Here is a 144,179-nt window from a genome sequence, read left to right on the forward strand (position 1 = left end):
GATGCAGATGTCACTAAGTTAAATCAAGGTGTTGGCATGGCTGCATTCCTTTCTGGATACTCTACAGGATAATATGTTTCCTTGCCTTTCCCAGCTTCTAGAGGCTGCCCAAATTCCTTAGCCCATGCTCCCTTCCATTTTCAAAGTTAGAAGTAGCCAATTGAATGTTTCTCTCATCAACTCTTCCACTTGAAGGACACTCATGATTACATTATGCCACCAAGATAATCCAGGATAATCTTCCCAGAAGTCAGCTGATTAGGAAACTTAATTCCATCTGCATCATCTACTTCCCATATTCATATTGCCAACATACTCACAGGCTATGGGTGTTAGGATCTGGTCATCACTAGGGGAACTTTGTTTTCCCTACCACAGTCCTGTTACTTCTAATCCTTCTATAGGTTTTGATATTGTCAAAATAAAAACATAAAGAAAAATCTCCATTAACATGATTATGAACATAGAAACCCCCGAGGAATCTACAAACTAAGCTACTAGTATTAAAAAGTGAGTTCATCGAGGTTACAGAACATGAGGTGAACAAGTAAGAATCAATTGTATTTTTATATAGTGGAAACAAACAATGAGATATTGACATTTTAAAAACACCATTGAGAATAGCATAAAAAATATGAAATGTTTAGAATAAATCTAACAAAATGTGTGCAGAATTTGTACACCAAAACTCCAAAGCTTTGGGAGAAGAAATTAAAGAAAGCCTAAATAAATGGAGAGATGGACTGTATTAATGGATTTGAAGATTCAACATTGTTAAGATGTCCTTTCTCCTCAAATTCATCCATAGAGTCAACACAATCCCAAAGAAAATCCTAGAACATGTTTTGTAGAAATTAGCAAATTGGTTCTAAAATTTATATGGAAATGCAAAGAAGCCAGAAAATTCAAAACAACTTCAAAAAAGAAATAAAAAGTTGGAGGACTTATTCACACTACTTTTTTTCAAGTCTTAATATAAAGATATCTACTATGAATATATAAATTAAGAGATAGTAATTTCCATAAGAAAAGACATATAGATAAATGGAAGAGTATAGCTATCCCAGAAACATAAGCAAACATATGTAGTCAAATGGCTTTTGACCAAGGTATCCTTAAAGGGTAGAAAATAGAAATGCTTCTCATGAGTTAAAACTGACCACAAAGGCCTGGGCTTCCACATGGATAAGGTATGCCATATGTCTGGAGGCATGAAGAACAGGGTGGATGAGCCTTTGTTCTGAAGAGGTTCTTCCTAAATAAAGGGGTTCCCCAAGATCCATGTTCTCTAGCATCTGAGATCCTCAGGTCCACGGATGGTGCAGGAACCTGGCCAGGGTCTCTATCCCTGGTGCTGAACTTTGGTTGATCCCTGGGTGCTGTCCATGGTTCTGAATGCACATAGCTTGGCAGTTACATGCTGGCCTCCTAAATGGGTCTCTGGGACCCCAAATCAGGGTGCCTGGTTTTGTTTTCTCTTATTTTCTATCTTGATGACTACTTTTAATTTGAACTATCAAATTTTTAATGTAACATATTTGTTTATTATGGAAAATAACAAATATATTCAAAGTTACGATGATACAATGAACTTTTATGTACCCATCACTCATTGTGAATTAATCAACTCCTGTTTGATCAACTCCCAACCACCCCTTCTCAACGGGATTATTTTAAGCAAATCCAAGATATTCTATCACTACATTCATAAATATTTCCATATAAACCTCTAAAAGATAAGGATTCTCTGAAAACATAATCACAGTACATTAATATACCTAAAATGTAATGATTATTTCTCTACATCACCACATATCCAATTCGTATACATGATCAGGTTTGTCGGTGGAATGCAAAGATCAGAGGGGTTGAGGAAGCTGCTTAGGATGCCTAGTGTGGCCAGGACTTCATGAGGGGGCAGAGGTCACCCCTATAGTATCAGGTCACCACTGCACCAGATTGACACATACAGTCCTCCTCGCCACAGAGGACATTGAGAAAGCCTGAGGCACAGGGTGTAAACTCAGGAAGGTGGTCACACGCATGAGGTGACACTTGGGGACCACGGAGCACAGGAATTACAGGCTCCAAGCATACTCATGTACAGAAAAGTCTGGGCCAAGTCTAGTTAAATGAGAATCTCTATAGGATAGTCCCAAGTATCAGTATTTCTACCCAGAATTCCAGTGAACAGTCAGGGTTGAACCACAGTCTGACCTGCCTTTGAATAACCACTTCACTGCTGAATGGCTGTGTGACCTAAGACAAGTCACTTCACCTCTCTGAGCCTCAGGTTCCTTGGTTTAAATTACCACGGTCCACCCTTAACCTACCTTTGTACCTTCAGTGTCCCCTCCTGGAATGACCTTCTAGTCAACCTAAATTATAAGTCTCCATAAAGACCCAGTTCAGAAAGCAGTTCCTTTTCAGCTGAAATCATATTTTCTCCCTTGAACTCTGTAGCATTAATTGTCTGTGTTGAGGGGTCAGAGCGGAACTGGAGGACACATAGCAACCAACTGGTCAAACCACGAGATTTTAAGACAAAGAAATGAAGGAACTGATTGAGGAAAGGCTTTGCCCAGTGTCACTGAGTAGGGGCACAAAAGAGCAGTGATAGTCTAGGGCTCTTCTTGCTGTTTATAGCACACACGTGGTTGCTGGAGAGGAGTATAGGGGTGCAGAGATTCCTGCACACCCTCACTCTCTGCCCTCTCTTCTCCCTTTTGTGATCCCCCAGCCCACAGGCTCTCCCTGATCCATGCACTCACTCATGCTTCACTCACCCCTTCACTCCCCTGCTCTCAACACTCCCATGACTGCCCCAAACCCAACTCCTCATCATGGCTCACAGTGCCCTCCACACTCAGCTGCTGCCCACCCTTGCCCCTTCTCTCCAGGGTACTCTCTAGTTCATGTGGCTCCAGGCACCGGGCTGCTACCTATTCCTTGAATACATCAACTCCATTCTTGTATCAGGGCCTTTGCACTTGGTATTCCAACTGTTGGTAAAAACCTTCCCCCAGGTCCCTGCCTCTCATCCCCAGGGTAAATTCAAGTATGACCTCCACAGGGAGGCCCTGTTGAGCACCCTCTGCAATTTTATCCCTACACCCCTAACATCATACTCACCCTAGTCTCACAGCACTATCACTCCTTGAAATAATCTTATTTAGCATTTGCCGCACCACCCCCCCTCCACCAAAATGAAAGTTTTGTTGACAGCTGTATCCCAGAGCCTCTAATTCCTGAAGTGTAAGCTGAGTGAATGAATGAATGAATGTTGACTCATTATCTCTTTGTATTGGGAATCTCCAAAGCAACTGGTCAGGGTCACACTGTTCATTGTGCTCTGATGTCAGGAAGACCAGTGACCCCCAGGAGGTTCCAGTGCCCAGTATCCTCTCTACCCAAGAAGCAGAGGAAAAAAGGGAAGGGGTAGAGGCATTGCTGGACCATAAACATTCCTGAGGAATTGGGGGATGGTGTGTAGAAGGGGCAGTGGGAACACCCCACAACAGCACATGAAGCTGGATTTGGAAGACTGCGACCCCTCTTGCTCCTCCCACCCCACTCCTTAAATCCTGAGGCTGTCTCCTACTGGATGGACCAGTAGGAAGTCAGAGATCAAGGCTGTCAAAGAGAACAGCTGTGTAGTAAGCCCTTGGGGACCACTGCAGGACAGAGAAAGATGGAGAAAGATCCAAGTGTGGGAAGGTTCTACCCCATTATACCCATTGGCTCCCTGACCTCTAATCTGGGCATCTGACCTTTCCTCATCTTCTGTAAGGGGCTCTGCAAACATAAATCTGTGACATACCCCAGCCCCTCTTCCCAGCAGATGGTGTCACCAGACCTCCCCAGTATGAAAATTATGGAGCCAATACGTGTGCAAAGTGACCAAGGCATAGTGTCCCAGGGACACAACAGCAGGCCAGGCCTCTACCCAAAGACAAATACCTGAGTCCCAAGGAATGAGGGCTCCAGAGTGCCTGGTGTGACCCCTTCCTGCACTCAGGATTAGATTCTGAGAGGAAAGAGGAGCCTTCCCCTGGGCTCTGAGCTCCAGGAGACAGAGGCGGGCCTCACTCAGGCCTGAATCACTCACAGCCCAGGGGGCAGATGTGAGCACACAGGATAAAGTCTGAAGAGGTGCAGGAGAGACCAGCACCCAGGATGGCCCAGCCCAGTGCTCTCAGGCCCGATGGGCATCCAGAGGCTCTAGGGTCGATGCTGCAGGAGGAGCTCCTCCAGGCTGGAGGGGCCCCACTTCCAGGGACCTGGGCACAGGAAGGCTGCAGGGTGGTCAATACCCATTACAGCAAGTTTTGAGAGCTTCAGGGTTCCCTGAAGGGGAAGTGAAGCCAGAGTGGGGAAATCCCTTCCCCAGCCCTGAGTCACTCTTCTCCCAAATTCTGACTGAGCTGAGTGAATAAAGCTTCCAGGTGTAGGCACTCCCTGGGAGGCAGCACTGATTTTCTTGCTTTAAAAAATCACTGGGGGAGGGAGGCACAGAGAGCCCTCCAACCACTGAGAGAGGCAAATGAGGGGAAGTTGTAGGGAGAGGAGTCAGCCTGGCCTGGGCTGCTGTGGGGAAGCCTGGAAGGAGGAACCCTGAAAAGCAGGGTCCCAGCCCCCTGCGGACCTCACCATAGTGATGCCACCAGGCAGCTCGTGCAGCCTGAACTACGTGGGTGATCAGAACCCACGTCCAGCCCCCAGCAGTGCACAAAAAACATGTGCAGATGGCTATGCAGATAGATGGACAGAGGGACATGGGTGGGCAGGTAGAGGATGCAGATTGCCTCACCCAGGGTCCAGGGAAGCCATGGTGCCTCCCCCAACCTAGCACAGCCCCTCCTGCTCCATGCTGTAGGAGCCGAGACCCAGGCCTGCAGGCCCCCTGCCCACCTCACCTGACTGGCCTGAGCCAGGCCTTCATCCTGGGATAGAAGTCGAGGGCCCAGATTCTCAGCAGGCCCCACAGCCAGCCTAGGTCCACAGGCATTTTGGGCAGCCAGGCCACAACCCTGGAAGACAGACCAGCCTCAGCAATGCCTGGGAATTCCCCGGGATGCAGCCAGACAAGCCCACCCTACCCAGGGCCCAGAGAAGAGCCACAGGGTCCCTGAGCCAGGACACCAGGCCCACAGGTAATGGGGGTGGGGTCAAAAGGGCCCAAGCAGTGCTGCCCAACACGACAGAGCAGCTGGGATAGAAACAGGCACCTGTGGTGGCGTGATGGTCAGGGAGGATCCATGAAGTACTTGAACTTGATGGAAGCAGCTGGGTACTTGGGGTCACCAAGTCCACAGGGCCCAGTTAGTGGGAAGCCAGGGGTCAGAGGGGCAGGCCTGGAGTACACCGCAGTTCCCCTGCTCCTTAACCTCATGGCCTGGGCAGGTCACAGAATCCCCCTGAGCATCGGTTTCCTCATGTGTCATATGGGGACATAACTCCATGGACTCCTGCCTCCTACCCCTCCCCACCCACCCACAGCCCCCTTCACGGAAGCTCCTAACCTCCTCTGGGTCACCACCCATCCTTCCCCTCCTCTCCCTCCTGACACAGCTCAGCCCAGTACTTCTTCCCCAGGTCACCTCTCACCCCCACCTGCACCCTTTCAGCCACTTCCTCCAAGCAGCCAAGGGCCTTCCTCAAACACATCTCTGACTGTAACCCTCTCCTCCTCAAATCTCTCCCAAGGCATCTGTCCAGGCCTCACTAGGCTCCCCAGCACCATCTCACCAAGCACTCCAGCTCTTGTTCTTAGCTGGAAAAGCCTCCCTATCTGCTCCTTGAATGGGCCTTACTCCTTCCTGCCCCAGGGCCTTTGCACATACTGTTCCATTTCTTGGAAGGCTTCTCCCTTCCCTCCATGCCTAGTGAACTCCTACTCATCCTTCAAATTATAGCTCCAAATTCATCTTCTCTGGGCAAATTCATCTTCCTGACTGAGAGCTCCCTTGAGAACTGTCCCAGCTCACAGGCAGTGTAGACCTCCCCTAGAGAGCTCTAGTCAGAGGTGTGGCTGCAAGGGTGAATGTGTGAGGATTTGTGGGCATGAGGGGGCCACAAGGCCAGTGATGGGGTCTGGATCTATGCTGCTCCCTCACCCCCAGCCAGGGCTTGATCCCTGATGGGCTCAGTAACTCTCAGTGGAATGAGTAGACAAATGATGAAGAGTGATCCATTCGCTGAAGAGTTAGAGCAGTGTGGGCTTAACCACAGCTAGTCTCACCTGAAAGGGCCTTGTTTAATGGGAAGGGAACCCAGGAATCAGGAATGGGAAGGGGCCCGGCCACACAGCAAATCTGAGCCAGACCTGAGCCTACGAAGAGCACATTGTCCCAGAGGCCCCAACAGATGCAGGGATGGGCCAAATGTCACACAGACAATAAGGGGGAAAGCCAGGCTGCCCCACATTTCCATACCTGCTACCCCACTACCTCTGCATTGGACCAATGTTTCAGAGGAGACACCAGGTCACACAGCCAACCCCAGGTAGGGCAAGGAGAAGAGCCAGGTTCAGCCCCTCCCCTCCCAGCTCTGCACACCAGTGTGTCAGCCACCCTTCCTGCCATGGGGGCTGGTCTCTACCACAAACCTGTCCATAAACCAGCCCCTTCCATAGACCCCCAGCCTGGACTTACCTTCTGCTGTGGAAGTAGACATACTCAAAGGGCAGTGTGCAGGGTAGCAACAGGTACTTCAGCACCCACACTGGTCGTGACTGGGAGAAGCAGGTCCAGATGCTGAGGTCCCCCTCACATGCTCTCCTCATTGCTACAAGAGAAGCCCAGCATGGCTCAATACACTTGGTGGCCATGGATGGGAGCCCCACCCACCCCTGCAGCCAGCTCCTTCAAATGTGACCCTGAGGGAAGGAAGCCAGAGCCACTCCCAAGCTCTCCCAGATCCCTGAGGGTGCCCCCTTCTGTAGAGGAAGAAACAACCATTGGTCAAGCCCTACTACATGCCAGCAGGAAGCCAGGCCCTCAGCATGGGACATGTCACCACTGTTCATGAGATGGCATGGTGGGCCCTTCATACAGATGAAGAGACTGAGGGTCAGAGTGGAGAACTCACCTGAGCAAGGACCACTGCCAGCAAGGAGCAGAGTCAGTATGAATCCCATGCCTGTCGGATTCTGAGCTCTTCCACCCCTCCTGCCCCTCTGGGAAGTCTGTCTATGGACCCCAGGATGGAACACAAGCCCCCATCATGACTCCCTGTATAAGAGTAACACATCATTGTCATTAACAACAGCAGCTGCAGCTCTGACCACAGTGACCATTTTGGATCCCTGTTCACTGACCTGACCAGAGTAGAAGAGACCAGCCTGAAAGTCAGTGGGCCATGAGAGGGGCACACGGGGCAAAAATGGGCCTCTGACCACCTCTAAGTCCCCAGCCCATTAAATGCAGACAGAGCCTGTGGATCAGATCCACCCCTATCTGCTGTGTGTGTAGACAAGTCCCCTCTAAGCACCCAAGCTCCCTTCCTTGTAAAATGGGTGTACCTGCAGGACCCACCCACCTGGGAAGGTGTGAGGATTAAAGGAGGCCTGTAAAGGGCAGCCCCAGCCAGGTACCAGGTCCCTTCCCAGAGAGGGGCTAGCTGGAGGCGGCTCTCTGGTGGCTCCCCAGTGGCTGCAGGGACACATCCAGGGCTCCGGAGTCCAGAGCTGGGACCTCACAGGCTCAGTGCAGATCCAGGCCATCAGGCCACTCCTGCCACCATTGTGGGGGCTGCAGCCCTGGACAGGTGCCCTCCTTATCCCCCCACCTCTCACCCACTCCCTATGTACCTGCCCTGCCTTCAGCTGTCATCTCCACTCCTCTCAGCCTCCTGCCTCTTTGGCTTCTCCCTCCCATCTCAGTTCAGGAAACTCCATGACTAGGACTCAGAGAAGCAGGGAGCTCTGCAAAGCAAGGGCCATCCCACCCACAAACACTAACACAGGGGCCCCCCACCTCCCTTCTGCAGCTTTTGAGTCCACCTGCTTGGCCCTCCAAGGCCTCCACCCCTGAGCTCATTACTGCTATGGACCACCCAGCTCTCCTCTCTCTTCCCCAAGGCCCCTGCACATCTGTCCCCTTTGCACAAAGGCTGCTTGTCACCTTCTCTTTGCCTGGACAACTCCTTTCAAGCCTCACTTACATGCTGCTTAAACCCACCCCCACTACTAATACCTGTGCCTGTGGAAACCTGTTCTTTCCTGTGGTTGCACTTGTGACATTTGTGTCACCAAGAAGGACAGCAGGCTGAGGGTTCAGAGCAAAACTCCTGCTTCTGCCACTTGCTAGCTGTGTGACCCTGGGCAAGTCACTTAGCCTCTCTGTGTTGCTTTTTCCTCATGTGTCCAATCAGGATAATTCACAACCAGCCGCAGGGTATAATTGGGAGAATGAAATGAGTCCAACTCTTTCTGGCAAGTCCAGAACCCTCTGTGTGGATCATTCCTTTATCCTCCAGCCCCTCCTGCCCTTTTCAGGGTGGAGGACAAAGACCTGGCTTTCTTGGGCTCAGATATGGTTTTGAATCCCAATTGCAAGCTTGAGACCTTAGTGAATCCCTTGTTCTCTTTCTCTGAGCTTCAGTTTCCCCATCACTGAAACTGGGTAAGGATTACACCTTGATTGCAGTGAGGGCTGGAGGGCACAACATGCAAAATGTCCCTGGTGCCTCATTTGGCACTCAGAAGGTGCTCAGAAATCAAGAGGCCTGCCCTCCTCTGGGCCATGAGCACCTTAAGGAGGGGCCCTGGCTCCAGGCCTCCAAGTGGAGGGTGCCTGGTGGGAGACAAGCACAGGGAGGGAGGGGCAGTACCGGACTCCAGCTCCGGTGAAAGCTGCTCAAAGTTGGGCGTGTCCTTGACCACCACATTGGGCACTGCCCAGTTCAGAGCCAGGCCTGTCTTCTCGTCTTGGTCATGGCCGGCATCCTGGGTCCCAACAGCTGGGGACATGGGCTCCTCAGGCACCAAAGTTCACAGCACTGGCTCCTTGGTGAGTCCTGGGGCAGCAGGGACAGGGGAAGTATGACAGGTCAGCTTTCTGGAAGGTCACAGAGAAAATGACTCCCTCTGACTGTCCACACGGTCCATGCCAACCTCAACCCCCAACACCGAACCCCAGCTCTGGTGACCTGCTGTTGGACAGACTCTGGGCTCCTCCCTAATCACCCCTTCCTGCCCCTCCCCAGCCCGGCTCTGCTCCCTTTTCCTGCCCCTTTCAAGAGACCAATCAGATCTGAGACCCTGAAGATGCAATCCAGAGTTCAAATCCTGGTTCCAACACCTGCAGCCCTGGTGACTTAATCACCCTGTGCTGTTTCCCTCTTGTGCAAAGGGAACATTGTGACCTGTTTCATAGGGTTCCTCTGAGAATCCAGTGAGACCCATATGTAAGCCGGGCCCAGGGCTGGGCGCGTGTCAGGTGCTCGGCCGATGCTTCCTACTGCACTGCTTGCTTGGGCTCTAGCCCAGGGCACCGAGGACGAGGTCTGAAGCCTCAGGAAACACCTTGAAAACATGAACCTGTGGGATCACATCCAAGCTCTGCAGGCCAGAAGACCTCTCTGGCCCACCCACCAACCATGAGCACACACGGACACACACACACACACACACACACACACACACACACACGTCCTGCCACACTGCATTACTGTTCCCTCAAGGCACCTGACTCTGTGCTCTTCTTCTCTGCCTATAATGGCCTCTGCTTTTCTGTCTGCAACCTTGCCACACTCTCCATAACCAAAGCCCACCTTATCCATCACCACCTCCAAGAAGCCTTCCTTGCACCCCAGGCAGGGTCTTGTGCCCCCTATGGGCTCCCACAGCCCTGGCAGCCCTCCCTCAGGGACCCCATCTCCCTGAGGACAGAGCAGAGCCTTGTGTCATCCCTCTCTGGGTCCCTTGATCAGGCCAAGTCCAGGGCAAAAGCTGCGGAAGAGAATGAGTGGGCCCAGGTCCGTAATACACCAATGTCCTGGGGGCAGCATCAATGTGGGGCTCATGTGGAGCAGAATCCCCCTCTCATTGTCAGCTCTGTGGGGGCAGGTCACCTACTGCACCGCTCCAGGAACCTCAGGGCATCCGGGTAGCCTTGTCTGCAGTGGTCGGCCACTACCTGCCAACACACAGGGCAGCTGGGGTGGGAAGGATGTACCCGCCCCCCGACTGGTGGTCACAGGCCAGGGACCTGCCATCTACCAGCGGTGACCAGCCCAGTCTACACTCCCCAAGTGACCCAGACGTCAGGGCTCAGGGACCCAGGCACCCCAGGTCTCACTAGGAAGGGCCACAGGAGCGCATGCAGGACACACTGCTCAGGCTGCTTCCCCCCATTTCACTGCCCTCCTCTGAGATGCCCTCGCTGGCTGCTCTTGCAGTTTCCTCTGTTCCTTCCCCCAGCCTGGGGTGGCTGGGACACCACCTGGCACTGGCAGGACACAGGTGCACTTTGTCCCTTCAGTGTTCCTTTCCAGGATGAGCCTGAGATGGAAAGAGGAACCCGGGAGCCATGGCTGCCCATCTGGGTCAGAGCCCCTCTAATGGGGCCGTGGAAGTGGCTCAGTCTCCCCTCACTGTGTGACTTCAGAGCAGCTGTGCCACCTCCCTGGGGACCACTCTTTTCTTGTCTGGAAAATGGGGCTGATGCTTTCTGCCCCTCAGGCTGTGTGGAGGCTCAGAGCAAGTGACCATGACCTTGTTTTGTCCACTGTAAAGCCCTCTGCAAACAGGAGAGGTTGAAGAGATGAGGAAGCCGGGGCACAGGTGGGGCAGAGGAGTGTGGTATGACAATAACCTGTTTGTGTTAAATTTCCCCTTTTCCAGAAACAGCAAGGGGTGAAACACAGGAAATATCTGTCTGTGGCTCATCTTCTTGCCAGCTTGAGCCTTGCCTCTACAATGTGGGTCAGTTGGATGACACTCGAGGGCAGCAGGGGAGAGCACGGGTCTCAGCAGTCTGGGGTGGAGTCCTGGGTTTCCCACTTGCAGGCTGTATGGCTTTGAACAACTCACTGAACCTCTGTCCCCAGTGAACCCCTGAGATATGGGGATGACAGCAGGGGGCACAGGGCAGCCCTGGCTGGAAGTCAAGCTCGGCAGAGGTAGTATTAGTTTGCACTCTTGCTGGAGGTGCCGTTTCCAACTCAACCTCATCCAGGGAGGGAAACAACATGCAGGACATGGCTGAGCCCACACTCTGGAGGCCGGTCCTGCTCGGCCTCCCCTTGGCTGTGTGAATTGGGACACAAGGACTCACTGCCCTGAGGCTCAGGAAGGTCCCAGGGACATGGAGCCTGACATGTGGGGCTCTCGGTCATGATCAAGCCCCCGTATCCTGCAAGGGGGTACCAGACCTACCTCAGGCTTGGGGGGGGAAGAGGGAGATGACCCCCAGGTAGAAGTCCTTGGTGGAGATCTGGAAGTTGGCACTGAAGGCGTTCAGCTCATGCAGGCTGGCCGACGTGCTCCGGGGACAGACGTCCATGGTCCCGTGGAAGGGAGACACAGTGATGGTGGAGTCAGGGTCCTCGAGGGGCAAGTTGTTGCTCAGAGCCCCGTCGATGTAGCACTGCAGTGGGGGCTGGATGATGCTGACCCCCAGGATGCCTGCCTCCCCCCACATTGCCACGGAGCCACCAGCTAAGAACAAGCTGCAGCTGCTGACCACTGGTCCCCCAGAGTCACGGGGTCCACTCTGGCCCAGGGTGCCTCTGAGCCCCCACAGGGGAGTGGGGAGGGCCTAGCACACAGTAGGTGCTCAAGGAGCACAGGTTTCCCCACTCCCAGCCCCAAAGGTATGTTCTGTGGCTGCACAGAGCGCAGGGCAGGGGCGCGGCAGTCGAGCCTCCAAGGGACACTTACCTCCCCTCTGAACTTGGGGGGATCACCCCACAGTAGAAAGGAAAATGTGAGATACAGAGCAAGGCGTGGGAAGAGAAAGAGTCGGGAGGAAAAGCTCTCGTCACCTTCCCCATTGCAGCCTCCCAAGCAGGGACGGTCACCCTGTGTGCCTGGGGACCGAGGCCCGGGAAGAGGCATCAGCGAGGGCTGCCCTCACCCCGTCCTCCTCCGGACGGCACTCTGGCTGCCTCGGGCCTGCTGCAGGTTTTCTTTTGCTTTTGGGTTTTGACTAAGGACCAACAGAGGTACCAAGTGCCATTTCTGCCTCACCCTTCCTGCAGGAATTCTCCACAAACAATCAAGGTTGTTTCCCAAAGTGTGTTCCCTGGACAATGATCCAACCACATGAACCTCAGACAAGAGACCCCGTCTTCTCCACCCCTTTGAGAAACCCTGTCCACTCTTCCCAGTAAAGGTCCTGATGAGTCCTACAGTGAAGAAGACTTAACATCGAGCAGCATCTCTCCACTTGGCCCTGCTGACATCGGGGCTGGGTGCTGGGGGCTGTCCTGTGCACTGGTGGATGTTAGGCAGCACCCCTGGCCTCCACCCATTAGAGCCAGGAGCCCCCACTGCACATTCATGATGGCCAACATTGGCAAAGTCCCCTGGGGGAACAAATCTCCCCCGGTGGAGAACCACCAGCCTAGAGTTTAACAAGCTCCTTGAACATAAAACCTTTCTTCACAGACACCTGGAGACATCCCTGACAGCCTCTCGGGAGATGCAGAACCCTGTCCCTCCCCCATGCACCGCAGTGTGGGTCTTGCCCTGAAGTCTTCACCGTCCTGCTCATGCAGCTGTAAACCAGACTCCCCCCGGGGCCTCTGGGTCCCCCCACTCCCCTCCTCCCCCAACCCTTGCTGGTCATTCCTACTCTTGCTCTCTATCTTAGAGAGAGGAGTGGACTAGAGTCCAGGGCAGGCATGCCTGAGCTGGGTCCTAAATCACCCCTCCCAGGCTGCATAGACTTAGACAAGCCACTGCTCCTCCAAGCCTGTTTCCACAGATGGGGGTTGGCAATGCCTGTTCACCTCACCACTAGCAACACTGATGACAGCAGGCCTCCTAATATCAGAAGAGATACACACACACACACACACACACACACACACACACACACACACAGACAAAGCAAAGAAAAAGTCAGGTCATCCAGAAAATCATTTAAAAAGGAAACTCTACAAATGAAAAGTTGCAAGAACAAAGACCAAAATCATCAGACAGATCAACCAACCTGAAAGGGACCAACTTGGTGCAAACATACCATGGAAGCCTCCTCCGCTGTTGAAAAGGAGGCAGATCCACATGCACTGGCAAAGACAACTTACTGTGATAGACAGGACAACAAAGTGCTGAAAGGTTCACAATATTCCACCACTTTCACGTGCTTTTTTAAAGGAAGATTATGCGGCATATAAATTCACAAAAGACAAGGACAGCATATCTCTGGAAAGATCCACAAGGAATTACAACACTGGTGCCCTTGGGAAGCAGAAACCAAGGGACTTATTGGGAGAGAGGTGTAGATTTCACTCTGTACCCTTTTTATTTTATCCCATGCATGTATTAATCATCTTTATAGAATTAAAACACACGGAAGAATAGCACCCTTTGCTCAGGACTGTGGGATTACATGAGATACAGATTTGCTGAGAGGATGGAGAGAATGAAAAGATGCAAAAATGATTTATAAACTGTAAGGCTTTGTGCACATGGGTTTGTAGGGATTAAGAGCTAGACTCAGGAGCCAATCTGCCTGGGTTCAAATTCTGGCTCCACTGCATACTGGCTGGTGACCTTGGGTAACTTAACCAATCTGTGCCTCAGTTTCCTCACCCAACAAATGGGGAAAAAACCCTTCCTGCTCTGTAGTCCTGTTGTGAGAACTGAATGAGATAATTAATAAATGTCAAGTGTTTGGAACAACACCTGGCAGATGGTAAGCATGCCATCAATGGTTAAGTAACATTGTTACAGTCACTATTGTTATTTTAATTCTATGGCCCACATCTCTTGGCCTTTCATGGACTGTGAACTGTCAGCCCAGCCTTCCCCTCCCACAGCAGAGGCTGTTCCAGATCTCTCCAAGCTGACAGTCCTGCCTCCCCTCCCACACACACACACAGGCAGGTGGTGCCCTGTTTTCCTATCCCATCCTGGGGCATCTGGAGCAGAACCCCTCTTACCTTAAGCTCAACCTCAGCAGATCAGGGAGCCATGGAATCTCAAGCACCTGGCACCTCCAGGGAGCAGTTCCAAGCATGGCAGCACTCACTGGCACTGCCTAGCACAGGGAAAGCCCATGAGCTGAGGCTGCCCTGGCCACCCCAGAGGAGCGCGCAGTGAGAGTGGGGGAGGTACAGACACGGGCATCTGCTGAGCGGGTTTCACCTTTGCAGGTGTCCGTGTGGAAGCCCTGGCACAGGGATTCCCACCCCTGTCACTGATTGGCTGAGGTTCCAGGAAGGTCCTGGGGTTCAGACAGGTGGGGGTCACCAAAAGAGACTACATGGTAGGCAAGAAAGGGGGGATCCTGAGAAAGAACACCCCAACTAGTCAAGCTGAGGAGACCTGGCATCCAGGTGTGAGTATGGGGGTGGGCTGTCCTTGAGGCCCCTGGTGAGGATGAAGGTGAGAATGGAAGGAACATGTCACACAGGGTCCAGGCAGCTTGGCGGCTAGACCCCCGGGTCAAGGGCAACAAGGAACAAGAGAACGAAAGAGTGTGCTCGCGCTCTATGGCTGCTCAGCAGGGACGGGCCAGCATCACAGCTCCGTGAAGATACGGGTTAAGGCAGCAGAGACCACCCAAGTGCCCCACCGTCCAGGCAGTGTGGACCCTTCACTTCACCCCCCAGTGACCCCCACACTTAACCTAGCAAGATCAACAGGTGCAGGGTTTGTGATCAAATTTGTCCCTCTACAGGGCTGTCAGGAGCCAACAGTGGCAGGAACTGGCTTTGAGGGGTGTGTCTGCCATATAAACGCCCACAGAGAACAAATATCTGGGGCAATGGAGCCCACAGCTGAAGTTCCTGTGAGTCGAGCAGATGGAGGTTTGGGCAACAAGATCCAGTTTTTAATGAGTGACACCCCCACTGGGTGCGGCTTCCTTGTGGTGCAGAGCTAGAGGCTGGGGCTGGGGCAGTAGGTAGCAGGGGTGGCAGTGGGGGGGAGATGAAGATGGTGGCAGTGGAAATGAGAAAACAGGACAGGCTGGAAAGATATTCTAGAAGGGAGTTGCAGGGTGTGAAGGGGAAGAAGGGGTCCAGACGACACCAGGCTTCTGGGCTGGGGGGCTGGGTGTCAGGCAGTGTCTTTGCCCGAGATGGGGGCCTGGTAGACAGAGCAGGTTTGAGGGGAGGTGACAAATTCAGCTCCAGGCATGTCAGTGAGGGGATGGCCGTCCCAGGGCTCTCTTCTCCCCTCCCCCTCACTGTTGTTTGAAAGGGCTAATGAGCAGGACAAAGCAGCATGGCTCCGGTTCCACAAGTGGTTCCCCACCCTGGCTTCCCTAACTGGCTCCCCAGAGGCCGCCACTCTCCCAAGCTGGCCACGTGTGTGGCTTCCAGTTGAGGCTGGGTGCATGGGGTTTCAGGGCGCCCATCTCTGCTCAGGGCCACCCTTCAAAATTTTCCATAATAGAAAGTTCTGTCCGGACATTTCCTGCACGTGAACAAATATCCTTTTCTCTTGCCCAGTGGGATCTCCCTGTGGTCTCTGCTCCATGGTTGGACTCTGTGTTTCTGGGGCTCTGTGCTCTGCTTGGGAAGCCTGGTCAGCAGCATCCTGGCCTCAGAGGCCGCAGGCCTGGCGACCATGCCGTCCTGCATCAGCTCACCCAGACCTGGGGGCAGGGTAACCCCGGGGTGTCTCCAGTGTGGGCAGGACCCAGCACAAGCTGGTGGGAGTCTGGGGCCTCGGGAGAAGGCAATCCTGAGGCCACCACTGACTCAGGGCCCAGGCAGGCAAAGGCGAAGACCACCACACCCCACAGGGGTGTTGGGGCTGAGCCTTGAACTGAAAGACCCTGAGGACTTCCAAGAACCCAGCTCACTCTCAAGTCCCCTTTACCTCCACCACTGGTCACCCAGCCCTGCCTGAATACCTCTGTGGAGGGGGAGCTTCCTGCTGGGGGGGGAGCCCCCTGCCCAAGGGTCAGGTCTGCTTGTTGGAATCTACTCCCGTGTCCTCTGCAGCTGGTTCCAGCTCAGCCCTCTGAACCCAGAACAGACTGGGCCCCTCTGCAGGGACAGCCCCACCAAGACACACAGACAGGACCTAGACAGGTTCTCATACCTCAGCAGGCCCTCTGAACCTGGTCCAGGTGGTCACTGAGGGCCAGCACAGAAGTCCCCTCCTCCTGGGATGGACACAGAGCCTGGCTTTCACCTCCTTCATTATGGACATTCAGCTTCTGTGAACGTGGCCAAGGAGCTCCTGAGCCTGTGCGTGAGCCCTATCGCGCTGTGACCCTACAGGGAGTTTCCAGCCGCCTGAACCTTCCATGAACCAGATCCTTTATGGGAGGCTGCTCTTAAACCAAGCTTCCTCCGTCTTCTGCGTGGGCAGCTTTTTCTTTATTTTAGCTTACGTCTAGAACACAGCCCAGGAGAAGTATAACGCAGGCCATGTGTATTATTTTAAATCTCCTAACTACACTGAAGAAGCAGAAAGAAAGTGGTGAGATTATCTTCAGTAAATACATTTATTTGACCCAATATCTCCCAAATATTATCCTGGCAACTTGCAATCAATATAAGAAAAGTACCAATGTGACGTTTTATGTTCTTTTGTTCCACAGTCCTGTGAACCCTTTGCTCTTACAACACATCTCAATCGAGACATTAACTTTTCAACACTTAAGGTAAAATGGAATCCTACTAAAGCAAGAAAGTTGTGTTTAACAGAAAAATACTTCCCACTGTTTCAGTATGTGCATTTTAATTTGAATTAATATGAAATGAACCAAGGCAAGTGCTTGGGAGCAGCAGCCACATCCAAGTGCTCAGTGGCCGCGGGTGACCACTGGCCTCCCTGCTGGACAACACAGGCCCAGAACTCAAGAAAGAAAGAGAAATGACATCCCTTGGGCACCCACTCCTTCCCAGACCTGGGTGCCTCTGAGGCTGGACAGCAGGTTGCTGCCCCCAGGATGCCCACTGTCTGCTGCTGGGGACCCCCAGCCACAAAGGACTGACCCAAACTGGGCTGAGGCAGGCTGGGCTGATGGACCACCAGTGCGAGTGCAAGCTCATAGGGAGGGTGGGGTGCAGGGGGTGGCTGTTCATGGGAAAAGCACATTCCAGTCAGCCTTGGAGGATGGGTGTGGGTTCACACGGCTGAGAAGAGCAGGACACTGAGGGTACTGGGAAGGGTGTGAGCAAGGGTCAGGGGAAGGAGGAGCAGGAAGGGGAATCCTGTGGGTGGGAGAGAAGGGGTGGGGGTGGGGAGTGCAAGGAGTGGGGGCCAGGCTGAGTTCTATGCATTTTGTGCTTGGGATTTGGGTTTGCAAGTTTTGGGATGGGCTCCTTGAGACCTCCAGGCAATTGTGGGCTTGCAAGTGGGTGACCCCCATGGGAAATCAATCCTGGCTGGTGACACTACCAGTGACCACAACGGGGCTGGTGACAAGTCTTGCAGGAAGTGCCTGGAGGCATTGTCCATCCCAGCAGCAATTATCTCAGGGCCACCACCCTGGAAGCAGGGAGGGAAAATGGGGAGCTGTGGGGCTCATGGCCCATGAAGAAGCTAATCTCAAGGTGCTTGTGGGGCACCCCTGTGGGTACTGGGAAGGGCAGAGACCTGCAAGCAAGGAGACTGGGCACTCCTATGTGCCGGCCATGGGACCTGCAGCACCTGTCCCACCCTCTCTGTGCCAAGCTGGCCTGGCCATCCTCAGGACCCTGGCAGGGGAGCTGGTACAGAAGTCAGCTTGTGCCTGGGGTCTTCAATCAAAACTCTCACATTCCTGGGCTTCTTGTTCTTGAAAAATGCTCTTTGATTGCCTTTGTTTATGCCAAGAAAGCCCCTTCAATCCAAAACAAACATAACTCAAGTGTCCTAGGCCACCCCAAGGCCAATCTTTCAAGAAGCACATCACAAAGGTCTTCGTAGCTGGCTCTGGCGGAGCACCAGTGGGCCCTGGTCTGTGCTGCGGGTGCCCTGCTGGGTGGCCGGGAGCATGCAGCCCCTAAACCTGCCCTGGTGCTAGTCCAGCCACCTGGCCCTCAGGCCTCAGGGCTTTCAGGCCAAACTTGAGTGATGGGTGCCCAGGAGATGGGGTCTTTCCATGTCTGGGAGCTGCAGCATGACCTTGACTGAGCTGCACCCTCTCTGTGCCTCAGTTTCTCCATATGTTAACTGGGCACTGACCTGCTGGAGCTGACCCGGCCCTGGGGGAGAGACACTTACCCAGCAGGACCCTGGCTAAAACTGCACGGTGCGGTGCTCCAATCAAGGAAGAAAAGGACTTGCTCAGTTCTTCATTGTCTCCAAAGCCTTCACAGCACATCTTCTCCCAACAAGCTCTGCACTGCTGATGCAGAACAGTTCTCATTTTATAGATGGGGAAACTGATTCAGAACAATGAGGGGGCCTGCACAGCCACCCCCTGCTTCAGGACCGCCTGCCCTGGCCTCAGTCCCACTGCCCACTGGCCCAGGGGGCTGGGGTGACAGGACTTCCTGGCATTGTGCACCGAGCCCCTCCAGCTGCCCAGAACCTGTCTCGGCCCCTGTTGCAGGTAGCACTGGCCAAACACGTTACTTGCACCTGTCTCTGGGATTTGAGGAAAGCTCCTCCAGGGTGGGGACTGCATCCCATTTCCCCAAATTCCTCACACGCCGGCCAGTGTGGGGGCTCAGAACCTCCACAAGCTGAAAGCTGCCCCCCAACCATTACCCCTACATCCTCTCCCTAAAATATATTTTATAAACGTGTATATTTGTGCAGGGTTAGAAGGATGTGGGAATGCAAAGGAGGCCCATTAATTGTGATTGAACCTCACGGAACCATTTGGGACACGGGGGTCTTCAGGCACACAGGGGACGGGGTGCTCCAGGCTCGGGGAAGCCGGGGATTAGCGCTGGGGCCAGGCTCTCGGGACCTGCCCCGTCGAGGTCACGTCTTTCAGGACATTTCACACCCTGTCTGAAAGTCACCTTCTGCCCCGAGAAACAGAAGGGCAGTTTCCATCCTCGGGGTGACGCCGTCTTGGTTTTCTGGGGCTGCCATGACAAAGCACACAAACTGGGAAGCTTGGAACAACCGAAGTGTATCGTCTCACGGCTCTGGGGGCCAGAAGCTCCAAATCAAGGTGCCCGCGGGGCCGTGTTGCCTCGGAAGCCTGGAGGGGTTTCCCTCCTCGCCTGTCTCCCGCTTCTGGTGGCCCCGGGGGCTCCTTGGCTCGCGGCAGCTCCAGCCTCTGCCTCCGTCTCCACACGGCCTCTCTGGGTCTGGGCCTCTTCTCCCCGATTTATAAGGACACGGGTCATATTGGATGAAGGCCCCCCAAGCCACATGACCTGATTTTTTTTGACTTTTTTTTAATTCAGTTTTATTGAGAAATATTCACATACCATACAACCATCCATGGTGTACAATCAACTGTTCACATACCATCTTATAGTTGTGCATTCATCACCCCAATCTATTTTTGAACATTTTCCTTACACCAGAAAGAATCAGAATAAGGATAAAAAATAAAAATAAAAAAATTAAAACAATTAAAAAAAAACCACTCAGATCACCCCCCCATCCCACCCTATTTTTTATTTAGGTTTTGTCCCCATTATTCTACTCATCCATCCATACACTGGATAAAGGGAGTGTGAGCCACAAGGTTATCACAATCACACTGTCACCCATTGTAAAGTTCATTGTTTTATAATCATTTTTAAGAGTCAAGGGTACTGGGTTGGAGTTTGGCAGTTTCAGATATTTACTTCTAAATATTCCAATATATTAAAACCTAAAAAGTGCTATCTATATTGTGCATAAGAATATCCACCAGAGTGACCTCTAGTCTCCATTTGAAATCTCTCAGCCACTGAAGCTCCATTTCATTCCATTTCACATCCCCCTTTTGGTCAAGAAGATGTTCTAATCCCATGATGCTGGGTCCAGATTCATCCCTGGGAGTCATATCCTGTGGTGCCAGGGAGATTTACACCCCTGGGAGTCAGGTCCCATGTAGCAGGGATGGCAGTGAGATCACCCACCAAGGTGGCTTAGTTAGAGAGAGAGGCCACATCTGGGCAACCAAGAGGCACTCAGGGGGAGACTCTTAGGCACAATTATAAGCAGGTTTAGCCTCTCCTTGCAGGAACAATCTCACAGGACCTGATTTTAACTTAACTAATCCATTTGCAACAACCCGATTTCCAAAAAGGACCACATGCAGAAACACCAGGGATCAGGACTCCAGCGTGTCTTTTTGGGGGGACATGATTCAACCTGTTAACACATCTGTTTGAAGTTATCTAGGTCAATCTGAAGCTTTCATTCTTTGGGTATGTCTTAAAATTCAAGTTAAAAAATATTTTTTAATCAATTGAAATGGAATGGAAATTCATTCACAAAATTATCCAGAGTCCCCTCCATGCCTTGGGTGTGGGGTGATTTTAAATGCTGTGAAGGGCATGTTCACGTCTCCTTCGTGGGGTGATGGAGAAGCAGCAGCACCCTCAGGACCACAGGGACCCTGCCTGCTGGGTCAGGGCCGACTTGCTGAGCTCTCGGGCTTCGTCTCAGTCCTGAAATAATATCGACTCTGTATTTCCCACCTCAGAGCTGGAACTCTGTGGAATCTGTCCACTGCTCCACACTCCTTCAGAGCCTCAGGGACTCTTTGCAGCAGAATCCCCGGCCCAGGGCTTCTGGCTGGCTCCGTTCTCCCCACTTCCAACCATGCGTGGCGGGCAACAGGGCAGCAAAGCCCCAAAGAGGAAAAGCCACAAAAATCTCATGGGGCCTCCTCCCTGTGTTAAAGGCTCCTGAAGGCCTGTGCCTCTAGCCACACAGATCTGTGGCCAGGCTAGGCCTCAAAACCAGTCTTTCAACACACATATTCGGAAAAAGTCGAGCAGCAAAGATGTGGGGTCTTTGGTGATTTCCCCTTTGTTTTTTGGAAGTTTCCCTCCTGATACTATGGCTCTCATAATTAACTTTTAAAAAAATAGAAAGTATGAGAAAAGAAAAGCGAGGCATGTGGGAAAGCCTGGGCAGCATTTCATGCCCTTCCCACCCCCCTACTCCTCAGCTCTCTTCTCCGGGTCCCCATGGACATGGTGAGGTTTGCTCAGAGGCCAGGCATCAGGGTGTCCCACCCTCCCTTCCCAGCAGCCTGCTCATCAGGGGTGGACAGACAGCTCCTGGCCATGTGCACAGCCACACGCCGGTCCCAGGGGGCTGCCGTCCCCCTCGGCGGGGAGCTCCAAAGGGAACATCCCCTAGATGTACTCCAGACAGTGCTGATTGACACGAGTGTTCAGTGGTGTCATGGGCTGCAGCTGGGGGCTTGGAAAGGCCCTGTAAGCAGGTAAGTATGCGGCTGGTCCCTCACACCCCCACATTCACGCTGGGGGGTCCCTGGTGGAGGTTGGGCCCAGGCAGCGGAAAGGAGGTCTCCAGCCTGCCCAGGCCTCCTTCCCGGCCTTCTGGAGCTGGCAGGAGCAGGTTAAAAAGTGGAGCCCACCACTAGAGGAATCAAAAAAGGCCCTACCACCGCCATACCCATGAGAGGGACCCTGAGAGCAGAAACAGAACTTAATTAAACAAAAGGGGTGGGGGGTGGGGTGGGGGTGGGGTAGGGGAGACAAAGCAGCAAAGAAAAAGCATGGTGAACAGAAAACCCAAACTAACATGGAGGAAATTAATCCCAGTAGATCAGCAATCTTGAGAAATTCAAACAGATAAAATGTCCTTCCTTTATCTACTCAGTAAATATGTAATCAGCACCTGGCACATCCCAGGCCTCCCGGTTCCAGACCCTGAGGAAACAGCAGTGACCTAAACAGGGTCCCTGCTCTTGGAGGGTCTCTATTCTAGGTCCTAGGCAAATAAACAAGCTGATCAGATGATGAGAAGTGCTCTAGAAGGCTGGGGGATGGGGGGGCAGGGCGGACCAGCCAGGGAAGGCCTCTCTGGGAAGCCAAGACCTAAGGAAAGGATGGAGGGAAGCAAGGGATGAGCCCCAAGGATATCTGGAGGAAGAAGTTTCCAGGCAGAGACAACAGCACCTTCAAAGGAGTAGAGAGGAGAGCTTGGGGGTGCGAGGCTGATTGGAGGGTGGTCCAGAGGAAGAGGGAGGGGAAAGTGGAGTCAGCAAGTAGAGAGGATGGAAATGGGGTGTTATGGGAGGGTACTTGGTTTTTTACGATGGGAGCTGTGACTGAATTTGTAGGACCAGGAGAATGAAGCACTAACAAGGAGAAAATGGATTTTCCGAAGGGGAAACGAATACCAGAGTGATGTAAGCAGGTGGGGAGACGGCATCTGGTGCCCAGGTGGATGGGAGCTTAGAGAAGAGCAGTGATGCCCTGCCATAGTAGGGACAGGTGGGGACAGGTGGGGACAGGTGGGAGGGGTGTGGACATGGTGGAAGCTTGGGGAAGTTTTGCTGTTGGTTTCTGAGTAGTTCATTGTTGCTTCCTTGTCAGCCAAGGGTAGGAATGTTGGGGGTTGAGGAGTGGGGGTGGTGATGGGCCATGGGAGTGGGGCAGGGCTGCCAGGCAGCACTGATACCAGGGCTCATGAATTGAGAGCAAGTTGGGTCTGCACCAGCGGCTGTTTTTCTCCAGCATGTTCGGTTCTGCAGGGGCAGGTGGCGAGCAGGTGGAGTTGGGTTGACCCAGGGTGGGGTTTTGCCAGGGAGGACCCTGGAGGAAGAGAGGGGCAAGGCTGTCAAGGCACATGCACAGAGGTAATTACAGTGATGGATCCTGGAATCTGTCCAGGAGTGGGGAGGAAATGAGGATGTGAGGAAGTGAGGGAGAGAGAAAAGATACGAGTCAATAGATTATTTTTTTTCTTTTTATTTTGAAATAATTTCAAATGGACAGGAAAATTGCAAAAATAAAAAAAAAACCACATCCTAGAACAAGAGCCCAGAGATTTTAAGGGCCACTGGGGCCAAAAGGATGCTGGAGCCGAGATACTAGAGGGAGGGTACTGGAAAGCCGGGAGATGGAGGGCAGATAATGGGATACATGAAACGAGTTTATGGAAAGGGTGAGGTTGGTGGTCAGGGTGAGGACAAGGGTGAGAGCAGCTGTGGCAGGGATGAGAAGGAAGGTCACGGAAGTGAGGAGTCAAGGGGTCATTGGTCAGTGTGCTGCCGGGCCATCTTCATGCATGTTGGAATCACCAAGGTTTATGCACAACAGAGAGCCAGAGGAGATGATGAGCCAGGAGCTAAGTTGTCACAGAACTGAGGGGGCTGGAGGGGAGGGGATGGTGTGGTCGGTGGCCAGAGTGCCCCAGTTCGAGGGCTCGAAGGTGGATGGAAACACTGCAAAGTCCCTGCCCAGCACGACCCTTCAGCCGGAGGAGGGAGGAGGAAGCGATAGCAGCAGCGGAAGCAGGGCCCCGAGAACGCCCTGGAAGCCAGCCTTGCAGGGGACGTCGGGGGTCTGAGGGTTTCCCCCATGAGGGATCCGACAGGATTGTAGTCATGGGGGAAGGGTAGGAGACTTCTAACTCTTCCTTTAAGAGCCAGACACAAATAGGTCAAATGTTTAAAGACCCAGCTTTCCACTGTTTGTGGAGATGTTACTAACACATGATGAAATGAAAGCTGCAGAGGATTAGATCATCATTCAATAAAGCTTTGTTTTGTTTTAAAGTATGAGACTGGTGGATTGTGCTAATGTTAAACATCCCCATTGTAATGCTGTAACTATGGTTTTGTAACTTGTTACCACTGGGAGACACTGAGTAAACGGTGTCTGGGGTCTCTCTGTTTTATTGATTACAGCTGCATGTGAATCTACAATTTACTCAAAATAAAAATAAAAACTTTAATGAAAAAAAATATGAAAGGATGGAAAAAAGAACTACCAGTCAAATGCCAACCACTCTCCCCCAAAAAAGGCTGGGTATTAATATCTGATGAAATAAATGTGGGGGCACAAAAGCATTATTGGGGATACTGTTAAAAGGTCAGGACTTGGTGAAGACAGGAATGGTCCCGCTGGAAGCTGTGACCATCGTGAATTCGCAGGCCCCAGCAGCAGAGCCTCGGAGCATAGAAGCTGACTTGGGCAGAAGGGACTCCGAGGAGAAATGGAGAAACCCACATCCAGTGGGAGACGGTAACACAGTGGCCCGGAGCCTGCCAGGTCTGGGCGTCAGGTGGGGGCTGCCATCCTGGAGCTCGCCAGGTGGACGCAGGGGGCGGCTTAAGGAGCCGGACACCAGAGTGGGCCCTGGCAGGGGGGCGCAGAGTCCCTGCATGGAGAAGGGGGAGTTTCCAGCAGAGACATGGAGGAGTGGGGGGGGGGGGCTGGAGGGGCCAGGGGAGCATAGACCCCGTGGACGTTGGAATGCCAGGCTGGGGGTCTCAGAGTCCCTCAGGGAGCCTTTGGGCAGGAGTGTCATGGCCTGATAGTGGTTTGGAGAACATTCAACTTGGTCAGGGAAGGCGTGGGGCCTGCCTGGGACTGGCACTGCAGTATGAGGGACAGGGAGGTGTCAGGCAGGGGTCCTGCAGGGTAGCCTTGTGCACTGCCACTCCCCAGCCACGAACTCTTCCACATCGTCTTGCAAAACCATTCCTACTGAATCTTTTTTTGGAACATCTTCCTTGGGATACAAATCTTCCCCTGTGATACACAGGTAAGCATGGCTCTGCCTGGTCAGGCCTGGACACAGGGCACAGGGTGAGGGCAAATCCTGGTTCTGGTATGGAATCGGCCAGCCCTCAGCTAGAGGTCACTCTCAAAATGTCCCAAGCCAGCCCTCTGTGAGTGTTGGACAAACTGCACTTCTGGGCAAGCCCCTCTCATAGAAATCATGCCTGGGGGCTTGCCTGCTTGATTGGGTTGGGGGTCTCCCCAGGCCCTGCACTGAGTCCCCCTTGTCCTCACTCCTTTCATCCAGGCCACGAATTCTTTCAGTTTCAAGGGAGAGGTAAGACCAGGAGCTTTGCAATCAGGAAAACATAGGCTCCAATCCCAGATCCATAACTAACCATCCTGTGTGACTTAGGGTAAGTCACTTAACTTCTCTGAGCCCTGGATTCTTCATCTTAAGAAAATGGATAGAATACTAATGATAGGAAAAGGGCTCCTTGGTGAAATGACTCTGGGGCGGGGTGAGGACAAGGTGAGATTGGGACATCTTGTGATGCCAGGAAGCCGGGAAGTGGCCAAAGCCTGCTGTCATAGCTAAAGGACAGAGAGACCAGCTGGAAGGTGTGGGCATGGCTGAATTTGGCATAATTTGAGCATCAGAAATAGCAGTGATGGGGTCTAGAAGGAGAGCCTTTGACAGGGATTCTTGTGCAGTCACTTAGTGAGGCAGTGCTCTCTGGGGAAGGCGAGTAAGAAAAAGAATAGAGCAGGGAAGTTACTAAGCAGGGATGTGGTGTCAGCAGGAGACTGACTCTGGCCTGATCCCTCAGGGAGTTCTCAAGCATGAATGGCTGCACCCAGGAGGAGCAAGCGGGCCAGGTCTGGACCCTGGCAGATGTGGGCTGGTGGCTTCCAGAGGGGATGGGGCCATAAGTTCCTGGGCCTGTGGCTCCCGTTCAGCCAACAGCGATTCTGAGAGAAGAGATGGGTGAGGCACTGGCGTCCAACACAGCCACACATGATTGCACCAGCCTTGACGGGTCCTAGAGCCTCTGAATCCACCGCAGTCCACCCTGTGCAGCATTCAGAGCCACTCACTTCCCACATTAAGTTCTCTCAATCCAGGCAACGCTTCTCAGGACTCAGGTTGGTCACAATTTCCAAACTTATTGCAAAGAATTTGACAGATGCCTCACAGCCTCCCTCCCACCACTGAAGGTGGGCCTGAGTCAGCCCTGGTAACCCCCATCCTCCTCCTCCACTGCCCATTTAAGGTTCCTTCTGGCACCTCCGCTGCTCACAATGGCTAAGACATCCTAGGATGGTGAGAGGATGTCAAGCGTAAGGGGCCCTTGGCAGTCACTGCAACCCTTCCTTGTACAGCGGTGAGACTGAGGCCCAGAGAGGGTAAGCAACTGCATCAAGTCCTCACAGCAAAGAAGAGGCAGAGCCAGGAGGGGACTCAGGGATGGGAGGCAGCAGAGACAGGCACAGCAGATATCGCTGGGGTGGAGGGTGGACCCCTTGGTGCCCATCCTGCCCCACTACAGGCCCCCTTTTGCCTTCAGACCAGTTTCTTCCCGAGTCAGTGCCCATGATCCCACGTGGGTTCCTCTCCACCAGGCAGCCATACAGGGGTCAGTGAACCCGCAGACTCCAAGCCTGGAAAAGTGGGCATGTTCCATCCCTTAAATAGATAACAGTGAGACTGGGGGAAGAGGGGCTCACATCACACCTGGCTCCTAACAGGCACCGAAGGAACGTTAGCACCCAGCCCTTGGGAAGAAATGAGCTTGTGTCATGGTTTACCCAAAGAGCACGGCACGGTCCAAAGTCTAACCCATCTTTTATCACCCTGTGGAGTGAGCCTGGTGGTCCAGCCCCAGCTCTGGCCACAGACCACAGGCAGAGCATCCGGAAGGTGTGCTGGTCAGGCCGTGGTGTGGCCTGGGGGCCCCATGAGCAGGCAGAGAGGGACAGAGAGGGACAGTTGAGGACCTTGTGCAGGAAGCAGGGCTGGTTCACCTGCAGGCTCACCCCAGCCAAACTAGACCCCTGAGAGAGACCCACCGAACCCCCAAACCCTGAACCCCATCCAGCTGGTCTCCATGGCCCCTGAATTCTCCCTCCTAAATCTTTCTTGATTTGGTCCCTTTCTCTCCCCAGTCCAGCCCGTGCCCTCTCCCAGGCACCCTTGCCATAGCCTCCTGGCTGGTGTGCCCCCACCCCTTCTCCCCATTTCCCCAGAGGACAACCTTCACCTTCTATGTATCCCCATGTTTTCGGCGGAGGTAGGAGCCCTTTGTGAGCTCCCTGCTGTCTCTGGCATTCTCTCGTGCTCTTGAGAAATAAATCCTTTGCTGAATTCTCCTGGGTCCAGCACTGAGCTGTGGGCTCACACAGACCCAGGGGCCCATCCCCGCCTGGCTTCTGCCTTCCCCTGGTGACCTGCAGCAAGCCCATCCCCACCCAGCTACCGGGCATTTGCGGGAAGCTCTCTGAGCTCTGAGCACAGCACAGGGGAGGCACCCACCCCTGCAGCCTCCATGCTCCTGCCTCCTGGGGTGACGGCACAGCCCACCCCATCTCAGAGCTATTTCCAGAGGCAGAGTCCAGCCAGAGATTCTGTCCCGGCCAGCTGGAGTTATTCATCACAGTTTATTTTGGGGGCAGCTAGTTATGTACTGGTGGATCAGATGATCCGATACCTCCTATCTGTGCCCCCCCATATCAGCTTAACAGCTTTCCCGGCTACCTGCCTTTCCTTCCAGAAGGTGGGTCAGTGTTTCCATCTCAGCTTTGCCCCTTCTGAGATCCAGCCTGTGGCTGCTCAAGGCCTTCCTCCTTCCTGCCATGCTGGGACCCCTCTCACTGGCTGCAGATCTTGAGCTAAGCCCCAGCTCCCTCCTTTGTGAAACGGGGGCAATAATACTCCTTAGCTCACAGAGTTCAGCATGCTCACCATAGCATTCACTATTAGTAATTATTGTTATTATTATTAGAGTCATTGGTGCTCTGTATTTCTCTCTATTATATAATTTTCTTTTTCTGGATTAGAAATATACATATCTTGGCCTCTTGCTATAAGCTTCCAGAAGGCAGGGACCACAAGACATTCATCTCTGTATCCCCAGCAAACTTCCAGGCAGACCACAGTGTCAATATTAATTAATAATAAAATAATAGTAATACTAGCGGCTAGTTTCTTGAGCATCTATTCCATGCCAGAGGCTGTTCCAGACACCCCACAAGCTCCCTGTCCTGGGTGCTGTGGAGCCTGCTGCCCCAGCAGGCATGGGGTGGAATTGGTGTCTGTCCTGCCAAACCCCCTTTTTCCTATAAATTCATTATCTGGGCCCCCCATCTGCTGCACAGCATCTGAGCCCTGTGGTGGTGGGCAGTGAGCTCCTTCTGCACCCAGATCAAGAAGCAGCTGCTGTCTGTTCCCAAGCTGCATGCAGCTGGGTCCCTAAAGCCTGAGAGCCCCCGTGAGCCTGCAAGCCCCGCACCATCCCACCCTCTGGCTGGGCTCACAGACGGCCCATGGGGTGGAGCCAAGGTCCCTGAGGGCAGGGCCCTGACCAGCTGCCCAGCAAATCCCAGTGGCCTCTGAATGTGCCAGCAGGGGGTTGGAGGCACTTCCGAGGGTGTTGGAGAAGGTGCTGGAATGGGGAGCCTGCAGACCCAACCTGGGCCAGCCCCACCCTGAGCCCACAGGGTGCAGAACGCCTGAACCATGTGAGCCATAAGGTTGCACCTCAGCGGTGGGGTCGCGAATTCCCATGAGAGGTGGAAGAAAGCCCCAGAGCCATGAACATATATGTACAGATGCCCCACATTTTGGCCAGAGCATCAGGGACACCCCCAAGGCCTATCCCCACCTCAGGCTGAGAATACCAAGTCTCCCCTCAGTAAACATGTTCCCATGTGGGGGAATCCTCTGAAGATGCTAAAGAACACTGGGGGAAATCATCTCCTGGTTTTCCAGACAATCCTCTTTACAAACCAGGGTTTATGGTGTCTAACGCCCTTTTGAAATTGTCCAGAATTGTTGAATTGAGCATTTTCACCTCTCCCCAGTGATGGTCCCTGCACAAGCTCCTGAGAACAACATGGATATGATGGATGCCAGGAGGGGATTCCCTGGTCAAGGAGATTGGGGCCTGCAGTGGGATGCTATTGTGCTTTTAAAACAAATCTGTGTCACCAACATTTTCCCCTGAAGTCCACACTGGGGGAGGCTCAGGCCTCCACACTTTGTGCTGAGATGGATATGCCACCCAGCTACTCAGTGCCAACCGGGTGCCAGGAACACAGATAATCATTTTACACATGTGGAAACAGGCTCTGTGAGGTTGCAGGGCTGGCCCAGCTTGCAGTTGGTTGTGGAGTCAGCATTCCACCTGAGGCCGGTCTGGTTCCCAGCTTGGGGAGGGGGCTGAGAACACCTGGGAAAGGGCCCAGGAGAAGAGGGGGAAGGGGGTCTCAAGGCTCAGCTGGAGAGCACAGGCAGGGGGTCAGGATTCTGGCTGCTGCCTGACCCACCCTGGACAGTGTCTGAAGCCCCCCTGCATCCTCCCTACCAGGTTTGGGAAGAATGTAAAAGGCCCTTTCTGCATCCCAAGGGCAGGCCTACCTGGGCCAAATCTTTGGGCTCCATCATCTTGTAACTGTAGAGGTTTCCCTCCAGGCTCATCTCAGAGAGAATCCAGCAGCTTCTGTACTAGGACAAGCCTTTGGAGGATGTTTGGAGGGATAGAGAGCTGCATCCCACCCATGGGATGCCCTGGCTTCCAGCCGGCAGCCGGGCACACATATGCACGAAAGGCGTCTGTGCCCAGGAACAAAAGGCCCAGCCACTGATGACTGCACCTGCTCTGGCCTCATGGCTCAGGCATCCAGACACCACAGGGCATGGTGAACAGGGGGTGGGCAGGAGGCTGACTCCATACCACCTTCTCCCCATGGCCACGAGGACCCCTGGTCACAGGCCCCAAAAGCCCCAACCCATGTCATGAACATACTGACTTTTCCTTCTCATTGGGAAAAAATGGAGAAGCTGCCCCTTGACTCTTTTTGTCAGGAGAGTCCCTTGATCTGCTTGCACCTGTCTGAAGGATAAGGCACACACTGCAAGGTGAACATGGGATCCTCACACGTTTTCTGCATGAAGCCCTTGTCTGAAAACGGTGCCCTCTTGAGCTTGGCTGTTGCTTCTTAAGAGTGCCTCGAAAGAAAGGGACAGGTGGACTTACTGGGGTGGTCAGTGGTGAGTGGCCATTCCATTCTGCCAGCCCCGCTCTGCCAGGAGAGGTGGGGGAAGGCAGCATCTCCTCAGATGGGTTCAACAAAGCTGGACACTTGCCCACAGCATGCCGAGATCAGGGTGGCAGGCCTGATGTTTGAAAGGATGAGGGGGCAGGAGAATTATCCTGGGTTGGGTCCGCAGGGCACTGAGCTTCCTATGCTGCAGCCTCACAGCTCCTGAAAAAGAAGCCAAGTGAGGCCCCTGGATGTCACTACTGATTCCCACAAACACTTACACACCTGCCCTGGCCCCAGGCCTTACAGGTGACCTTGGCCCTGAGTCAAAGATTCCCTCTGCTTTACCCCCTTTGACCTCCAGAAAACCTGGACAGGAGCCATTCCCACTTCCTTCCCAGCAAGCCTGGGGAGCAGCCCCCCACCCCGACCCCAGGCCCATTCTCTGCCCCTGCCAACCCCCAGCCCCACCCAACTTTCCCCTGGGGTCCTCAGCAATTCCCACCCCCACCCCCAGCCTCCACCTACTCTGTGGCCCTCTCTGGAGCCCCACTAAACCCTGGCTCTGCCCTTCTGCCCTCAGAGGCACCCTCACCTGCTGCTCACCCATCCTCCCACCTCCTTCAAACCCCTCACTGCCTTGTCTCACATGCCCCCCAGCACTGTCCCATATGAGCTCCTGCGGCCGTCAGCCTCCTTAGATGGCCCTGGTCCCTGGCCCCACTGCCCTTCTCCGCACCCATCTCTGACCCAGAGCACCTGACACAACCGTGCCCTCCACCCACCCCTCCCATGGTGCACACTCACCTTCATACCCCCATCTGCTCTCCAACTCCAGATCCCAAACCACTGACCCTGTGGCTTTCCCACTGCCAACACCCCTTTCAGGCCTTGGCCCCTCCTTCCCCAGCTTACTCCACATCATGCACCATGACACCCTCAGCCCTGCAAACACCTTCTATCCCCCTGCTCCACTGTCCTTTGGTCACGCTGTCCATAGAAACCAGAACCCTCTCCATTCTTCCCCCAGAGCAAATTGAAAGTTGGTGGAGAAAATAACACGTTCCTGGTGGGCCCATTTGCATTCATGACCACAGATCTCACATGGAAACTCAACACCCCAGACAACCCTCCACATCCTCAGGTGAACTCCCCCTCTCCTTCCCTCACCTGTCTGCACCATTCTTGAATCCCCATAGCCCCCTCCATGCTCTCCACCAGGGACCTAACCTCAGTGCTTTAATAGAGAAAATAGAGGCGACCACACACAGCCCACCCCCTTTATGCTCCTGGGAAACCCACCTGCAGCTGCACCTGTGCTGATGCTTCCCGCCGCCCCACCCCTAGGCCAGCTGTCCCCTTTGAGACCACCTTCCTTCCCCTCCCCACTCAGAGGACTTATGTCAGCAATATTCCCTTCCTCTTCTCCACCATCCATGTCACCATCCCTTCTCCTTCTCTCCCATCTGTGCTTGGACACCACCATCTTTTGGAAAGCCCTCTCTTGATTCCATTGCTCCTTCCAGCTTTGGCTCCATTCTCTGCTCCACTTCACAGCACCCGCAGTTCCCATTCTCTCCTCAACCCACTCCAACCTGGTTTTTGTCCCCACCTGAGATGGTCTTCTCCACATTGGCAAAGCCAGTTACTTGTGCTCGCTGTTCTGGAGGCTGCTGTGATCCCGTGCGCTCCTTCCCCGCCAGCATCTCCTCAGGCTCCATGGCTGGCTCCCATCCCCTTCCAACCTCCACGTGTGGGTGTGCCCCAAGCTCTGCCTTCTCTGCTTCTCTGTCTGTCCTCTCTTACGTGGTCTCTCCCATCCCATGGTATAAATATCTGATGACTCTCAAATCCCCTGCCTGACCTCTCCCCTGGGCTCCAGACCTGCACACCCACCCATCCACCTGCCACCTCCACCTGGTGTCTAACCGGAGACTCAAGCTCACCGTGGTCAACAGAATAGCCATGTCCCTCTACAAATCTTTCCCTCTCAAACTTTCCCCATTGCATCAAACGGCACCAGTATCTTTAGGTTGTTTGTTTCCTTCATCTTCACCGCCAGTCCATCGGGAAGTCCAATTTTCTCTACCTCCAATTACATCTCAAATCATCCACTTCTCACTTTTTCCAGCTCTGTCCATAGTCCAAACTGCTATCATCTCCTGGATGACTGCAGTACCTTCTAAATGGTGCCAACTCTGTTTCCACTCTCACCTCCTCAAGGGTCTGTTCTCCACAAGCAGCCAGAAGAGTTTTGTACCCCATTTTGACTAGCAGTCTAGCGGAGCTGATGGCCCCTTATCAGGATAAAGATTTTCATCAAATGAAATCCATATAATTACAAAGGAAACCACTTATTTTCAACGCAATTATCAAAACGTTTTTAATTGTAATACAATAGTAGATGTACTTCTTTGTTTATGTGTTAGATAGGATCAACAGTAGATATAATAAGACATCATAATTTCAAAGTGATAAGCATAAAACATCTCATGGTCTACAACTGTAATGTGATATAAATATGCCTGTGATTTCTATTAATAACAAGTCACAGGTGCTTTGCATACCACTGTGCTTTGTTGCCTACATTTGTATTTGAAGGAAAGACTAAATTGCAGGTAGGGGCCATGAAAATGAAGATGTCATTCTTTTCCATCCAGGTCCAGGACCTGCTGAATTCTATTCATGCTTTGGAGTCCAGATCTTTCTAATATGTGAATCAGACCATGTCACTCCCCTGCCTAAATTCCCCAGGGCTTCCCATTACAACCAGAATAAAAGCTAGACTCTGTAGGACACCCTCCCAAGCCTCTGGGGGTCTTGCCCAGCCCCTTTCCTTACACACTCCCTCCATCTTCCCCTCCTCTCTCCATCTTCCAGTCCACTGGGCCTTTCCTCTGATCCTTGAAGTTGCCAACTTTTTATTTGTTCCTGTATCCAGCTCATATCTGCTTCCTCCTGACAGGCTTAGTCTGCAATGCTCCTCCCCCTGACCCTGCAGTTCTCAACTGCAAGGTCACATACTCTGAGGAACCCTCACTCACCACCCAGGCTAGACCTGCTGCAGCCCCAACCCAGTGTCCTTCCACCAAGTTCTCTCAGTTTTCCTTTTGCATTATTTGTCCTCTGTGTCTTAGTTTCTTGGCTGCTATGCCAAATACTACAAAATGGATTAAACAACAGGAACTTATTGGTTCAAGGTGTTGGAGGCAGAAAGGCTTGCTTCCTCCTGGAGTTGCTAATGTTCCAGTGGGTTCTTTGGCTTTGCTGTGACATGGTTGTGGCCTCTCCTTTCTCTTCTGGGTTCCTGCTGACTTCCAGCTTCCAGTTCCTCCCCGTGGCTTTGTCTCTCTGTGTCTGAATTTCTCCAGTGACCCAGATGACTGCCCAAACATCATCTTCAAGGGATCCCATCTAGAGTGGGTTCATACCTACAAGAATGGGAATTAAGATTAAGAACCCAGCCACTGCACCTGCCTCAGTGAAAGAACTTACAAGGCCAAATCTAGAAAAGAGCATTACAACATTCTGAATGTGATTAATCCCACTAATGAAAGTCTAGGGAGGCATTGCAATGAGAAGATTTAGGCTGTATATATGTTTCCACAACTTAAAAAAAAAAAAAAGACAGTCTAACTAGGTGACAATTGAATGCTAAGGATGAACTTGGATGGGACTGGAGGATAGAGGACAGGTGGCTCAAAGGGACACAATTGAGACATAAGGAAAAGGAAATATAGAATGTAAGCTTTGTATCATTGTTGAATCTATTGCACTTCTTAGCTGCACTTAATGGGATTGCATAAAAGAATGTTCTTGTTCATGGGAAGTGTATACGTGAATTATAGTGTATGCTCAACGATGTGTGCAGCTAGCTCTCATATGTTCAGAAGACAGAGCAATAGATGATGGATGATAGGGAGGGAGGGAGGGAGGGAAAGAAATAGTGATGTGACAGCATGTTGAAGTTGGTAGATTGAGCTATCGGGGGAGGGGGGTCAGGGTATGATGGAATTCTGTGTATGGATCTAGTACTGTTTTTGCAACTGTTCATCTAACTTTGAATTTATTTCAAAATAAAAAAAAACCCTAAAAAATATATTAGTATAAAATTCTGTAATAGAAGTGGGTAGCAACATGTGTTAAAGGACAAAAAAGATGATGCAAAATTCTTTTTGCTGCTACAGATGAGGCTATTTGAGTCCTTTTAAACGCGTGATAGTGACTTTGAAATCATTGGGAATTAGATTCATCTCACATATTTAAAATTTCCCCATACACATACAGTATATACATATAGACTTAAAATATGGGCAAAGTATTATTTTAGGTGAGAACTGACAGGTCCTATGCAGATATATAGAGAGGCATATGTTGATAGAGACAGGAACAGAGACAGAGATAGAGATGGAGACAGAGATAGAGGGATATGGAGATAGAGATGGAGATGGAGACAGAAAAGGAGATAGAGAGGTGAAGATAAAGATAAAGATAGAGATGAGATAAAGATAGAGATAGAGATGTAAATAGGGAGGAAGTAGAGATGGAGATGGAGATAGAAATAGAGATGGAGATAGAGACAGAGATAGAGATGGAGATGAAGATGGAAATGGAGACAAAGATAGAGAAATAGAGATGGAGATAGAGATGGAGGTGAAAGTGGTGGTGGAGATGCAGATGGAGATGGAAATACAGATAGAGGCAGAAATAAAGATGGAGATAGAGATGGAGATAGAGATGGAGTTAGAGATGGAGATATATAGAGAGAGATAGATTTCTTATAGGAACTGACTCACATGACTGTGGGAATAGCCAAGTTGTCTTTTTGAAGGACAGGCTGCAAGCTGGAAACCACAAAGAAGGTGAATTTTAATTCCCCAGGAGAAGATGAGTGGATAAATTGGAACTCCTCCAAATCTAATACTTCAGTGCCTGAAAGGACTTTGTCAGAAAGGTGAAAAGGCAACTGACTCAATGGGAGAAAATATTTGGAAACCACATATCTGATAAGGGTTTGATATCCAGAATATATAAAGAAATCCTACAACTCAGCAATAAAAAGACAAATGATCCAATTAAAAAATGGGTAAAAGACATGAATAGGCATTTTTCCAAAGAAGAAATACAGATGGCTAAATAGAACATGAAAAGATGCTCAGCTTCACACCTGTTAGGGAAATACAAATCAAAACCACAGTGAGATATCATTTCTCACCTGCTAGAATGGCCACTATTGAACAAACAGGAAAGTACAAGTGTTAGACAGGATGTGGAGAAATTGGAACACTAATTCACTGCTGGTGGGAAAGTAAAATGGTACAGCCACTGTGGAGGACAATTTTATGGTTCCTCAGGAAAATAAGTATAGAATTAGCTTTTGATCTGGCAATCCTGCTACTTGGAACATACCCAGAAGATCTGAAAGCAGGTACACAAACAGACATTTGTACACCAATATTCATAGCAGCATTAGTCACATTTGCCAAAAGTTGGAAACAATCCAAGTACTCATCAACAGATGAATGGATAAACAGAATATGGTATATACATACAATGGAATATTATTCAGCAGAAAGAAGGAATGATGTCCTGAAGCATGCGACAACATGGATGAACCTTGAGGACATTATGTTGAGTGAAATAAGTCAGACACAAAAGTACAAATATTGTATGATCTCACTGATATGAACTAATTACAATATGAAAACTCCTAGACATAAAATATAGATTATAGATTACCAGAATATAGAATGGGGCTAAAGAACTGGGAACAGCTGCATAATATGTGCAGAATGTTTAACTAGGTTGAACTTAAACATTTGGAAATGGGCAGAGGTGATAGCAGGACATTATTATGAGAATAATTAACAGTCCTGAATGGTGTATGAATGTGGTGGAAGGGGGAAGTCACCAGAAGGGAAGTTGGAAGTTAAAACCTGGAAATGTATAACACAGTGAATCTTATGGTGGACAATGTCTGTGATTAACTGTACAAATATTAAAAAGTTCTTTCATGAACTAGAACAAATGTATGACACTATTACAAGGAGTTAGTAATAGAGGAGAATATGGGGGAAAATGTACCTATTGCAAACTATGGACAATTGTTAACAGTAACAGTTTAATATTCTTTTATCAGCAGTAACAAATGTGCCACACCAATACTATAGGTCAATAATGGGGGGGGGGGTGTTTGGTTTGGGAGGATTTGGGTTTTCTTTTTTCTTTTTATTTCTTTTCTGGAGTAATGAAAATGTTCTAAAATCGATCCTGGGGATGTATGCACAACTATGTGATGGTAAGGTGAACTGGTGATTGTATACTTCAGATGGTTTGTATGGTGTGTGAATATATCTCAATAAAATTGCATTTTAAAAAATTAGGGAAGCTGGCAGTGGCAGTGATCAATCCTTGACTGCTTGGGTCCAGTTGCTATAGAGGTTATGGTTTGGCTCCTTGAAAAAGGTTGCTGGAGACTGTGGGTCAGAGTATTTATTTTTATATATCATCTGATTGTTGTCCTATCTGTACATTCAGTTCCCACCTTTTATCATGTTCTCACTTGCAAGAGGTTGACCAATTCAGAGAAATCTAGAGTTACACATCTTTACTGCTTGGAGATTCCTCAGTTGTCTTCATAGTCTATGCTATTGCAAGTCTTCTTGATCTTTTGTTGTTGGTGTCATTGTTGCAAACATCTGTGCAGAAGCATTTAAAATTCCAGATAGAATGCAATGGGCTAGCATCATGACCACTGTGGCAAAAATAAGAGCAGTGAAATAGTCTCTGTACCATGCTTTAGAACCAGAAACTCCAACTGCCCAACATGGGCCAGGAAAACCAATCCCATAGGCCAGAAGGATCAGCCCTAGTGAGCCAAATAACTTTACCTTAAGGTTGTTCTGCAATCCTATTTCATTCTTCAAAACACAACAGTTATTATTAGTATGACACAAGTGCCACCATGACCAGCCAAAAAGAAATCCTTAGCAACATTATTGCCCACCACTACTGTGCCAGTGAGTTGAGACTGACCTCTATTCCACCTGGGGCAGAGGGTATCATTAATAGCTTCTGCCAGAGTTACCGATAGCATTCTCACAGTCTTTCCTATTTGTATGATTCCCACTGATGGGAACATGGCTCTGAGTGTTCACACAGACAGTCATTCAGTGATTCCCCAGGGTAGTGGGCCTGAGTAATCAAGAGTGATCTCAGTTTGGAGTTTGAGTCTGAATCAGAATACCCAGACTTGGTTATAATTAGCTCTTTTCCTGAGAGAGAAGGACACTAATAAAATGTTATGTTGCTTTGCTTAAGGTCATTTCTCCATATAGATGCAAATGCAAACAGCACTGGCTGCAATTCCTATGGTCTCATTTGATGAAATCAGAATTGCCCAGAGGATTTGTTCCTGGGGGCAGGGGAGATCTGGCAATGGATGGCATTTTGAGCAACCAGTAAAATTGAGGACAGTGATACTGTTTTGAATAATCTAGGAATGGCATAATAATGAATAGGTTCTGTTCCAACAATTATAATAAGGAATGAAGAAAAGAGAAAAAGGACCATTGCGGATGGCAAAAACAGAGATCTATTGAGGTGGCTTGGAGTTATGTCCTCCAGAAAAACATAATCTTAATCCAGTCCTGTTACAATGTGAACCCATTGTAAATAAGATCTTTTGATGAGGTTGTGAAGGTGTGGCCCAGCCAAATCAGGATGGGGTCTTAATCTAATTACTGAAAATCTCAGAAAGATGGTTCACAGACAGAAGCCATGGGAAGCGAGAAGCTGGAAATCAATGGGATCTGGAATAGAGAGCAGAAATTGCCTCCATGTGCATTGCCATGTGATGGAAAAGTCAAAAACCAAGAATTGGTGGCAGCCAACTCCAGAACACCACAGTCTTTGGGGAGAAAACATTGCCTTGCTGACACTCTGATTTGGTACATCTTCTAGCCTCAAAACCATGAGCCAATTAATTCCCATTGTTGAAACCCACACACTGTATGGTATTTATTTTAGTAGCTAGGAAACTAAAATATAGAGAATAAGAAGAATGAGGATAAGCAAGCAGATAAAAGGCAATACAAAAATTAGATAGGGGTCTTGGTCCTGAAGTCTTGGGTAGAAACTGTCCACTATCTGGGATCATCTGCGTGTTCTGAAAGTTTGGTGTCAGCTGTCTGCTTTCAATGATTGGATGTGACTACAAGATCTCTGAGAATCCTCAGTACAAGATCCCCTCTTTGAGTAGCTTTGTAAATACATGGAATCCTGAACTGCTTTTTAAGATGTGAAACACAAACTCACAGATTCACTCCCTGGAGTTTCACTGCTGTATTTACAGTTAACTGCACCTGACAAGGTCCTTTCAAATAAGGTCCAAGAGCAGTTTTTTCTGATATCTGTTCTAATTCATGAAATCTCCCAGTTGAGGATCATGGAGAGGCTGTTTAGAAAATGCGGTGGGAAGGCAGCCTTAACTGATTGGTGATAGGACTGAGAATAGTACAAGTCATTTGCCATAATGGTTCCCAGAGCAGGAAGGAATGTTTTTCAGTCAGGGGCTCAAGGGTTATGGATAAGGGAGAGGAGGATAGGAAAAATGTGTGGGTTATTTGAAAGACCCACCACCCTGTGTGGTACATTTACTCCCCAGAAGAGGCTAGTAAAGGTAGCAGTGTTGAGTGTAGAGAGAGACACACCCATATCTAGCAGGAATGGATGAGGTTGACTATCTATATCTATACTTAATTTATCTTGAGTGTAAGGCTGAGACAGGATAGTGGTTGCTCTTTCCTTCCTCAAAGTATTGTCATTGATCCCAACTGGGGGATTTTTCTTTGTCTTGATTTTTCTTTTGTAAAATGGAACAATCTTTTTTTTCCCAGTGTGCCTCCCATTTACGATATCTACAGGTACCTTTGTCAGCAGGTGGGTGATTGGGAAATGGACTACCTAGCTGTTTGATCTGCATGGCCACAAGTTTACTTTGTGTCCTGTCTTGCTTTTGTTCTAAAGCCCTTTCAAAATGTTCTGCCAGGTGTTGTAGTTCAGATAAAGGAATTCCTGTGCTAATTTGGAATTTCAGGTTTTACTCAATTGCCAAAGTTAGACAAAAGGCTACTGTTACTTCAGCAGTTTCTTAAATTAACACATGTCAGAAGGTAGTTTGCAGTGTATCCTGAAAATCTTCTACAGTTTCACCTTTTCTCTGTTTGCATGACTGAATTATGGTGGAATCTTTTTATTGGAAACGCTTGGAGTATACTTTCAGGAGATTTTACACTACTTTTCAGACTTGTTTTCACTGTCTGGGTTACTATGAAAGAGAGACCTTTAACTTCCTTTCCAGGTGAGTCCAGTCACCTTTTACCATCCAGAATTTGTAATTATGCTCTAATCAGTATGTCTATGAGTTGATATATATCAGTAACTCAAGGTCATAAGAGGTCAAAGAAATCTAGAATCATTTATGAATATATGCTGCTCTTGGGTGGGCTTAGGGGAATCTTTCAGTATAGCTCCTACTTCAGCTCAACTCCAAGGTTTCATTCCATTGTGGCCTACATACTTGGTACATGGGAGGGATGGCCCTTTAGAGACAACTAGCATTTGGGGGTTTGAGGAATGTTATTGGGAAATGATAGGAGAGCAGGATGAGGTTAAAGGAGGGGGAAGTTGATGGAGGTCCAGAAGGAAGAGATCAGAAGAAGAAGTGGGAAAGATGGTAGAGGGAGGCAGCTAGAGGACAAGGAAGGGGAGGATGTTTTAGGGAAATTAGTTTCTTTTTGCTTAAGTTTGTAAAATTTGATTAACCTTCACCAAAAAGTCTTTAGGGAAGTGATATTTGATTCATATTTTGGTTTGGACACCTCTGCAAAACAATCCAAAAAATGCTTCCCAGTGGGCATGAAGAATCTTATTCTCTAATTGTTCTAAGGATCCTCTCAAATGAATGATTTTGTTCAAGTCAAATGTATCCAAGACTGGCCACTGAAAGCCCAAATCATCCTTGGTGAAGTTATGTCATGTAGAAAGAGAGGCACAAGAATTATGGTTGTGATGAGACAAACATTATAATGTCTCACTAATATGGGCCTAACTATAATGTGCATAATTTGAGAATTGAATCTGAGAGCATAGGTTATCAAGGGAAGACTTATGGTAAAGGTTCATAGGTTGTAAGCTCTTACAGTAGTTACATCTATTCCTGAGTTGTAATGGTTACTTTTAATTTCTGAGATGCTGAGCTCTAAAGGTATAAGCTGGTCAGTCCCTGGAACTTCGGGTATCTGTATGACACCTGAGAGCCAGGCCAGAGTTCAGCAGCTATGAATGTCAGCATTATCCCATACAGCAAATGTTAAAGAGGCTGAAAAAGAGATCAGACTTCAGTTAGAGATATGAATGAAATGGACTTGGTTAGGACTAAGGTAAATCAGACTAAATGATAAAGGATGATATTGACTGTATTTTAAAACTTCAACTTCTGTGTAGGACCAAGGAAAAGATGTTTATTTGGTAGAAAGTGTATATTTTTGGTAGCATGAAATATAATTTAACTTATAGGATCAGTTTATTCAACCACCATGCCTACATGTAACCTTGAACAGGAGTGAGATCTGGTTAGTTTGTGCAGGTTAGTGTGAAGCCCCAATACATCCCATAGTAATTTTGGGAGAGAATAAAAAAGTATTTGCAAAGCCCCCTTGAGGGACTGGGGAAAAGATGTGGAAATATTAAACTTACCCACCTGGGGAATTCCTAATATTCTCACAAGCATTGGGGACTACCAATTTAGTTGGCTAAGCCTTTAATCTTGGGACTTGTTCTTATGAGCTTGTTGCTGCAAAGGAGAGGCTAAGCCTACTTGTAACTGTGCCTAAGAGTCACCCCCAGAGGGACTCTTTTGTTGCTTAGATGTGGTCTCTCTCTCTAAGCCAACTAGGCAGATGGATTTTCTTCCTTTGTCCCTACATGGAACATGACTTCCAGGGGCATAAATCTCCCTGGCAATGTGGGACATGACTTGCAGGGATGAGCTTGGCCCTGGCATCATGGGATTGAGAATGCCTTCTTGGACCAACAGGGGGAAGAGAAATGAAACAAAATATTTCAGAGGCTGAGAGACTTCAAATAGAGTCAAGAAGTCATACTGGAGGTTATTCTTATACATTATATAGATATCCCTTTTTAGTATTTAGAGTGTTAGAATAGCTAGAAGGAAATACCTGAAACTATTGAATCATAGTTCAGTAGCCTTGATTCTTGAAGATTGTATAAGTATATACCTTTTAAGGTGTGTGCTGGTTTTGATGTATTATGTCCCCCAAAATGCCATTATCTTTGATGCAATTTTGTATGGGCAGATCTATTAGTGTATGATTAGATTGTAATTCTTTGATTGAGTGTTTCCATGGAGATGCAACCCACCCAATTGTAGGTGATAACTCTGATTAGATAATTTCCATGGAGGTGTGGCACCACCCATTCAGTATGGGCCTTGATTAGTTTACTGGAGCACTTTATAAGCTCAGACAGGAGTAAGCTTGCTACAGCCAAGAAGGACACTGAAGAATGCACAGGAGCTGAGAAAGGAGCTGCAGAATACAGAGACATTTTGGAGATGGCCTTTGAAAGCAGACTTTTGCTTCAGAGAAGCTAAGAGAGGACAAATGCCCCAAGAGCAAATGAGAGTGACATTTTGGAGAGAAGCTGTAGCCTAGAGGGGAACATCTTGGGAGAGAGCCATTTTGAAACCAGAATTTTGGAGCAGATGCCAGCCACATGCCTTCCCAGCTAACAGAGGTTTTCTGGACACCAATGGCCATTCTCCAATGAAGGTACCTGTGCTGGTTTGAATGTATTGTGTCCCCCAAATGCCATTATCTTTGTAGTTTTGTGGGGCAGAAGTTTTGGTGCTGGTTAGATTTGCTTGGAATGTGCCCCACCCAGCTGTGGGTGATGATTTTGATGAGATCTGCCCATGGAGGCATGGCCCCGCCCATTCAGGGTGGGCCTTGATCAGTGGAGCTATATAAATGAGCTGACTCAAAGAGAGGGAACGGAGTGCAGCTGGGAATGATGTTTTGAAGAGGAGCAAGCTTGCTAGAGAGGAACGTCCTGGGAGAAAGCCATTTTGAGACCAGAGCTTTCGAGCAGACACCAGCTGCCTTCCTAGCTAGCAGAGGTTTTCCAGACGCCATTGGCCATCCTCCAGTGAAGGTACCTGATTGCTGATGTGTTACCTTGGATGCTTTGTGGCCTTAAGACTGTAACTGTGTAGCAAAATAAACCCCTGTTTTATAAAAGCCTATCCATCTCTGGTGTTTTGCATTCTGCAGCATTAGCAAACTAGGACAGTACCCGACTGTTGATGCATTAACTTGGAAAGTTTATGGCCTTAAGACTGTAACTGTGTAACCAAATAACCCCCCTTTTATAGAAGTCAACGCATTTCTGGTATTTTGCAAAAAGGCAGCATCAGCAAACCAGAACATGGTGTAACCATGTGATTGTGAAAACCTTGTGGCCCACACTCCCTTTATCCAGTGAATGGATAGATGAGTAGAAAAATGGGGACAAAAAGAAAATGAATAATAGGAGGGGATGGGGTCTATAGGATGTTGTGGGTGTTCTTTTTTACTTTTATTCTTATTTTTATTTTGGGGGGAATAATAAATGTGTTCAAGGGCTGATTGTGATGAATGCACAACTATATGATGATACTGTGAATAACTGATTCTACATTGTGGATGATTGTATGGTATGTGAATATATATCAATAAAACTGCTTTAAAATAAAAAATAGGGTTGTAAAGGGAATGCAGTGCACATAAGAAGCAGGAGCATTTCCTTGAGGACAAGATTTAGACTAGGTAGACCCATGACAGCTGGCAGTGGTTTGTAGAATAGTAAGGCTTGTGCACCTCCTGTCTTGGGATCCCACCCTGACATTTGGCTCCTCCAAAATAAACCTAAAAGTCTGCACCCTCCAGCAGGAAGAAAACAAGAGACAGCACTCCCTCTGGATCAAAGCCAAGCACTCAGAGCAACAATTTGAGAGCAGGGAACAACATCATCTGGTGATTTTTTTGTTTTGTTTTGTTTTGATTTTTATAAAGGGTGTTTATTGGGTTACAAAGTTACAGTCTTAAGGCCATAAACTGTCCAAGATAAGTCATCAACAATCATGTACCTCCAATGGCATCCAGGAAACCTCTGTTAGCTGGGAAGGCATGTGGCTGGCATCTGATCCAAAGTTCTGGTTTCAAAATGGCTTTCTCCTAGGACATTCCTCTCTAGGCTGCAGTTCCTCAAAAATGTCACTCTTAGTTGCTCTTGGGGGTTTGTCCTCTCTTAGCTTCTCTGGAGCAAAAGTCTGCTTCCAAAAGCTGACTCCAAAATGTCTCTGTAAGCTGAAGCTCCTCTCTCAGTTCCATTGTGTTCTTCAAATTGTCCCTTTTGGCTCTAGCTCCTCTTCAAAATGTCACTCTCAGCTGCACTGCACTGAGTTTCTTCTGTTTATATGGCTCCAGTGATTTAATTTAGGCCCACTCTGAATGGGTGGGGTCACACCTCCATGGAAGTTACCCAATCAGATTCATCACCCACAGTTGGGTGGGGCACATCTCCACAGAAACACTCAAAAATTACAATCTAATCCACACTGATACGTCTGCCCACACAAGATTACATCAAAGATAATGGCATTTTGGGGAACACAGTACATTCAAATGGGCACACCACACTGAATGCATTCATAAGGTCTCTCTCCTGTATGTGTTCTTTGATGTACAATGAGCTGCTGCATTGTGATGAAGACTTTCCCACAATCACTACATCTGTGGGGTTTCTCTCCTGTGTGAATTTTCTACTGTTTAATGAGTCCTGACTTCCGTGTAGAGGATTTTCCACATTCACTGCATACAAAGGGAGTCTTTCCTGTATGAAATCTCTGATTTGATGAGGCCTGTCTCCCAGATGAAACCTTGTCCACAATCACTGCATATATAGGGTTTCTCTCCAGTGTGAGTTTGCCAATGTACAATGAAACAGACCTTCTGGATGAAGCCTTTTCCACAATCATTGCATATATAGAGTTCCTTCCCTATATGAGTTTTCTGATGTAAAATGAGATGTGATTTAATGAGGAAGCCTTTGCCACCTTCACTGCATTGGTGGGATTTTTCTCCTCTTTCATTTCTCTCATGAATAATGAGCTCTCCCTTCCTATAAAAGGCTTTGCCACAAGAGGGAGAAAACATGGCAGCATAGAGAGAAGTGGAAAACTGTTAGTCCCCCCAAGAACAATTCATAAATGACCAAAAAACTAGTAAATAACCAGGAATAACTGTGGGGAGACAAACGTGATTGCCCACTTATCATCCACCAACCTGAATTGGGAGGAATGCCCAAGATCACAGCATAAAATCTGTAAGTAAAACTGCAGACCCATGCTGAGAGCCGAGAGCTGAGAGCCCCTTCCTCACAAGCCATGCAGTGCTAGAGAACAGCACTCTCTGAACAAGCTATCCTACCACAGCCCAGCTCCATCTGGGATTTTAATGTTAACTGCTAAATACAGACAGTGAATCCTCAACGAGCAGACAGAGGCTTTTGGGGACAACTGACCTTGGGAGAGTCGGGGGACATATCTGTCTCAGGATGAGAAACCCAGAGGCTGACGGGTGAACCTGGGAGCTTTTCTGACCCTTTTGCTTTCTGTGGAGAAAACTGCAGCTGCTTTCAGCCCACAGCACTTTGCAGTAAAGACAGACTCAGCTATTTTAAAATCAAAATACTGTGATCAGCCGAGTCAAAGAAACAAAGAACTTCCTGATAGGCAGTGACCTCTTTGGAGGGGGCATAGCTTCCCAAAGGAAAGGGAGGGGCCCAGCTTTACCATCCACCTTTCTGGAACCAGACCCCAAAGCCTGGGGGAGGAGAGCCACAGGCTACACCCCCTTACACAGGCGGTGACAGACTGCACCTGACAAACAGAAAAGCACAGGTGTTATTAATCCTCTAAGAAAAACCATCAGGGGAACCAGATACTGAATATTTCCTCCTTCTGTGACCTGAACCTGTTCTCATCTGGGAAAACCTGATTGGGGTGGCCTAGGAGGTCAGATGCCTAGACAACAGAAAACTACAACCTACACTAACAAAAATGAAGCTATGACCCAGTCAAAGGAACAAACAACTGAGATATAGAAATTTAAACAACTAATGCTAAATCAATTCAAAAACTTTAGAGAATATTTCACAAAAGAGATAGAGGCTGTAAAGAAAACACAGAGCATATATACAGCAGAAATTGAAAGTTCAAAAAAACAACTAGTAGAATCTAAGGAAATGAAAGGCACAACACAAGAGATGAAAGACACAATGGAAACATACAACAGCAGACATCAAGAGGCAGAAGAAAACACTCAAGAACTGGAGAACAAAACACCTGAAAGCCTACATGCAAAGGAGCAGATGGAGAAAAGAATGAAAAAATATGAGCAACATCTCTGGGAAGTTAAAGATGAAACAAAATACAAGAATCTATGTATCACTGATATCTGAGAAGGAGAAGAGAAGGGAAAAGGTGTAGAGGCAATAATAGAGGAACTAATCAATGAAAATTTCCCATCCCTTATGAAAGACATAAAATTACAGATCCAAGAAGTTCAGCATACTCCAAACAGAATAGATCTGAATAGGCCTATGCCAAGACACTTAATAATCAGATTATCAAATGTCAAAGACAAAAAGAAAATCCTGAAAGCAGCAAGAGAAAAGCAATCCATCACTTACAAAGGAAGCTTAATAAGACTATGTGCAGATCTCTCAGCAGAAGCCATGGAGGCAAGAAGGAAGTGGTGTGACATATTTAAGACACTGAAAGAGAAAAACCTCCAACCAAGAATCCTATACCCAGCAAAGCTGTCTTTCAAATATGAGGGAGAGCTCAAAATATTTTCTGACAAACAGACAATGAGAGACTTTGTGAACAAGACACCTGCCCTACAGGAATTGCTAAAGGGAGCAATGCAGAGTGATAGGAGAAGACAGGAGTGTGTGGTTCAGAATACAATCTTGGGAGATGGTAGCACAGCAATGTAAGTACACTGAACAAAGATAGCTATGTATATGGTTGAGAGAGGAAGGCTGGGAGCATGTGAGACACCAGAAGAAAGGAGGAAAGATAAAGAATGGGACTGTGTAACTTGGTGAAATCTAGTGTTCAACAATTGTGATAAAATGTACAAATATGTTCTTTTATGAGGGCAACAAGCAAATGTCAACCTTGCAAAGTGTTAAAAATTGGGAGGCATTGGGGGAGGGATGCAATCAATGTAAACTAGAGACTGTAACTAACAGAATCATTGTATTATGCTTCCTTTAATGTAACAAAGGTGATATACCAAGGTAAATGCAGATAAGAAGGGGGGATAGGGGAGGCATGATAGACACTTGACATTGGTGGTGTTGTCTGACTCTTTACCCTACTTTGATTTAAGATTACTTTTCCTTTTGCTACTTCCTAGCTGTCATTTTTTTCCTCTTTCTTTTCCCTCTCTGCCTCCTTTGATGCTCCCTCCTGCCTTGTGGAAGAAATGTAGATGCCCTTATGTAGATAGTGGTGAAGGAGGTGAACACATAAATATGTAACCATACAGAGAACCATCAATTGTTTACTTAGGATGGAATGTATGGGTTGTGAACAAAACCATCTTAAAAAAATGGGTTGATGTCAAAACCTCAATGGCAATAAACTGAGTGAAATAAGCCAAACATAAATGGACAAATATTGCAGGGTCTCACTGATAAGAACTAATTATAATATGTAAACTCATAGACATGAAATATAAGGTACCAAGATATAGGATGAGGCTTAAGAATGGGGAGTGGTTGCTTAGTATGAGCAGAATGTTCAACTAGGATGAACTTAAATGTTTGGAAATAAGCAGAGGTGTAGGTAGCAAGATGTGAGAATAACTAACAGTGCTGAATGGTGCATGAATGAGGTGGAAAGGGGAAGCTCAGAGTCATATATGTCACCAGAAGGAAAGTTGGAGGTCAAAAGTTGGAAATGTGTAAAACTGAATCCTATGGTGGGCAATATCCATGATTAACTGTACAAATATTAGAAAACTCTTCCATGAACCAGAACAAATGTATGACAATACAACTAGAAGTTAACAATAGAGGGAAATATAGGGAAGAAATATATACCTATTGCAAACTATATACTACAGTTTGTAGTATTTCAACATTCTTTCATAAACAGTAACAAATGTACTATACCAACACTATGAGTCAGTAATTGAGAGGGGTTGGTTAGGGATATGGGAGGATTCGAGTTTCCTTTTCTTTTCCTCCCCCCCTCTCCATCTTTCACTTTATTTCTGGCCTGGAGTAATGAAAAGTTTCTAAAAATTGAGCAAAAATTAAGTGTGGTGATGGATGCACAGCTGTAAGAGGGTACCAGGGGCAACTGATTGTATAATTCGTATCTTTGGATAATTGTATGGTATCTGAACAATCCCAATAAAAATTAAAAAAAAAGGCTTTGCCACCTTCAGCACATTCATAAGGTTTTTCTCCCATGTGAGTTCTGTGGTATCTGGTGAGCTAGGAGTTGTGGTATATGCTTTCCCACATAAGCTGCATCCATGAAGTTTCTCTCTTGGGTGAATTCTCTGATGATTGGTGAGCTGAGACTTCCTGATAGAGGTTTCCCCACATTTGCTGCATAAATGAGGTTTCTCAATTTTGTGAGTTCTCTGATGCTTAATGTGTTGAGATTTAGTGCTGATGGGTTTCCCACTTTCAGAGAATTTAATTTCTGTATGAAGTTGCTCATGCTTTGCATGGAGAAAGGATTTCCTATCTCTATTACATTCAGCAGAGGTCTTTATTTCACAGTTTGTGGTCTGGTTAACTAAACTTAAATTTGATATCAGTTTTCCATGGTTTGGCCTTTAAGAAGAATGACTTAGGTCTGAACAAATAATATTTTTAATGGCAATACTTTCATGGCATTCCTCCAATCTCCTCAGATAGCTCTGCTTTTGCAAGTGCCTCTGCAGATGACTGTCAACTTTCATAATTTCTGGAGGCTGCTTATGTATCCTCTGACATCCTCCCAGCTGAGACACCTTCTCCAAATGTCTAGAATATGGTTCCTTGGCCATCCACTGTCCTGGTTCACTCATTCACTCACCTGGACAGGTTTGACTGTAGATTTCTTTTTCTATTATCCATTCTTCTCTCTCTAACTTGGAGAGTATATCTGGCTTGCTAAGTTGATACCATGTCACGAGAAATGACAGAAGACTAAGACATATCAAATTAAGCTGGGGTATGTCAAGATGGGAGAATGTTACATTTTAAGGACTAGACTATTTTTACATCCACAAAGTACAGTCAATACTCCCAGGAGAGGGGACAGTATAGACTGTAGTCTGGAGCCAGAGAAAGATTTGAAAATCTGCCACTGCAGTGAATCTGAAGCACTGAGCTGCCAATAAAGGAAAAACCTCTAACTGGGCTCCCTCTAGGTACACAGGGGAGCTGTCCTCACCCAGTGACACCAGGTTCCTATAGTTCTCCAACATCACAGCCCAGTGCAGGTCCTTCTGAGCAGGGCCCAGCAGCTGCCATTCCTTCCAGGTGAACTTCACAGCCACAGCCTCCAATGTCAGCAATTCCTGGGCCTTGGTCATTTTCTTCTATTCTTGGGAAATGGCCAGTAACTGGGATACTTTCTTTTTAGTCTTTTCTAGATCTGCTCTAAATTTCTGTTCAGAACTCTGTCTCTGGTAAAGGGCATCCAAGAAATGATATCCAAGTCCTGGATCCTCCCACTTCTTTCACTTGATTTCTCTTGCTCTTGGGGAGCTAGGACCTTGTGGGCTGAGCTCTCCTGACCCCAGTGGGATCTCCTGGCTGTGGCACTACTGTAAAGTCTTCACTTTCTGCTTCCTCATCTGGTTTTATTGGTGAGCAACAGCAAAGTTTACCCAAGGGGACTTCAGTCGTTTGAGAACTGCAGACTCACTGGTCTGTGAGGTCAGTTCCAACAACAGTTTCAGAGGGCCTGGGTCTGTGTGCTCCCCTATGATTCTCTGATTCTCCTTCTTACCACACTCAGCACTGTTAGGCAGCAGAACACAAAACACTAACACAAAACACTACAAAGAGGGATGAAAGGAATGACCTTATTTCCCCAAGAATGCTGAAAAATTGGAGAATAACAAAACCTGGGTACCAAGTGGAGAATAAATAACTGAGGAATTCAAGGCAGAGAGAGCAGAGTTCAGGCCTGGTGCTGAGTCAGCACACTGGCCCACATTTGACAAGCCATGAGCAGCAGGGCACAGGGGGCCTCCAAGGATACCACACCTGGTACAAGTCTGCAGTCCATGCTGGCAAGAAATATGATGGGATCTCATGGAACCTCCAGATAACTGTGGAAATAAACAGAGAACACCTATATCAGTCAGGGATATCCAGGGAAACAGAGTCAACAGAATATATGTATACAGATGTATGTACACATCTATAAAAATGTGTGTATATCTGTATATGCTTATATATGTGTATATTTAATATACATATATATATATATAAAGAGATTTATTATAAGGAATTGGCTCATACAATTGTGGGCTGGAAATTCCAAAAAACATAGGGCAGACCAGGAGCTGGAAATTCCAATAACAGTCATGTAGAAGTCTTCTGTCTAAATTCCTTAGGCTGAAAACACAGGAAGGAGTGGAGGGGGGTGGTCCACAGGCAAAATTCATTGTGATCCCCGGAACCCAAGATTCTAGCTCTTAAGACTGCCAATTGATTGGGTAAGGCCCACCCACATTATTGAGAATAATTATTTTGTTGATTTTAGATGCTAACCACATCTACAAAATACCCCCACAGCAACAACTAGGCCAGTATTTGACCAAACAACTGGACAGCATAACTTCACCAAGTTGATACATGAATGTGACCATCATACCATGGAAATGTAAACAAGCAAAGGCTGTTTATTCAGTGCAAAGGACTCATTTCTTCAAACTCAAAGGCAGGCAGAAGAGTGTAAAACCTTTGTAATGGAAGAAAAGGAAGTCTTTATGTCTTCTCTGATGAGTGATTATCAGCATGGAAAAGCTGGAGGAGGCCTAAATAGAAGTGGGGCATCCTATGTGATAGATTAGGGGAGTATATTTGGCTCTCAGTGGTTGGTCCAAAGTTGTAAGTCATGGCAAAAATTAGGGAAGCAGGTAATTATTAAGACCTGACCATTTGGGGCCAATTGCTACAGAGGTTGTGGTTTGGCTTCTTGGACTGTTTGCTGCTGATTGTTGGTCAGAGTCTTTATTTTATGAATGGTGTGGCTGTTGTGTTCTTTGTATGCTCAGTCTCTCACTAGGATGGAGTCAGGGGAAGTGGAGAGAATACACACTATGAGGGGTCTTCAGGAGGATGAATCTCCAGGGCTTGATGGTGAGTTGGAGGTGAGGTGGGAGCAGATAAAGGAGATGAAAGGACACTCCATTCCTGGCTAAGGAAATGGGTGGGGGTGGGATGGACTGCTGAGAAGGGGAAGTAGGGATTGAGAGTTAGAGGAGTAAGGCATGCCTCATAACACTGCCTTCCCTGTGGCTTTCATCCATCCCTGTGCCTGGCAAACCCAAGCTTTAGGGGCTGTCAGAGACATTCCCAGACTTTCTGCTTTGTTTGCTCTTGTGGCCAGTTGCCCTTCTGGCCCTCTCAGATTCCTTGGCTCTAGGACACCACTCTTCCCAGGAGACATTCAGCAGAGTCTGTAGCCCCTAATATCTTTCTAATCCTTTCTCTTCTCTTCAACATCTTACTGCTATCCAGGGAGCATCTCCATAGCCTTCTCCACATCTCCTTTCCCCAGCCTCTCCACCCTGGAGTATCCTGAGACCCAAGATGTTTAGGTAGGACTGCTGAAGGGGGATGGGAAGGTTCTGGATCATCCAGAAAAGGCAGAGGCAAGTGTGGAGATAGGAAGAGGTTGAAAGTTATTGAGTATGGTTCTGGATGTGTTGACCTGGATGTGCCCACAGGACATCTAGAAAGAGACATACAGGGACAGTGGGATCTATCAAATAGGTTAAACCATGAAAAAATACTTAGCAGGCATGCTTAAGAAAGCACAGCTCCTGTGGCTATTGTAGTCTCCAGTCATAGGGTCTCTGGGCCCATGGATGGGGAGCTTGGAAGCCAGACCTTGGCCAGCAATGACCTAGCCACCTGGGTTGGGCAAAGGACACTGTCTACAAGGAGTTTACTGGGGGAGTGAAATAGGTATGGCACATCCAGGGAGAAGGCTCCCCAAGTAGAGGACAGCCCCAGCATCTTTGGCAGATGGGAGGATACTGGTCACTAGCTAGGTAGCCTCTCTTCTGTGGAACAGAGTATTCATCTGGCTTATCCATGGCTCAGTGGGTAACTCATCCAGATTTGATGCTAACTCCATGTTCCCCCAGCCTCCTGCTACTCTCTAAGGAACTGGGATAATCAGAAATAGATGAAGGACAGAGGACATCCTGGGTCTTGTTTTGGGGTCAGGGAAAACCTGAGAAGGACCCCAAACCTAAGGACCAGAGCCTGGTTGGCCAAGAGCAGTGTTGAAAAGGTGCAAAGGTGAATCCTAGTCAGGGTTGAGAAACTGGGCCAAGAATGGGGCTGGGGAGGTGAAGCCAGCTGAAAACTGGACTGAATGGTGTTCCTGAGCTGAGGCAATCAATGCTCATTATGAAACACTGGGCAAGGAGGATGTGGAAGGTACAGAAGAGAGGCTAGGGCACTGTGAGGGACAGTGGGCAATGGGCTATGCTCACAGGAGCTCCATCCCACTTGCCCTGAATCTCAATTTGATTCTTTTCACACATTTGACATTAGACACTTCTGTTCACAGAATGACTTTGTTATGAATAGTTCAAGATGCTGGTGGTTACAGAGAGGGGTAAGGCCCACATAGTTACCTGAGGAACTAGGATTTGGAACTGGGTGAAGGTTCCTGGCCCTCCTTTTGCCCAGTACTGGAGGGAGTGGGTGGGACAGGGCTATTGCTCTCTAGAGCAAAGGCGCCCATGCTGAGCCAGCATGGTCAGAGCTGACTACTCTGTATTTCCAGTTCTGCAGAGGAAGAAAACCCCTGATTCAGCATGTCACCTGCTCCTCTTTGTGAAAGTTAGGTGTCAAATTTTTGTTCTGTTTGGAGACTGTCTCTTATTTTCAGAGTCTCCTCTTGGGTCACTTAGCCAGTGTTTAGCCATTTCCTGTCCAATAATATCAACAGCTGAGGCCACCCTTGTTGCTCCAGTTCCCCTGGTCACAGTCCTGTTGCCTGAGCACTGTCACAACCCCACAACATCACCCAGTTTCTCCAATCACCAGGTTCTGCTTCTTCAGCACCACTGACCACCTGGTCACCCTGAGTGCTCCTCCCCTGGCCTCTGCCCACCTCCACATGATAGTTTCCCCTCAGGTCCTTGCCCCACCCAGCTTAGCCAACACAGAGTGATTCTGTGACAGGGTGGGCCAACATTCCAGGCCCCATGGATCTGGAGCAAGAGCACTCAAACCTGTGGAGCACCCCTGCAATCTGCCCTCAGCAGGCCTGGACTGACAACACCCAGAGGTGTGGCCTTTGCATTCCCTATCACTGCCCAGGCAGAAAATTCTTAAGGAGGCAGCACCTATTTTTTTCTCTCCACTTCACACATTCCATTCCCCATTTCAGAGGAAGTACAGTTTGGAAAAGTTAAAAATTGACAACTCTAACCCTCAATAACAATTAAAAAAATCACTGCAATTTTGAGGTGTGGAAGAACTAGATTTCCAGACTTAAAATATAATGCTCAGACTGTCCAGCACTCAACAACAAATTACAAAACACACAAAGAAAGAGGAGAGTACAGTCCATTCAAACAAAATAAGAAATTGACAGAAATCATCCCTGTGGAAATTCATACATTAGAAATATTAATCAAAGACTTCAAATAAACAAACAAATATTTTCAGGAAACTAAAGCAATCCATATACAAAGATTAAAGGAAATTAAGAAAATGGCTAAACAAAATAAAGAGATTTAACTGATAGAAACCAAACAGAAATTTTGGAACTGTAAAGTACAGTAATTGAAACATCTCATCAGATGGATTCAACAGAAGACTTGAACAGGCAGAAGAAAGATCAGTGAACTTGAAGATAAGACAATAGAAATTATCCTGTGTGAGGAACAAATATAAAATAATAAAGAAAAATGAACACAACCTGAAGGACCTGTGGGACACCACCAAACACACCAACATACACATCATCGGAAACCCAGAAGGACAAGAGAGAGGGGGGGTGCATAAAAAGCATTTGAGGAAATAATGGCTGAAAATTTTCCTGATCCAATGAACTACGTGAGTGTACACATCCAGAAAGCTCAACAAATTCCAAGCAGGATAGACTCTAAGAGATCTCACCAAGACACATGATAGCAAAATTGACAAAATCCAAAGAAAAAAAATAAAGTATTCTCAAAGTGACAAGAGAGCATCAACTGTCACATACAAAGAATCCCAAATAAGATTAACAACAGATTTCTCTTTAGACACCATGTAGTCCAGAAGAGGGTGAGATGGCATATTTAAGGTCCTCACACAAAAAACTGTCAACAAAGAATTCTATATCTGATGAAAGTACCTTTCAAAATGAATTTATATCAGATAAATAAAAGCTGAAGGAGTTCATTACCTTAAGTCCTGTGCCACAAAAATGTGAAAAGGAATCCTTCAGGCAGAAATGAAATGACACTAGACAGTAATTTGAGACCATAAGAAGAAATAAAGAACATTGAAAAAGGTAACAACATGGGTAAGTATAAAATCCTGTACTATTATAATTTTGGTTTATAACTGATTCTCCCCCCCCCCCCACTTTATTTAAAAGGAAAATATGTAAAATACTATTATAAATCTTTGTTAACTGCGGGATACTGATTATGTGCTTCAACCTGGCGGGCCTGGGCCGGGGGACCGGATCCACCCCTGGGGAGGGTAGTGGGTACAGGTGACAGCGCCCTCCACAGCCCCCCGGGCCTGAGAAGGTGAGGCCGGAAGCAGGCCCCAATTCCTCACCCAAAACCAACCATTGGAGGAAGCTTGCCGGGTAAGACCGCCTCCCTCGTCTAACCACTCAACCCCTCCGTTACAATGCAACGTCCCCTACTGCCAGTGCGCATGCACCAATCATTGTGCAACACCCAACAACCAAGGACAACCTCCGCACCCCCTCAGAACCAATCCAAGCCTTTAACTTCTACAGCTACCCCGCCCTCTAAACCGCCCGATATAAGCTTGTACTCTCCCCTAATAAACTCTCTTGGTTTCTTCACCAAAAAAGAAACATGTCCCACCTGTTCCTTTCTCGCCGCCCTCCATACTTTGCACGCCTCCGCCGGGGACCTGGCCAAGTCCCCCGCCTCGCCCTCGCCTCTGGGAAAGAGCCCCCGCCGCCGGTACCCTCCGAGCAATCCTGAGAGCCTAGGATTTAGCAACCGGCCGCCACCCCCCCCCCCAGACGAGTAAACTGCGACCGCAGTTAATGGGAAGACTGAGTATAAAGATATTATACTCTGAGACAATAATATAAATGGGGAGGGATGAAGATATATAGGAATAGAGAATTTGAGTACTACTAAATCTAGATTGGTACTAGTCAAACCAAATTTCTTTAGTTTAAGATATACATTGTATTTAGAAAGGTAACCCCTAAGAAAATAACTAAAAAGTATAGATAAAGGAAAGAAGAGAACCAAATAGTACACTACAAAAAAGCAATGTAATTTTTAAAAAGGCAGTAATGGAGTAATTGAGGAATAAAAGACATAGAGTAAACAAATAGCTAAATGGCAGAAATAAATTCTTTCTTCTCAGATATTACCTTAAATGTAAATGAATTAAATTCCCCTATTAAAAGGCAGATGTTAGCAGATTGGATGAAAGTCTTCACCCATCTATGTGCTGTCTACAAGAGACTCACTTTAGCTACAAAGAAAGGCAAAAAGGCATTGAAATGAAAAGTGTGGGAAAAGATATTCCACATAAACCATAATCAAAAGAGAGCCAGAGTGGCTATACAATTCTCAGACAAAATCAACTTTAAGTTAAAATCAACTTTAAGTCAAAATACAATATCCTCCTTTGCAAGAGGCAAAGGAGGATATTATATATTGATAAAAGGTTCAAGTCAGCAAGAAGATAGAATAATTATAAACATATATGCACAACAGAAGAGAGCTCCAAAATAAATGAAACATAAATTGACAGCATTGACGAAAGAGCAGGTTGGGGAAAATTGAGAGCTCTGGCCAAGACACTGTGAATGAATTGTGCTATGTCAGTGGCTGATACCCATCCCCCACCCCTGAGGCAAGCAGCCTTGGTATGGCCTGTGGAGAGCTGCTGAGGATGGAGAGGGAGACAGAAGCCTTCCTCCCCAGGAACAGGGTGGCAGGGTTGAGTACCAAGCATGGCTTCAAATTGGCAATTTCAGAATGCTGGTTCCTGGTTCTGAATCATGCCTCTTGCATCCACCAACAGGTATCCTCCATGGACACTGTTTTAAAACCACCCTTGCCAGGAGTGGAGCATGTGAAGTTTGAAAAATTGCACACCCTCTTTGGGACCATGGGAAATAGTTAGCCAAAGTAGATCATCTGCTGGGTATTCCAGGGAAGCACAGCTTTGGGAAGCTGGGGTAAAAAAGGCTTTGGGCATCTTTCCTGACACTCTCACCAGGGCCCTTTGGAATTGGCCTGTGTCTGCTTCATGGACCCAGGCCCTGTTTTGATCAGTTAAACACAGGAAATTTTAAAGATCTAGAATAAGTTGAATCAAGTGTCAAAGAAGAGACTTAAATAAAGCCAATCAACGATAAAATCCTAGGAAAGAGAGAGAAACTGACCATCTGAGTAAACTCAACAAGATAATCAGATGCCTAGAAATCAGCAAAAAATTAGAAGCAGTACTGAGAAAGAGGAAGATATGTCCCAATCTAAGGAAAAAAATTAAAAAGTTGGAGAAGACACAGAATTTGGAACCAATTCAAGAAGAAGGGAAATATGGATAAAGAGATAATGGATATTAATAAGACACTGGGTGAGCATAAAGAAGAATTTGAAAGCATGGAAAGAAAAATACCAGAACTTATGGGAATGAAAGGCACAACTGAAAGATTAAAAACACACTAGAGGCATACAATAGCAGATTTGAACAAGCAGAAGAAAGGATCAGCAAACTAGACAACAGGGCATCCAAAATCACACAGAAGAACAGATAGAGAAAAGAATGGAAAACATGAGCAGGATCTCATGGAATTAAATGACAAAGTGCATAAACATATATGTAAGGATGTCCTAGAAAGAGGAGAGAAGGAAAAAGAAGAAGAAACAATATTTGAGGAAATAATGGCTGGAAATTTCCCGACTCTTTAGAAAGACATAAATATACATATACAAGAAGAACAAGTACTCCAAACAGAATAAATCCTAATAGATCTACTCCAAGAAACATACTAATCAGAATGTCAAATATAAAGAGAGAATTCAGAAAGCAGCAAGAGAAAAGTGATTTGTCACCTACAAGAGATGCTTAATAACACAAATTGGAAATTTCTCATCAAAAACCATGGAGGTGAGAAAGCAAGGGTATGTTATATTTCAGATATTGAAAGAGGAAAAACCACCAACCAAGAATTCTTTATCTGGAAAATGCCCTTCAAAAATGAGGGTGAGTTTAAATATTCAAAGATAAATAGAAACTGAGAGAGTGCATCAACAAGAAACCTGCCCTAGAAGAAGCATTAATGAGACCTCTGCAGGCTGAAGGGGGAAAAAAAAAACAGGAAAATAGAGACTTCCAAAAGAATGTATAGATGAAGATTATCAATAAGTGTAACTAAAAGGGTAAAAAAAAATAACAATAAGACATGGCATATAAAGTCAAAGGCTAAAGTGGCCAATGTATGTAGACTTTATAGTAATAACACCCAATGTTAATGGATTAAGTTGTCCCATCAAAAAAAGTCACAGATTGGCAAATTGAATTAAAAAATATGATCCATCTATATGTTGTCTACAAGAGACTCAACTTAGATGCAAGGACACAAATAGGTTGAAAGTGAAAGGTTGAGAAAAGATATTCTGTGGAAACAGTAACCAAAAAAGAGCTGGATTAGCCATACTAATACCTCAAAAAAAAAAAAAAAAAAAGACTTTAAATGCAAAGCTGTTATAAGGAACAAAGAAGGATATTATATATTAACAAAAAGGACAATTCACTATGAAGAAATAACTATCAAAAATATTTATGCACTTAACCAGGTTGCCCCAAAATACATGATGCAAATAATTGCTAAGTAGAAGGGAGCAATAGACCTCTCTACAATAATTGGTGACTTCAAAACACCACCCTCATCAATAGATAGAAATCTAGACAGAGGATCAATAAGGAAACAAAGATCATTAATAATGTGATACCAACTAGACCTCATAGAGATATACAGAAGACTGCATTCCAAGACAGCAGGATAGACATTTTTTCAAGTGCTCATGTATCATACCCAGGAATAGAGAATGTTTTGGGGTCACAAGATGGGTCTCAATAAATTTAAAAAGATTGCAATTATAAAAAGCACTTTCTCTGACCACAAATGAATGAGGCTGGAAATCAATAACAGGTGAAGCCAAATGGACAATTTCCTAGAAAAGCATAAACAACCATCATTGACCTGAGAAAAAATACATGACCTCAACAAATCAATCACAACTAAAGAGGCTGAGTCAGTCATCAGAAAGCTCCCAAAAAAACAGAGAGCTCAGGACCAGATGGCTTCACTGGTGAATTCTACCAAACATTCAAGAAAGAATTAATACCAATCCTGCTTAAGCTCTTCAAAAAGATTGAAGAGGATGGAAAGCTACCCAGCTCATTCTATGAAGCCAACATCACCTTAATACCAAAATCAAAGATACCACAAAAAAAGAAAATTATAGATCAATCTCTTTAATGAAGATAGATGCAAAAATCCTCAACAAAATACTCACAAATCAAATCCAGCAGTACATTAAAAGAATTATACTCCATGACCAGGTAGGATTTATTTCAGGTATGCAAGTCTGGTTCAACACAAGAAAATCAATTAATGTAATATACCACATCAATAAATAAAAGCAGAAGAAACACATGATCATCTTGATTGAGGCAGAAAGACATTTGAGAAAATTCAACATCCTTTTTGTTTGATGGAAACACTTCAAAGTATAGGAATAGACGGGAATTTTTTCAATATGATAAAGGCAGTATATGAAAAACCCACAGGTAACATTGTACTTAATGGGAAGAGACTGAAAGCTTTCCCTCTAAGATCAGGAACAAGACAGGGATGCCCACTGTCACCATTGTTATTCAATATTGTGCTGGAAGTTCTAGCTAGAGCAATTAGGCAAAAAAGAAAAAAGAAATAAGAAATAAAGGCATCCAAATTGGAGAGGAAGAAGTAAAATTTGCACTCTTTTGCAGATGACATGATTCTATATGTAGAAAATCCAGAAAAATCTACAGCAAAGCTATTAGAACTAATCAATGAATACAGCAAAGTGGCAGGCTACAAGATCAATACGCAAAAATCTGTAGTGTTCTTATACACAAGTAATGTGCAACAAGAGGAAGAAATCAAGAAAAAATTCCATTTACAGCACCAACCAAAAGAATCAAGTATTTAGGAATAAACTTAATGAAGACCACAAAAGACCTAAGCAAATAAAACTACAAGAAAAATGGAAGAAAATACTGTGCTTATGGATTGGAAGACTAAATATAATTAAGATGTCAACTCTACCTAAACTGATTTATAGATTCAATGCAATACCAATTAAAATCCCAACAACTTGCTTTGCAGAAATAGAAAAACCAATAACTAAATTTATTTGGAAGCGCACAGTGCCCCAAATAGCCAAAAATAACTTGAGAAAAAGGAATGAAGTGGGAGGTCTCATAGTACCTGACTTTGAAACATATTACAAAGCCACAGTGCTCAAAACAGCATGGTGCTGGCATAAGGATAGATACACTGATGAGTGGAAATGATCTGAGTGTTCAGAAATAGACTTTAGCATCTAGGGACAATTGCTCTTTCATAAGGCAATCAAGCCAAAGCAACTGGGACAGAGCAGCCTCTTCAATAAATGGTATTTAGAGAACTAGATATCCATTTCCAAGACAATGAAAGAGTAACCTATCTCACACCTTATAAAAAAATTAACTTGAAATGGACCTAAACATTAGTGCTAAGACCATAAGACTCTTAGAATAAAATGTACGGCAATATTTTAAAGATCTTGTGGTAAGAGGTAGTTTCCTAGACCTTAAACCAGAAGCACGAGCAACCAAAGAACAAATAGGCAAATGGGATTTCCTCAAAATTAAACACTTTTGTACAACAAAGGACTTTGTCAGAAAAGTAAAAAAGCAGCCTACACATTGGGAGACAATATTTGGAAAGTGCATATCAGATAACATTTTAATATCCCAAATATATAAAGCAATCCTACAACTCAACAACAGAAAGACAAACAACCCAATCAAAAAATGGGCAAAAGACATGGACAGACACTTTTCTGAAGAGGAAATAGAAATGGCTCAAAAACATAGGAAAAAAATGCTCAACTTCTCTGACTATTAGGGAAATGCAAATCAAAAACATGAGATACCATCTCACACCTCCCAGAATGGCCATTATCCAATAAACAGAAAATTACAAGTGCTGTAGAGGCTGTGGAGAAAGAGACACACTTATTCACTATTGGTGGGAATGTAGAATGCTGCAACCACTCTGGAAGACAGCGTGGAGGTTCCTCAGGAAGCTAAGTGTAGATTTTCCATATGACCCAGCTATTCCATCACTAGGTATATACTCAGAGGATATGAAAGTTAAGACACAAATGGACATTTGTAAACTGATGTTCATTGCAGCATTATTCACAATAGCCAAGAGACAGAAACAACACAAATGTCCATCAATGGATGAGTGGATAAACAAACCATGGTACACACACATGATGGACTATTATGCAGCTGTAAGACAGAACAAAGATACAGAATATATAATAACATGGATGAACCTTGAGGACATTATGTTGAGCAAAGTTAGCCAGAAACAAAAGAAAAAATACTGCATGGTCTCACTAATATGAACTAACATTAATGAGCAAACTTGGAGAGTTAAAACCTGAGAACAGGCTACCAGGAGATAGAAAGAGGGTAGGAATTGGGCATTTGATGCTGAAGGACTACAGAATGTTCAGCAGGATTGATAGTATAGGCCCAGAAATAGCATAATCCTGTGTGATGGTAGCACAATATTGTAACTACACTGAACAAAGATGTCCATGAATAAAGCTGAAAGAGGTGGGCTAGAAGCATGTATGACACCTGAGAAAAAGATAGAAGATGAAGACTGGGACTGTTTAATTTAGCAAAAAAAATGGAGTGGTCAAGGATTGTGGCTAAATATAGAAATATAAAACTTTTCTTGCATGTGGGAGAACACATGAATGTCAACCATGCAGAGTGTTGGAAAGGGGATGGTAGTGGGGAAAATATAATCAAAGCAAACTGGAGCCTTGGTCAACAGTAACATTGTAATATGCTTCCATTAAATTTAACAAAGGCAATATACCAAAGCTAAATGAGTATGAGAGGGAGATATAAGGGAGGCACATGGGAATCTTGGTAGTGATATTTTTTCTGACCTTACTATTATATTGTATTATATCATATTTTATTTTTCATTTTATTAACTTTATTATTCATTAAAAAAACTTTTTTTCCCATAGTAATCAATATGTTCAAGTGCTCATTGTGGTGATAAATGCACAACAGTATGATGATACCATGAACAACTGATGTTATACTGTGGATAATTATATGGTATGTGAATATAGCTCCATAAAATTGCATGGAAAAATATAAACAGGGATAAAATTGCTGGAGAAAACACAGAGAGAGGGTTGTACATATTTACTGTTGGTTAGGAGGCAGAATGGTATAGCCTTTCTGGAGGACAGTAGGGTGGTTCCACATGAAGCTAAGCATTTGGGTGCCATAAGGTCCTCAACCTCATTAGGTGACATTTACTTGGAGGATCTGAGAGCAGGGACATGTATGGACACTTGTGCACTGGTGTTTATGGGGAGAGCATACATGATTTGCAATGGGTGGAGGTAGCCTAAGCATATATCGACAGAAACAGAATGGTGAACTGCTATGTGTGCATACAAGGAAATATTGAGCTACTGCAAGGAAGAGTGAAGCTGTGAGACACACAACAAGGTGAATGGAACCTTTAGACAGTATTTTGAGTGAACTATTCCAGAAACAAAGGCAAACACTATAATGGCTCACCAATATGGACTAACCACAATGTATAAGCTTAGAGCACAGCTTATCAGGAGAACGCTTATTGTAATGGTCCCTAGATTGTAAGCTCTTACAGCAGTCCCATCTATTCTTGAATTGTAATGGCCATCTTCAGATTCTGAGATGCTGATCCCTTTGTGTATAACCTGATCCATCCCTGGAACTTTGGGTATCTGTGTGACACCTGAAACTCAGAGCTAGAACTTGGCAGACATGAATGTGAGTATTAGCACATAGAAGAACTGTTGAAAAAGCTGAAAAAGAATCCAGACTTCAACTAGAGATATGAATGAAGCAGATGCAGTTAGCACTAGGGCAAATGGGGCCAAAGGGTAAAGGACAATACTGACTGCACTTTAAAACATCAAATTCCATGTGAGACCAAGGGAAGAGATATTTAGTTGGTGCAAGATTTATATTTCCCAAGCAATTTAACTCACACAGTTTGTTCAAATACCATAATTCCATGAAGCTTTTTTTAGGAAGTGAGACCTGATAGGTATGCATAGGTTAGTATGAAATAGCAACCCATCCCAAAGCAATTTGGACAGAGAATAAAAATATATATCCAGGTTCCCTCTGGGAAAAATGCAGAGGTATTGGTCTTCCTCATCTGGATTGTTGCTGATGTTCTCACAAACATTGAGGACTGGAATTTTGATGTGCTGAGTCCTCTATCATGGGACTTGCCCTTATGAAACTTGCCACTGCAAAGGAGAGGATAAATCTGCTTATAATTGTGCCTAAGTGTCTCCCCCTGAATACTTCTTTGTTGCTCAGATGCGGCCCTCTCTCTCTAGCTAAGCCAACTCAGTGGGTGAACTCAATGCCCTCCCCCCCTACATGGGATCTGACTCCCAGGGGTGTAAATTTCCCTGGAAACACAGGATATGGCTCTCAGGGATGAATCTGGACCTGGCGTCATGGATTGAGAACATCTTCTTGACCAAAAGGGAGATGCAAAATAAAGTTTCAGTGGCTGAGAAATTCCAAATGGAGTCAAGAAGTCACTCTGGTGGGCATTCTCATGCACTATATAGATAGCACTTTTTAGGCTTTAATGCATTGGAATAACTAGAAGTAAATATCAAACTGCAACCAAGTAGCCTTGACTCTTGAAGATGATTGTAATGCAATGTAGCTTACAAGAGATGACAGTGTGATTGTGAATGCCTTATGAATCACATTCCCTTTATCCAATATATGGATGGATGAGGAGAAAAATGGAGACAAAAAAACTAAATGAAAAACAGGGTTGGAGGTGGGGGTGTTTTGGGTGTTCTTTACTTTTTATTCTTATTTTCACTTTTTCTGATATAAGGAATATGTTCAAAAAATAGATTGGGGTGATGAATGCACAACTATATGATGGTACTGTGAACAACTGATTGTACACTCTGGATAATTGTATAGTGTGTGAATGTAGCTCAATAAAATTTAAACAAACAAAAGAAAAACAATAGAGAGAATAAACAAAACCCAAATTTGGTTCTTTGAGAACATCAATAAAATTGACAAATACTTACCTAAATTGACAAAGAGAAAAAGAGAGGAGATGCAAATAAATAAAATCAGAAATGAGAAGGAAGGCCAAACTACTGACCCTAGAGGAATAAAAAGGATCATAACAGGATACTATGAACAAACGAATGTGAACAAATTAGATAACTTAAGAGAAATGGACAAATTCCTAGAAATACAAGAGCAACGTAAATTTACTCTAGACAAAATAGAAGACCACAGCAGAACAATTACAAGTAAAGAGATTGAATCTGCCAGTTAAAGCTTCCAAACAAATTAAAGCCCAGGACCAGATATCCTCACAGGTGAATCTATCAATTATCCCAAGAAGAACTAGTACAAATCCTGCTCAAACTCTTCAAAAAAAAATGAAGAGTAGGGAACACTACCTATCTAATTCTATGAAGCCAACATCACCCTAATAACAAACCAGATAATGATAATTCAAAAATGAAAATTACAGATTCAAATCTCTAATGAACATAGATGCAAAAATCCTCAAAAAAATACTTGCAAGTGGAATTGAAAAACTCATCAAAAGAATTATACAGTATGATCAAAAGGGTTTTATCCCAGGCATGCAAGGGTGGTTCAACACAAGAAAATTGATTAATGTAATACACCACTTTAGCAAATCAGTGGGGGTTGTAAACCACATGATCATCTCAATTGACACAGAAAAGGCACTTGACAAAATCCAGAGTCCTTTATTGATAAAAAAATTTTGAAAGATAAGAATAGAAGGAAGCTTCTTCAACATGATTAAGGGCATATATTATACACATCATGGCTAACATTGTACACAATTGGGAAAGACTGAAAGTTTCCCACTAAGATCTGGAACAAGACAAGGATGACTGCTGTTGCCACTGTTTTTCAACATTGTGTCAGAAGTTCTAGCAAGAAGAGTTAGGCAAGAAAACAAAATAAAAGGCATCCAAAATGGAAAGGAAGAAGTAAAACTTTCACTATTGGCAGATGACGTGATCCTGTTGGTTGAAAGTCCAAAAAATCTACAACTAAGCTACTAGAGCCAATAAAAACAAGTTCAGCAAATTGGTGGGATATGAGACCATCATGCAAAAATCAGTAGTGTTAATAGTCATGATTTGCAGTGGGTGGAGGTGGCCTAAGGATACACTGACTGAGGAACAGAATGGTGGACTGTGGTGCATGCATACAATAGAATATTGAGCAACTATGAGAAGGAGTGAAGTTGTGAGACAAGCAATGAGGTGAATGGATCCTGTAGACAGCATTTTGAGTGAAGTACACCAGAAACAAAGGCAAACACTATAATGCATCACCAATATAGACTAACTACAATGTGTAAACTCGGAATTGAATCTTAGAGCACAGCCTAACAGGGAAACAATTATTGTAATGGTCCCTAGATCATAAGCTCTTTACAACAGTCAAATCTCTTCCTGAATTGTAATGGCTGTCTCCAAAATCTGAGCTGTTGAGCAGTTAATGTATAACCTGATTGTTCTCTGGAATATTGGGTATCTGTGTTACACCTGAAACTCAGAGCTAGAGCTTAGCAGATATGAATATCTGTATTAATACATACAACAATGGCTGTCTCCAAATTCTGAGATGTTGATCCCTCTGTGTATAACCTGATTGGTCTCTGGAACATTGGGTATCTGTGTGACACCTGAAACCCAGAGCAACAGCTTGGCAGATATGAATGTCAGTATCAATGCATATGTCAACTATTAAACAAACAAACAAAAAAAGCTGCAAAAGAACCCAGACTTCAATTAGAGATATGAATGAAGTGGATCTGGTTAAGACTAGGGCAAATTGGGCCAAAGGGTAAAGGTTGAAACTGACTGTATGTTAAAACTTCAACTTCCATGTGAGACCAAGGGAAGAGATGTTTTTTGCTTTAGGATCTATATTTTCTAAACAATTTAACTTCTACAGTCAGTTTCTTCAAACACCACAGTTACATGGAACTTTGAATAGGAAGTGAGATATGGTAGGTATGTGTAGTTTAGAGTGAAATAGCAACACATGCCAAAGTAATTTGGGCAGAGAATAAAAATATATATTCAGGGACCTCCTGAGGAGCTGGGGGAGGATGAAGAGGTGTTGGACTTCCTGACCTGGATTGTTGCTGATGTTCTCACAAACATTGTGGACAGATGGCTTGATATGCTGAGCCCTCTGTCTTGGCCCTTGCCCCTATGAAGCTTGTTACTGCAAAGAAGAGGCTAAACCTGCTTATAATTTGCCTAAGAGTCTCCCCCTGAGTGCCTCTTTTTTCCTTAGATGTAACCCTCTCTCTCAAACTAAGCCACCTTGGCAGGTGATCTCACTGCCTCCCCCCTAAGTGGGAGATGACTCCTGGGGGTGCAAATCTCCTGGAAATGCAGGATATGACTCCCAGGGATGAATCTGGTCCTGGCATCATGGGATTGAGAACATCTTCTTGACCCAAATGGGGATGTAAAATGAAATGAAATAAGGTTTCAGTGGCTGAGAGATTTCAAATTGAGTCAAGAAGTCACTCTGGTGGACATTCTTATGCACTATATAGATAACAATTCTTAGATTTAAATGTATTGGAATAGCTAGAAATAAATATCTGAAACTACCAAACTCCAACCCAGTAGCCTTGACTCTTGAAGATGAATGCATAACAATGTGGATTACAAGAGGTGACAGTGATTGTGAAAACCTTCTGGATCACACTCCCCTTATCCAGTGTATGGATGGATGAGTAGAAAAATGAGAACAAAAACTAAATGAAAATAGGGTGGGATGGGGGGATGATTTAGGTTTTCTTCTTTACTTTTATTTTTTATTTTTATTCTGATTTTTTCTGGTGTAAGGAAAATGTTCAAAAATATTTTGGGGTGATGAATGCACAACTATATGATGGAACAGTTGATTGTGCACCATGGATGATTGCATGGTATATGAATATATCTCAATAAAACTGAATTAAAAAAAAACTCATTCACCATTCTGAACTCAGAAAAATAATCTATTAAAAAATTTACCTGTTTAATCCTACTGAAATACAGTTTCCATACGGTAAAAAAAAAAAAAAAAAAAAAATTAGTAGTGTTGCTATACACAAGTAATAAGCCATTTGAGGAAGAAATCAAGAAAAAAAAGTCCATGTACACTATCAACCAAAACAATAAAATACCTAGGAATAAACATAACCAAGTATTTAAAGGCCCTGTACACATAAAAATACAAAACACTGCTTAAAGAAATTAAAGAAGACCTAAATAAATGAAAGGACATTTCATGTTCATGGATTGGAAGACTGAAAATCATTAAGACGTCAATTCTACCCAAATTGATTTATAGATTCAACATAACCTGAATCATAATTCCAACAGCCTATTTGTCTAATTGGAAAAGCCAATTATCATATTTATTTGGAAGGGTAAGTGGCATCAAATAGCCAAAAACATCTTGAAAAAAAGAACAAGGTTGGAGGCTTCACACTTCTGAACTTTAAAGCATATTACACTAACAATTAACTATGTCGGGAGCCAAATCGCCACATCCTAAACCTGATGGCAAGGCCTCAGGTTCAACAGAAAACATTACTGTGGATGTGCCGCACGGCGGCGGGCGTGGCCCCTCGACGGATCCTGGCAAAGCCTACCACCGATGGACTATTGCAATGCTGATTCTTTTAATCTTTGTGCTTCTGCTTTCTCTTTTTCTTTGCTAATGTTATTATTTGGGATATACTCTGGATAATAATCAAAGATATGACAAAGTGTTGGGCACCTTCCGATGATTTTACCTTTCGATGAACCCCCTCCTCCACCTATGAGAAAGCAGCCACCCCGTTTAGCTGCCTGAAGCCCCCTTGCCCCTTTCCAGACATCCTCCTTTACACAAGTTCCCCCTTTGACATCCAAAAATATTTCACTGAGAAAGCGATTAGAAGGCCAAAGCAGAAGCAATGTAAACCACGTAATTCATCACCCGGTTCCTTGACAGGCCCCGTTGTTTGCCGAGGTTAGAACTGAATCAGGGTCAACACGCTCCACTAGTGCCTAATGGCTGGCCTCGGGCAGCCAGAGCATACAAGAAATTCTTTGGGCACCCACCCCACGGGCTTATGGTACGAGAGTAGTTCCTCGTATGAGCCCACAGCTAATTTACTTTAGGTACAAAAACAAGCCCTCCTAAATAATTAAAAATAGCCAAAACAGAAATCATTGCTGAGAACAAGGAAGAATATTATGAGGAACTTGGAAGGTCTGCACCGGAATAGAGTTGTCTTAACATAGGGACGAAAACACACACTGCTCAGTCCCCCCGCCCTGTTCGGACCCCAATGTCCCCTGGAATTGAGTAACAATGGTTTTGTGATTTATATGCTGTGCTTGCCAGCTCTCACCCGCGTGATCCAGGTGCAGAGCTTATGTAACTTTGAGCTATAAAAGAAAATCACTTTTTCATTAAAATTGTCAGAGCCTTGAGCTTTGTCCCAGATACGCTTGTGTCTGATGTTTTTCTTGCAGCGCCGACGCCGACCCCCACTTTAGGACCCTGTCACGTTTGCTGAGGCTGGACCTCGGCATAACTATATAAAAATTTTTTTAAAATACATTAAAAAACATTTCAAACAAACCAAAAGAAGGGAATAAGAAAAAGACAACTAACCTAAAATAGCTACTTTTACTTCCAACATGTTTCTACTCTACCCCAAGAAAGTATACAGAATATAACCCAGTCAAGGAATAAGAAAAACAGATAACCTAAAGTAGCAACACTTCTGTGAACTTGCTCCTACCATATCCACCAGAAATTAACAACCCTTAATCATTCCTGGGCATTCCCAGAATGTTAAATTTACTCACAATAACTTATCTGTTCTTATTAGGTTACTGTTCCCCCTTCACTAATTGCTCTCTCTCACTAGGTCCCCTACCTTCTAAATAATAAACCTTTTATATTTTCCAATGTTCACATTAGTGGTAGCATATACTATTTCTCTTTTTCTGCCTGGCTTTTTTTCACTCAGCATTATGTCTTCAAGGTTCATCTGTGTTGTAATGTTTCACAACATCGTTCCCTCTTACTGCTGTGTAGTATTCCATCATGTGTATATACCACATTTTATTTATCCACTCATCTGTTGAAGGACATTTGGGTTGTTTCCATCTCTTGGCAATTGTGAATAATGCTGCTATGAACATTGGCATGCAGATATCTGTTTGGGTCACTGTCTTCAGATCTTCCAGGTATATACCAAGAAGTGCAATTGTTGGATTGAAGGGTAACTCTATATCTAGTATTCTAAGGAACTGCTAGACTGTATTCCAGAGTGGCTGAACCATTGTACAGTCCCACCAACAATGAATAAGAGTTCCAATTTCTCCACAATGAAAAAAATATGCAGAGCACCCCTGAGGAACTGAGGGAGAATGCAGGGGTGTTAGGCTTCCCCACCTCGATGGTTGCCGATGTGCTCGCAGACATTGGGGACTGGCAGTTTGATGGGCTGAGCCCTCTATCACAGGACTTGCCCTTGGGAAGACTGTTACTGCAAAGGAGGGCTAGGCTTGCTTATAATTGTGCCTAAGATTCTCCTCCTGAATGCCTCTTTGTTGCTCAGATGTGGCCCTCTCTCTCTAGCTAAGCCAACTTAGCAGGTGAAATCACTGCCCTCCCCACTATGTGGAATCTGACACCCAGGGGAGTAAATCTCTCTGGCAATGTGGAATATGACTCTCAGGGAGGAATCTAGACCCAGCATCATGGGATGGAGAACATCTTCTTGACCAAAAGGTGGATGTGAAATGAAATGAAATAAATTTCAGTGGCTGAGAGATTTCAAATGGAGTTGAGAGGTCACTCTGGTGGGCATTCTTGCACAGTATATAGATAACCATTTTAGGTCTTAATGAATTGGAATAGCTAGCAGTAAATACCTGAAACTATCAAACTACAACCCAGAACCCTTGAATCTTGAAGTCGATTGTATAATAATATAGCTTGTAAGAGGTGACAATGTGATTGGGAAAGCCATGTGGATCACACTCTCCTTTGTTCATTGTATGGATGGATGAGTAGAAAAATGGGGGCAAAAAAAAAAAAAACTATGGGAAGAATGGGGGGAGCAATTTGGGTGATCTGTTTTCACTCTTTTTTTTTAAATTCTTGCTTTCACTTTTTCTGGTACAAGGAAAATGTTTAAAAAAATAGATCAGGGTGATGAATGAACAACTATATGATGGTAATGTGATCAATGGATTATATACTTTGGATGATTGTATGGTATGTCAAAAATCTTAGTAAAAATATAAAGCATATTATAAAGCTACAGTGGTCAAAACAGCGAGGTATTGGCATAAAGATAGATATATTGACCAATGGAATTGAATTGAGAGGTCATAAATAGATCCTCACATCTACAGACAATTGATATTTGACAAGACTGCCATGTCCATTCAACTGCGACAGAATAGTCTCTTCAACAAATGGTGCTGGGAGGACTGGATATCCATACCCAAAATAATGAAAAAGGACTCCTACTTCACATCTTATATGAACATTAACTCAAAATGGATGAAAGACCTAAATATAAGAACTAGAACCATGAAACTCCTAGAAGAAAATGTAGGGAAGCATCTTCAATATCTTGGGGTAGGAAATTTTTATTAGGCTTTACACCCAAAGCACAAGCAACAAGAGAAAATACAGATAAATGGGATATCCTCAAAATTAAAAACTTCTGTGCTTCAAAAGACTGTCAAGAAAGTAAAAAGGCAGCCTATGCAATGGGTGAAAATATTTAGAAACCACATATCTGATAAGGGTTTAATCTGCATAATATATAGAGAAAGCCTACCACTCAACAATAAAAAGACAAAGAACCCAATTTTAAAAGCACATGAAAAGTTGCTCACCTTCACTAGCTAATAGGCAAATGCAAATCAAAAGCACAATGAAATATCAATTCACACTTACTAGAAAGGACACTATTTTTTAATTCAATTTTATTGAGATATATTCACATATCATGCAGTTATACAAAGTGTACATTCAATTGTTCACAGGTACCATTATATAGTTGTGCATTCATCACCAAAATTAATTTTTGAACATTTTCATTAGGGGACACACACAGAAATAATAAGACTAAAAATTAAGTGAATAAGAACAATTAAAGTAAAAAAGAACACCGGGTGCTTTTTTTTTTTTTTTTTTTTTTTTTTTTTTGCCCCTATTTTTCTACTCATCCATCCATACACTGGACAAAGGAGAGTGTGGTCCATACGGCTTTCCCAATCACTGGACACTATTAAACAAACAAAAAACTACAAGTGTTGGAAAGGATGTGGAAAAATAGGAAGCTTATTTATTCCCGGTGGGAATGTAAAATAGAACATCCACTGTGGAAGACAGTTTGGCACTTCCTCAGGGAGCTAAGAATAGAACTGCCATATGATCTGGCAACCCTGTCACTAGGTATATACCAAGAATTAAAAGCTGGGATGCAAACAGATATTTGCACACTGATATTTATAGAGGCATTATTCACAACCAATGAATGGATAAACAAAATGTGTATATGCATATAATGTAATATTATTCAACTGTAAGACAGAAGGACGTCCTGATGCATGCCACAACATGGATAAACCTGGAGGACATCAGGTTGAGTGAAATAAGCCAGACACATAAGCACAAATACAGCATGATCTCACTAATATGAACTAAATATAATTAGCAAACTCAAGGAGTTATTACTTAAAATATAGGTTCCCAGAAGATAGAATGAGGACAGAGAATGGATAACTGATGCTTAATTTGTACAGAATTTTAAAATAAGTTTGATTATAAATGCTTGGGAATGGATAGAGGTGAGGATAACACATTATTGTATGTGTAAATAACAGTGCCGAATTGTGCATGTGATTCTGATTAACAGGGCAAGTTTAGAGTCATGTATATCACTAGAAGGAAAGATAGAGGATGAAATAAGGGACCTTATCACATAGTGAACCCTGTTGTAGATGATGAAGGTGATTAATAGCACAAATGTAAGAATGTTCTTTCATGAATTAGGACAAATGTCACAATTACAAGGTGTTAGTAATAGAGTGATATATAGGGGGAAATGCACTTAATCAAACTATGAACTATAATTAACAGTAGTATGTGAATGTTTTCCCATCAAATGTAACAAGTACCACTCTGAAGCAAAGCATGAAAAATAGGGGAATAAAAGTTGCATGGGGTTTTTCTTTTTGGAACAATGGAAATGTTCTAAAATTGATTGTGGCCATGTAACCCTAGCTCTGTGTTTATACCAAGGTTACTCTTATGCAAGCTTCAGCCAGATATTACAAATTGTCAGGGTATGTCAAGTCCCAACCAATAGTATTTCTGAAAACCCTAAAGAAAACCTAGGGGTCTATCTAAGACTCTACAAAAGTTTCACTTATTAGGTTTATTTTCCAGAAACTTAAAACCTCCCTAGTCTCTCCCAGAACATCAACCAGTTGTATCCTCCTACCCCATAATATCAACACCCCTTTTCAACATGAAGAAATTAGAATGGTCATTGCCCAAAAATCCCTGAAGATTGAGAAAATGATCAAACCAGAGGGAGGAGTTGCAACAGAGAGGTTTAGACTTAACAAATGATTGTCTAGTTAATCATTATACAGATATTTCTTCTCCTAGTGTATTAGGAATGCCAGAAGGAAAAACCTAAATTGTCGATCTGTATTCCATGCTATACTTTGAAATTTGCTCTATAATTATCTATTAAATTGTATTTTGAAATTTATCACTTTTCTGTATATCTGTTATATTTCACAAAAAAAAAGTTAAAAAAACATGCCAAGGAACCTGTGGCGCCCTTACTTTGTCTCTGAGTTACGGGATGAACGGGAAAATATTTCTCACTAGGACTTTCCTTGTCCATTGGAGTTGGGAAAACTCTCTCCCGACTTGGGGGAGGAGCGGGGTGGGGGTGGGGGAGACAGGCTGACGCCCACCCCCGCAGGTCCGCCCCTCCAGAGCGCGTCCTGACCGCCCATTGGGCCTCCCGCCGACTCATTTGCGTGGGGCGAGGGGGCTGGGCGGGTGTCAGCCCAGCAATCCCTGGGCCACCGCAGGGACCCCGGGCTCAGAGCGCGAGGGCGCCCAGACAAGCAGCTGCGGACCCCGATCCCGACCTGCCTCCGCCATGTACGACCCTGGGCGCGGCTGGAGCCTGTCCTTCGTGGGCAGCGGCTTCCTAGTTTTCTACCACGTCGGGGTGACCCACTGCCTGAGCGAGCGCGCCCCGCACCTCCTCCGCGACGCCCGCATGTTCTTTGCCTCCTCGTCCGGGACGCTGCACTGCGCCACCTTCCTCGCCGGGATTCCGCTGGGTGCGTCTGGGCCGCCGCCGAGGCTCCCAGGGAAGAGGGCTCCCCGGGAGAGGGCCCCCTGTGAGGCTGGGATTGGAGGAGGGCACAGGGGGGCTCCCGGGGCTGCCCCTCCCGGACAGACGCATCCTCCGCGGCGCCCTCCCGCCTCGCGCGGGGCGCTCTGTCGCCGGCCAGAGAGGGGGGGCGCCTGGAGGGTTGGTTCTTCCGAGTCCGGGATCCATGAGTGGTCGGGGCCGGAGCGAGGCTGCAGGAGTCGGGGACGCTCACGCTTTACCCCCGCCCCAGGACGGAAACCCGGGTCTTCTGGCACCCACTCTGGAAGCGCTGGCCAGCTGAGCTGCCAAAAGGCCGCCCTGTCCTGGGTCCGACTAGGAGGGGAGTTTGGCCCGGGTCCCAGGGTGGGCACCTCCTTCCCTCCGGGGACTGCAGGGCCTGGAGTCACCCCTGCCCCACGCGGTCGTCCCCTTCCTGAGGCCCAGCAGCTGCTGGGAGTGGGCCACCCTTGGGAGTCTTCCAGGACAGACCTGCTGATTTGGGGTCGTGACCACTGGGGAGTTGTGGGGGAGGTAGGGAATTGGGAGAGAAAGTTGTCTCCTCTCCCTCCTTCAAAAGTTTGAGGGACCCTTCCTGGGGGTCACTGGACATCCCCCATTGTCTCCTGTAATCTCCGCTGACCTGGGTGTGGGGTTTGCGCCTGGCTGGCCCAGCTACTAGGGGGACTCTCCCCACCCCACTCCAGCAAACAGGTGCAGATGTGCCACAAGTCTGCCGGATGACGGGTCAACGCCTGCGTCAAGTGGCAGGGTGCAGCTCTTGGCACCCAGTGGTCCCAGGCAGGAGGATAATGCCCCTTGTTAGCCCCCATTTATCTGGGCTTCCTTAACAAATGTATTCTTTGCTCTGGCTGGTGACTGCTGTATGGAGGAAGGCACAGCCAGCAGGGAGCGACTTTGGTCCCAGGATGCCCCCTGGGCAGATGTGCAGCCTTGCCATTGGGCAAGAGCAGTGAGCAGACGCTGGGCAGACCCAGAGGTGGGGATTGGGAGAGGCTGCCCTGGCTGTTGGCCTTCCCCAGCCAGGGGGAGAGGAGCAAGGGGCAGGAAGTGTGGCATCAGGGGAGGATTAGCCTGGCCTCAAGGCATGTCTGCATGTCCTGGGCTTTAGCAATGACAACAGCCACCATTGTATCCCAAGGTGACCCACAGGCACCCACCTGGACCAGTGTTTAATTAGGACAAGGTCTGAAAGTGCTGGGAGCAGGAGGACAGTTCCAAAGGTCCCCTACAGTGTAGGGGGGCTCCTAAATGGGGAGAGGACTGGTGGGCTGGGGCCATGCCTGGCAGGGCCTGGGGGAGGCTCAGGACCACTAGGTCCCTGGAGAGTGGATCTGCAGTTTTGACCAGGAGCTGCTACCAGTGTTCTGGGAGACCCAGGTTCCCGACTTCACCCCTTGTCTCAAAGAGGACTGTGCACCAGGGACTCCTGGGTGCTGCTGAGGAGCATTTCCCAGGGACCGTGACCTAGAGCACACCTGAGCTGTGCTGACCTGCCTGGAAGGACGGGGAGAACCAGCTGTGGGCAGTTCTCTCTCCTCTGCCAGGCTCAGCAGGGCCCTGCATGGAGGGAGAGCTGGGAGGGGTCAGAGTTGAGTCAGGACAGGGAGGAGGTGAGGTGTGTCCTGCAGCAGCCCAGGACTTATGACTGCCCAGTTCTCAGGCTTGGAGAGGGGCCCTGCAGGCCAGACAGATGGGCCAGGCCAGTGAGGGAGGCTGAACGTGCCCCATGCCCACTGGACAGGCTGCTGGTTCTAGTGTCAGAGGCTTTCGGTTAGCACCAGTGTCGAGGAGCCCCCTTTGGGACAAGCACCTTACAGACAACATCTTATCTAATCCTTTCTGACCCCAAACAGTAGATAAATACTCTCCCAGCTTCAAGAGGCAGTGAGAACCTTAGAAAGATGGTAACATCACTTGCTGAGGACACTCAGCTAATGAGCTGGTGGAATCAGGATTCTAAGTCGGGTCCAAGCCTGCATTCTTTCTCCTGCACCCTGCAATGCTAAATGAAGCTCTGGTGCCAAGGAGTCCCTGGCTTCTGTCTTGTGAGGAATGGGGATGGGGGCTGCTTACCTGGGCCTGTGGCAGTGGGGGCTCATTCCTGTGGCAAGAGCTACAGCAGCCCTGTCTGATAGAAATACAGTGCAGGCCATGTGGATAACTGTACATTTTCTAGTGACCATACCGGCACAACTAAAAGACTAAAAGATGCAAGTGAAACTAACATTAGTAGTATATTTTAACTCAATATATCCAAAATATTATCATTTTCATATGTAATCAAACTTAAAATGTGATTAATGAGATATTTTATACTCTTTTGGGAGTGTGCTATGCCTTTGATATCAGGTACATGTTTTACACATCCCAGTTTGGACCAGTCACAGTTCAAGGACTCAGCACTGGCTACCGTATTGCTCAGCACAGGTGGAGAGAAAAGTGGGGCAGCCTGCTTGCTCTAAGGCTTCATCTGTGGTACATTTTTGTGTGTATTTGTCTTCTGCCACCAGATCGGATCTTACAGATCCTTGTGGATATCATCCAGAATGTCAGGAAACGGAACTTTGGCGTTCTGCACCCATCCTTCAATATGAGCAAGTACCTTCGGGAGGAACTCCACAAACACCTCCCAGCCAACGTCCACCAGCTCGTCTCTGGCAAAATGTGCATCTCACTCACCAGAATGTCTGATGGGAAAAATTTGCTGGTGTCTGATTTTCAGTCCAAAATGGAAGTTGTAGACGTAAGCTGTTTACTTCTCTGGGTGGTGTGAAGTTTAATTCTGGGAGCAACACAGAGAGGGATGTCCTAGGCCCCCTACCTCATCTCATGAGATACAAAGGAAGTTGGCTGCAGGTGATGCTGGGTTGTTGTATGCCCCAGAGTGGCATAGACTCTGTGTTCACCCAGGGGTCTGGTCTGTAGCATCTGTTAACCCTGAATATTCTAGGACAGTGTCAATTTCAAGTAATCCCTACTTATCCTTCAAGATTTGGCTCATGACCACCACTTACAGGAAACTTTTCCAGGGTGTGGTCCTCACCATGACACAGTCTATACATGCTCCATCATGAGGACACCTTCTAGACTGAGGCCACACAAGGGTGGGAGCATTTCTTCTTTGCCTCTGTTCCCAGGTCCCAGAACAGAGATCACCTGCAATATCAAAATACCATTTAATTTGGTGGATGCTTAATAGATCTTTTTGAGATGGCAGCCTTGCCCCCTGTAGCAGCCCTGTAGCATGTCAGCAGCCCATTTTTGCTCTCTTGTTTCCAGAAGCTTTTGGTGGGCAGCCAGCACCTGTCCATTCCTACATGGCAAGCTCTACATGAATCAGTGTTCCATCATGCTTAATTCTCTCTAACATGGCACAGCTCAAAGAGTTGGTCCTTGTAGCGACAGAATCACCTGGGAGTTGTTAGAAATGCAGAATCTCCAGCACCCACAGCAGACTGGCTGATCAGAATCTTGGGAGTGGAGCCTGTTGTCTACAAGCTCTCCAGATGATTCTGATGAACATTGGCATTTGAGAAGCCCCCCAGTCTAGCCTCTTCTCAATCTGCCAATGAGCCAGTAACTCTTGATCCTGTCTCCAGTGGCCAGCACAGCTGTCTTGTGGGGAACAGGGGCTGGAAGTTTAAGTCCAGCACAGATTCTGTTGCTAAGGAGCTTACACTGTAGGGAGGACCCATACACCAGAAATTCATGTCCTATGTTGGTTCATCATTCACTCAACTCATTTAACAAAGCACCTCCCATGTGCAAAGAGGGTTTTCAGCTTTGTTGCCTGCTTGTTTGGAGAAGGCTTATAAGAAGCCAGGGGGGAAAAAAGACAGGCAGACTCTATTCTGGCTAGTGGATTCACTCCCTTGTCTTTATAGGTCTTGGTCTGTGCCTGCTTTGTCCCCTTCTACTGTGGTTTAATCCCTCCTACCTTCAGAGGTGTGGTAAGTCTGCTTTTTGGTGGTTGCTTGTGCTGAGTCCCAGGTCCCTGGTCTTTCCCTTAAAGGTGTGATTGCACAGCTCTTTCCTGCCAGGCACCAGGCTCAATGCCACCCCACCCTTTCCCCAGTTCCCAGACATGGAGGCTTGTGCTTCTCAGCCTTGCAGAGAAGCCAAAGCTGTTCCCCCTCCAGGCCCCCTGGGAAGCAAAACCAACATTTGGTATAATCAATTACCTGGCTACCTGTCAGGTAAGCTGGTTTATTTACTTAATCTTTACCCAAGCTGTAAATATAGGTTCCCAGTGGCCGACTTAAAGTATAAGATGCTTTTCAATATGCTACATGTGTAAGGTAGAGCTTCATTCTTAAGGGGAAACATAACAGTAATATGTTTTCTAAACCAAAGGACTGTAAGTCTGGCTTCACACAGCTTTTCGTCTTATTTTGTTTCTCTACAGTGTGGTGCAAAACAAAGTTTAAGCTCTAAAATCTTAGCATTTTAGGGACATTTATGAACTTATGGGAATAGTAGCAGAATAGCAGATACAGGCCTGTTTGTGGAATAAGCAGAACCAACTTGCAGAGAGAGCTCACATTTATCAATCAGCTAGTATGAGCCAAGTATAGCCAATCTCAGAATTCATAGGAGCTATGTTCTCTGAAGTCTCCAGAACATTGCACTGGCCAGGACTGAACCACTGTCCCTAGGGGAAATGGGGGGTTGTGTTCCTGGGATCCTTTGGTCACAACTTTCTCTCCACCTTAACCTTGTCCTAGGTGTGTATCTATTTAAAGACACCTTATATCTTTTGTTTTCTCCTGAAATTTGCAAAGAATCATTCCTTAGGATGTTCTTTGATTTGCTGCATTTTAGATACTGCCCCCCTTGAACCCCATCTTCAAACAGTGTCCTTGCATTCAGGACACTATAGAGCAGTATTTGAACAAGGCTTCTGAATGTCAAGATGAGTAAGTTTAATCAGCAACCACAATTAGATGGAGGTAAAGGGAGCTCATTAAATTAGGTGCTGTTTCATTAACACTGAACTCCCAGCCTCAAGGAAGCTTATCCAAGGCAGATATTTTCTCTGAAAGTCACATGATAACTTTCTTGCACTTAGGAACACTAGACAGCACTTCAGCACTAGGCTGCAAAAGTACAAGAAATGCAAAAAGTGTGGCACTAAATGTATCATAAAAAAGACACTTGTTTACAGTGTGAGACCTGAAACAGAGAGGCTGAGCATGGCCTTCCTGGCCCTCCCCTTGGAAAGAGTGCATCAGACATTGCCAAAGCACCAAAAAGGAGTCCAGGAATAAGGAGGATCAGCTGCATTTCACGGGCAGTATCTTATTCAGTCCTTGCTAATAAAGGGAGATGTGGTTATTCATCCCATGTGATGGGGGATGGGGGGAATCAAGAATCAAGGATACCCAGGACTGGCCTGGAGTCAGGAAGGCTGAAGCCTGTGTCCCACCACCCCCAGAGGATGGGGTCTGAATTAGTACACCTGGAGGGCAGCCGGTCTTCTCCACTCCCAGTCCCACCAAGCTCAGGTCACCACAGGGCACTGACCCAGCCACGGAGGGCTCAAAGCATGGTTTGGATCCTGGTGTTGCCACATGGCCTGGCCCAGGCACAGCCTCGTGTTCTGCCAGTGGCTGCACATGGATGTTCCTATCTCCCCTAGAACTAGGCTCCAGGGCACCCAGCAGTCTCTTGCTTAAGACCCCTGACTTCCCACCGCTCAGTTCTGGCTCTTCCTCCTGGTTGAGAATTTTGAGTCCTTTCAGGGTGTGACTTTGTCCTTTTCAGCCCAAGCTTTTGGACAGAAGATGCTGGTAGCGTTGGGATTTGGTTCAATTCAATAAATGGGTGTCCTAGCTGATCCCTGGGCCATGCCAGGGGTGAAGAAACTGGAGTCGAGTTGATCTCCAGGCTGGACTAGGCTTTGGGTCTGGGCTGGGCTACCTGGCAGCATTCTTCTAGGCAGTGGTTTTCAACCAGAGATGATTCTGTACCCTTTACTCCCACTGCCATCATCACTGGGTTGTCAGAAGTGGGGGGCTGCTACTGGCATCTAGAGGATAGGGGCTGGGGATGCTGCTTAACATTCTTCAGGGCACAAGGCAGCCCACACCACAGGCTTACATGACCCAAATGGCCATAGTGCCAAGATCAAGAAGACCTCTTAACCCTGTTCTAGGGAGGAAGGTCATGAAATCCCACTGTCCAAGAGCAGGAAAGCACTTTAGAGACCCTCTCAGCTCATACATTAATACAGTTATAGGCCATATGTCTGCAGAACAGAAGCATTTATTTACACTCTCAGAGCTTCACTCAGTGCCCAGATGCACTGTCATCCCTGTTAGGTCTAGCATGAGCATGTGGCTATTCCAAATCTTCACAGGCTCTGCATGACACACAAACCTAGAACTGAATTCCTGCTCTCCCACTTATGAGATGTGCCACTTGGGACAAGTGTCTTAAGCTTTCTGAGATTGACTTGTAAGATGTGGGTTTATAGCACAATATCACAGAATTGTTTTGGAATTGAATGCGACAAGGCAGATAAAGTGCTTAACACAGAGTCTGGTATATATAAGTGTTTGGTAATGCAGGCTATGATGTTATTACCTTTCCCCTCCCACAGGCCACTCTGGCCAGAGCTGATATGCAATCACCATTCAAATATAGTCATATAAACCCTGCAGAAAAGTACAACAGGTCATTCTTCAGAATCTACTGAGCAAACTCAGAACATTACTGCAGGAAACTTCAAAATGGATGGAAAATTTTTATGTGGTAGAACAACTGGACTTGGAATATGCCTTAAGTAAAAAGTAGTAAACATGGCTTCCTACATATTCAGGGTCAACTAGAGAGTTCTGATATTTAGTTCCATGTTCCCTTAGGCCAGTGAGGTTTGATGCCTTCCTCCATTTTCCAGAGAAATTGGGTGGCTATGACTTTGAAGATGTTACTGTGTACAAATCTGATAATTCTGATACTCAAGAGAAGTCTCCCTTAATGCTGAAAACATGTGTAATTATGGCAAGTTCTTTTCTGGACCTCATTTCAGCTAAGCTCTGCCCTTGTCCTTTTGGAAGGACAAGCTGAGGAACATGCTCTAGTTTTAGTGTTTGAAAGCAGTTTTCTGGGTGCATCCTGACAACCAGGTGGGCTGGTTGTGGTTTGGGAATCATTCTAGACACCAATTCCACAGGTAGAAACTCTGCCCAATTGTAACAACAACTGCCTGTCCCAACTTGGCTGTGGGCAATAAGATTATTTAAAGATGTAGATGAAGGAAAACTCATCCTCAAAATGCCACTTAGTTGGAGGATAAGAGGGCATCTTCTAGGGGTCATCTGGGTCCTGGGTTCACTATTTCATTTAAGTTTCAATGTCTCCCAAGGTGATGGTCGTCTGTATAGAAGACCCATAGAGGTTGAGTATCCAGACCAAGATTTCCCAAGCATGAAGTGGGGTTTGACTTTGAACCCAGGACCTCCTGTCTCCTCTAAGGCAGTGGCTGGGTCTCCATCAACTCTCTCCCCAGTGCCCACAGGGGCCCTCATTCACATGCTTCCTGTAGGCACATTACAGAAGGCACTTGAGTGGAGCCCCCCTGGGCATAGGACTTGGCTAGCAGATGGTGGGTGGCCTCCAGCCTCCACCTTGCCTCTTGGCCAAGCACCTTTGTGCATTGTACAAGCTACATAACAGTTCAAGGCAGCCCTGAGTGCCTGGCACAGAAATTCTCAGTAAGGATTTGTTCAAAGATTAAGTGTGATTCCATATCCCCTGGTCTCCCACCACATCAGCCTGCTGGCACCTCTGAGAAGCCTCTATAGTCAGGAAAACATATGAATCTCTAGCCCCAACTTCCCCAATACCTGTCTTCATTTCCTCCCTTAACAGCAATACCTGGATGGAGGTTTGACTGACAATGTGCCTTTCACTGATGCCCAAACAACCATCACTGTGTCCCCCTTCTATGGGGAGCATGACATCTGTCCCAAGGTCAAGTCCATGAACTCTCTTCATGTGAACATCAGCAAGCTCAGTCTGTGCATCTGCTCAGAAAATGTCTCCCTTCTGTTCAAAGCAGCATTCCCCCCAGAAGTCAAGGTGAGTGGTGTATGTGAGTGTGTGCATGTGTGTGCTTGTGTGCACAGTTCTTTTGACTCCCTGTTTGCCAGGAGATACCAGTTGTATATTCAAATAAATAGAAATAATCATTGAAAAGCTGAGGTGAAAAACAAATAGCTTGTCTCAGAAGTTCAATGATTCTCCACCCCACTCCCTGTTGGAATCACCTGGGAACACCTAGCCACAACTAAAGCTCAGACCACACTCCTAGAGATTGTGATTTAATTGGCTAGCAGTAAAGCCTGGGCATTAGAATTTTTTTTAAGTTACCCAGGTGATTATTTCTGGCTGTTCTGGTTTGCTCAAGCTACCAAAATGCAAGATACCAGAAATTGGTTTTTTCAATGGGAATTTATTAGGTTGCAAATTTACAGTTCTAAAGCCATAAAAGTGTTCAAACTAAGGCATCAACAAGAGGATACTTTCACTGAAGAAAGCTGATGGCATCCAGAATACCTCTTTCAGCTGGGAAGGCACAGGGCTAGTGTCTGCTGGTCCTTTGCTCCCAGGTTATATTGCTGTCAGCTCCTTACTTGTTTCTCCCAGGGCATTTCTATTTAAGGATCTGGGGGTCCTCTCTTAGCTTCTTTGGGTCAAACTTTGGATTTCATCTCTTGGCTTCACTCCTGGTTCTGGTTTCAATGGCTGTCTCCAAAATGTCTCTGGGCATTTTCTCTCTGTGTCTCTGAGCTCACTTCAGAATGTCTCTGTCTTTTATACTCTTATAAAGGATGCCAGTAGGCTAATTTAGATCTACCTTGACTGGGCAGGGTCACATCTCCATGGAAATTATCTAATCAAAATATTCCACCCATAATAGGCCTGCCCCCACAAGATTGGATTAAAAGCATATGGCTTCCCTGGGGTACATAATGGATTCAAACCCACACAGTGGCCATGGTCAAGAGACACAGCATTCAGTGGTTTAACCCCTTTGAATCATTTTTGTTTGAGCGTGATTTCCACCTGAACAGAGTAGAACACTGACAGTCAGTGTTCCCAGAGAGAAAGAGCCTAGGGCAATACAATATATACCAACAGCTGACACTCCTGGGGAGAAGGAAGCCTGTACAGCATAACTGTTTTCTTTGTTGTTTCTAGAAATCAGTCATTAATGGAACCACACCTCACTGCCTTTGCCCTCAGGGAGCAGGGGAGGGTCATCCAATTAGGAGAAGAGGCAGCTGCTGTTGGATTGGTGATAACTAGGACAGGTTCTGACATGTGTCAGAAGAGAGGCTTGTCCCAGGGACAAAGGGAGCACAGAAAAACATGCCCCTGTCCTGCCTGGGCTTCCACAAAAGGCTCCATGGAGGAGGCAACATCTGAGCAAAGTCCCACAGATTAGAGAAAGTGCTGTCTCCTGGGAGCACAAAGTCATTTGGTCAACTTTGTGGTGGCCTTCCAGGCACATGCAGGGGCTCAGGATTTGAAGAGTTCTTCATTGCATCTCTGCAGTCTTCAGGTGATGTTTAATAAATGGTGTATACACATTCTTCTCTACAGTTACCTTGTTTGATTTGCTCCCAGGTACTTGGAAAGATATGCCTTCAAGGATATTTGGATGCCCTTAGATTCTTGGAAAAGCAGGGTATGTATGCAGCCAAAGTCAGATGAGCCCTTTTAGCAGGCTCTCTGGTTGCTGGTTTTTGGAAACAGAAGACTGAACTTCAGTTACATCTCCCAGGGCTCAGCAGTTTCATGCTGGTGTTACTCAATCCATATATTAACCAAATGAGATAGGAAACTTTTCCCCACTTTATAGATGAGGAAATAGAAGCATGGAGAGGTGAGCAAGGACCACATGGTCCTGAGGTGCAGGGCTGGGATTTGACCCCAGGAACTTAGGCCCCCAGGTCTCTTCCTCCTCCTGTGGGTCACCTCATCTGCAGGCATTCATGCTTGTTTTCCCTTTCTGCTTGGATGATAATGAACCTTTCATTTAACAGGGAATTAAATTGAACAGATTTTCTGGACTGTTGCCAGAATGATGTAATCAGAATGGCTGGCTCCAGCCAGGTGGGGGTCATGCCTGGTAAACTAGTTCTCCTACCCAGGGCTGGATGGCAACTTTGAGTCATCTCAGCTCTTCCAGAATCTGGTAGCCTTAGAGGGGAGGCAACTATTAGATGTCTTTGGAGCTACTATTCTTGAATACTAAAAGTTGGGTGGATTACTCATTGATTTATTGCTCCTCTGGATTAGGTTTTGGCCAAGATAAAGGACACAGTGTGATCAAAAGGACATATAGCCAATCTGCGATATCCATGGATTCTGTGTTTGCAAATTCACGTACTCATTAAAATGAGCAGGTAACCCTGAAAGCAACACTAGTGACACTTTTGTGGTCATGCACGGTGATGTGCAGAGAGGTGAAAGATTTGAGTGGCCCGGCTCACACTTTCCCAGCTGAGGTCAAACAAGGTGCACTCAGCACCCTTTTCTCAGCTCACAATGCAAATGAGTGTCCTTTTCACAGTTTTAGTGCCGTGTGTTTTTGCATTTTTTACTTACTTTTAGAGAGTTCACTGTTTAAAATGACCCTCAAGCATAGTGCTGTAGAGGTGTCTCGTGTCCCTAAGTGCAATCAGGCTGTGATGAGCCGTACAGAGAAAGTGTGTTAGATCAGCCTCATTCAGGCACAAGTTCTTGTGTTGTTGGCTGTTAGCTAATGTTAGCAAGTCAATGATATAAATTAAATAAGGTGTCTTTTATCAGAAACAAAACAAGTTTATGGACTGATCTATTGCTCACAGGAATCTAAGCCTGTGTATCCCCAGGAGAAGCAATTCATTGTTTGCTAACTCAGTGTTGGTAGTGACATTATAGAACTTACATTCTATAGTGATGAGAAGCACACACATGAGGTGTGACTTGGGGAACAAGGTGATGGCATTCAGGAGCAGCCCCTGGTCTTTGACCCTGAGGCTGGTTGGAGAGTTGAACCACATGCAGCCCTGGACATCTCTAATTACCTGTCAGGGACCACTTTCTGGTATTGGCTGCTGAGTCCCAGCACCTAGGACAGTGCCAGGCCTGCAGGCTGCCCCCTTACCTAGGGCTCCTTCTGTTTATTTCCCCAGCAGGTTGCTCTGAGTGGCAAGAAAAGAGTACCTCCTTGGACATCAGTCCTGGGTTCATTTCCAGGCTCTGCCATGTACTGGCTGTGTGGCCTTGGGCAAGTCACACAACCTCTCTGTGCTTCTGATTCCTTAGCTGACAAATGGAGATGATGATAATGATAAAGGTTGAACGGCTGCTATCAAGCCTGACTATGATGTTCCTAGCTCAGGGCCTGGGACAGCTTAACCAGCGGGTCGGTTATTAGAAATTTCAGTTAATACTTTCCCCTGTGTTTTTGCTTACCCTCTAGCTCAGTGGGTGGATGAGTAGGTAATAGTCTCTGTTTCCCAAATTATCCTGATGGGTTTGTTGCCCCACTTCTTTCATAGGCATCTGCACCAGGCCAGGGCCAAGCCTGAATTTACCCTCTGAAGAGAGAAAGTCCAAGGTCATTGCTCCCTGTGAGGAAAACATGAGCCAGGAGGCTCCCTGGGAGGCAGCTGCCTTGGAGATGTGGCCTGAGGGAGATGAGCTGCTGGAGACCCTGTGCCCCAAGCTCCTTATAGGTACCAACTGTTCAGGGGCTGGGAACAGGCACAGGAGGCTGTGATCTGTGGATGTTTGGAGGCAAAAACAGTTTCCTGTGTGTTGTGGAGGTTGGTGATGCTGCCAAGTCAGGAGGGGGTGGGGCAGAGCAACCAGGGACAGGCTGACTTTGGGCCACCACCTCCCACAGGCACAGATAGGGTCCCAGACCACCACCTACCTTAGGCACAGGCCTTCCACCTGTCCAGGTAATGGGCTGAGTCTCCCCATGGTGTCATGACTTGAAGGAAAACTCACACTAGCTGACCACATTTTGTCTTCATCAATGAGGACACTCACATCCTCCCCACCTGGCCCTCTGCTCCCCTTCCTGCCAGCACCACCCATGGCTCCTGAGCTCCAGCTGCTCTCCACCCATGGGTGTTCTGCCTTGGGGCCTGTCTCATTCTTTCTGAGTGCTGCTCCAGTCACTGCTCTTTGCCTGCTGACCCATCCCAGAGACTCTTTCCTCAAGATGACTCTCCTAATTTCTCCCTTCCTCCAAATGCACTTTTAAACCTCCATGGAAAGGTGGGATATTTCATAATGTCAGCAAATATTGGATGGACTGGTACATGGATGTATAAGCCAGCCTCCATGTCAGCATCTGGAGAAAGAAAAAGATGCACTGGGCACAATTCCTTGCCCTTGAGGCTCTAATGATCTAATAGATGAGAAACAGCAACTGCTCAGGGTAATATGATTTGAGGCATCATGAGGTGATCACTGGAAATAAAAAAACAATGGGGGCTCTGGGAATAAGGAAATCAATACAGGTGAGAGGTGCAAGGAGAAGCTCATAAAGCAGGAGTATTTGAGAAAGAAGTTCACTTATTCCTCCAAAGTCATTTGTCAGTGTGAAAGAGAGTTGTTCATTGGAAACCTGGAGGCCATCTAGGGGCTCTTCTGGGCTGTGTTCCCAGTTTGATCAAGACAAGCCCTTGCCATGAGTGGGAACAGCCCATTTCTCACTGGGAATGCTTCTGACTCGGGCTCAGCCTTATCTTGCCAGCTCTGCTATGACAGACACCAGAGACTGGATGGGTTCCTCCACAGGAACTTGTTGTCTCACAGTTTTTGAGACTAGTAGCCTGACATTGAGGTGTTAGCAGGCCTTGCTTTCTCCCCCAGAGTCTGTAGTGTTCTGGCAATCCTCTGGCTTTGGCTATTTCTCTCTTTCCTTGTGTTTGCTCCTCAGCTTCTGCTGACTTCTGCCTTCTACTTCTGGGACCAGTTTCCTTGGCTTATAGGGACTTCAGCCTCATTGGATTAAGGTCACCTATACTTAGTTTGGGCACCTTAAGAAGTAACAGCATCTTCACACCCACAGTACTGGTAGTTAGGAATTGAACATGACTATTGTGAGGGATACAAATTAACTCCCCTCAGGATGCCAGGACTATTTCATGGAAATTTCAAGCACTACTAGAGTAAAAGGGTTTGCTTTTTACCCTGGTGGGAGACATGTCTTACATGGTGTGACCCAATTTCTTGTTCAGCACTGAGTGAAGCAATGAAGGATGCAGATGGCCATATGAGCAAGATGTGGAACTTCTTCCCTCTGAGGATAATGTCCTATATGGTGCTACCCTTCATGCCACTTCGGGAGTCTGTGGTTGCTCTTGTCCAGAGGTGAGAATTTCATGTGCTCTGAGTCTCCCTCAGGGGTTGGTGTGAGGATGAAATGAGATAGCACAGGTTAAGCCCTCAGCCTGGGCATGGCCCCCAGCCAAGCAGGACAAAGTCCCTGCTGACTGGAGCTCACAGTCTATATGGAAGGCCCCGAAAAGGTGCCTAACTGTCCTCCTGAAGATATGAGTATCCTATCACCTGTCACAATCTCAGAAACTTCCTGGAGACATGATAAACTGGCCATGGCCTCATGCAACATCTCCAGCCCCTCATCACCACTTGGGGACACTGAGGCCCAGAGATGTTGGAGCCTCAGCTCTTAGGGCACAGAGCTGACTAGAATGTTAAATCACATTAACATGGTAGAGTATACACAATCTCTTCTTTCATTCTAGGCATAATTTGTTTATGTGATTCATACTCAGCAAGGGACATGGAAATGTTAAAGGAAGATGTGCATAGAACTTATTGGGGCTCCCTCAGGAACAGGGTGACAGCATGGTCAGGCACATGGCTCAGGAGTCAGACAGCCATGGTTCAAATCTTAGTTCCATGAGTGACCGTAGCTGTGTGACCTGAGACAACTGAATCTCTCTGTGCTGCAGTTTCCTCAACAAGAAAACATGGGTGATAAGAGAACTCCCCTAGATCAAGGGCAGTCATGAGAATCAATGGGTAGGATGCATGATGTTCATGCTGTTGTAGTGAATTTTTATTTTCATATAATAGTAATGACAGCAAAAAGTTGCTGATAGATAAGAGAGTATGGGCCTTAGAACTAGGCAGACCATGGTGCTACAGGGAAGTTAATCAATCTCAAGTATCAGTCCTCTCATCTGTGACAGCTGGATAAGAAACCTTACCTCTTTGGGGTGCTAGAATATAGAAAACACTTGATTCTTTTTTAAAGGAGCAATTGTTCTGACTAACTGAAATAGAAATTGAGCTTAGAAATATCAGGAATTTGGGGTGCAGTTGGGGAGGCTGTTGGGAGTCCAGGAAATGTGGAGCAAATGAGCATAAAAGTTGGAGGAGGTGTGAGTGCTGACCCACCGGCTGAGCAGAGCCTACTGGACCCTGGGCCTCCAGTGCACTTGCCGTTTAGATAACTAACATTTAAGCTGTTAAAATCTCAGACTTGGGGCACCCCCAAGGAGTAGGGACTCATTCCTAGGGAAATGCTGCTGAAAGCGAGAATGAGCTGACCCCTCAGCAGGATCTCAAGGACCGCCTGGAAGTTTGTGCCCTGTGCAAGGCAGGGGTCAGGCCTTCCAGTTGGCTTCCCTTGCTGGACTCACATATGACCAAGTAGGGTTTGAAGTGGGGGGCGGTATCTTGACCACAGGTACTTTCCACCAGCTGCCATCTTGCCACACTTTTCTACAAGAGAAGTAGAAACTAGGAAAGCCGAGGACTTTTTCTTTCATTTCCATGTAAATACAGTGAACTTCCTGTATCAAAGTGATCTAAATTTTTTTAATTAAATTCAGTTTTATTGAAATACATTCACACACCATACAATCATCCATGGTATACAATCCACTGTCCACAGTATGATAACGTAGTTATGCGTTCATCACCACAATCTATCTCTGAACATTTTCCTTACATCAGAAAGAACCAGAACAAGAATAAAAAATAAAAGTGAAAAAAGAACACCCAAATCATCCCCCCATCCCACCCCATTTGTCCTTTAGTTTTTATCCCCATTTTTCTACTCATCCATACACTAGATAAAGGGGGTGTGATCCACAAGGTCTTCACAATCACACTGTCACCCCTTGTAATCTATATTATTATATAATTGTCTTCAGGAGTCCAGACTGCTGGGTTGGAGTTTGGTGATTTCAGGTATTTACTTCTAGCTATTCCAATACATTAAAACCTAAGATGTGTTATCTATATAGTGCATAAGAATGTCCCCCAGAGTGACCTCTTGACTCCATTTGAAATCTCTCAGCCACTGAAACTATTTCGTCTCATTTTGCATCCCCCTTTTGGTCAAGAAGATACTCTCAGTCCCACGATGCCGGGTCCACATTCATGCCCGGGAGTCATATTCTGCATTGCCAGGGAGATTTACACCCCTAGGAGTCAGGTCCCACGTAGCGGGGAGGGCAGTGAGTTCACCTGTCGAGATGGCTCAGTTAGAGAGAGAGGGCCACATCTGAGCAACAAAGAGGTACTCAGGGGGAGACTCTTAGGCACCATTACATGCAAGTTTAGCCTCTCCTTTGCAGTAACGAGCTTCATAAGGGCAAGTCCCATGATCGAGGGCTCAGCACATCAAACTGCCAGTCCCAATGTTTGTGACAACATCAACACCAGCCCAGGTGAGGATGTCCAACACATCCGCACCTTCCCCCAGATCCTCGGGGCTGGGGAGGGGGAGGCTGTAAATATATTTTTTATTATCTGCCCAAATTACTCTGGGATGTGTCACTATTTCACTCCAGCCTATACTAACCTACCGTATCTCACTTCCTGTTCAAAGTTCCATGCAATTGTGGTGTTTGAACAAATCGACTGTAGAGTTGTACCGTTTAGAAAATTTAGATCCTGTACCAAATAGATATCTATTCCCTTGGTCTCATATGGAAGTTGAAGTTTTAAAATACAATCAGTTTCAACCTTTACCCTTTAGCCTGGCTTGCCCCGGTCCTAACCAGACCTGCTTCATTCATATCACTAATTGAAGTCTGGGCTCTTTTTCAGCTTTTTTGTTTTTTGACAGTGGCTGTAAAAGTGATCTAAATTTGCTTTAGGGCTTTTTGTTAGGCTTATCTTTGTCATTTAACTGCAAATTCACCTTCTTGGATTTGGGTTAGAGGTGACTGGCAATTTGCCCAGACCAAGGGTAGTGTTTAAAGAAGTCTGCATTTGATTTTGGGTTATTGTCTTCTTTTTGTTTTTGGCTTCTCTTCATGCTGATACAGTGAACAGCTCATGCATGTGTGCACATGTGTGTGCAAGTGAAAGCATGCTAGGAGTGGTTTTGGATTTATACTCATAGACCAGTGATGTGGTTATGAATGTATATACATTGAGTGCATGCATGTGTGTGTACGCATGAGTATGCTGTGGTGTTTGGGGGTTCTTTTTATAGGTTTATTTGTTTTTTATTTTTTAAGAGAGAATTTGCATGTTATAGAACAATCATGCATGAACTACAGGATTCCCATACACCACACCACCACCACCACCACCATCTTGCATTGGTATGGAACATTTGTTGCAATTCATACATTTTTATAGTTGTACTATTAATTAAAGTTTAACTTAGGACTTACAGTGTAGTGTAGTTCCATGGATTTTTTTCAATATTTATTCTGTTGCCATATATACAATCTAACATTTCCCCTTCTAATCATATTCAGATATATAGTTCAGTGCTGCTAATACGTTCACAGTGTTGTGCTACCATCACGACCATCCATTACAAAAATATTTCCATCATTCCAGATAGGAACCCTGTTCATTTTAAGCCTTAACTTCCCATTCCCTTTCCCCACCCTGTCTTTTTGTAACCTACATTCTATATTCTAGGCTCTGATTCTATGAGTTTGCTCACTGTAATTGTTAAAACTCAGTGAGATCATACAGCATTTGTCCTTTTGTCCTTGTCTCATTTCACTCAACATGATGTCTTAAAGGACTTCATTGCTTTATATGGCTGAATAATATTCTATTTTGCTTATATACCATATTTTTTTTATCCATTCATCAGTACAAACACACTTGGTTTCTTCCATATTTTGGCTATTGTGAATAATGCCACTATGAACATTGGTATCCAAATATCTGTTCACTTCCCTGCTTTCATTGTTTTGGATACATATCCATTAATGGGATTGCAAGGTCACATGGTAGTTCTAAACTAACTTTCTGAGGAATTCCTAAACTGTCTTTCACAGCAGCCACACCATTTTACAGTCCCACCAGCAATGAATGAATGTTCCAGTTTCACAACATCCTCTCCAACAGTTGTTATTTTCTGTGGGTTTCTTTTTTGTTTTTTCAGTTTTTATTGAAATTGTTCACATACCATACAACTATCCAAAGAACCAAAGTATACAACAAATTGCCCATAGTACTATCATACAGCTGTGCACTCATCACTACAATTAATATTTTCTTTCGATTTTTAGAACATTTTCATTACTCCAGAAAAGAAATAAAGACAAAAAAAGGAAACTCCAATCCTCTAATACCCCTAACCACCCTCACTCCATTATTGATTCATAGTTTTGCTCTAGTACATTTGTTACTGTTGATGAAATAATGTTAAAATATTACTAACTGTAGTATATAGTTTGCAATAGGTATATATTTTTTTTGCTATATGCCCCTCTATTATTAACTTCTAGTTATAGTGTCATACATTTGTTCTAGTTCATGAGAGGAATTTCTAATATTGTACAGTTAATCATGGACATTGTCCACCAAAAGATTCACTATTTTATACATTCTCCTCTTTTAGCCTCCAACTTTCCTTCTGGTGACATATGTGTCTCTGAGCTTACCCTTTCCACCACCTTCACACACCATTCAGCATTGTTAGTTATTCTCATAACATGCTACCATCACCTTTGTCCATTTCCAAATGTTTAAGTTCACCCTAGGTGAACATTCTGCTCATAATAAGCAACCACTCCCCATTCTTTAGCCTCATTCTATATCCTGGTAACTGATATTTCATGTTTATGAGTTTACATATTATTATTAGTTCATATCAGTGAGACCCTGCAATATTAGTCCTTATGTGTATGTCTTATTTCACTCAATATAGTGCCCTCAAGGTTTCTGCATCAATCCATTTTTTTAAGACATTCCATCCTAAGTAAACAATCATTGGTTCCCTGTATAGTCACATATTTATGTATTCAGCCCCATTGCCACTATCTATATGAGGACATTTCCATTTCTTTCATGGGGAAGAGTCAAACAAGGTAGAGAGACAACAGAAAAAGAAAAAAGAAAGAGAGAGAAAAAGAAACAAGACAGCTAGAAACCAATAAAAGGAAAGAAAGCATTAAACTAAAGTAGAATAAAGAGTCAGACAACATCACCAATGCCAGGAGCACCATACCCTTCCCTTATGTCCCCTCCTCCCATATGCATTTAGCTTCAGTATATTGCCTTTGTTATATTAAAGTAAGCATAATACAATGTTTCTGTTAATTATAGTCTCTAGTTTGCATTGATTGTATTTTCCCCTCAATCCCTCCCTATTTTTAACAACTTACAATGTGGACATTCATTTATTCTACCTCATGTAAAAACACATTTGGACCTTTTATCACAGTTGTTGAGCACCCTAGGTTTCACTGAGTTATACAATCCCAGTCTTTATCTTTTGTCTTTTGTTCTGGTGTCCCATAGGCTCCTAACCTTCCTCTTTCAACTATACTCACAGTCATCTTTGTTCAGTGTACTTATATTGCTGTGCTACTATCTCCAAAAATTGTGTTCCAAACCTCTCACTCCTATCTTTTCCTGTCTGCAGTGCTTCCTTTAGTGATTCCTGTAGAGCAGGTAACTTCTTCACAAACTCAGTCATCGTCAGAGAATATTTTAAGCTCTCCCTCATATTTGAAGGACAGTTTTGCCGGATATAGGATTCTTGGTTGGTGGTTTTTCTCTTTCAGTATCTTAAATGTATCATCCCACTTCCTTCTTGCCTCCATGGTTTCTATTGAGAAATCTGCACTGTCTTATCAAGCTTCCTTTGTATGTGATGGATCACTTTTCTCTTGCTGCTTTCAGGTTTCTCTCTTTATCTTTGATGTTTGATAATCTGATTATTTATTGTCTTGGTGTAGACCTATTCAGTTCTATTCTATTTGGGGTATGCTGCACTTCTTGTATCCACAATTTCATGTCTTTCATAAGAGATGGGAAATTTTCATCATTTCCTCCATTATTTCTTCTGCCCCTTTTCCCTTCTTGTCTCCTGGGACACCCATGACACATACATTCCTGCATTTTGTTTTGTCCTTAAGTTCCTGGAGATGTTGCTCATATTTTTCCATTCTTTTCTCTATCTGTTCTTTTGTGTGTAGGCTTTCAGGCACATTGTTCTCCAGTTCCTGAGTGTTTTCTTCTGCCTCTTGAGATCTGCTGTTGTATGTTTGCATTGTTTCTTTCAGCTCTTGTGCTGTGCCTTTCATATCCATAGATTTTGCCAGTTGTTTTTTCAAACTTTCAATTTTTTTCTTATATATGCCCAGTGTTTTCATTATATCATTCATCTCTTTTGCCATACCTTCCTAAACTTTTTGAATTGATTTAGTATTAGTTGTTTAAATTCCTGTATCTCAGAAGTGTAAGTTTTTTCCTTTGACTGGGCCATAAGTATGTTTTTCTTAGTGTAAGTTGTAGTTTTCTGTTGTCTACTCATCTGATTTCCTTGGTTACCCAATCAGGTTTTCCCAGACCAGAATGTGCTCAGGTCTCAGCAGGAGGCAACAGTATAACATCTCCCTTAGGGTTTGTCTTAGAAGATTGGTAAACCATGTGAAGCCTCAAGTCACTGTGATTTTCTGCCAAGCAGGTGGTGCCTGTCAGCCTGTAGCTCCAGACTGGTGTAAGGAGGTGTGGCCCACAGCTATTTCCCCCAGGTTCTGGGGTCTGGTTCTGAATGGAAGGCATGTAGTAGAGCTTGGCACCACTGTCTTCCTCTTACAGAAAATACACCTGCTGGAGTGAGGTCATTTATATTTGAATAGACTCTCTGCCTGTGCTATCGCCACCCTTGTCTGGTCAGAGTGCTGGGAACTGAAAATGGCTGAGGCTTTCTCCACTGAGCCAAAAAAGGGTCAGAGAGCCACCTTCAGGGCCAGTCCATGGCCACCCTCTGGCTCTCCAAGGTCAGTCTCACCAAAAGCCTCTGCCTGCTTGTTGGGGATTCATATCTTGTATTGAGCAGTCTGTTTGTTAATTGAAACCCCAGTTGGAGCTCAGCTGAGCTATATTCACTTCCTCAGAGAGTTCTACTCTCTAGTACCATGAGGCTTTGCAGTTCAGGCAGTGGAGGGAGGGGACTCCTGGCTTGGATCTGCAGTTTTTACTTACAGATTTTATGCTGTGATCTCAGGCATTCCTCCCAATTTACATTGGTGTATGATGGGTGGACAGTCATGTTTGTCCCCACACAATTATTCCAGATTATTTACTAGTTGTTCCTGGTTGCTTGTTAGTTGTTTCAGGGAGACAAACTAGCTTCCACCCCTCTCTATACTGCCATTTTCCTCTGTGGGTTTCTTTATAATAATAGCCATTCTAAAGGGTGTGAAATGACATCTCATTGTGGTTTTTATTTACATTTCTCTGGTGGCTAATGATTTTCAGCATTTTTTCATGTGCTTTCTGGCCATTTACATATCTTCTTTAGAGAGATGTCTATTCAAGCCTTTGCCCATTTTTTAATTGGGTTCTTTGTCTTTCTGTTAAGTTGAAGGATTTCTTCATATATTCTGGATATTAAACTTTTATCAGATGTGAGGTTTCCAAATATTTTCTCCCATTGTGTAGGTTTTTGTTTTACTTTAATGATAATGTTCTTTAAGGCTCAAAAGTTTTTAATTTTGATGAGGTTCCATTTATCTATTTTGTCTTTTGTTGCTTTGTGCTTTGGGTAGAAAGTCTAAGAAGCCACTGCCTACCTCAAGGTTTTGAAGATGCTTCCCTATGTTTTCTTTTAGGAGTTTGATAGTCCTAACTTATATTTAGGTCTTTGATCCATTTTGAGCTGATTTTTGGATATGGTATCAGGTAGAAGGGTCCTCCTTTTTTAGGCACATGGAGATAAAGTTTTCCCAGCATCATTTGCTGAAGAGACTATTCTTTCCCAATTGAGGGTCCTTTAAAACCTTGTCAAAAATCAATTGGCCATAAACATGAGAATTAATTCCTGAACTCTGAATACAATTCAATTGGTCTATATGTCTGTCCTATTGCCAGTACCATGTTGTTTTGTTTACTGTGGCTTTGCAACAAGTTTTAAGATTGGGAAGTGTGAATCCTCCAACTTCTATCTTCTTTTACAAGATGGGTTTACTTATTCAGGGCCCCTTACACTTCCATGTAAATTTGATGATTGGCTTTTCCATTTCTGAAAAGAAGGTTGTTGGAATTTTGATTGGGATTGCATTGAATGTATAAAATTCTCTGGGTAGTGTTGACATATTAATGATATTTAGTCTTCCAATCGATGAACATGGAATGCCCTTCCACTTATTTAGATCTTGATTTCTTTTAGCAGTGTTTTGTAGTTTTCTGTGTACAAGTCCTTTACATCCTTGGTTAGATTTATTCCTATATATTTGTTTCTTTTAGTTGCTCTTGTGAATGGAATTCTTTTCTTAATTACCTCTTCCATGTGTTCATTGTTTATGGTTAGAAACACTGCTGATTTGGGGGTATTGATCTTGTACCCCAACACCTTGCTGAATTCATTTATTAGCTCTAGGAGCTTTGCTGTGGATTTCTCAGGATTTTTTGTATTTAGGAACATATCATCTGCAAATAGGGACATTTTAGTCCTTCCTTTCCAACTTTGATGCCTTTTATTTCTTTTCCTTGCCTATTTTCTCTGGCAAGAACTTCCAGTACAATGTTGAATAACAGTGGTGACAATGGGCATCCTTGTCTTGTTCCTGATCTTAGAGGGAAAGTTTGTGATATTTTACCATTGAGTATAATGTTATCTGTGGGATTTTTATATATGTCCTTTCTCATGTTCAGGAAGATTCCTTCTATTCTGAGTGTTCTAAATGTTTTTATCATGAAGGGTTTTGCCAAAAGCCTTTTCTGCATCAATTGAGATGATCATGTGGGTTTTCCCCTTCATTTTGTTAATGCCATGTATTATATTAAGTGATTTTCTTATGTTGAACCGCCCTTGTATATGAAGGATAAATCCTATTTGGTCATGGTGTATAATTCTTTTAACGTGCTGTTGGATTCAGTTTGCTAGTATTTTGTTGTTGCTTTTGGCATCTATATTCATATATTTACCTATAGTTTTCCTTTCCTTAAGGTATCCTTATCTGGCTTTGGTATGAGGATGATGGTGTCATGGAATGAATTACAAGTGTTCCCTCCTCTTCAATTTTTTGGAAGAGTTGGAACAGAATTGAAGTTAATTCCCATGTGAATACACATGGTCCTGAGCTTTTCCCTGCTGGGAGCTTTTTGCTTACAGACTTAATCTCTGTAGTATTTGGTTTGTTGAGATCTTCTATTTCTTCTTGGGTCAATGTATGTACTTGGTGTGTTTCTAAGAATTTGTCCATTTCATCTAGGTTATCTAATTTATTGGCATACAGTTGATCATAGTATCCTCTTAGTGTCCTTTTATTTCTGCAGGGTTGGTAGTAGTCCCCCCTTTTCATTTCTGATTTTTGTTATTTGTATCCTATTTTTTTCTTTGTCTTAGCTAAAGGTTTGCCAATTTTATTGATCTTTTCAAGGAACCAACTTTTGGTTTTGTTGATTCTCTCTATTGTCTTTTTGTTTTCTATTTCATTTATCTCCACTCTAACCTTTGTTATTTCCTTCATTCTGCTTACTCTGGGTTTAGTTTGCCCTTCTTTTTGTAGTTCTTCCAGCTTTAATGTTAAGTCTTTGATTCAAAGTTTTTCTTCTTTTTCAATATAAGCATTTAGAGGTGAGATAATTCTACCTTCACTACATCCCAGGAGTTTTAGTAGGTTGTATTTTCATTTTCATTTGCCTCAAGATATTTCCTAATTTCTCTTCCAATTTCCTGTTTACCCTATTGGTTGTTTAAGAGTATGTTTGATTTCCACATATTTGTGAATTTTCCATTTCTCCCTCTATTTTTGATTTCTAGCTCATTCCATTGTGGTTGGAGAATATACATATATGATTTCAATATTTTTAATTCATAGATTTTTGTTTTGTGACCCAATATATGGTCTATCCTGGAGAATGATCCATGTGCACTTGAGAAGAATTTGTATTCTGTTTTTGTTGGGTGAAGTGCTCTATATATGTCTGATAGGTCTAGTTGGTTTTGAGTATCACTCAAACCTTGTACTTCCTTACTGATCTTCTGATGTTCTATCCACTATTGAGAGTGGTGTATAAAAGTCTCCTACTATTAATGAAGAACCATCAATTTCTCCCTTCAAATCTGTCACTATTTTCTTAATATATTTTGGGGCCCTGCTCTTAGGTGCATATATATTTATAATTGTTACAGCTTCCTTTTGAATTGTCCCCTTTATCAATATGTAATGACCATCTTTGGCCCTCATAATGGTTTTTTATTTAAAATCTAATTTATCTGTGATTGGGAAAGCCATATGGACCACACTCCCATTTGTCCAGTGTATGGATGGATGAGTAGGAAAATAGGGGCAAAAAAAAAAAAAGGCACCCAGTGTTCTTTTTTACCTTAATTGTTATTTTTCACTTTAACTTTTATTCTTATTATTTTTCTGTGTGTAATAATGAAAATGTTCAAAAATTAATTTTGGTGATGAATGGACAACTATATAATGGTACTGTGAATAACTGAATGTATGCTTTGTATGACTGCATGGTATGTGAATATACCTCAATAAAAATGAATTTTTAAAAAAATCTAATTTATCTGATATTAAAACAGCCACACAGCTCTATTTGGGTTATTACTTGCATGGTATATTTTTTTCCATTCTTTAACCTTCATCCTACTTGTATATTTGATTTTAAGGTGAGTCTCTTGCAGACAGCATATAGTTGTGTCATGCTTTTTTATCCATTCTCCAAATCTCTGCCTTTTGACTGGAGAGCTTAATCCATTTACATGTCCAGTCATTATGGACAATGCAGGATTTCCTCTGCCATTTTGGTATTTAGCCTTTGTAAGTTTTATACTTCTTTTGTCCCTCACTTCCATTAATGCCTACTTATCTATTTGAATTTTTTGTGTTGTATCCTATTGAATGCTTTCTCATTTCTATCTGGATATATTTTACATCTATTTTCTTTGTGGTACCCATGGGGTTAAAATTTAACATCCTAAGTATTTAACAATCATATTTGGTTTGATACAAACTTAAATTCAACAGCATATTTTTCCTGTACTCCTCTATCCCTCCATCAGGTTTTTTGTACTTGTTACCACTTATATCCTTGTATATTGTATGTCCAAAATCATAGATTTATCATTACTGTTCATGCATTTGCATTTTAGCACCCATAGGAAGTAAGAAGTGGACTTATATACCAAACAACACACTACAATAACACTGGCATTTACAGTTACTCAAATGGTTACCTTTACTGCCAGCTCCAGTCTGCTCTTGAAACCCTCCTGGGCATTTTTTCTTATCAATTATTGTTGTCTTCAACTCAAGTAGTTCTGTTTGGTTCTTTTAAAATTTTCTGTCTCTTTACTTAGACTCTCATATTGCTGACTCTTTGTTTTCCTGATATCCTTTAGTTCTTTCTCTATAGTTTTTCTCATCTCCTTGAGCATTTTAAAGATCATTTTCTTAAAGCTTTAGTTTGGTGTGCCACATTCTTGTCTTCTTCTTAGGTGTTTTCTGGATTTTTATTTTCGTCCACAGGATGGGCCATCATTTCCTGTTTCATTGTTTATACTTTTTTTTGCACACTGTACATTTTAATATTTTAAAATGTTTACTCTGGGATTTATCCCCTCTAATGCCTGTTTCTTGGTTTTATAACCAGCTGGTAATAAGATAGGAATTTTCTTGGGCTGCAACCCTCCTATCAGGAAAGACTGCCTAAGATGAATGCAATGTGCAGGGTTTTGCTATCTTTCATGGCCTCTATCTAGTCCTGGGCTTTTGATTGTTAGTTGTTTTGGAGTTCCCCTGTTTCCCATGGAACAGAGCTCTCCTGGATGTCTGAAGTCCACAGGTCTTTCCCCCAGACTGTCCATCTCTGTAGTTTTTTACCCTGTTTGTCTCAAGCTCCTTTTCCCTGGAGGGCAAATTTTGGGAGGAGGACACAATGGAGAGGACTTTCCCAAGCCAGTCTTTCCTAGCCAAAAGATGTCCAGGAACCCACAAATGAGTGCAGTCCAGTTCCAACGTGCCCTAAGGATGGGATCAGGAAGGGTGCTAAGAGTTTCCCCAATGGCTCTGCAAAGCTGAGCTCTCCTGGCCTTCTCAGCAGAGGCAGCCATTCAACTAATTATACCCCTCAGCCCTGGGGAAGAACAGCTTCTCCAAGTCTTCACCACCACAGCCCCTGTTAGGGTGGGCTGAAACAACAGCTACCATTAAAGCTGGTCTCCCAATGATTTGAATTTGCTAAGAAGATGTGATCAGTAATCAGCTGTGCTCACCCCTGGTCATGAGGAAAAGGATTTTTATGCCACTTTCTGTCATCAGTGATTTAGGCAGGGACTGGACCCCAAGCTGGTGTCTTTTGTGAGAGTGGGGGATGGGCACTGCAGTTTATCAGCCTCTTCCTCCTTCACTTCCCTAGATGCTATACAGTGTTCTTCTGGCCTCTGGAATTTCAGAATAGTTGTTCCAAACAGTTCCAGCCTGATTAATAGTTGTTTTGGTGGTGGGACTGAGCCCTGGAGTTACCTACACTGCCAGCTTCCCACATTCCTGCCTTTGGGACTTTGGGCTTTATTCCTACAGGCTGGTGACATGGTTCCCGGATATTCCTGAGGGCATCCAGTGTCTGCTGTGGGTGACCTGCCAGATTTATTCTCATATGGTGGCTTGTCTGCTCCCCACTTCCAGGTAAATCATCTGACTGTAAGTGTGGGGGCTACAAAGGCACCCCCTTCCTCTGGGCACAAGACCCTGACATTCCAGAAACCTTTTGCTGAGCACATGATTGGTGGTGAGACCCTTGTCTGCTAGTGGAAGGATCCTCTGTCTTGGGGTGGCAGCTAGGTAAATCAGAGGTCACAGTGCTGAAAATAGTAATCAGCACCTCATGGAGTGCCAAGGAGTCCTGCAGAGAGATGTAGGAAGACTTCCTATAGGAGGAGTATTTTGAACCCAGTCTTGATGGCAGCATAGGACAGAGCTGGATGATAAAGCAGGGGAAGGGCATCTCAGGCAGAGGGAGCAGGATGAAGGTCAGAGATTGTCAGTAGTCTGTGCTTTGCTTACAGGACACAGCTCTGGATGCCTGCAGCCCAGGGAGGGTGGTGTGGCAGGGATCAGCCAGGCTTCTCAGGATGGGTGAGGGGGAGCCAGCTAATGTGGATTCCCCTCTGGGGGTAGAACCTGGCAATCTGCATCCTTAACAAGTGGCCCGCCCAGGCAATGCGGCCACATTCTGAATTCAGAAAAATGCCAATGCAGAGCAGGAAGTCCATTCTGAAGATGTGGGGACTGAACATTATCCTGAAAATCATGGTGTCTGTTCCTGACCTCTTCAATGGGGAGGATCCTTACCTCAGGAAGTGGGGCCTGATTGTTTTCCTTGTTGTTTTTAGGATTATTGGCATCCATGGGAGGGTTTAAATGGTGAATGTGAGGATTTGGTTTACACTGTGAAGTGGAGGGTGGATTACAGGGCCCACCTGGAAGCAGAGGCTCCAACCAGGGGACTGCCACCATGCCTGGGCAAGGGCAAGAAGCACTTGGTCTGAATAAAAGGATGGGGGAGGCTGCCATAGACTTTAGGGAGAGCCTTGGGCAGTTGCATTCTGAGGGAGTGGGGACAGCCAGCCAGCAGTAGTCTGTGTTGGTGGTGGGTGGTGGCAGGCTGCAATGTGATGCTGCTGGTGAGCTGGTTTGTGTGGATGCAATGGATAGACCCATTCAATTGGTGGGCTTGCTGGTGGATGTTCAGTGGGTGATGTCTAGGGGACTGAGAGGACAAGGATGGCCATGTCACCCAAGCACATGGAGTGGCAGGAGCTCTGTGTGGGGGCTGAGTTTTCGTGGTTAAGAACTCAGTGTCAAGTGGGTCGACCTAATCTGTGATGGAAGATATCAGAGCTGCAGGAACAGCAGCTAAGCTGGCTTTCTTCCTGTGGTTCAGATGCCGATCTCCAGCACCAGGGCACCAGCCTTTCACACAAAAACCAGAACATGACTGACTGATGGCCTCCCAAGACCCCTGTGAGCCTGGACACCTGTCCTGTGGACTGTCCATTAGGGCACAAGCTGAGGCCACACAGTGATCCATCTTCCAATGTGGTCTGACCTTCTTAGGCAGCAAAGTAGCTGCCAGGGTGGGAGGGCTGGAAAAGAGTTTCTCAGTCATTTCTGGAGAAGAGTTTAGGAAATTCTTTAAAGGGTGATAAATCTAACCAACTTTTGTAATCTTACCTATCCTGGGCCTTTTAATGAGCTGATGCCTCAGATATACAGAACACTGGCTTCTGCACTCAATTTACTGTTTATCAAAGACACATGTAATGGAAGTCTTTTTATGAAAAACTAGGAAGATACTTTATTATAAGTGGAAGTCTACCTTTCCTGGAAAGCTAACATGTAAGTGTGTGTGTCAGTTGGGTCAGTTGTTTGTAATATCCCACCTGGGGAACAAGCAAGGGGGGTCCATTGCTGGCTCAACATCACAGCCCTGTTAATGTACTGACCAGTGTGGGGTTCCTAGAATGGCTGGTGTTTGGACAGGTGGGTCCTTCTGCTGGGGACTGGGCTGGCCTTGGTCTTTGTGCACCCCTGGGGTTGGAAGGAAGAGAGTGGCATGATTCTACTTCCCCATACAGGAGAGGTTCTGGGCAGCATGAGGGTTGTGATGCTTTTCGAAGTAGGGCTGCCTGCAAGTCAGATTCCTGCCTGACACTTAGTACTAAAGAAATAAATTACTTCCATTCGAAAACATCTATTTTGACCTAGCTAAAATATTAAAGGATTCTGTATTAAAAAAAGGAAATTTTATTATCTGTTGGGTTGTGTATTGCTTGAAGCAGTGAAATGTTAATAGAATAGGAGATTGAAAATCCCTACTGAGCAGAGAGTCATCTCAGAATGCCAAGCTTAAACCACATACAAATGAAGCAACAACTCTCTTTTCTACTTGTCCTCTCAGACGTGAACTTGGCTTATTTCCTGTGACTTCTGACCTGTGTCATTTTCCCATCCCATACTCCCAAACAATAACCTTCTCTCTGTCCTCTCTAGTCCTCCAGCTTTATTGACAAAGAACACTTGATTCAGGGAACTGACCTTTGCCCCAGGTATAATGTATTATTAGCAAACTTAAGGTAATGTTACTCAAAGTGAAGGGGGTGTGGATTTTCTTATTTATGTCCTTGAGTAGGACAATTAAAAAAGGATACACTCAAACTCCTAGGTACTGGCAAAGTCAAAACTCTTACCTACATTGTGTAACAAAAGAAAACCAGTTGGGAAATTCCACAGTAAGAGGTTCTGCAAGTGCTTAGGCCATAGGTAGGGGATACTCACCCTTAGTTGTGTAAGTATCCTGGCATTGAAGAACTAGTAACTTCTTAGAAAGACCTTCATCAAGAAGCCACATAATTTAAATTCAAAATGGTTCCAGGGTAAACAATTGAGAGCACATCCTCTTTTCTGTGATTAGATTTTGGACTCCTTGAATGCATGGGTTACTTGTAAAAACAGGGGCCTAAAAGCCTCTCCTTCAGGGGCAGAAGTCTGAGTTTCAACTCTGGCTCCTTATTTCATGATGGTCTGAGTGAGGGGCCAGGCTCTCCAAGCTACCCAGGTGCCAGAACAAAGCAATTGTCACCTCTCTGGGATGGACAGGGGGTGGACATCAGTCAAACCTGACACCTCCTGGAGCCCTCGGCCTAAGTGCTTGTAACATCTCCTCACACATTTACTGGAAACTCTTACTCTGGAATTTCCCAGCAAATTTTCTTCTGTTAGAACCTCATCATGGGTCATTAGCAGGTGTAACTAAATTTATGAGTATTTATAATAAGCAAATTATTTATGTATAGACAGATATATACACTACCTTTGTGAAGGTTATCAGAAAAGAAAGACATTAAATGGCTGATAGTACTAAAGGGACTCATTTTCTTTCTGGTTTTTGAAATACTCTTTACAATGGGCATATGGTTTATGTTTTTTATAAATGTGCACTAAGACAAGGAAGTGTCATACTCTTTGAGAAGTGGCCAAGACTTCCCTCTGCACCTGTGCCTTAAATGCTACCCCATCCCACCTCCTCCAGCTGGACCCATGAGTCTCTTCTGTCCTGCCACCTCCACCCCTCCTGGACTGCAGCATCTCTCCTCAGCAAATCCAAATATTCTTTGGTTTCTCCCACCTTCCCAGATAAAGGCTTCTTCTAATAAGGGTGCATGCACACTCTGGAATATTCCACTATCAAGAACAAAGATTTCTAATATATTTGATGTGAGAGATCAATAGTCTTTGGTTAACAAACAGATTGCAAAACTTGAAGAAGAGTATTGGCCAAGTATGGTTAAAAATAAATAAAATTATACAGGTATCTATATATATATGGGTATATAGATAGAAAAAAGACTAAAAGGATGTATTCTGGAATATTTACACTGGTTATCATTTTATGATTACTCATAATTATATTTTACTCATACACTTTGTTTTCTAGATTTCTATGATGAACATGTATTATTTTTAAAATCAGAATATAACTCATAATAAATGTGATTTTTTAATAGAAAGAACTGTTTATTTATTGAGCTTGGGGCATATTAAATACACAACCAATTTCAAATACACATCATTTAATTTAATTGTGATATGTTTTCACACACACAAAAGTAACTGGCATCCAACAGTTGTCCTGAGGTGAAACAAGTCACCTTATCAAAAAATTGTTGCAAATATTTTCATCCATGTTAAAAAGTAATGTTTATCCTGAACATGAAAACCTGTAACAAATTTAGTTATATAGAACTCATTACTTGTAGTTTTCCCTTTGCAAAGATGAAAAAAAATTTGCAAGTAACTAATATTTATCAGTCATGACATAATCCTGGATCATCCGCACACCAAACCAGATGCTTCTTTAATTTTAAATCCATCATCAGAGACCAAGAGAGTCATTTAATTTTATACAAATTTCCATGTGCCAAAAACAAAAGACCCAAGAGAAACCAAAACAAAACACAAGGACTGACACCAATGTTCAGTATGCTAATTAAATAGTGGCCCAAAATGCTATTGATGAAAAATAAAATAGTGGCTATAAATCATTGAAATGAAATCCAAGAGGTTTTAACCCTTTGGCATTAGGAATCAGGATTTTTCCAATTGTGTGAATACACACTTCCTGTGTGCCAAGAGCAGAGAAAGTGGACATGCCAGCACAGAAAGGAAGAGCTATCATTTGCTGAAACACCCAGAGAATAGGCTTTGATAGGAACTTCTTACAAGTTTAGGCAAAAAACAAAAAACTGGTTACTAGCTGCTTGTGTCATCAATTTAAGTAGAGGTGACTGAGACTTAAGGTTCAATGTAAAAATTTAGGGGGGTGGGGAATGTATGTTGCAGCAAGTCTTATCTTAAAGCAAAACAAGAAAGAAAGTATAAAAGTACCCACCCATGCTTGCCTACACCATAGTCAGAGAGCTGTGCCATTAGGATGGGCAGAAAATATCCTGATGCACACTGGTTTTTTTCTCATAAGAAGTCAACAAAATGAATCTTTAACTACTTGAACTGCAGGGGAAGGATCCCAAGAATGCAGAATATCAGAATATAACTTTTAGTGGAGTGCTGTCAGCACTTGTGCTGATTTCTTGCACAAACTGCACTTTATTAGGAAAATAAAAGAAAAAGACATAGAAAGGACCATACTCCTATATTTCATTTACAGTGTTTGAGTTCCAGAAGGACTGTATAATGGAAGAAGAATTCAAATAAATGATGCCAATCAAGTGTCAAATTCTCATTATAACTTTCCTAAAAAGCTGTTTCCCCCATATAACTATTAATAACAAAGAAACATAAGCTGTGAAGGTACAGATCAGAAAACAAAAACAGAGAAATGACTGACATTATTGTGACCAAGAGGTTTAGTAAACAGTGAGATAAGAGACAAAAGGTTTTTAAACAACACTTTGGACTTCAAAAACCTCTTCATGTGGTAGATCTCTCCCAATGTCATGGCGACCAGAACAAGAGCTTCAAAGAAGGGCCAAAGGACCACTCTGCTCTTTGTGTTCTCATTGATCACTCTGTGTATATTCTTCCAAACTCCCATGTACTCCTGTTCTTGTTTTACAGCTGTCATTGCTGTTCATTAATCATTTCTTCTAGCTTGTTCTGGTGAACTTTAGTTTCCAGGTCTTATCTTTTTTGGGGCCTCCCCAGTATTGGTGGAGAACATCACTCTCTTTGGAGTATTGGTGGACATCCTGTTGCTAAAACAATACTCATATGTTCCATCCATGTGAGCAGCAAATCTGTATTTCCCACTGGATTCTTGGTCTCCTTTATAAATTCTGTTATTGCCAGGCCTTGTAATCCCCATGAGATGTCCAAGAAGCCACCCTCAACCACCTCAAAGATGAGGATCTTCTTGGTGCTCAAGGTGACCCACTCAAAGAAGCAGGAATGTGGCCTCCAGAGCAGCTGCCACCACCATCACTGCCTTCTCAGCCACCACCACCTCCATAAATGTTATTTTAAAAAATCTTTCCATTGTCTTTATATCCATTTCAAGTCCCAGCCAGGGTTGTCCAGGGAAACAGAACCAATAGGATAAATGTGTTTATCTATTAAGAGATTTAGTTTAGGAAACTGGCTGATGCAACTGTGGGGGCTGACAGTCTGAAGTTTGTAAGGCAGGTCAGCAAGCTGCAAATGCAGGCAGGACTTGATAGGGAAGACTTAAAGGAGAAATTGTACTCTGGGAAACTTCAGTTCTTTGTTCTGTAAGTGTTCAACTCATTAGCTGAAGCCCACCCCCATTACTGAATCTTTTACTAAAAGTCAACTGATTGCAGATGCTAAGCCTATCTACAGAATGCCTCTGCAACAAGGGAACACCAGGGTTGGGATATACTTGGAGAGTGAAGCCAACAGGATGAAATAAGCTAACACATGGAAGGTGTTTGGCACAGACCATGCACAGAGGAAGTGCTTGCTAACTTTAGCTGTCATTGTTATCATTGTCAGCACCTTGGTTACTTCTCTCCCTGCCATCTGCCATTCTGCATATGGGGAGGAGTTGGTAAGGACTTTGGAGTCACATTTTAACAATAGGAAGGGATTCACTGGCCCAGCTTCTGTGAAGCCCACCAGTGGACTACTATGTTTTGGCCAAGGGGGACACATATGTTGATGAGGTTTTGAGGATGGGGAAAAGAGACGGGCACTTTCCAAGAAATGGGAGCATATGGGGAGGTGGTTCTGAGCATGTCATGGAGTTGGCCATGTGGATAGAGGACATACACAGGAAGAGCTGGATAGAACAGAGCCAACACCAACCTTGGGTCAGAGCGATAAGGGATGACACCCCTGAAGCTGCATCAGAGACAGCTGGAATTTTGAAGGGATTCTTGCAGAGAAGGTGAAGTCAGAGTGGATCAGAGGAAGGGCCAGGTGATCCAGCCTCCCCTACCCATGGCCTCCCAGGCTTGGGATTTGAGTTCATTAAGAGAACCAGGGTCACCACTGAAACTGCCTTTCCACCTCTGACTGGGCCAGGTCACATTCTCAGGAATACTGGTGTCCCTGCAGATGTTACCAGGTGGTTTTTATCACATAGGATATGGTTCAGCTGCATTAACAAGAAGCTCCAGAAGTTTACTTCTCCCTCATGCTCTGTGTCCATCAGACCTGGCTGGGGCTGATTTAAATTGTCTTCACTCCCAGACAATCATTTGGAGGACCACAGATCACCATGGAGGGATGAAGGGAATATGGTTCTTAAGGTTTTCACCCAGAAGTGATGTACATCCCTTCTGCTTATGATGTGTTCATGAGAGAAAGTCACATGGCTGGGTCACAGGAAGGCTGTTCTACCCTGAGCAAAAGAGGAGCAGGAGAAATGCTGGTGAACAGCACCACTGAAGGCCGCAGACAACTTGCAAACAGGAACAAGGAAAACATTTATGATCCAATAAATTCAGGAAATATCAAGTTAAGGCAAATTAAACAGAGATAGCTACAGCAGGACTTCTCAGAGCCTTTAGTGTGCCAATGTACACTGGGACCCTCAGGACAGTGCCTCTCTCACCCTGGCCCCGTGTGTGGCACACACTGTGTCAGCTGCCAATCCTCCCCCCTCTTCAAAGCAATATCTGTCTGATGTGAGCAGTGGCACAACCCACACATTTCCTTGGCTCTCACCTTTTCTTCTGAGGCAAAAGTTCAAGAAATGTGGAGAAGTATTTTGCTGGGTGACAGTGAAGTAAAAGAGGGGATGTTTATGGTTCACTGTGACAGCACCGAGGGCAGGGCCCCAACAGAAGTGGTGCCAGGTGACTCTTCATAAAATGTCATGGTGGATGCATGAGTGTGTGAGAAAGAAACAAAGACTCAGAGTGACAGAGAGAGAGGGGAGGAAGGAGTTCATACCAGAGAAGTGTGGACCCAGACCCTGTGCTGGGTTCCAATGCTGCACCCACTGCTTACACACTCCGGGCAAAGATTAACCTCTCCACGTGGCTGCTCAGTGGGTCACAGTGGGCGTGTGTGCACAGAGGGTGAGTGGCATGTAGGCATCTGCTAAGGGAACCAGGATAAACTAGTCTTGAGCCTCCAAAACTCCCCACCTGTCTGCACACACAGCCCCAGCATGTGATACTCACAGTGCTTGCTTGCAAGTGATTCACTGAAGAGGAATCTTCCTGTCACTATCATAAATGAAGAAGCCTTACCATGTGCCATGAATCCAAGACAATCATACAACAAAACTACAAGGAAGTAAAGCAAAGACCTTAAATTCTATTTCAATACTGGTGCCTGTTTAAGGGAGATTAAGTGTCAAAGGGACGCTAAGGAACTCCTGACACCAACTGAGACTTTCACCCTGATTCAGGGGATTAAAGGGAAAGTATTTCTCTCCAGGACCTTCCCTGTTCTTTTAAGTTAGGTGTGGGACAGAGATCAACTGCATGGGGTGGGCAGAAGCTGGTGCCCATAAGGGTCTCAGCCTGGGAATCCCCAAGCCTTGGCGGGACTCCAGGTTCAGGGCGCACCTATGCGAGACTGAGCAGCAGCAGAACAAGACCCCGGATGACCTGTCCCCACCATGTATGAACCTGAGCATGGCTGGAGCCTATCCTCAGGCTGTGGCTTCCTGGGTCTCTACCACATCGGAGTGACCAGCTGCCTAAGCGAGTGTGCCCCGCACCTCCTCCACAACACCTGCATGTTCTTCAGCTCCTAGGCCGGGGCGCTGCATTGTGCTGCCTCTCTCTGGGATCCTGCTGGATGCACCCAGAATGCCTCCAGGGCCCAGGACTGGGGCGCACGGTGGTGCTGGGATTGCAGGAGGGAACAGAGGGAGCTCCCAGGGCTGCCCCTCCCAGACAGAGGCGTCTTCCACGGCACCCTCTCGCCTATAGCCTGGCCATCTGAAGCCAGCCTGGGAGGAGCATGCCTGGGGGGTGGTTTCTTCCCAGCTGGAACCCTGCATGGTCATGGACTCATCTTGGATCAGGGATGCTCTGGCCTTTCCCCAGCATCCACCCCCAGGACCAGGATCCCAGCCTATCAGGAGCAATAAGGAGGAGGGAGTGGGGACTGGGATGAGGCCAGTCCCTGTTGTCTCAGCGGGCCCAGCACCCACTCTGGAACCTCTGTGCAGGCTGGGATGCTGAAAGGCCATTTTGCCCTGGCTCCAACTGGGAGGGGATAAGCCTGGGTCCCAGGATGGGCACCTCCTGGAAGGCCTGGGGCCATCCCTGCTCAGCACAGTCACTGTGTACCATCCCTCTGGGAACAGGTGACCCTTCAGTGTCTTCCAGAGGATAAAGAGCAAGGGGCAGGAAGTGTGACCTCAGGAGAGGGTTAGCCTGGCCTCAAGGCACGTCTGCATGCACTGGACTTTAGCAATAACAGCCATCCTTTTAGGTCAAGGTGACCTGCAAGCACCCATATGGACAGTGTTTAATTAGGACATGGTTCTCATGTGCTGGCTGACCCAGGAGCTAAGACACTGGTCCCAGGGTCTACTGCAGGGCAGGGAGACTCCTAACTGGGCAGATAACAGGAGAGGGCTGGGACTGAGCCTGGCAGGGCCTGGGGGAGGCTCAGAACCACCAAGTCCCTGGAGATTGGTTCAGTAGGTTTTGCCAGGAGCTTCTCCCTGTGTCCTAGGAGACCCAGGTTCCCAACTTCACCCACCTGTCTCTAAGAGGGCTGTATCCAGGTGACTCCTGGGTACCACTGAGGAGCATTTCCCAGGAGCTGTGGCTTAGAGTGCACCTGAGCTGTGCTGATGTGTCCTGTAAGGACAGGCAGAACCAACTGTGGGCAGTTCTCTCTCTCCCCAGCTCAGTGTGACCCTGCATGGAGGGAGAGCTGGGAGAGGAGGTCACAGTTGAATCAGGACAGGGAAGAGGTGAGGTGTGTCCTGCTGCAGCCCAGGATTTATGTCAGCCCAGGTCTCAGGCTTGGAGAGGGGCTCTGCAGGCCAGGCAGATGGGGCCAGGCCAGTGAGGGGGCTCAGAGGGAGGCTGAACATGCCTCAGGCCCACTCGACAGGCTGCTGGTTCTGGTGCCAGAGGCTTTCAGTTAGCACCAGTTAGTGTTGAGGAGGCCCCACTGGGTCATGCACCTTACAGAAAGCATCTTATCTAATCCTTTCTAAACCCAAATGGTAGATAAATATTTTTCCATTTTAAAGAGGGCATCTGAACCTTAGATGGTGACATCACTTGCTGAGGGCACTCACCTAATGAGCTGGTGGAACTGGGATTCTAACTCAAGTCCAAGCCTGCATTCTTTCTCCTGCACCCTGTGGTGCTAAACAAAGCTCTGAGACCAAGGAGTTCCTGGCTTGTGGCTTGTGGGGAATGGGGATGGGGACAGTATACATGGGCCCCTGGAAGTGACAAATCTAGATCGGCTCTCTCCAATAGAAAATACAGAGCACATCATTCATCATTATGTTTTTTCTAGTTACATTGACTTAAGTAAAAGACACAGCAATTAATATATTTTGCTTAACCCAACATATTCAAAATGTTATCATTTTCATATGTAATCAATATGACACATGATTAATGAGATTTTTCACATTGTTTGGGGTGTGTGCTAAGCCTCTGAAATCAGGTACGTGTTTTCCATATCTTGGTTTGGACTTCCACATTTTAAGGGCTCAGCACTGGCTACTGTCTTGGACAGCACAGGTGGAGAAAAGGCCAGGATGCCTCCTTGTTCTAAGCCTTCACCTGTGGTACATTTTTGTGTGTATTTGTTGTCTGCCACCAGACTGGACCTTACAGATCCTTGTGGACCTTGTCCACAGCTTCAGGAAACAGAACCTTAGCATTCTGCTCCAGTCCTCAACATAACAAGTACCATTGAGAGGACCTCCACAAACATCTCCCAGCAATATCCACCAGCTCATCTCCAGCAAAATGTGCATTTCACTCAACAGAGTATCTGACAGGGAAAACATGCTGGTGTCTGATTTTCAGTCCAAAGAGGAAGCCATGGACACAAGCTGTTTACTTCTCCGGGTGTTGTCAAGTTTAATCCTGGAAGCAGCACAGGGAAGAATGTCCTAGCTCCTCTACCCCACCTCATGAGATTAAAAGGAAGTTGGCTGTGTGTGATGCTGCTTTGATGCACACCCCAGAGCAGCATAAACTCTGTGTGCATCAAGTGGTGTGCTCCATAGCATCTGTAAACCCTGAATATACCAGGACAGTTTCAATTTCAAGTAATCCCTACCCATCCTTCAAGATGTGGCTGGTGACCACCTCTTCCAGGGAACCTTTCCTGGGTATGGTCCTCACCTTGGCACAGTCTATCTATGCTCTGTCATGAGGAGGCCTTCGAGACTGAGGCCCCACAAGAGTGGGATCATAACTTTGCCTCTGATCCAGGGCCCAGACAGAGAAGATCACCTGCAATATCAAAGTACCATTTAATCTGGAGGATGCTTAACAGGTCTGTTTGAGACAGCAGCCTTGCCCCTAACCAGCAGCCCAACAGCACCTCAGCAGCCTGTGTTTGTCCTCTGTTTCCCAAAGTGTTTGCAAGGCAGCCAGCACCTGTCCATTCCCACATGGCTATCTCTCCATGAATCAGTGCTCCATCTTCCCTAATTCTCTCAAAGTGTGGTCCTTGTAGAGGCAACCTTACCTGGGAGCTTGTTAGAAATGCAGAGTCTAGGGCAAAACCTCCAGACCTGCTCTATCAGTATGTCAAGGGTGGAACCCAAAATCCTGGTGTCAACAAGCTCTCCAGATTATTCTGATGAATATCAGTGATTTAGAAGCCCCTAGTCTAGCGCCTTCCCAATCCATCAATAAACAGTGGCCAGCATGGCTCTCTTGCAGAGAAAAGGGGCTGGAAGTCTAAGTCCAGCACAGATGCTGTTGCTAAGGAACTTACACATCCTGAAATCCAAGTCCTATGTTGGTTCTTTAAGAAAGGGTTAAGTTTAGCTTTCACACAAAGGCAACATGGAATAGGGAAAATGGAGACTCAGTGGCAGAACCGGTATAAGCTGGCTCTGTGGTAAGTGGAAGGAGAGAGACAGAGCCACGGCATAAGCCTAGAATCAGCACCAGCTCCTTATATGGGAAAAATAACCAGGGTTACTGGAATGTAAAGGGATGCGGGGTATAATCAAACGTGGGAACTCAGTGAGAAATTTAACTCTGTCTGATAGGCTGTACAATTTAATATCCCAAAGGCAAACTAGTTAGCTCTCTCAGATAGGCCATACCCTCTGGAGTACCCAGCCAATGGAGAAACAGAGGAGGGCCTTGCGTGTTAAGCTTAGGATAAATTTTGCTGTATTCTATTGTTCAGCACACCTGCCTCATTTCTAGCTGTCCATCCATTCTTGCAAGATCATAAATAAATTCTTTCCTTCTCCACAATTTGGTAAGCATTTATTCCTTTCTGCTTGTTTCTCACAACTTGGGGGCTCACCTGAGATCCAAAGCAACAAGAGGGACCCCCAGGATGGAAGAAGGGAAGGCATGCCCCACCATTTGAGTGGTCTTGGACTCCATTGTTGGGGGCACATCTCTGACTGCTGATGAGACCCACAATCAGATGCTTAGGTCTGCCAATTGTGGACAAGAAAAGGGGAAGGAAAAACATGCCTCACGGTGACCAGTTGACTCTATGCATAGACCAAGGTAAGAAAAAAAAAAGACTATTAAGTATTGGCTTGGGGCTGAAACATTCTGATGAGTGTGAGGCTGATCCTAAGGGGAAAATGCCCAGACAAGACTCAGATTGGGGAATAGAGGTGGTAGGCTGGCTGGGGATAAAGGGAAGGGGGTACCTTTTTGGTCCCCCAGGAACATTCCTCTGAATAGTCCATTAGGGAAGATGTTGAAACATTGGACCAAAAGTGATCAGACCAAGAGAAGGATAAAAGAAAAATGATCAAATATTGTTACATTTTAGATAAAAGAAAGCATTTTGCTGCCCAATGTATTCTGGCCAAAATATGGGGCAGATAAAGGTTGTCTCTGTGCCAAACTCATGTGCTATGTTAATGAAAAGAAACCTTTTTCCAAGGAGGAATCTGACTATGCCATATGCTGGCTGTGCAGAAAGTTAAAATCCCAGACCCAGAGACTGAAAGAGGGGGGATTTGTAGCATGGGGTTTGTGTAATTCTCTATTTGTATACTTAAGTAATGTGGGGCTGAATAGGTAGGTGAATACATTTGCATATTTTAGTGTATTGTTTAAGTCTATTTAAGGCACTTGGAAGTTGTGTTTAAATTTCCTTAATGTATGTATTCAGGGTGCACGGGAAGTTGTATGCACATTTTCTAGGACTGTGTATTTGGATGCATTCTGAGAGTTGAAAATTCATGTATCTAATGGAAGTTTGGATTGTATGTTTATACAGGGATGTGCAATAATTGTATTTGTATGTAATAAAAGCATGTAATATAATTTTGTAGGAGTCTTTGGAACTGTGGGAGTTTGTCAGTGTATAATTTAGGAGTTGGCAGAAATTTCCTGTGTATTCATCTATAGTAAACTGGAGATATTTCTTTGTCTTTGTAGTGTATACTAGTTTGTGTGTACTCTAGAGCTGGGCAAGTGTGTGCAGGTTCACAATAGTGTGGAGAATGAAACTCTTTACTTAAAAGTGAGAAAGACTGTGTTTGTTTAGAGGTTTTCTGTGTATACATAACAGTAGTGTGTTAGCTATACATGCTTGTAAATAAGCATAATGTGTGCATGTTTTTTATGGTTATAGGTGTGTATATAAATTGTATGTGTCTGTGTTCCAGATATATAAGAGGTCATGTGTTCTTGTGATTCATGGTATGGTTTTGCTAATATATTTTGGACAAAAGCAAAAGGATCATACTCAAAGTACAAGTGGATTATATGCACATGTTCCTGTAAAAGGGGTTGAGGTTCACTAAAGCTGAATCAAATGAACTTGGGACAGTAAATGGTGCATATCTCCTTCCAGCTCTGTGTTTGGTGATGCCAGATTGCTAGCTTGAAATTGGCCCTGGTGAGAATAGAGACACCACATATATTGTCAAATGCCACACACCAAGACTTGTCCTCCTCTCCCTGAAGAGTGGGTTATTACTCATCTAACAGCAAACCTTGTATGTGTGTTCAAGGTGTATGTAAATCAAGTATATTCAGGCATCACTAAACTAGGTGTACTAAAGACTGGATTTTGAGGGGTGTTTAAGAATGATGAGCCTTTTTGTGTTCATTAATCTTGGGTTATTCTAAATTATTTGTCCTTTAGTCTAATTGTTCCATCCTTTTTGACCAGTAAATAGCCTTAAATGTTGGTAAATTCTTGCTGTTCTTCATGCAAATGAGTTCAAGAGTATCTGTACCTGAAGGAGGTATTAACAGTCTTACACTAGGGGAGTCATTGGGGGGTACAAGCCATGTGTAATTTAGTACTTAGGCAATTTGGATGTGTAGGCCTTTATACAGTTGCTAAACAAATATGTGAATGGTGTATAATTTGTCAAAAGATTAATAAAAAAGTCTTAAGAAAGCAGGGGAAGAGAGCTGGGCCTTAGACCATTCCAAAGCATTCAGGTTGATTACACTGAAATGCCCCCAACAGGTCAGCTAAAGGATATTCTGGTAATTATAGACCATGGAGAATATAGGTTCTGACAATGGCAACCACTTTACCTCCCATGTGTTGTAGAATGTTACGGGAAGCCTAGATGTCACTTGTGACTTCCATACTCCCTGGCATCTGCCATCCTCTGGAAGAGTAAAGAATGAATCAAACCTTAAGTAAAACATCTTTCTAAATTAGTCTTGGAAACAAAGTTACCCTGGATCAAGTGCTTACCTATAGCCCTATTATGAAATGCTTTTTAGTTTGCCTTTTCCCAGGAAGACTGAAGAACTCCCTTTCCTAGACACAAAAAATCTCTTCCTTAAAAATTATATACTGGCCTTGTCTTCTACTTTATCATACCTCAGGCATTGTGGTTTGCTGGCTCAGACCCCACCTCTCGAATTTGCTGTACATTCACACCAACCCAGCGCTGGGTCCTAATCAAGTCATGGAAAGAATCCAAACTTCAGCTGATCTGGGAAGTATCCTTTCAAGTCTTGCTGATGACTGAAATGGCAGTCCAAACAGCAGAAAGAGGCTGGACTCATTACACCCAAGGAAAGGGACCAGTGCCTGAACCAGATGATAAGTACCCAACCACCCAGCCCAAGTCCTGGAAAGTAAATCCTACCTCAGATGCCCTGAGAATCACTCTAAAACTAAAGCATATTGAAAGGGAAGAGGGGGGTGGGTCAAATCTTGTGCTTGCGTAGTACCTCATGTTCAACCTAAACATGACATTATTATATTAGTTGTAATGTTCTGTGTTCAAATTGTAACAAGTTCCATCAAATTGGTTGTAAATGTAATCAAGGGCTTAAAATCCCAAACTGTGCACTTCAATGCTTGTCAGGTAATTAACTGTGGGAATTTAGAACATCAGCAACAACTGAGGGAGGAATATAAGAATTTACTGTCCAAATAGAGAGCAAGATTTTTTTTGGGGGGGTGAATATTTGGGAGTATAACTTATGAGTCACCTAATCCCTGTTACTCTTGGAACACTGTTTGGTGGACAACACAGTATAAGAGATGGGTCTCACCCACATCAGAGGGAAAACCATTAAGGGAAACCTGGCTGGAATCCAACTCTCCAGTTCAAAATGACCCCAAGGTCATTAGAGTACTTGAGGCCAGAAATTTAAAGCAGACCATAGAAATAGAGACAGGTTATGGAAATACAAATGCCTGGGTAGAATGGGTCAAATATACCATCCAGAGTCTAAATAAAAGTGACTGTTATGCTTGTGCAACAGGCCAACCCACTGCTCAGATTGTGCCCTTCCCCTTGGGTATGGAAAAGCATAAAAAGGAGTTTAAGTGTATGATACTCCTCTTTCAAACTGCTACTCCTAGTGAAAGTTGTAGTACATTGTCCTCCCTTTTCCCTCCAGTACAGAAGAGAGGTGTCAAGGCCATACCAGCTTCTTGCCTTGGTCCTGGAAACCACTCCACCTGTCTCTCCAGAGGGGAGGAAGAGCTCCAGGATCTTGAAACCATGGCCTTGTGTACGTGGGTGTGGAATGTGAGTAAGGATAGTATTGGCAACTTCTCCAGCTTAGCTATACCCCAAGCAGACCTCTGGCGGTCCTGTGAAAAGGGCGTCCTCTGGTCAACACTACCCGAAAAGTGGGGAGGAACCTGTGCTCTTGTTCAATTGGCTATCCCATTCACCCTGGCATTTGAAAGTAAAGTAAAAGTACCAAGGCAAGGCAAAAGAGATAAAAGAAATGTAAGAAATGCACCCAGTTCCTTTAATGAATGAATCCATTTAGTTAGTATAAGGGTTCCCCGCGGAGTCCCAGATGAGTTTAAAGCTAGAAATCAAGTGGCTGCAGGATTTGAGTCATTCTTATTCTGGTGGGTCACCATCAATAAAAATGTGGATTGAATCAATTATATCTATTATAATCAGCAAAGACTTATCAACTGTACCAGGGATGCCATTAAGGGAATAGCAGGACAGTTAGATGCCATTAGCCAAATGGCATGGGAAAATAGGATGGCCCTAGACATAATGCTAGCTGAAAAGGGAGGTGTCTGTGTTAATAATTGGGGGAAGCTGTTGCATGTTCATCCCCAAGAATATGGCACCTAATGGAACTATCACCAAAGCTTTACAAGGCTTAACAGCCTTATCTCAAAAACTAGCAGAAAATTCTAGCATTAAAAACCCATTCATGGGGTGGTTGGAAAATTGGTTCAGAAAATGAAAAGGAGTTGCAATGCCTGTTTTAACTTCCCTTCTCTTTTCAGCCAGAGTGCTCACAATGGTTAGATGTTGCATTATCCCATGTGCCCGGGGGTTAGTTCAGAGATCATTGAAACCACCCTAACAATCTATACCCCCCTCAAAGAGAAAGATCTCTATGATAAGGAATGTGAAAAAGCTCTTAGCAAATTTGAAAAACTAGAATGTGAAAACTAAAAAGAGTTTAAAAAGAGGAGGGAATGTGTAAGAAACGGTTAAGTTTAGCTTTCACACAAAGGCAACATAGAATAGGGAAAATGGAGACTCAGCAACAGAACTGGCATAAACTGGCTCTGTGGCAAGAGGAAGGAGAGCAAGAGAGCCATGAGATAAGCCTAGAATCAGCACCAGCTCCTTATATGGGAAAAATAACCAGGAATACTGGAATGTAAAGGGATGTGGGGTATAATCAAAGGTGGGAGCTCTCAGCGAGAAATTTAAACTAGTTAACTCTCTCTGATAGGCTGTACAATTTAAAATCCCAAAGGTGAAATAGTTAGCTGCGGTCGCAGTTGATTTATCTGGGGGGGGGGGGGGGGGGCGGCCGGTTGCTGAACCCTCAGCTCTCGGCGTTGCTCGGAGGGTACCGGCGGCGGGGGCTCTTTCCCGGAGGCGAGGGCGAGGCGGGGGACTGGGCCCGGTCCCCGGCGGAGGCGTGCAAGGTGTGGAGGGCGGCGAGAAGGAACAGGCAGGACACGGTTCTTTGAGGGTGAAGAAGCCAAGAGAGTTTATTAGGGGTGAGCACAGGTTATATAGGCTGGCATAGAGGGCGGGGGTTGTTACAAGCCAATGCTGAGGGGATAAAGGCTAGGATTGGTTCTGAGAGGGTGCGGAGGTTAGGATTGGTTCTAAGAGAGCACGGAGGTTGTTTGAAAAGGGGCGGGAGTTGCTCTGGCAACGGTGTCTGGCAACAATGTATGCGCACTGGTGGTGATGGGAGTTGCACTGGCAACGGGGAGTGTCCGGGCAAGATAAGGGGGTGGGGAAAAGGCGGTTCCCTCCGGCAAGCCTCCCCTAACGGTGGTATTTTGGGTGAGGAAATGGGGCCTGCTTCCGGCCTCACTTTCCCAGGCCTGGGGGGCTGTGGAGGGCGCTGTCGCCCGTGCCCACCACCCTCCCCAGGGGCTGATCAGGTCCCCCAGCCCAGGCCCGCCAAGTCGAAGCACGTAATCAGTATCCCGCAGTTAGCTCCCCTCTCAGACAAGGCTGTACCCTCTGGAATATCCAGCCAATGGAGAAACAGGGGAGGGCCTTGCATGTTAAGCTTAGGATAAATTTTGCTGTGTTCTATTGTTCAGTGCCCCTGCCTCATTTCTGGCTGTGCATCCATTCTTGCAAGATCATAAAGTCTTTCCTTCACAATTGGGTGAGCATTTATTCCTTTTTGCTTGTTTCTCACAGTTGATCATTCATTGAGTGCATTGACCAAAGCATGTCCTCTGTGCAAAAAGAATTTTCAGTTTTGTTGCCTGCTTCTTTTGAGAAGGTTTACAAGAAGCCAGGAAAATAAAAGGCAGGCCGATTCCATTCTGGATGGTGGATTCACTCCCTTGTGTCTTCATAGGAATTGGTTTTGTTTTGTCCCCTTCTACTGTGGTTTAATCCCTCCTTCCTTCAGAGGTGTGGTAAGTCTGCTTTTTGGTGGTTGCTAGTGCTGAGTTCCAAGTCCCTGGGCTTTCCCTAAAAGGTGTGATTGCACAGCTCCTTCCTGCCAGGCACCAGCTCAATCCCTCCCCCCATCTCACCCCCAAGTTCCCAAATGTGGAGTGTTGTGTTTCTCAGCCTTGCAGAGGAGAAGCCACAGCCATACCCCTTCCAGGCCACCAAGGCAGGAAAGCCAACATTGTGTATAATTAACAGTTTATTTAATCATCACCCAAGGGCCAAAGGCAGGTTCCCAGTGGCCTATGGTAAAAGATGCTTTCCAATGTGCTACATGTATAAGGTGGAGCTTGATTCTTAAAGGGAAATACATCAGTAATATGTTTTCTAAAGCAAAAAAAAAAAAAAAAAAAGACTATAAATCTGGCCTCCCACAGCTTTTTATCTTATTTTCTTCCTGCATATTGTGGTGCAAGACAAACTTTGAGCACTAAAATCTTTGCATTTTAGGGATTATGAGAATAGTAGCAGAATATTAGATGAAATCCTCTTTGTAGAATAAGCAGAACCAACTTACTTACAGAAAGAACTCACATTTATGAACCAGCTAGTACAAGCCAAGTATAGTCGATTCTCAGTATTCACAGGAGTTATGTTCTCTGAAGTCTCCAGAACACAGAAGTGGCCAGGACTAAACCACTGCCCCTAGAGGAAATGGGGGTTAGGTTGCAGGGAGCCTTTGGTCACAACAGTCCCACATTAACTTTGTTTTAGGTGTGTGTCTGTTTCAAGATACTTTATATCTTTTACTTCATCAAATTTGCATACAATGATTCCCTAGGAAGTTCTTTGTCTCACTCCATTTTACACAGTGGACCCCTAAATCCATATCAAGAAACAGGATATTTTACAGCAACATTTGGCAAAGACTCTGAATGTAAATTTAAGCAAGTTTAATCATCAATTGCATGTTGGTGGGAGGTAATTGGAGTTAATTAAACTAGGTGTTGATTCATTAATACAGAACTCACAGGAAACAGCCCTAGAACACAGGACTAAAGGAAGCTTATCTAAGGTACATATTTTCCCTGAAAGGCACATCACAGCTTTCTTGCGCACAGGGACACTAGACAGCACTTCAGCACTAGGCTGGGTGGCTTTTTAGACAGCAAACTCACCTGCAAAATCACAAAAATGTTAAAAATGTGGCACTAAAGATATCATGAGGACACTTATTTACAGTATGAGATTCTTCAACCTCACCTGGGAAGGAGCCCACCAGGTGTTACCCCTGCTATGCGCATATCCACAAATGACTGCGGGACACTGATTACGTGCTTCAACTTGGCGGGCCTGGGCTGGGGGACCAGATCCACCCCTGGGGAGGGTAGTGGGTACGGGTGAGTGCGCCCTCCACAGCCCCCCGGGCCTGGGAAAGTGAGGCCGGAGGCAGGCCCCATTTCCTCACCCAAAATACCAGTGTTAGGGGAGGCTTGCCAGAGGGAACCACCTTTTCCCCACCCCCTTATCTTGCCCAGACACTCCCCATTGCCAGTGCAACTCCCCCACCACCAGTACGCATGCACCGTTGCCAGAGCAACTCCTGCCCGTGACAAACAGCTTCCGCGTCCTCTCAGAACCAATCCAAGCCTTTAACCCTTACAGCTACCCCGCCCTATAAACCGCCCCATATAAGCTTGTACTCTCCCCCAATAAAGCTCTCTTGGTTTTCTTGATCCTAAAAGAAACGTGTCCCGCCTGTTCCTTTCTCGCCGCCCTCCATACTTTGCACGCCTCCCGCCGGGGACCTGGCCAAGTCCCCCGCCTCGCCCTCGCCTCCGGGAAAGAGCCCCCGCCGCCGGTACCCTCGGAGCAATCCTGGGAGCCTAGGATTTAGCAACCGGCCGCCACCCTCCCCCAGACGAATCAACTGCGACCGCAAATGACCATGATAGCAAAGAGGAATCCCTGACTAATGAGGATCAACTATATTTCACAGGCATTACCTTATTCAGTCCTCCCAACTAAAGGGAAATGCGATTGTTCATCCCATGTGACTGGTGGGAAAACCGAGAATCAGGGACATGCAGAGACTGCCACACCATTAGGGACCACAGTCAGGAAGGCTGGAGCCTGTACCCCACCTTAGGACATGATGAGGTCTGAATTAGTCCACCTGGATGGCAGCCCATCTCCCCCATTCCCAGTCCCACCAAGCACAGGGCTGCACAGAGCCATTCACACCTGGCACCGAGTGCTCTGCATGGTTTGGATCCTGGTGTTGCCACAACTTTTCCTGGCCCAGGCAGAGCTCACTGTCCTGCCAGTAGCTGGACCCCATGGCAACCTGCCATGAGATTAGAGGTGGGTGCCAGCAGCTGCCACACCATCAGAGCAATTTACTGTTCTTTACCATAATTTAACTGCCTTTTCCTCCCATTATTTCCTGGAGGCTGTACAGTGTTCTTCTACCTCTGGAGTTTCAAAATAGATGTTTTAGACAATTCCTGCCTGTGTAACAGTTGTTTTCATGGATAGACTAAGTCCCAGAGCTCATTACACTGCCCCTTTGCCCCCAGGAATGTGAATTTTTAAGTAACACCCCAGAGTGACTATGGAAACCCATCTGCTGATTCTTCTGATGTATTTACACCATTATTGCATGATCTGTACATTTTAAATGGTCAACTGATTTTCCAGGAAGGAAAATGAGAATTTGGCCATTCTCCCTCACACCCAAGCCTTCCTCTTCCACATCCTCCTATGCAGACCCCAAGACACCACCAATACACGTTTTGATCTAATACCAGGTTTAAGTTAGTGTTTTGTATAATGTTCACCATGTAGTGGTTACACTTCCTTTCTTGTACAACATTTTGTTATTATCTAGAGTGAATAACTGCCTTTGTTTGCTTGTGTGGTTTTCTAGGTGGCTATTAATGTTCATTCCACAACTCTGTAAAACACCCTATCAATAGGATCAAATACAGTGGGCAACCTCTCAATTCCAGTTATTTCTTGGGGACAGCCCCTTGCACCACAGGCTCCCACACTCCTGCCTGGAGGAGCTGTGTCTGTGCTGCACAGATTCTTGGGGTCCCCTCCACCTTGCTCAGGTGGGTACCCCATTTCCTTTATCCGTACCTTCCTAGATACTATTTTCCTGATCCACTCTGGGGGGCAAGGGGTGTCTGACCTCCAGGTGCTTCCATAGAGAGAGAGAGTACCAGAACTGACAGTTTTGAGACCTTCTATGAATCCAACTGTATTTCCACCTCACCCTTGACTGACCATGTGACTGAGTATATCATTCCAGGCTGGAGATCATGTTCCCACCAGAATTTTGAAGTCACTGCTACTGTATTACAGCTGTGCATTTTGCTCTTGGGAATTCTGAGCTCCTGTTTGTCATTTCTTTGACTGTGACATATTTTTCTCTCTCTGTAAGTTGGAGATCTTCTCTTTACCCTCAGTTTTGAAATTTCACAACAACATGATTCACTGCAGTCTTTTATTTTTTCCCTGTGTTGTACAATAGGAGAGGCCTTTTAAGTAATGTCCTTGAGTTCTACGAATTTGGTTTCAATACTTTTTCTTTTCTGTTTTCACTGTTCTCTCATTCTAGAACTCCCAGATCAATCTAATTTTCTTACCTTTTTGTTCCTAGTTGCTCTCATGTTGTCTTTTTTGGTCTGCCTCCTAGGATATTTTTTCAGTTGACCATCCAAACCTTACAACTGACTTTTTAAAAATTTCACCTATATTTGTGATTCCCAAAGCTCAACTCATGATCTTTTATTGTTCCTCTCTTTGGTGAAAGTATCATCTGTCTCAATTCTCTGAGGACATTACTGAGAATTATGAGTGGGGGTAGGCTTTTTAGTTTATGTAATTCTGGTATCTTAGGATTTCTTCTTCTCCTGAAACCATCTTTGAATCCTGAGTCCCTTATTCCTGCTATAATGTTTTGTTTTGTTTGGATGAGTCTCTGTCCTTCCCACTGCACACTTTACTACCTGGTGTTCATTGAATGTCCATTCATAGGTAAGAACAGACACTGGCAGCAGCCTCAGTGGGTGAGTGGGGCTTGCTGACCAGAGGGCTGCATGTGTGTGTGCATGCACCCATCCCAGCTGGTTTCTTAGGGATGGTCCAGGCATTTCCATGGGAGACTCCAAATGTAAATGTCAGTTTCTCCAGAGGATGCCTCCAGTCTCCTGCCTGGGGGCTGACATACGGACTGGGCCTCCAACAGGTAGGAAAAGGGGCAGGAATCTCACCTTGCAATGTGCTGCTTTCACATCACTTTTGCAAGAATGCATTTGATGCCATCCTTTTGCTATGCTCAAATCCCCAAATCCACAGCCTCTCTCATCAACTTCCTCAAAGAAGAAACCTGTCCTTGAAAAAGCCTCCTGTTCTCAAACCCACACCTCGGTTACCACGTTCTCAGGTATCAGATGCTTGTAGTTCTTGCCTCTGAAGTTCTGCAGCTGGAGTTGCTCCACCTGCCTGCCACTCTCCCCCTCTGCAGGCACATAGGTTCTCACCCTGCTAGGTTACCCTCATCCACCTGCAAGTGATCTTCCACAAATATAAGGCTCAGTCACAACTGTCTCATTCTCATGGGGGCAGAGCTTTCTGAGGTTTCAAGAGGAAGCAGAGACAAGCACATGTATTCAATGTGCCTCAGTGAATCAAACACCCCCCACCAGGATTCTAGAGCCACAGGACATCAACATTTTACAGCCAGAATCTAGCCAGCTTCATCTAAAACAGCAACAGCAGAGCTTTGAAAGTGCAACCTAAAAGAGCAGGATCCACTGTACAGGACCTGGGGGCTCCCTGTAGGACCACTGCCCACCTGTAGCTCTGGCCCACATCAGGGCTGGGATGCGTTCTCCCAACAGACACTAAGGAAGCCCCTAGGACATAGGACAGAGAAGCCACCTCGTGTTGAGTGTTCCTGGAGTGGTCCACCATCCCAGGTGCTGTCACATACACTGTCTTCCAGTTCTCAGAATAATCCCCATGATTCAGATGAGGGGATGGAAGCTCAAAGAGGAAAGTGGCAGTTCACAGTCACGCGCTGGTAAGCAGATGGAGAAACCAAGGTGAGGATCCCAGCTTTCAGAGACCCAGCATTGAGAGCTGCTCACACAACGGTGCCCAAACAAATACACCTCAACAGCCAACGTTTGTAAAATGCTTACAGTGGTCCAGGCAATGTAACATCAACTTATTTAATGATTCCTTAGGTAGCTGCTATTATCATCCAACTAAACACACCAAGATACCGCTGAGGAATTAACTGTCCAAGGCCACGAAAGCCAACGGCTGGAGAACCCAGGGAACTTGACTTAAATGAACCAACTGGGTGCAATCCCCTCATACCTCGCGAAAAAAACTGAGGTTCTGAGAAATCTAGTGACTCGGCGACTACGCGGCCTCGCAGAGCTCACCGGACTTGGGGCAGGTGAGGATCCACGGGTCGTTGGGCCACACCGGGAGGCTGGGGATCTCCTCCAGGTTCCCGCCTAGAAGGGCGGCAGCCGCCCGCCGAGGTGCTGGAAGGACTTGGCGGCTGGGGGTCTCGGTCTCTCTCCGCCAGGTCGCTCCCGCCGCCCCTCAGGCCTCGCAGCGGGACATGGCGCCGCGGGCCCGGGCGGGCGGGAGGAGCCGCGCCCCTCAGGCATGGCGTCACGGCAGCGCCCAGGTAGCGCCTCACCTCGAGCGGGGCTCAGGATCCTCAGGCGCGGGGTCCTGGCGCCGCCCACCCGGGTTGGCACTTGGAAGTCGCCCCTCAGGCCTCCGCCCTTGTGACGTCACAGCGCCCCCTGGCGGAGCCCCGCCCGAGCCAGCCAATGGGAGCAGTGCGCCTCGGGAATGACGTCACGGCACCGACCTATACGAGGAGGCTGCTCTCTGTAGAGAAGACATCAGGGCGCCTCAAACCACGCCCCACTCCTGAACACTGCTGCTGCCCCCCACTGACACTCCCAGACACCTTGTTCTTTTCCTCCTTCCAGCGCCCTGACAGCAGGCCCTCCGCTCACCCTTTCATTCATACAATTCACTGGTTCTGAATTTCAGCAAGCAGTCAACACGGGCTCATGAAATTTTCCAACAAAAAGTGACCATGGAGATTCATTCATTCATTCAGCAAATATTTGTGGAATGCCTGATCTGAACGTGATTCCTGAGATGCATCCAGGAATAAGACAGGAGAAAGCCTGGCCCTCTGGGAGCTTACATTAGACTAGAGCAGAGAGATGACAAATAACTAACCAAGATGATTTCAGGTCGTGATTGGTGCTATGAAAACGATGCTTCACAATCATGAGGATCGTGGGTGGGGAGATGTTTGAATTGCAGATTCTAGAGGCAACCCACACTCTTTAGAGACAGATTATCTCGAGATAGGGCCCAGAAATTTGCATTTAATATTATTCTTCTGATGCAAACCACAATTTAGGAACAAATAAATTTGAAAGAGATTTTAGTAAAACCCCCTATCCAATCATTCACTCAACAAACATGTATGAAGATACTAATGCATGCCTGGGACTGGGGGAACCCACTGATGAGAGATACAGCCCTGGTCTTAATCTCTGATTAATCAACCGAGAACAGTATTCTCTACCTCAAAGACCTAGATTTGGAAGTCTGAGAGGAGATAACCACACCAACAAGAACCTGGAGCAAAGCACGTGGACAGGACCTATTTGCTTTCTTTCCTTCTTGCTCTAGACTCAGACTCTTGCAAGTTGGCAAGGGAGACACAGAAGGGCTGACAAGCTTGGGCATGTGTCCTCCATGAGCAGAGAGAGGAAAGGAAGCAGTGAATACTGGCACAGGATGCTTGTGGATGCCAAACAAAACTAGCACATGGGCAGAGGGCATTTCAAGCACCCAGACATTATTAAAAACAATCAATGTAATGACACAAGGGCATCTAGAGAGAGGCTAGAGGGATTGAGCAAATGAATGTATATGCTGATGGGTTCAGTGAGGATTGTAATTACGGGAGAAGGCAAGGAAGAGCCCTGTGGTTTGGGGTTGGAATTAGAGACATCACAATGAATTCATGGATTTAAAATTATGTATTTCTTGGGTTGGCTGCAAAAGTCTCTAGGCAAATATATCCCAGGAGGACCAGGCACACCTAGCATCTACATCTTGATTTCTCAATATTTTCCCACCAAAGGAACCAGGACTTCTTGGGGGGGTGGGGAGGAGATGGATTCCAGGGCTGAGCAAGGAAAGCACAAAAGGAGCCTAAAATATCTTTTTGGGACAAAAAGGAAGGAACTGCTAAAAAATTTGGGGATAGGTGAAAAGGACACAGGTTACAGCTTAAAAGGGTTCCCACAGTCCAAATCAGCATAACTGAAAGAAAACCACATGTCCACCAGCAGTAGAATGGATAGATTGGGCTGCATCAATACAATGGAATACTTACCACAAAGCAATAAAAAAGAATTAATGTTACACGCAAAGTCATGGATGAGTATCATAGTCAAAATGATGAGCAAAGGAAGCCCAATACAACAGAGTATATGTTGTGTGATTCCATTTATATAAAATTTAAGGAAATGCAAAATTAATCTATGCTGATAAAGGTTAGAATAATGATGAATTCCAGATGGGAGGAGGGTTGAGTTGGAGTAGACACAAGATATCCTCCAGTGTGTTGGAAATACTTTATCTTGTTTTTGCTGGGAGTGGCATGACATAGACATTGGCATAGACACAGACCTAAATATAATGATACAGATGATATAAACATAGTTATAGATGATATAGATATAGATGCAGATACAGGTACAGGTGCAGGGCCAGCTTCTTGGTTTTGCAACTGGACAGTCACCCAGGCTTCATACTGGGGGTTTAATACTCTGTGGGCATCATCTTGAAATTCTTAACAATTTTATCTTTGAATTTGTATTTTGTGAATGATGTTGGATGGGACAATCAAGCACACACCTGGGGCTTGGAGCCTCAGCTAATGACTGAACCCAACTCATGTATCTTTCTAGGACAAAGTCTTGGCTGCACACTTCCATATCCTCTGGTGTCCAGCCTTGCCCATCGTACCCTTTCTCATCCCTGCCCATCAACCATGGGGGCCTGGACACAGGTGCAAAGAGAGTCAGAGCAGACACTCATGCCCCATGTCATCTAGACTGGGGCAAGGTTGAACCATCCTTGTCCCAGGGTGGCAGCATCACAGCACATTCTGCATGTGAATCAGCAAAGACAGACCTCTGGCCCACATCCAATCCATTTATATAGTGCATCCAGAAGTGGAGGTCACAATACTGTAGGGGCAGCAGGCCTGTGGGAAGGGGAGATCCCTGGTTTACTTCCCTGCTCCATCTCCCAGATGAGAGAATGGGAAATGGGAAGCCTCTGGGCTGCTAGAGGTGCAGGGCAGGTCCCCTAGACTCCTGTGAGGGTCTGCACTCATCCCATGGCCATCCCAATGTACAGGAGAATGTGACCTTAAATAAAAAATTGAAATGACTGTTGAGAGAGAGACCATGGGGTAAAAAGGAAAAGCTTTATATTTGCATACCTTTAATGGCATTTTCTCCCAGCTTGTTAAACAAGAAACCCAACATTTTATTTTTGCAACAGGCCACACAAATTTTTTATAGATATGTATGTAAATATTATTGTCATACACTTGAGATTTGAGTATGCATGTTATACCTAAATAACAATTTACTGTATGTATGTATGCTATGCCTAAATACAAGTGTAAAAATGGATTTATTGACATGAATTAAGAAAGGAATATATGAAAAAAAGAACCCATGATTCCACTAAGAAATAGAAAGAATGAATGAATGGATGAATGAATTACAGAAAGAGGACAAAACTCTTCTTTCCAGGAAAGTGGAAACTAATTAATGCAGAACTAATTATTGCATTATTAAATCATCATTTTGTAGTCATCATTGTGATAACTAATTCAGGTAACTAGATCACTGAATGTTAAAAATGTTGGGTGAAGTTTTCTCAGAGAAAATCATTTGTTTTCAATTTCAGTACATATACTTACAGATTACTTATCAATTACAGAAGAGAATGGCCATTTACTGACATTGTGTGCCTCCTGATGTGATGAACTGAGTATCTCACAGGTCACTTATGTGCTACTCCTACCAAAACCAAAAATTCATATCCTGAATCTAATAATGGGGAACAAGTTAAAAATGTAAGTTGACAGCATTCTGTAAAACAACTAAACTGTACTCTTAAAAAATGTCAGTGTCATGAAAGGCACACAAAATAGAGGCTGAAATGACTGTTTCAAATTAAAAGAGAATAATGAAATGCAATGTGTTACTCTAGATTGGATATTGGATCATTTACGTAAATGCCATAAGGGATATTATTGGAACAATTGATAAAACTTGAATATGAGACCTATATTAGATAATAATATTGTATGAATTTTAAATTTTCTGAATTTGAAAACTCCATTGAGGTATAGAAATCAATATCCTTTTTCTTAATAGCTATATGATGAAGTACATGGAGTGAAGAAACATGGTGTTAGCCTCTTATTTTCAAAAGAATCTAGAAAATCTTTGTAAAACTAATGCACAAACTGCTGAGGCCAGCCTCAGCAATGGTCAGGGTCCTGATAGGGGGGCTGGAGTCGGCGAAGGAAGGAGACAGACACCTTGTTGTGTCTGGGTATGAATATGGACTCTTTGACCAAGCAGAGCATCAGAGCTTTATTTTTATAATTTTCTCTAACATACACACTAGCATTTAGGCATACAATACTAGAATATTTTGGCTAAATCTCAGACATTATTTATTCTTACACAATGATCAATGAGCTAGCAGGGACAGACTCCCTGGAGCGTAGCAAGACACAGTGTTTCGGCACAGACATAACAGTTTCTGTTATTTAGTACCAAGCAATCTATAACTATTTTTTGTGTTCATGTTTTTGAATTTGTTGATCATTACCTTTTTGTTTCTTCTGGCTAACTCTTTCAAAGCTTGGGAAGGGGGATTTCCACCTAGTTGACAGGTGGCCAGTGGGAGTGAGCAGAAAGGGTGACCTATTGTCTTCTACGAAAGGAGCAGACATTTTCACTTACGCTGAAGCTAATGCAGGGTAAGCCGCTGGCTTATTAATGTAGCTAGGTGTGGGAGCATTCCACCACCACAGGGCCCAAAAGACGCTAAATGAGAAAAAGAGGCAGTATGAATATAAGAAACAGCAGCAAGAAACAAATTCCTTTTAGGCAGGAGTCATAGACGCCACTCGATGCTCCACCTTGTGGAATGGTTACCACGACATGTAGTGAAGGCCCAAGGGCTGTGTCACTAGGCCGACTGCCGGGTGCTGAATTGGCTGCCCGCAACAAACAAGTGTACATGTTCATAGAGAAAGAAAGAAAATGTGGCAAAATTCACAATTGGTGAATGTAGGTGATGATATATACATTCATTGTTATATTTGTTTTCCATTGCTGCCATAGCAAATCACCACAAATTGGCTTAAAGCAACACGAATTTAATATCTGACCATTTTGTAGGTCAAAAGTCTGATGCAGATGTCACTAAGTTAAATCAAGTTGTCAGCAGGGCTGCATTCCTTTCTGGATACTCTAGGGGAGAATATGTTTCTTTGCCTTTTCCAGCTCCTAGAGGCTGCCCACATTCCTTGGCCCATGGCCCACTCCATCCCCAAAGTTAGCAGTAGCCAATTGAATGTTTCTTTCATCACATCTTTCACTTGAAGGACACTCATAATTACATTATACCCACCCAGATAATCCAGGATAATCTTCCCAGAAGATCAGCTGATCAGGAAACTTAATTCCATCTGCATCCTCTACTTCCCATATTCATATTGCCAACATATTCACAGGTTCTGGGGGTTAAGATCTTGTCATCACTGGGGGCCTTTTATTTTCCCTACACAGCTTTATTACTTCTTCTAACCTTGCTATAGGTTTTGACATTGTCAAAATAAAACATAAGGAAAAATCTATATTAACATGATTACATATATAGAGAACCCTAAGGAATCTACAAACTAAGCTACTAGTACAAATAAGTGAGTTTAGCAAGGCTACAAAGTCAACAAGCAAAAATCAATTATATTTTATATAGTACCAACAAGCAATGAGATATTGACATTTTAAAAACACCACTGACAATAGCCATCAAAAAACACAAAGTGCTTAGGAATGAATCTAACAAAATATGCACAGGATTTGTACACCAAAAACTTTGAAACTTTGAGAAAAGAAATTTAAGAAAGCCTAAAGAAATGGAGACATGGAGGGTTAATGGATTTGAAGATTCAACATTGTTAAGATGTCCTTTCTTCTCAAACTCATCCATAGAGTCAACACAATCCCAAACAAAATTCTAGAAAGTGTTTTGTAGAAATTAACAAATTTGGTCTAAAATTTATATGGAAATGCAAAGAAGCCAGACAAGTCAAAAGAATTTCAAAAAAGCATTAAAAAGTTGGAGGGCTCATTCACACTACTTTATTTCAAGACTTACTATAAAGCTACCTACCATGAAGACATAAATTAAGACAGGAAATTCCATAAGGAAAGACATATAGATAAATGGAAGAGTATAAAAATCTCAGAAATATATGCAAACATACATGGTCAAATGACTTTTGACCAAGGTATCCTTAAAGATCAGAAAACAAAAAAGCTTCTCATGAGCTAAAACTGTCCACAAAAGCCTGGGCTTTCACTTGGGTAGGGAACACCCTATGCCTGGAGGCATGGAAGAACAGGGTGGTTGACCCTTTGTTCTGAAGAGGCTCTTCCTAAATAAAGTGGTTCCCCAAGACACCAAGTTTTCCAGACTCTGAGATCCCCAGGAAAACTGATGCTGCGGGGACCAAGCTCGAGGTCTCTATCCCTGGTGCTGAACACCGGCTGCTTCCTGGGTGCTGTCCACAGTGCTGAACGAGCAGTTACATGCTGGCCTCCCAAATGGGCCTCTGGGACCACAAATCTGGGTGCGCCTGGTTTTGTTTTCTTTTCTTTTCTGTCTTGATGACTGCTTTCCAATTTGAACTATCAAACATTTAATGTAACATATTTGTTTATTATGCAAAATAACGAACATATTCAAAATTACGGTAATATAATGAACTCTAAGTACCCATCACATAGTGTCAATAAATCAACTCATGTTTTATCAACTCCCAACCACCCCTTTACAACCAGATTATTATAAAGCAAATCCAAGATATTCTATCACTACATTAATGAATATTTCCATGTTGACCTCTAAAAGATAAGGATTCTCTGAAAACATAATCACAATACATGAACACAACTAAAACTTACTGATTATTCCTAGACATCAGCACATATCAAGTTTGTATACATGATCAGGTTTCTGGGTGGAATGAAAAGGACAGAGGGGTTGCAGAAGCTTCCGGAGTATGCCAAGTGAGTCCAGAACTTCATGAGGGGGCAGAGGTAACCCCTACAGCATCAGTTTGCCACCACCCAAGATTGATACATACAGTCCTCCTCACCACAGAGAACATTGAGAAAGCCTGAGGTACAAGGTGCAGACTCAGAAAGGTGGTCACACTCATGGGTGAGACTTGAGGACCATGGGACCCTGGAATTACAGGCTCCAAACACGCTCCTGCTCAGAGAAGTCTGGGCCAAGTATAGTTAAATCAGAATCTCTACAGGATAGTCCCAAGCATCAGTATTTCTATCCAGAATTCCAGTGAAAAGTCAGCGTTTGAACCACAGTCTGACCTGCACTTGAATAATCACTTCACCACTGAATGGCTGTGTGACCTAAGACAATCTCTTCACCTCTCTGAGCCTCAGGTTCCTTGGTTTAATTTACCATTGTCCACCCCTATCCTACCTTTATATCTTCAAGTTTTCCTTCCTGGAGTGACTTTCTAGTCAACCTAAATTATACCTCTCAGAAAACAGTTCCTCTTTGGCTGAAATCATCTTTCTCCCTCTGAAATCTGTGGCATCAACTGTCTGTCTTGAGGGATCAGAGCAGAGCTGGAGGACACTTAGAAAACAACTGCTCCAACCCCCAGATTTTAAGTCAAGGAAATGAAAAACTGATTGAGCAATGGATTTGCCCAGTGTCATAGAGTAGGGGCACAAAGAAGCAGCGATATTCTAGGCCTCTTTCTGTTGCCTGAAGCACACACTTGGGCATTTCCAACTCCAGCACTCATCAGTTAACAAAATCTCTCTAAGCATCAGTTTCCTCACCAACAAAAGGTGGAGAATAATGCCAACCTCCCAGGATAGCAGTGGGAATTAAATGAGATAATGGGCTTTGTAAATTGTGAGGGAATATGAGCTAGTGTTTCACTGTTACCTTCATGGAAATTGGAATGGAAGCATGTGAATTTCTTTGGGCCGGGATCTGCCTGAGGCATCAGGAAACACTGGCAGACATTTGCTACTCAGGAACCAGGATGAGAAACTTGCAGCCAGCCCAGGAATGTGGCCTGAGGGTGGGAGTCCCAGCCCCAGGACCCAGGAACAGTCAAGACCCCAGGATTCAAGCAGTTAGCAAACTTGATGGGAGGCCATCGTGCAGGGGCCGCAGACACCTTGCAGCTCCTCTGTGTTGTCTGGACCCTTCACTCCTCACTGCCTCTTTTCTGAATATTACTGTCTATCATTTGATATTTGCTGCAAACTGGCAGGGGCATTTTATTTTCTCTAATAAACATTCCAGCAGCAGAGAGGCAGCAGAGGCCAGTTCAGCCCCGGTGACTCCTGGAGAGGGGTGCAGGGTTGGAGAGAATCCTGCATGCCCTCACTCTGCCCTCTCTTCTCCCTTTTGTGATTCCCCAGGCCCATATGCCCTCCCTGATCCATGCACTCACTCACTCTTCACTCACCCCTTTGCTCCCCTGCTCTCAACCCTCCCATGATAGCCCCAATCCCAGCTCCTCATCGTGGCTCACAGTGCCCACCACACCCAGCTGCTGCCCACCTCTGCCCCTCCTCTCCAGGGTACTCTCTAGTTCATGAGGCTCCAGGCACCAGGCTGCTACCTATCCCTTGAACACACCAACTCCATTCTTGTCTCAGGGCCTTTGCACTCGGTATTCCATGTGCTTGTAAAACTCTTCCCCCAGTTCCCTGCCTCTCATCCTCAGGATCAACTCAAATATCACCTCCACAGGGAAGCCCTCAGGATCACCCTCTCCAATTTACCCTTCCATCCCCACCACCATACTCACCCTAGTCTCACAGAACTATCATTCCTTGGAACAATCTTATTTAGCATCTGGTGCCCCACCCCCACTCCATAAGAATGAAAGTTTTGTTCACAGCTGTATCCCAGAGCCTCTAACTCCTGAAGAGTAAGTCGAGTGAATGAATAAATGGATGACTCATTATCTCTTTGATTCACACATTTATTCCTTTGTTCCTCTTTCCCCAGCTCATGCTTCCATTTCTCCACCATCCCCATCTCTATTTGGATTTGGCATCTCCTAAGCACCCTGTTCCTTCTGCTCTGGCATCAGAAAGACCAGTGACCCCCAGGAGAGTCCAGTGCCCAGTATCCTCTCTACACAAGAGACAGAGGGAAAACGGGAAGGGGTGGAGGCATTGCTGGACCATAAAAATTCCTAAGGAATTGGAAGGAGGATCTGTGGTGGGTGGAGTGGGGGCACCCCGCAACAGCACATGCAGCTGCTATTCAGAAAATGCCGTGACCACTCTTGCTCCTTCTACCCTCCCATCTCCTGCTGGTGTCTCCCACTGGATGGACCAATAGGAAGTCAGAGATCAAGGCTGTCAAAAGGGGTAGATGTGTGGTAACCCCTTGGGGGTCACTACAGGACAGGGAAAGACAGAGAAAGATCTAAGTGTGGGAAGCCTCTGCCCCATCATACTCAATGGCTCCCTGACCTCTGATCTGGGCATCTGGCCCTTTCTCATCTTTTGTAAAGAGTTCTGCACACATTACTCTGAGACATACCCCAGCCCTCTTTCTAGCAGATGGTGTCCCCAAACCTCCCCAGTATGAAAATTATGGAGCCAATATGTGTGCAAGGTGACAAAGGCAAACAATGTCCCAAGGACACAACAGCAGGCCAGGCCTCTACCCAAGGAGAAGTACCTGAGCCTCAAGGAATGGGGGTCTCCACAGGGGCTGGTAGGACACCTGTCTGCTCCCAGGATAAGACTCTGAGAGGAAAGAGGACCCTTTCGCTGAGCTCTGAGCTCCAGGAGACAGTGAGAGGCAGGCCTCACTCAGGCCTGAATCACTCACAGCCCAGGGGACAGATGTGAGCACAGAGGATGAAGTTTGAACAGGGGCAGGGGAGGCCAGCACCCAGGATGGCCCAGCCCAGCACCCTCAGGCCCAATGGGCATCCAGAGGCTCCAGGGTTGATGCTGCAGGAGGAGCTGCTCCAGGCTGGAGGGAGCCTGCTTCCAGGGGCCTGGGCACAGAAAGGCTGCAGGGTGTTCAAAACCCATTAGAGCAAGTTTTGAGAGCCTCAGGGCTCCCTGAAGGGAAAGTGAAGCCAGGGTGGGGCAATCCTGTCCCCAGCCCTGAGTCACTCTTCTCCCAAATTCTGGCTGAGCTGTGAGTGAATAAAGCTTCTGGGTGTGGGCACTCCTCTGGTGGCTTTAAAAAGTGGCAGCCCTCCAGACCTTGGGAGAGGCAGGTGAGGGGCAGGTGAGGGGAGAGGAGCCAGCCTGGCCTGGGCTGATGTGGGGAAGCCTGGAAGAGGGACCCAGCAGAGCAGGGACCCAGCCCCTTGTGTACCTCACCATAGTGATGCCACCAGGCAGCTACCGGAGACTGAACTACATGGTTGGTCAGCTCACATGTCCAGCACCCAGCAGTGCACAAAACACATGTGCAGATGGCTGTGCAGATAGATGGACAGAGGGACATGGGTGGGCAGGTAGAGGATGTGGAATGCATCACCCAGGGTCCAGGGAAACCATGGTGCCTCCCCCCACACAGCACAGCCCCTCCTGCTCCATGCTGTAGGGCACAAGGCCCAGGCCCACAGCACCTTCTGCCCACCTCACCTGATTCACCCCAGCCACGCCTTCATCCCGGAGTAGATGTTGAAGGCCCAGCTCCTCAGCAGGCCCTGCACACAGCTGAGGTCTGCAGGCATCTTGGGCAGCCAGGCCACCACCCTGGAAGATGGACCAGCCCCAGCAATGCCTGGGAATGCCCCTGAGTGCAGACAGCCAAGCCCACTCTCCCCAGCACCCAGATCAGAGCCACAGGGTCCCTGAGCCAGGACACCATGCCCACAGGTGATGAGAGGAATGACAGAGGCACCTGCAGTGGTGTGATGGGTCAGGGAGGACCCAGGATTGACTTGAACTTGGTGGAAGCAGCTGGGCCCTTGGGGTCATCAACTCCACAAGGCCCAGTGAGTGGGAAGCCAGTGGGGGACAGGCCTGGGGTGCACCCCAGCTCCCCCGCTCTTTAACTTCATGGCCTGGGCAGGTCACAGAAACACTCTGAGCCTCAGTTTCCTCATGTGTCATATGGGGACATAACTCCATGGGCTCCTGCCTACCACCCCTCCCCACCCACACACAGCCCCCTCCATGGCAGCTCCTAACTTCCTCCAGCTCCCAAGCCTGTCCTTCCCCTCCTCTCCTTCCTGGCCCAGCTCAGCCCAGTACTTCTTCCCCAGGTCACCTCTCACCCCCACCTGCACCCTTTCAGCCACTCCCTCCAGGCAGCCAAGGGTCTTCCTGAAACATACCTCTGACTGTATCTCTCTCTTGAGGAAAACTCTCCCAACGTTTTCAGGCCTCACCAGGCTGAAACACCCTCCCTTTCTGCACCTTGAATGGGCCTTACTCCTTCCTGCCCCAGGGCCTTTGCACATACTGCTCCATTTCTTGGAAGGCTTCTCCCTTCCCTCCATGCCTAGTGAACTCCTACTCATCCTCCAGATCATGGCTCCAAATTCATCAACTCTGGGCAGCCTTCCTGACTGAGAACCCCAGTGTGAATTGCCCAGCTCACAGGCAGTGTAGACCTCTCCTAGGGAGCTCTAGACAGAGGTGTGGATGCAAGGGTGTATGAGTGAGGATTTGTGAGCATGAGGGGCCATGAGGCCAGTGATGGGACCTGAGTCTATGCTGCACCCTAGACCCCAGCCAGCGCTTGACCCCTGATGGGCTCAATAACTCTTGATGGAATGAATGGAGAAATGATGAAGAGTGATCCATTCATCACAGAGTTAGAGCAGTGTGGGTTTAAACACAGCTACTCTATCCTGGAAGGGCCTCATTTAATGGGAAAGGAACCCAAGGATCAGAGAGGTCAGGAGACCTGTACCCAGCCACACAGCACATCTGAGCCAGACCCACTCCTAGGAACAGCACATTATCTACAAGTCCCCAACAGATGCAGAGATGGCCCAAATGTCACAGAGACAGTAAGGAACAGAGCCAGGCTGCCCCACATTTCCATACCTGCTACCCCACTACCTCTGCAATGGACCAATGTTTCAGAGGAGACCACCAGGACACCAGGTCACACACCAAACACCATGCAGGGCTGGGAGAGCAGCCAGGCCCAACCCCTGTCCTTCCAGCTCTGCACACCAGAGTGTGACCCACCCTTCCTGCCATGGGGGCTGGTCTCCACCACAACACTGGCCACAAGCCAGCCCTTTCCCAGGACCCCTAGCCTGGCCTTACCTTCTGGTCCTAAAGTAGACAAACTCAAAGGGCAGTGTGCAGGGTAGCAGCAGGTACTTCAGCACCCACCCGGGCCCCGACTGTGAGAATTGGGCCCAGATGCCGGGGTCCCTCTCACATGCTCTCCTCAGTGCTACAAGAGAAACCCAGCATGGCCCACTACACACAGTGGCCATGGATGGGGGCCCCAACCCTGATCCCGGCTTCTTCCATTGTCACCCTGAGGGCAGGCAGTCAGAGCAACCCACAATCTCACACAGTCCACAGAGGGTGCCCCATTCTGCAGAGGAAGTAACAACTGTTGGTCAAGCTCCTACCATATACCAGTGGGAAGCCAGGCCCTCATCATGGAGTACCTCACCACTGTCCATATGATGGGCATGGTGGGCCCTTTACACAGATGAGGAGACTGAGGGTCAGAGTGGAGAATTCACTTGCAAAACAACCATTGCCAGGATGCAGCAGGGCCAGTATGGACCCAAAGCCTGTCAGATTCTGAGCTCTTCCACCATCCTGCTCCTCTGGGAAGTCTGTCTATGGACCCCAGGATGGAACACAGGCCCCCATCATGCCTCTCTGGATAAAAGTAACACACTGTTGTCATTAACAACAGCAGCTGCTGCTCTGACCACAGTGACCATTTTGGAATCCCTGTTCACTGACCTGACCAGAGAAGAAGAGACCAGCCTGAGAGCCCATGGGCCATAAGGGGGGCACACAGAGCAAAACTGGGCCCCTGACCACAGCTAAGGGCAAGACCCACACCAGCAACTTTGGCCCTGGCCAAAGGGTTGGATCCACCCCCATCTGCTTTGTGCGAGGACAAGTCCCTTACAGAAACCTAGGCTCCCTCCCCTGTAAAATGGGGTTACCTGCAGGACCCACCCACCTGAGCAGGTGTAAGGATTAAAGGAGGCCTGTAAGGAGCAGCTCCAGCCAGGTACCAGGTCCCTTCCCAGAGAGAGGCTGGCTGGAGGCAGGTCTCTGGTGCTCCCCGGTAGCTGCAGGGATGCATCCAGGGCTCCAGAGTCCAGAGCTGGAACCACACAGGCTCAGTGCAGATCCAGGCCATCAGGCCACTCCTGCCACCATCACAGGAGCTGCAGCCCTGGACAGGTGCCCTCGTTATCCCACTCCTGTTGTCCACACCTGATGTACCTGCTCTGCCTTCGGCTGTCATCTCCACTCCTCCCAGACTCTTGCCTCTGTGGCTTCTCCCTCCCATCTTAGTTCAGGGAACTCCAGGCCTAGAACTCAGAGCAGCAGGGAGCTCTGCAAGGGAAGTGGCTTCCCACTTCCCTCCTGCAGCTTTTGAGGCCACTTGCCTGGCCCTCCCAGATGCCCAAACCTGAGCTCATTTCTGCTAACCTGACCCTCAGCCTCTGTGCTACAGCCACATGACCTCTCAGCTCTCTTCTCTCTTCCCCAGGGCCTCTGCACATTTTTCCCCTTTGCCCGCAGGCTGCTCATCCCCTTCTCTTTGCCTTGACAACTCCTTCCAAATTTCACTTACATGCAGCTCAAACTCACCCCTACCACTATCACCCGTGACAGTGGAACCTGTTCTTTCCTGTGACATTTGTGTCACCACAAAGGACAGCAGGCTGAGGGTTCAGAGCAAAACTCATGCCTCTGCTACTTGCTAGCTGTGTGACCTTGCACAAGTCACTAATCCTCTCTGTGTGTTTCTTCTTCCTCATGTGACCAATGGAGATATTTTGCAACCAGACTCAGGGTGTTTTGTGGAGGAAGAAATGAGTCCAACTCTGACTGGGAAGTCTGGAAACCTCTGTTTCGGTCACTCCTACATCCTCCAGTCCCTCCTTCCTTTTACAGGGTTGAGGGCAGAGACCTGGCCTTCTTGGGCTCAGATATGGGTTCTAATCCCAATCGCAAGCTTGAGACTTTGGTGAGACCCTTGTTCTCTCTCTCTGTCTGAGCTTCAGTTTCTCCATCAGTGAAACTAGGTAGAGATTATGCCCTGGATGGTGGATGACCCAACAGGCAAAATGTCCCTGGTGCCACACCTGGCACTCAGAAGGTGCTCAGAAGGGCTGGGCATGTGTCAGGTTCTCAGCCAATGCTTCCTACTGCACTGCTTGATTTGGGCTCTAGCCCAGGGCATTGAGGATGAGGTCTGAAGCCTGAAAAGCCACCTTGAAAACACAGTCCTGTGGGATCATTTCCAAACTCTCCAGGCCAGAAAACTTCTCTGGCCCAGCCACCAACCATGAGCATGCACAGACACACACACAAACACACACATACACACACACACACCTCCTGCCACACTGAGACACCATTCTCTCAAGGCACTGCCTCTCTCCCTGTGCTCTTCTTCTCTGCCTAGAATGGCCTCTCTTTTTCTGTCTGCAACCTTGCCATACTTCATAACCTGTAAAAGCCCAGCGCATCTGTCACCACCTCCAGGAAGACTTCCTTGCCACCCCTCCCCCCAGGCTAGGTCTGGTGCCCCTCTGGGCTCCACAGCACTGGAAGCCCTCTCTCAAGGCACCATCTCCCTGAGGACAGGGTGGGGCTTATGTGTCATCCCTCTTTGGGTCACCCAATCAGGGCAAACCCAGAACAGAAGCTGTGGAAATAATGAGTGGGCCCAGGTCCCATAGCGCAAATGCCCTGGAGGCAGTGTCCACCTAGGGTTCACAAGGGGTGGAATCCCCTTCTGGTTGTCAGTTATGTGGGGATGGGTCACCTACTGTGCCTCTCCAGGAATCTCAGGGCATCCAGGTAGCACACAGGGCAGCTTGGGTGGGAAGACCTGTACCTGCCCCCTGAGTCTGAGGTCACAGACTAGGGAACTGCTATCAACCAGAGGTGACCGGCCTAGCCTGCACTCCCCAAGTGACCCAGTCAGCATACCCAGGGACACAGAGACCTCAGCTCTCTCCAGGAGGGGCCACAGGAGCACAGGCAGGACTGACTGCTCAGGCAGCTTCCCCCCATTTCACTCCCCTCCTCTGAGATGCCCTCACTGGCTGCTCTTGCTCAGATCCCCTCCCCCACCCCAGTTCCCTCCCCTGGTCTGGAGTGGCTGGGACATCACCTGGCACTGGCAGGTCACAGGTGCCCTTTGCTCCTTCAATGTCTATTTCCAGGACCAGCCTGAGATGGAAAGAGGAACCCAGGAGCCACAACTGCCCATCTGGGTCAGAGCCCCTCTAGTGGAGACCTTGGAAGGGGGTCTGTGTCCCCTCACTGTGTGACTTCAGGACAGCTGTGCCTCCTCCCTGGGAATCACTATTTCCTTGACTGGAAAATGGGGCTGATGCTTTCTGCAACTCGGGCTGTGCAGAGGCTCAGAGTAAGTGACCATGACCTTGTTTTCTCAACTGTAAAGCCCTCTGCAAACATGAGAGGTTGAAGAGATGGGGAGGCCAGGGCACAGGTGGGGCAGAGGAGTGTGATATGACAATAACCTGTTTGTGTTTAATTACCCATTTTCCAGAAACAACAAGGGGTGAAACACAGGAAATATCTCTCTGTGGCTCATCTTGCCAGCTTGAGCCTTGCCTCGACAATGTTGGTCAGTTGGATGACACCTGAGGGCAGCAGGGGAGAGCATGGGACTGACTTCTCTGTCCCCAGTGTCCCCACCCTGAGAAACAGAGATGACAACAGGAAGCAAAGGGCCAGCTCTGGCTGGAAGTCAAGCTCAGCAGAGGTAGTATTAGTTTGCACTCTTGCTGGAGGTGCCGGTCTTAACTCAACCCTCATCCAGGGAGGGAAACAACATGCAGGACATGGCTGAGCCCACACTCTGGAGGCCAGTCCTGTTCAGCCTCCCCTTGGCTGTGTGAATCAGGACATATGGACTCACTGCCCTGAGGTTCAGGGAGGTCCCAGGAACACAGAGCCAGACATACAGGGCTCTCGGTCATGGCCAAGCCCCTGTACCCTGTGAGGGGCTACCAGATCTACCTTGGCTTGGTGGTGAAGAGAGAGAAAGGAGATGCACAACACAAGGAGCATTGCCATGTGCCAGGAAAGCCAGGGACCTAAGGATCTCTGGGAGCCAGCACCAGAACCCCACAGTCTTTGGGGAGAAAGTGTTGTCTTCATGACTTTGGAATTCTCCTAGCATCAAAACTGGTGTATTCTGGATGCAGATACCTCATTGTACAGAATGTAGGGGCTGTTATATCTCTACAGGTGGTCTCTGTAAGGCAAGCACATTTTTGAGTGATTGCTGTACATTGTATGTGGAAAATTGTAAAAATGAAGGATACCTTTCTTCAAAGAATGTATTCCTGCTTTTGTAATATACCCTGGGAAAATAAAAATCCAGGATGATCTCCATCCAATTTGAGGGATTCGGATCATTCAAAGAAAGCTATGGACATTTGAAACCATTATCAGTTCCAGAATTAGTGAAGCTGTCCCATTCAGCCAAATTCTTACCTCCCTAGGACTTCATATCCCGGATGCAGCCTATGCACAGCCAGATTCTCATATCCATGGATTTGAGCCTCTGCTCTGCCAAGTGGGCAGTAAATTGTTATATAGAAGATAGCATGAAAGAAAGTGTGTTCCAGTAGATAGAATTAAATACTATAATGACAGGGATATGAGTTATGCTCACAATGTAGTAACTTACTTTCCATTCAAATTTGTAAAAGTAATTTAACTTGTGTGTTTAAGTTCCCATTAAATTGATGGTAAAAAATCTTTTTTTGTTAACAATGTGCTTTGAAATCACTGTTTGACAAGTAATATATTACCAGAAAGTATTCTTATTTCACCTTGCATTATAATCCCTCTAGAAAAGGATCTATGCATCATTTGATAATGTTGGCAAAAAAAAATGAAGATATGATTGTGAATGATATGGAAAATACCATGTTGCTCTTCTGTAATTCAGTGTTATGAACTCACCTTGAATGTTCAATTGACTAATAGTCCATTTATATCAATGGAATGATGAATGAAAGAAAGTTTCAGAGAAAGCACAATAGCATCCTATTTATGAAGACAGCAGGAAGAAATAGAGGGTAAAAGAACTTAGCATGCAAAATAAGACTATATTTCAAAGTAGTCAACAGAATTGCAGGAAGTACATATAAGTGAAGAAAAATTTGGCCCATTTATATCATATGAGGACTTGAAGTTTGATTAAGGGACTTTTAGCATAAATAAATGGAAATAATATTTTACCAAGTTAGGTCCCTTTTTAAGGACCTCATTAACAAATGGTGACAGAGACAGAAAATATACAGTTTTTAAAGAAATGTTTTATATATCTATATCTATATCTTTTACACTACAAAAAAAGCAATAATCAATATAGATATAGATATATATGTAGAGAGAAATTGATTTATACACATACATGTTTGTATATGTGGTTAGTCATAAAATTTTGAGTTGCTCTTCTGCAAGTCAGTGTTATGAACTCACCTTGAGTGTTTAATTGGTGATACAAGCTTCTTTTTTCTTGACATGGATGTCAATAGGATGGAGTTACGTTTTTATCATCATTAGTTGCTTTGATCCTGTTCAGTAGAGAATGCCTCTAGTCCAGGAAAACCATGAGGCTGAGCAGAAACACAATTCCAATTTAATGACATATTCTTATTTCTCCACTTATGCTCTCCAGTCCAAAGAGCATTCTGCTAGAACTTTGAAAAATAAAGTTGCATTTTATAAGGAATAAAGATAGGGAATTTTTATTTACCATATGTGATAATATATAACTAAAAATGCAAGACAACTTATCTGAGAGTGGTTTGTAATCCCTAAGATGCTGTGAGAATAGTCCTCTATTCTCATGTAGTCTCTCTTGGACATAAAAGACTTGACCTTTTCTTGGCCTGTGGAGAAAGCTGCACCTATGGTAATGATTCTGTTAGCTGGGAAGGCATGTGGCTTGTATCTGCTCCAAACTTCTGGTTTCAAAATGGCTTTCTCCCAGGACATTCCTCTCTAGGCTGCAATTTCTCAAAAATGTCACTCTTAGTTGCTCTTGGGGTGTTTGTCCTCTCTTAGCTTTTCTGGAGCAAGAGTCTGCTTTCAACAGCCATCTTCAAACTGTTTCTCATCTGCAGCTACTCTCTCAGCTACTGTGCATTCTTCAAAGTGTCCCTCTTGGCTGTAGTTCCTCTTCAGAATGTTACTCTCAGCTGCACTGAGTTCGTTCTATTTTTCAGCTCATTTATATGGCTCCAGTGATTTAATTTAGACTCATCCTCAATGGGTGGGGTAACACCTCCATGGAAATTAGACAATCAGAGTCATCACCCACAGTTGGGTGGGGCACATTTCCATGCAAACTACCTAATCGAAACATTCCAACAGTCCCCACTGATATGCCTGCCCCACAAGATTGCATCAAAGAATATGGCTTTTTCTGGGGGACATAATACATTCAAACTGGCACAGTCACCAAGTATTTAAATGCTCAATCTGCTGTGCCTATCTTAATGCCTGAAATAATAGGACTTGGCAATTTCATACACGTGAATTACATGACCCATTTAATGCCAATAGTGTTTTATAGTGATCTACTTTTAAATAATAAGGTATATTCAACTGTTTTATATACCATTCCAACATTGTGTTTAACATTTCTGTTGTTGAAGTAATAAAAATAACACTTTAGTAAAAAAAAAAAAGTCCAGTAATCAAATATATATATATATATATATATAAATCACATGAAGAAACAGAAAAGCATGGCTCATTCACAAGAAAGAAAGCAAGAGTATGCCAGTAATCACCTCTGAAAGAGCTCATACATTGGAACTATTAGGCAAAGACTTCAAATATACCATCGTGCCAGTTTGAATGTATTGTGTCCCCCAAATGCCATTATCTTTGATGTAGTCTTGTGGGGCAGACATTTTGGTGCTGATTAGATTTGCTTGGAATAGGCCCACCCAGCTGTGGGTGATGACTCTGATGAGATATTCCCATGGAGGCATGGCCCCACCCATTCAGGGTGGGCCTTGATCAGTGGAGCCATATAAATGAGCTGACTCAAAGAGAAGGAACTCAGTGCAGCTGTGAGTGACCTTTTGAAGAGGAGCAAGCTTGCTAAAGAGGAACGTCCTGGGAGAAAGCCATTGTGAAACCGGAACTTTGGAGCAGATGCCAGCCATGTGCCTTCCCAGCTAACAGAGGTTTTCCGGACACCATTGGCCATCCTCCAGTGAAGATACCCAATTACTGATGTGTTACCTTGGACACTTTATGGCCTTAAGACTGTAACTGTGTAGCCAAATAAACCCCCTTTGTATAAAAGCCAATCCATCTCTGGTGTTTTGCATTCTGCAGCATTAGCAAACTAGAACAACCATATTAAATATATTCAATGATGTAAAGAAATCCATTTACAAGGAACTGAAAAAAATTAGGAAAATGTTGTCTGAACAAGATAAAGAGATAGAAATTGTTAAAAAGAACAAAACAAATTTTGGAGGTTCCAAAATTGAAGTAAAGACACTCATTACATGTATCCAACAGCAGATGTGAATAGGCAGAAGAAAGGATCACAGAACTTGAAGATAAGACAATAGAAATGATTTATTGTAAGGAGTTGAGTGAATAAATAATGAAGAAATTGAGCAGAGCCAGAGGGACCTTTGAGACACTATCAAGATTAGCAACGTAAACACCATTGGAGTCCCAGAAGGACAAGAGAGGGAAAAGGGTACAGAAGAAGTATTTGAAGAAAAAATGGGTGAAGCATTCCCAAATCAGATGAAAGTCTTTAATATACACATGCAGTAGCTCAGTCAACTCAAAGCAGGATAGACTTTGAGAGATCTACACTAAGACACATTATAGGAAAATTATCAAAATCCAAATCAAATTGAGGATTTTGAAAGCAGCAAGAGAGAAGCAACTTCTCAAATGATATTAATAACAGATTTATCAACAGAAACCATGGAGGCCATAAAAGAGTGGGACGGCATATTTAAATCTTTACATAAAAGAACTGTCAACAAAGTGTTCTATATCTGGCAAAATTATCTTTCAAATATAAAGGAGAAATGCAGACATTTGCAAGTAAATAAGACTTGTGAGTTCATTGCCGAAAGATTTGTCCTACAAGAAATATGAAAATGACATTACACAGTAACTTGAAGACATAAGAAGAAATAAAGAATACTCTGAAAGGTAACTAGATGTGCAAATATAAAATACTGTATTATTAAACTTTTGTTATGTAGCTATTTCACCCATATATGATTTAACAGAAAAATATCTAAAAAGTGCATTATAGATATGTGGTAATGGACAGATGATGTATAAAAATTTACTCTGAGACACTAACAATATAATTGCAGAAGGATGGAAATATATAGAAATAGAGAATTTGAATACTATTAAAATTGCATTAATACCATCAACCTATATTGTTATTAGTTTAAAATGTCCATTGTGTTTACAAAGATAACCATTAGGAAAATAACTAAAAATATATAGAGAAAAGGAAAGAAGAAGGGAATCAAAATTGTATACTATAAAAAAGCAACTAAACACCAAAAAAGCAGTAATGGAATAATTGAGGAATAAAAAACATAAAAGATATAAAGAAAACCAATAGCTAATATCTGAAGGAAATTCTTTCTTCTAGGGTATTACCTTAATAGTCAATGGATTGAAGATGGTGGAGTGGTGGCATGTGGGTTTAAGTTACTCCTCTGGGATAGCTGGAAGGAACCCAGGAACTGTGTGGAACAGCCACCTCAGGGAAATCTGTGATCAGTCACACATTGTACAACAGTTTGAAATAGGTGGAGCGTCTGAGATCACAGTAAAACCTATAAGTTTCCCCAGCCAGGGGGCAGGTGCCACACCCCACCACTCATGGCAGACTGTCTTCTAGATCATTTCATGAGGGAGGAGGAAGCAGTCTGTACTGGGAACTGAGAGGGAGGCTCAACCCAGCCTCAGTTGCAGAATTGATTAGCCAATTCAGACTGCTGAATAAAATATCCAACCACAGATAAACTGAGACCAGAGACTAGAGAATTTGGGAGCAATCAACACATTGGAGAGGAGACAGGGCTAGCAAAAACAGAAAAAACAAGGTCTTTTAGAGTTGGGGGTGTTTAGAGTACAGAGAAGTGCTGGGCTCCAACAGAAATGGGCACATATGCAAATCCAGGAAGCTGGAGCCCTTCTCTGAAAAGCCAGTTTTTCTTGTTTCTTGTTTCCTCTTCTCTTCCTCTCCATATCCTTTTATTTTTGTATTTCAATAGCCCATCAGATCTCCTCTGTCAATCCAGCCCCCCCTGCAAGGGAATAATTAGAGTTTTCTCAGAGTAACTATAAACAGGAAGAGATAGTATCCTAAAGTCTTATCTTTAAATAGCCTACACTGGGACTGGCAAAACTTGGGGTCTGGGGATAGGCTTTCTTTTTTTGTGTGGGTTTTTTTTTAACAACTCTAGTAAGTAGCCCATTGCAGAAAGCCTCAAAGATTTGCAATTGGCCACAGGACAAGGCAAGAGTGGAGGTAAGATAGCTCTGAGAGACAAAGCAATGAGTCTAGTGGGGAAGAGAATTCCTAAATGACATAACTTTTCCAAGAAAAGGGAAGGGCAAGGCCCAGCTCAGGTGGCCAGCCCTCCTTCAGAGACCTC

At 45.5% G+C, this 144,179-nt stretch overlaps 2 protein-coding genes, 1 long non-coding RNA gene and 1 pseudogene across 4 annotated transcripts; 1 reads left to right on the plus strand and 3 right to left on the minus strand.

Moving 5' to 3' along the window:
• Nucleotides 1-4,195: 4,195 nt before the first annotated feature.
• LOC119542518 (patatin-like phospholipase domain-containing protein 5) lies at nt 4,196-11,645 on the minus strand. The gene is given in 7 exon segments (XM_037847330.1): nt 4,196-4,280; nt 4,917-5,030; nt 6,654-6,786; nt 8,833-9,018; nt 10,079-10,139; nt 11,381-11,395; nt 11,397-11,645. Coding segments are annotated over 7 exon segments (843 nt in total).
• Nucleotides 11,646-32,352: 20,707 nt separating this feature from the next.
• On the minus strand, nt 32,353-72,529 carry LOC119542359. The gene is made up of 3 exons (XR_005218460.1): nt 72,192-72,529; nt 49,390-49,454; nt 32,353-33,413 (listed from the first exon to the last, which is right to left on the minus strand). It is a non-coding gene; the product is annotated as an uncharacterized LOC119542359 (long non-coding RNA).
• On the plus strand, nt 72,110-102,453 carry LOC119542358 (1-acylglycerol-3-phosphate O-acyltransferase PNPLA3-like). 2 transcript variants are annotated; one of them, XM_037847051.1, is made up of 9 exons: nt 72,110-72,389; nt 74,956-75,188; nt 76,330-76,395; nt 80,318-80,527; nt 82,079-82,139; nt 84,001-84,177; nt 85,696-85,828; nt 98,464-98,568; nt 99,827-102,451. In XM_037847051.1, exons 1-9 carry the CDS (start codon nt 72,203-72,205, stop codon nt 99,882-99,884), a joined length of 1,230 nt encoding a protein of 409 aa, XP_037702979.1. In that variant the 5' UTR covers nt 72,110-72,202; the 3' UTR covers nt 99,885-102,451. The 2 variants fall into 2 exon arrangements, with proteins under 2 accessions (XP_037702979.1, XP_037702980.1); XM_037847052.1 differs by lacking the exon at nt 76,330-76,395 and having other exon boundaries at nt 99,827-102,453.
• Nucleotides 100,304-107,146, minus strand: LOC119542519 (annotated as a pseudogene).
• Nucleotides 107,147-144,179: the final 37,033 nt, after the last annotated feature.

Source organism: Choloepus didactylus, chromosome 8, assembly GCF_015220235.1.
Source record: "Choloepus didactylus isolate mChoDid1 chromosome 8, mChoDid1.pri, whole genome shotgun sequence".
Lineage (NCBI taxonomy): Eukaryota > Metazoa > Chordata > Mammalia > Pilosa > Megalonychidae > Choloepus > Choloepus didactylus.

Bases quoted from the DNA above. Each gene is read 5' to 3' on its own strand.
- LOC119542358 (XM_037847051.1), top strand. From the start codon at position 72,203: ATGTACGACCCTGGGCGCGGCTGGAGCCTGTCCTTCGTGGGCAGCGGC. The intron at 84,178-85,695 runs GTACCAACTGTT...TTTCTTGTTCAG, and splicing joins GTGCCCCAAGCTCCTTATAG to CACTGAGTGAAGCAATGAAG. The intron at 98,569-99,826 runs GTAAATCATCTG...CCTGTGGTTCAG, and splicing joins TGTCTGCTCCCCACTTCCAG to ATGCCGATCTCCAGCACCAG.